Here is a 144,179-nt window from a genome sequence, read left to right on the forward strand (position 1 = left end):
TTCTCTTGTATAGGTGTTGCCGACCGCAGCGCCGCATTGTGCCTATTTACATAACTGTATTTGAATACGCATGTCTATACCAGTTTTTTTTGCGCTTCACTTTATATTCCTCATGAAAAAGAGTCGACAAGTGCTCACGCCCCGAAACATCGCAGTTGGCACCACTTAAGCTTCAAATCACTCGTAAATAAAAATTATTCCAATTGGCGTTAATGACTCAGTTAATGCATTTCAACCAATTTTGTGTCATTTAAATACTAACTGTGTTGCAACATATTATTGGTAACGATAACATTAGATTGTAACGTCTGTAACCCTTTCAGACCCGATTTTTTTCCTGGAGGAAGGAAAACTTTTCTTTGTACAGTAATGTTCTTAGCTGATTTTTTAATATTTTTTATGTAAGATTTATAAAAACTATGCACCTGTTTTCAAAACATACTTTGCACACTTGGCTTCATTTTATGGACTAAAATAACTAATTACAATATATTCTCTATTGTAATAAATAGTTAAAATGATCATTCAATATTTACGATACAAAATAACCCGCAAAGCAAATGGTGGGTTTGTACAACTGTACCCTGTTTGGAGAAATAGGAACATCTCAAAGAAGACCAAACTCCGGCTTTTCAATAGCAATGTGGAGGCTGTTCTGTTGTATGGTTGCGAAACTTAGGTGACTAACCACATCAAAAACCAGCTCCAAGTTTATATCAACCGCTGTCTTCGGCGTATTTTAAATGTGAGATGGCCAGATATAATGACAAATGAAGATCTTTGGAGGGAGGCAAATCAGCAGCCAATCAATATACAAATCAAGGGAAGAAAATGGAGCTGGATTGGGCATACATTGAGGAAACCAGATGGGGCTGTTGAAAGGATGGCATTGGATTGGAACCCTCAAGGAGTTAGCAAAAGTGGTCACCCCAAACAGACCTGGAAAAGGACGATCGAGAGAGAAGCTGCGGAGGATGGGAAAACCTGAAGTAAAGTGAAGAGACTTGCCAGAAATCGTACCAGATGGAGGTATTTCGTCACGGCCCTATGTTGCAGATGGAACGACAGGAACTAAGTCAAGTCAAGTCAAAATAACTGTAACAGTATTCAGTTACACAGTGGAAACTAGCGAACCATCCACATCCGTGTATTCTGGTTGTCACGAGCTGCTGCGTACTGCTGTACTGACTCGCTGATATTGTCGTAGTGAAGCCGAACAGTTGGCAGCACTTGCGCACGACGGAAAGACGATCATTCACAAATGTGTAACTCACGTTTCCATTGGGAAAAAATACTTCTGTACCGGCTAAGACTCAGTAAAAGGTAATGTACACAACTGTAACTAGAGGGTCTGGAAGGATTAAGAACTGAATTTAAATTTCGACTTGCACAATGGACGAAAACAGGCATGACATGATAATTAGTTTATTGGTTTTTTTCTTTTTTTGCGCTATTGTACTCGCCACTCATGACAGAGGCTCAAATCTAGATTCTTTAGTCCTGCGTAGTCGGTGAATCGGTTACTTGACGTTAGAATCCTAATGCAGACTGATCCCCGGGACTGACGAGCGATGTTAATAATTCGCATATCTTTATCTCTGAAAGATTTCCAGTATCATCTTCGATTTTAATATGGTGAAAAACATTACTTATCTGACTGATTTCATTAATACAATGTCTCGCATTCTATCGTACTCGAAACGAAAAAAACCTTCATGTGTGACTCTCTTGTCACTAAATCAACAACTTCCTTCACAGTCAAGGGACTGAGGTGCTTTACAGAGCCACGGAGTTTCTGCAGTAATTTTTTCAGTAGTGAAGCAAATAGTTCAACTACGGAGGAAAATTCTCATTATTTGAGTTTGAAGACATTAATTAAGCCAAAAATTGCACTCTACTTTTACATTCCCTTTGAAACATTTCATCAGTTGCTCTAAATATTTTTTCATATCTCATAGATAGTGTAGAAATCTTCTTAATACTTTGAATGTTCATGTGCTTGTATCCTTACCCACTTAAATAAATGTAAAAGTGATATAGGCGACCATACCTTACAAGAAACCACTTGAGTACGAAGTCGCAAAAGGCCAATGACGTTTACGGCATTCGACGCCTCCTATATTGTATATCATGCAGCCACAACATTGGCTGCTAGTGGTAACACGGGGCGGAACTAGATGTAGCCTATTCAATGGTGAGCACAGCATGAGGCTACAGAGTGTAGTTGAGCTGCTTACTCGACAGGTAACTCACAACAGTGCTACAATGGTTGTTGTGTTGATACGAAACAGAGCATTGGCAAGGAGGAACAAAGCAAACATTGCATTATATCTACAACAACGGCTGCCAAAGTTGACATTTCGTCAGAAGGGGACGCAAGGAATTTCTCCTAGCAAGAAAGAAGTGACAGAAGAAATATTAGCGTTTCTGCAAGATGAGTCAGTGGGATGTGTGGTATACGCTCAGCTGTGGGAAGTACAATGACAACGATACGTGCTTAACAAGTGAAAGTTATATTGAAACAGGCGTCAGGTCACGTAGTTCATCATACTTGTCGGACAGTGTGCCACAAATTCGGTCTCCAGCGAAACGGAACAATCGTTGACCAAGGAGCGGATACTGAACATAATTACATACATGAAAGATCACCCACGGCATAGTAAAAACAAAATTATGAACAGATTTCGAATAAATCTGTAGCAATATGACCCTGTAGTGCGCAAGAAAAACTATGGAAATTCAAGGGAGGACAAGGCGCACTTGTTACAAAAATTGGTGTGATGATGATGTTTGGTTTGTGGGGCGCTCAACTGCGTGGTTATCAGCGCCCGTACAATTACCCAATCTTTGCTCAGTCCAATTTCGCCACTTTCCGGGATGATGATGAAATGATGAGGACAACACAAACACCCAGTCACCTCGAGGCAAGTGAAAATCCCTGACCCCGCCGGGAATCGAACCCGGGACCCCGTGCTCGGGAAGAGAGAACGCTACCGCGAGACCACGAGCGGCGGACCACCACAAAAATTGGTGTTTGCGCATTTCAAGGATGCTTGACACAATTTACTGGATGTGCATGACTGTGACCTACTATATTATGCTCATCAAATTCGCTGCGACGTAGATCACAAAGATTTCAAGGGAAGCAGTGGATGGCTGCATAACTTTAAACAGTACTACAGAATCGGAAGATGTAAGATAACGAAATTTAAAACAAAAAGTCAACTTGACGATTCACAGCAAACTACGGAATCGGCCGAAAATTTGTAGATAAATGTATCCCATCGTTTAGTAAGGCGTTTGTTTTCAACACCGACCAATCGGGGTTTGAAGAGGAAATGCATATGAAATAAGAGGTACCAAGAAATTTGTATCGAGATCAGCTAACATCAATGCCTTTACGCATTCATATACTGTTAATCTGGATGGCAAATTGGCTGGAGAGGTATTTATTTGTGCTGCGAGAGGTTGGAGGTGCTCTGCCCCTACGATTTTTTCTCGTGTGTGAGATCTTGCAATGGAAGTAGGAAACACATTCATCACAGCAAGCAATAGTGGGAGAGTGGGTGTAAGACAACTACAACTATGGTATGAGCACTACTTTGGACCAATAGCTGGTCAAAATAACTTGCTTTCGCTTGATTCCTGGTCTGCGTATAAAAATCGTACTCCTTTAGAGCAAATTATCCCTCCTGAAAAGTATGGGACATGTAAGCCATACCACCTGGAATCACTGGACAAATTCAGCCTCTGGATGTTTGTTTTTTCGTGCATATAAAATATTCATATTATCGCACTATCTACAGCTACGCCTCAAAGGATAGCCAGCGTCATGATTAACTCCACGACAGACAGTGTTAGTATTTCGCGGTCGGTTGCATGCCATCCCATTCCATCAGTTGCCAACAACCCGTGTAGTGTCCCTTTTGCGATATTCACCCTTATCAATGTGAAACATAAATAAAACAAACAGTATGTGACGCAAAATTAATTGCAAACATTGATTTAACTGTAAAAATATACTATATATATATATCGATAAATGCAGAAAAGACATTATTTTTATTGTATGAGATTATAATGTGATTATCTTCGTTAGAGTATAAAATACAATGCAATGCTCATTCTTCTGTCTAGTCTGTTTTGTTCTGTTCGTTCTGGTGTTAGCTGGAATAAGGTACGCAAGCTATTGTGCTGCGCTAGCGTTTGTTTCTGTCGTAACGTAATTGCAAATATTTAATGGTGTAAACTGTGTCCTAGTAAGAATATATTAGTATAAAGTGATCTCCGTGTGTTATTTCAAGAACCTACGCCACATTTATCTTATGAAAAGAATATTTAATGAAAATTATTTAGCATGTTTCCAGCTGCTGCGGAGCGAGTAACAGTAATCTCTGACTGTTAACAATTAGCCGCCATTACGCGGTACATTTAAAAATATTTTTTCACAGCACAATGTCTGATAGCCGGAGCGGAAGAAATTATGTAAAAATATTCTGTGAGATTAATTGAAGTAATCCAGTGAAATAATTTTATTAAAACTTGTCTATTTTCTGTGATAGTAATAATTTCAGAGCTGAGTAATACTACGCTATCGCATTTACAGTAACTTGTAGGGAGCCTGGCGCTCGATAAAACCAGATATAATACGTAATTGGCAACCTCCGAAATTCATAATTTTGCTTATTATATCTCTTTTGTATTTTTTTTGAAAGCTAAAAGTAAAAACTAACTCCACTAAAAATCAGTAACAGATCACGATAAATCAAAGGACAAACGAATTTACTAGGAGAGTGTTTCCGCTAACTAAATAAACTACATAACATTATTTTTTCTTTTAAGATATATAATACCCGTTATACCAATATGATTCTATACGCGTTGTTTAAGAGTGTATAACTAATTGAACGTCCTCCAAAGTGGCTCGCCTTCGATCTAGACGGGCGAAACTGTGATCACTGTGGCCCTCCATTTTTCATTCGATACTGACGGTGAAAGTTAATGGTATGTTTCGAACATTTCTGGAATGTGGACGATGTCCGTTTTGTGAAGTGTAACACATACATCCCGCAGAATGTTGATCCCTGCACTGCCAAGACCCTCGTTTTCTGCCGCAATCCTGATGCACATGGTGAGTTTTTAGCAGCTAATTTTTCCCGTTACTTTCCCGTGGATAATAGCCTTTTTCCATCAATGAAGAAAAGTGCTTGGTTTCTCCTGGAGTGGTGTTCTGGCTAAGTCAACGCTTGTCGAAAACCTGTCAGCTGCTGTGAGATATTGGCACAGTCTGAAACCCATTCAGTTCACGCTTGGAGGGCTACTTTCGAAATACAGCTGCTGATAATCAGAATGATATGGATATTTATATTAATGCCGGTCATATTTGGCTATTAAAAAGCTGGTACATCATTATTAAATGTGAGCTCTCACTTTTTTTTAGTTTTTAATGTCGCACTATGTCGTTTTTGAATGGAGTCTTTCAGCTGTGACGTAGGTGAGCGCGCGGGTGTGTGTGTGTGTGTGTGTGTGTGTGTGTGTGTGTGTGCGTGTGTGTTTGTAAAAATGTACCTGGTCTCTTGCGCAGCTCCACCGTTCATGTTCCTTGAACTCCTCTAAGTTTCGATTTTAATTTTTTTTTTCGTTTAAAGTATATCCTGCCAATTAAATTCGTTTTCTAGCGGTTCTAGGCGCTCAGTCCGGAACCGCGGGACTGCTACGGTCGCAGGTTCGAATCCTGCCTCGGGCATGGATGTGTGTGATGTCCTTAGGTTAGTTAGGTTTAAGTAGTTCTAAGTTCTAGGGGACTGATGACCACAGATGTTAAGTCCCATAGTGCTCAGAGCCATTTGAACCAACCATTTTACATTCGTTTTATATGTTGTTCGCCATGAGGACAATCAAAGTTCCAAACTCTGAAGGAAGCACAGTACTAATGTATTTCTTTATAAATTCCAAACTCGCTTTATTGGCTGAAAACGCCAGTACTGAGTGACGGGAGTTTGCGGGATCGCGTTTCTTTTCCCTTAGACGTGTTCCTTGTAGGTCATTTTGTTACGGTATTTATTATCGGTACAACTACACTCCTAGAAATTGAAATAAGAACACCGTGAATTCATTGTCCCAGGAAGGGGAAACTTTATTGACACATTCCTGGGGTCAGATACATCACATGATCACACTGACAGAACTACAGGCACATAGACACAGGCAACAGAGCATGCACAATGTCGGCACTAGTACAGTGTATATCCACCTTTCGCAGCAATGCAGGCTGCTATTCTCCCACGGAGACGATCGTAGAGATGCTGGATGTAGTCCTGTGGAACGGCTTGCCATGCCATTTCCACCTGGCGCCTCAGTTGGACCAGCGTTCGTGCTGGACGTGCAGACCGCGTGAGACGACGCTTCATCCAGTCCCAAACATGCTCAATGGGGGACAGATCCGGAGATCTTGCTGGCCATGGTAGTTGACTTACACCTTCTAGAGCACGTTGGGTGGCACGGGATACATGAGGACGTGCATTGTCCTGTTGGAACAGCAAGTTCCCTTGCCGGTCTAGGAATGGTAGAACGATGGGTTCGATGGCGGTTGGGATGTACCGTGCACTATTCAGTGTCCTCTCGACGATCACCAGTGGTGTACGGCCAGTGTAGGAGATCGCTCCCCACACCATGATGCCGGGTGTTGGCCCTGTGTGCCTCGGTCGTATGCAGTCCTGATTGTGGCGCTCACCTGCACGGCGCCAAACACGCATACGACCATCATTGGCACCAAGGCAGAAGCGACTCTCATCGCTGAAGACGACACGTCTCCATTCGTCCCTCCATTCAAGCCCGTCGCGACACCACTGGAGGCGGGCTGCACGATGTTGGGGCGTGAGCGGAAGACGGCCTAACGGTGTGCGGGACCGTAGCCCAGCTTCATAGAGACGGTTGCGAATGGTCCTCGCCGATACCCCAGGAGCAACAGTGTCCCTAATTTGCTGGGAAGTGGCGGTGCGGTCCCCTACGGCACTGCGTAGGATCCTACGGTCTTGGCGTGCATCCGTGCGTCGCTGCGGTCCGGTCCCAGGTCGACGGGCACGTGCACCTTCCGCCGACCACTGGCGACAACATCGATGTACTGTGGAGACCTCACGCCCCACGTGTTGAGCAATTCGGCGGTACGTCCACCCGGCCTCCCGCATGCCCACTATACGCCCTCGCTCAAAGTCCGTCAACTGCACATACGGTTCACGTCCACGCTGTCGCGGCATGCTACCAGTGTTAAAGACTGCGATGGAGCTCCGTATGCCACGGCAAACTGGCTGACACTGACGGCGGCGGTGCACAAATGCTGCGCAGCTAGCGCCATTCGACGGCCAACACCGCGGTTCCTGGTGTGTCCGCTGTGCCGTGCGTGTGATCATTGCTTGTACAGCCCTCTCGCAGTGTCCGGAGCAAGTATGGTGGGTCTGACACACCGGTGTCAATGTGTTCTTTTTTCCATTTCCAGGAGTGTATAATGTACGTAGCGTGGCTTCTCCTTTCGATCAGAATGACTTTTAATTGTACATTTCCTAGCACTTCTCTTTTCCTCGTTATTTTAGAACGGAGAGAACTACAGCATTGCATGTCACATTTTCTACCCCAGTCCAGTTACTCCCCTGGACTTGATATGATATAGTACTATCCTGACACAGAGACACAGGATATACCAGAGTGTAATTAAAGAGAAAAAAATCTTTGCATTACGACTGCGTACGTGGAGTGATACTGTTAACGTTTTCTTTCATTTTCTCGAATTTCTTCTCACTCTTGAGCATTTCAGAATGCCAGCAGTCAAGTGTTGTGTCCACAGACATAAAATGATTAGTATTTGTCACACGGTATCGGTACCTTAACTCCTTGAGTTCCCATTCGCACAGACTCACGAACTACTTTAGTCATTAGCATCGCTATACTGTGTATCTAATCCAAAACATGAGGCGGCTTTCTCTTTACTGCGATGTCGGATATAACATGGTTCAAATGGCTCCGAGCACTATGGGACTTAACTTCTGAGGTCATAAGTCCCCTAGAACTTAGAACTTCTTAAACCTAACTAACCTAAGGACATCACACACATCCATACCCGAGGCAGGATTCGAACCTGCGAGCGTAGCGGTAGCGCGGTTCCAGACTGGATGTCGGATATAATCTCATAAATGCGCTATGAGCCACCGAGATTCTTATTAAATAGTTACCGTACTGTTTCATTTATTCAACTTTCACACAACGCCTTGTTTTATTTATCTTTTCATACTAAGAAGTGTACTTGTACTGGAACTATAAGTATACAGTATATCCCTTTTACACATTTTAATCTAAGTATGAATATTATTGTTAAATATTGTTTATATTTCATGTTGTATTGTTAGACACTCACGAAAGCCACGTGAAACAGTTTTAATTAAGGACTATGAATATCCTACCGCACTGAATCTGTGATACTGGACACCACCGCCCTGTACCGGTTACAGCTCGACTTTGCCCAAGTACAGGCCCAAGGCCAAGGCCAGTTGTTCATGTACGAGCATGTACAAAGCATTTGACGTTGATACTCATATCAGAATATTCTTAATGGTACCGGTATATCATAGCCGTCAGCCACGTTATTATATACCGTTTTCTTAGAGTTTTCTATAGACTCAGCGTAGCTGTTAAAATGCTATTTCAATATTTGATGTATAATGTATAGCTAAAAATAGTCCAGTTACGATTTGAATTACCCATTGGCATCTCATTATGGCAGTCAGCCAAAACGAGTCATAATGTGAATTATACAGTGTGTATCACTCGATTTGGCATATCTATATTTCTGAAATTAATTAACATATGGCCGCCCGTGTAGCCGTGCGGTTCTAGGCACTTCGGTCAGGAACCACGCTGCTGCTACGGTCGCAGGTTCGAATCCTGCCTCAGGCATGGATGTGTGTGATGTCCTTAGGTTAGGCTTAGGTAGTTCTAAGTCTAGGGGATTGATGACCTCAGATGTTAAGTCCCATAGTGCTCACGGCCATTTGAGCCATTTTTGAATGAACGTATGCAATGAATTTTGTTTTTTGATGAGCGGGAAACTCCAAAAGATTTTTCTTATACCTTTTCATAGTTGTTCAATATGCCCCCTTGAGATGTATGGCATACGTCGATGCGGTATTCAAATTGTTCCCACACTGCAGCGAGCATGTCTTGAGTTGCAGCTTCCACAGCTGCTGATCTACATCTACATACATACTCCGCAATCCACCATACCGTGCGTGGCGGAGGGTACCTCGTTCCACAACTAGCATCGCCTCTCCCTGTTCCACTCCCAAACAGAACGAGGGAAAAATGACTGCCTATATGCTTCTGTACGAGCCCTAATCTCTCTTATCTTTGTGGTATTTCCGCGAAATATAAGTTGGCGGCAGTAAAATTGTACTGCAGTCAGCCTCAAATGCTGGTTCTCTAAATTTCCTCAGTAGCGATTCACGAAAAGAACGCCTCCTTTCCTCTAGGGACTCCCACCCGAGTTCCTGAAGCATTTCCGTAACACTCGTGTGATGATCAAACCTACCAGTAACAAATCTAGCAGCCCGCCTCTGAATTGCTTCTATGTCCTCCCTCAATCCGATCTGATAGGGATCCCAAACGCTCGAGCAGTACTCAAGAATAGGTCGTATTAGTGTTTTATAAGCGGTCTTCTTTACAGATGAACCACATCTTCCCAAAATTCTACCAATGAACTGAAGACGGCTATCCACCTTCCCCACAACTGCCATTACATGCTTGTCCCACTTCATATCACTTTGCAATGTTATGCCCAAATATTCAATCGACGTGACTGTGTCAAGCGCTACACTACTGAGTATTCAAACATTACGGGATTCTTTCTCCTATTCATCTGCATTAATTTACATTTATCTATATTTAGAGTTAGCTGCCATTCTTTACACCAATCACAAATCCTGTCCAAGTCATCTTGTATCCTCCTACAGTCACTCGACGACGACACCTTTCCGTACACCACAGCATCAGCAGCAAACAGCCGCACATTGCTATCCACCCTATCCAAAAGACCATTTATGTAGATAGAAAACAACAGCGGACCTACCACACTTCCCTGGGGCACTCCAGATGATACCCTCACCTCCGATGAACACTCACCATCGAGGACAACGTACTGGGTTCTATTACTTATGCGAGGTCTCAGTTCATTCATTTTTGTCAGTAATGGAGGAATATAAACAGAGTCTTTTATAAACCCCCACAAAAAAATTTGTGTTAGCAGAAGAGCCAACACCGTGTTACGAGTGGAGGCCGAAATGCACGCGTATTAGCTCACGCAGGCTGGCATGAGGATGGAAGAACTACACTGACGTGAGGTCTGGAACGTGACAAGGAATGAGAATTCTAGAAAGCGGACGTAATTAGTTTGATACTTAACTTTAATCCATTAATGATGAACGTCGCTCTTGACGGTACATAATTCACAATATTATCTGTTCAGAATACATTCATAGTAACTGAATATGGCGCCTTGCTAGGTCGTAGCAAAAAGCGTATGTAGACAGTGAACCATCGCTAGCAAAGTCGGCTGTACAATTGGGGCGAGTGCTAGGGAGTCTCTCTAGATCAGACCTGCCGTGTGGCGGCGCTCGGTCTGCAATCACTGATAGTGGCGACACGCGGGACCGACGTATACTAACGGACCGCGGCCGATTTAAAGGCTACCACCGAGCAAGTGTGGTGTCTGGCGGTGACACCACAGAAATAATCACATACGGTCAGGTCCGGCGACATTGGAATGTAGGGCTAAATCATTTGGTCAAGTGCGACCGATCCATGCATCGTCCAGTAATCCTTTGATTTAAAAACTCCCGCACTTCCAGAGTGGCGGCGCCCCATCCTCATCCTATTGCTACATGAAGTTCGAATCAGTCTCCGACTGTGGGAAAATAAAGTTCTTAAGCACATCGAGACATGTCCTTCGTGCAAACGTCGACGCAACACACGCCAGACAGACTTCGGGAGCATTCTGAGTTGTCGAGCTGCACGGTGAACGGATTCTGCGGACTCGTGAAACTATGCCCAGCGGAAACCATGTAAAACTCGGAAGTTTGTACTTTCCAACGGTACGTCGTTCACATACGTATCTCAAACAACATAATAGTTATATTTTTAAATTGGATTAATCTTTTTGCTGCAACCTGTATAATATTGTGCTATCATGTCGGAACATTATGAATAAAGTGCCAAATATGAACGAGGAATAGGTTACTAAGGTTTTTAATTGATGTATACTGAGCGCCAGCTCTACCCTGTAAGCCAACAGCTGGGCTCCAGCGTAGCGTTTAAAACTTAATGATCAGGGAGGGGGTGAGCTGAATTTGGTGCAGACTCATAAAATTCCAACAAATCTCGTTCTTTACACATTTCTGTTTCCAGCATGATGTTAGCAATACTACTGCCGCGACACAGGCGCACACTGAGGTACCAACCCATTCCACAACGCTCTTCGTCAGCAATTGAACTGGTACGCACGCACGCACGAAAGCGCGCGCGCTGAGAGCGTTCTTACCCTTCCTCTTTTACTCCCTCGAAGTAGTAGATTTTTATCCCCAATGTCAATGGTTTATAGCAACTTTGTCTCATCTGTTTATTCATACACCTAACAACTTAATACTGCTAGTTTTCTACAGCCTATTAAAGCGCTACTGTATGATTATATTCTGAGACTGTCAGGAGATTTATGGAGAGCTGAAGGTTACTCATGGATAGGTCCATAGCAGACACCCTTGCATCCAAGAAAGGTTCGTAGTTCCATAACACTGTGACATTTAAAATTATGACTGACATTGCTGAACAGTAAAGCAAATATTCATAGTATAAACTACTCTTATATTTTTATTGTAGTCTTTATAGAAGTAGCTGGAATACAATATATGTACGCTGTTTTCAGGACAATTTTAGAGAGATCTGTAAGTACTTTTTAACAGGAAAGTTAACATTATTCATGTTGATGTGTGTGGCTTTATAACTATCTCTTGGGCTTTACAAGGAAAATCTCTGACAAACTTGCCTCAACACTGTGTTGGAGTACACAAACTTCTAACTTTGATACTCTTTTAGTTACTGACTGTTCTGCGGCTCCTCTTTTGCACAATTACAACTTGTAAATTGTTACATTATCGATAAAAACAGTGCAAGACAGTATTAAAATTAGGATCTATTTTTAGGGGATGGGGACAAAAACTCTTTCACTCACACAGGTTTCCAAAAAAGCAAAAGCTGGTCTCTGATACTTTCGAATGGTTTTTTATTGGTACTGTGTGCAATAGTGAGTTACCTGGAAATAAGTAATAATCCCTCTGATGTTTTTTAATTAGGCATTCATACATGTCTCCATTTCTATTGCTAAGATAATTGCACTTGCTGATTATGCAAAATTAAGACAAATATTAGCTGCAGTTTTGAAATTTCACTAAACTCCAAAAATCTTCTCTGTTCATGGTGTCATCACTAAATTTTTCCACGCAGATGCAGCTCCCAAGTCTTGAAGCTACACTTAATACAGCTGTATCCAAATGCTGTTACATCTATAGTAGAGTTGACAAAAGATCATCAGTGGCAGCACTGTTGTCAGCTTTCTACTTTGAAAACAGAAGTAGTCAATAGTTCTGACACTAATGAGGCATAAGTGTAAGACATATGCAAAACTGCATTACCTGATTAGCTGAGAGGCCTGCACCAATCCCACTGCCACTGTCGGGGATCTTTTACCAACTCTGCTGCAAATGCTTTTTCATGTGCTTGTTTCCATGAGTGTGCCCTGGATCTGAGCTAGAGGGGGAGGAGGAGGAGGAGGCAATGACTCGGCTTTATCAAAGGTGGAGGAAGCAAAGCACAGTTTCTTACAAAATAAAATTCGAAACTGAAACTGTGTCCTGGGCAGGGACTCAAACCAGGAACCTTGCAATTTGCAGACAATGTTCTTTACAATTGAGCTTTTTAACTGAAAACCTTTTATTTTGTTGAAATGTGATTAATGGCAACGTTATCCTGTTAGTGAAGCAAACATGAACCGCTGTCAATTAACACATCCCTAACATTGACGCAAAGATTAACCACTACCAATCAATACATCCTTCACATTACTTACATTCAGCATGGAATGTTTTTTTACAGTATCAACCGACCTTAACTTTTTCTTGCAGAACATTCTCTGTGCCGTTTAATTGGTTTTAGGTATAAACCAGGGAAATTAAATGCCAGAATTGTGACACGTGTCACAGGATATTGCATAAAAGTGAACATGTGATATTTATTTAATGATATGAATGATTTGTTCAAATTTGTCAATGTCAGATTTATATTACTGTTCAAATCTATTGCAGGTGAAAGTGATTTGTCCAAATCTTTGTTCACTAAACTGTATAAATAATAAAATTAGAATGTGAAATACAACACACATTTTCTTTGCCTTCATTACAAAGTCCAACGTTACACCGAACAATGTCTTTTTTTCTCGGTCGTCTTACATGGAGTCTCAAAACATTTTGCATCTTCATAATTTTACAAGATTTTCGCAACTGTCTTATTCCATCAGGTGATTGTGTTACTGGCTTCAATGTGAATTTGGCCATTTTCAGTTCTCCACCTGTCTAAAGAAATACTGAGTAATTGTACACTGATGATCCACATCTGGCTTCTAAAACATGAGGCCATCCAATTGCTAAAAGCACTGTCTGCAAAAGAGTAATGATTTCTGGCTTTGTGTTTTGGCCCCACACAATTTTTACCAACTGCCAGATAGTTTCAAAACTGCAGGGTGAAATATCCATTCTGTAGGCTCAAAACTACTGTAAATGATACAAGAGGCAATCATATCATATCTCAAAGAGGAAGCCTCAACATTTGCCTTTGGATATGAACATGCATTAGAACTGTGGCCAAAGTTTGATAGAATAGTTACCATGCTCTGAATATATATGTGTGTAGTAGTATAGTTCATGATGAGAGGGACCCTCATAGTATACAATTACAGTAAATAAACTTCCAAAGAAACAGTGCCTACTGCATAATGGGCATGAAATAAAGCATAGTGTAGAGTGAGACGGAATGAAACATTTGAAGCTGTCAATAGGGGAATGCATGAAATCCTTCAACAATTTCCGTAACAATCTTAACAAAAGATCTGACAAAACCCAAATAGATTATGGTCCTAGTAAGAGCTATCAGTGGCACCAAAAATAGTGTCCAGACACTAATAGATGACATGGAAGCTGGTAGCAATGCATAAGCAGACGTGCTGTATTAAATTTTCAAATGCTCCTCTACTAAGAAAGATACAGAAGTACTGTCCCAGCTTACTTCTCACACCACTCCAAAGATGAGTGATGCAGATGTTACTGCCAACAGCACTGAAGAATGGCTAAAATTAAATAAGGATCCAGGGCCTGGTGGCATTCCTGTCAGATTCTATGCAGAATTTGCAGTTGAAATGGCTTCCACTTCAAGCATAATATGCTGTACATCCATTGACCAAACAACTGTGCACACTGATTGCAAAATGGCACAGGTCACAATTGTTTGCAGGAAGGATAACAGAGGTGATCCACAGAACTATTGTCCAATAGACTTGACATTCATTTGATGCAGATACTTAGAACATATTCTGAACTAAAAGTGACCTCCTCCATACCACCTCCCATGGATTCCAAAAACACTGATTGTGTAAAACCCAACTGGTACTTTTCTCACATTATCCTAAATGTATGGATTAACAAAAGAGGATGGACGCAGTATTTCTCGACTTCCATAAGGCATTTGACTCAGTATCTCACCAATGTTTTTAACAAAACTATAATTATATAGGTTATCAAACACGATTTGTGGGTATATTGAGGATTTCTTTAGTAAGAAGTATGTAGAATATTATTTTGGATAGGGAGAGAACAGAAATAAAGAGGCGTGTACTGGGATCCTTGTTCATATAGGCAGTCAATATTAACACTATCTTCAGACTTTCTGAAGATGATACAATCACTTCTAATGAAGTACTACCTGTAGAAAAGAAAACCTGCAGAAATATTTAGCTCTTGATAAGATTTGAAAGTGGTCCAAATACTGGCAACTTTATTTAAATGTACATAAATGTAAATGCATGCAGTTCACAAGGCGAAAACACCCAGTGATGCATGTCTGCATTATCACTGATTCACAATAAGAATCAGTCAAATGCTACAAAGCCTGGATGTAGCTATTTGTGGAGATTTGAAATAGAATGATCACATAGGCTCCATCACAGGTAAGACATTGGCAGGATACAGGGAATACGCAATCTGCAAAGGACATTGCTTACAAATCACTTGTGCATACTACTTCAGAAGATTGTTGAAGTGTCTGGGATTATCATACCAATAGGAATAACAGGGAAAGTTGAATGTATATGATGAAGGGTGGCACAAATGGTCACAGGTTTGTTTAACTCATGGAAATGCTGAAAAACCTGAATTGGCAGATGCTTTAAAACAAAGGTCAATTATCCCATGAAAGTGTATTTACAAAGTTTCAAGAACCAGTATTAAGTGAATAATCTAGAAATATTCATTGTAGCCCTACGTATCACCACCATAAGGAAATTGGAGGCCATATTAGATTAAGTAGAGCATGCAACAGAGGTTTCATGCATTAATTCTTTCCATGCTCCTTAAGCAATTAAAACGGGAGGAAAACTTAACAAGTGGTACCTTGCTAAGTATACTCTGCCATGTGCTTCACAATGGTTTGCACAGTATGCCTATAATGGGAGGAAGATTCCAGGTGCCATGAATAGTAAACAGACAATGAGTTCACACACTCTGAAACACAGTTGCATGTGTTGTTGTTTAACAACTAGTGTACACACTTTGTTAATGGTTTAAAAAAAGAAAACGAAAAAGAAGGCTAGTGGGTACACACTAAGTCGGTATATGAGATATGTTGAGCAGCAGGTGGCTTACCCTTTGGTGGAATAGGTCTTACTAGTATTGAGACTGCTGTTTATAGGTAATGAAAGGATAAGTCAAAGAGAAATGGTCACTGCAATCAAAACCACATGGCAAGAAAATATGTCACAAAGGACGTAAGGTCTCACCCAAATGTGGAGATCTGGAATTCTGACAGAATGGAGAAACTGTTCTCCACAGTGTAGGGCAGAATTTTAGGTTGGGTAGACCTTATTTCAAGACCAAGTCCAGAAAATCATAAACCTGCTGAAGAAGTTGGTCTATGAATCCTCGTACAGGAAAGAACTGAATAACAAGGCAGGCACAGGTTTTTAGAGGAATCAGCAAGTGCCTATACTCCTTACTGAAGTGACCCAGAAAATCTGACTGATCTGTGTTGGGTGAAATAATTACGTGCAGTGACAGCAGAAGAAAAAGGAACTAAGATTAGGCTTTATCATCTTGTTAATGATCCCACTAGTGACAGAGCAAATGCTCAGATATGACAGTATCAGTAATGTCTGTTCTAAAGGAAAGTCCTGACACTGCACTTTTAACAATTAGGGAAGCTATGAAAAACTTGAATCTAAATAGATGGGAATGGATTTGAAACATACACCTCCCAGAAGTCAATTCATGACATTAAGCAGATCACTTCATTCAATAGTGAAGCTAGACATATCAATAGTGACAGAGCAAATGCTCAGATATGACAGTATCAGTAATGTCTGTTCTAAGGAAAAGTCCTGACACTGCACTTTTAACAATTAGGGAATTATGCTGTGTGTCTGCATTCAAGTAGATACATTTGGCCTGTAGGCTAATCCTGTAAGGGAAGGAACATTCCACGACTGCACAAAGGAAGCTGCTTAAGTCTAAGAACTGCTGTTTATTAATTTGCTTTAAAGAAAGTGATGCAAGTTCAAAATGGACCATGACAAATTAGTTGTAATTTTAGTCACAATAAAGGATGACAGCCAAAAACAGTTGCAGGATAAAATTTTTTATTAAAATTCTTGACCAAGCCTTTGGCATAATTGTTTTTATTATTCTCCATTGCATGATGTAATTTTAGAAGTTTTACTTCTGATGAAGGTATATTTATATATACCGAAACCTTGGTCAAGAATTTTAATAAAAAATTTTATCCTGCAACTGTTTTTGGCTGTCATCCTTTATTGTGAAGAATTTTAACAGTTGCTGCCGCAGCCATGTTTAAAATCATGTAATTTTAGTATGTTTGTTGGACTGGTCTTTTTCACAGAAAATCTATAAATATTCGTTGCCCACAGCAAGCATGTAGTAAATATTAATTTTATAAACTCAGACACCCCTTTTTTGTTGCAATCTAATACTTGGCTGTAAATGTGTTTTAGAGATCCCAAGAATTTTATTCATTTGTGTTTCCATCTGCTACTTTTTCATTTATTCACGTAGCAAATACACAACGCTTAATATCAAACTTTCGCTACATAAGTGACTATAGAAGTATAATTATTTTTGCGTATGGGTACCCAACTTTACTGGAATGATGTTCAGACTGTGTGTTGCAGGTTTTCCATTGTGGTGTTTGTGTCACAATTTGGTAAGGTACTGTAGGGTTGAAACACAGGAATTAGTGTACATTACAGTTGCAGACAGTCAACATGTTTCTGGATAAGGTGCACCAGCTGTGTCAAGATCCTTGAACATTTCACGGTCCACCATTTGAAAATTGCTGCAAACAATTGTGATTGGAATCTCCAATGCGGTTCCAGGCTGTCATGGATACAGGTGGTCTGTCACACAGAGCAACGTTTGTAACCTGTAATGTAAACATGGTACACAAATAACAAATGTTACCCTCACATGAAATGTGTTTCTTTCAATGATTTATTTATTTTCTTCCACATGTCCTTACAAATGTTTCCACTAAGTTCGTCTTGCAATCACTCATTTTTCATGGGAGCCTCTCAAGTAGTGCAAGTAATTATAACCATCCGGTATTTCACCTCCTTGAACACAATTTACACAGAATTTTGCTGTCTTATATGAAAGTATGAAGTAAAATTCTTGTGTCGTGGCAAAAACGTATCTTTATAATTGAACAATATTATGAAAAGGAGACTTGCAGCTCACCTTATGGTGGAGGCACTAAGTTGCAGATATGCATAACACGAAGACTGTCACAAATAAGCTTTTGGCCAAAAAGGCCTTTGTCTGGATTTTCCATGGTTTAATTATCTTCCTAAGTATTTTTTCTATAGTTAAAACTGAATGTTTTACACTATCAGTCATTGTAAACTCGGGATTATATATCAGTTATAGTTTCCTCTTTGCCTTCAAATAATTGCAGCATTTGCATAACATCTATTTCTGTGTAGCTAATCTTTTGGATAACTTTTTTATGTGGTGGGCTATTATCATTGTGACTATAATCAGTAATATCTGGAAAAAATACCAAAATTTTATTATGACTATCATGGTAACATATGTTACCTGTAAATAGTTTTGAAACTAAGTACAAAATAACAAAAAGCACATCCCGGGCATAAAACATTGATCCTTCAGGCGTACCAAATTTGGTTCTTACATTAACCAAAGTGAACATCAGACTGGAACTGCACAGTAGTTCCTCAAAACAATTGCCTAATGTCATCAAATGTTACAGAAACTCACGTGTCATCATCTGCCTTCCTGTCACTTGTCAGCACACTACAGTGTCTCAACTGTTTCTTCCCCATCACAGCTGCCACTACTTCCAAAATTTCAAGCAAAATTCCATAATGGTGAGAAAAAGAAAATAGTTTTACTGCATTGTCAATACAGATTTGTATTCTTTCCTATGCATATATACACTTCATACCCTAATAAGCATTATATATTATACTTTACTACATATCACGAGATGTTTAATTTCAAATTCCAGAGCCAGTTGCTGTTTCATACAGCCAGTAAAGTTCCAGGTAATTTCACGTTTTGTCATTCCTCTACAGCCTTTGGCAATTATATTATGAAAGCCTGGGCTCTCACATCCTAACTACACTGAAATTGCACTACAACAGCTGATCTAAAATGGAAAAGCTGGGAGGACTATCTTACACAATGCTTAATGTTCCAACGATTGCTCATCTGTGAAATTACACAATATCTAGTTTCATACTCCTTTGATTCCCGTCACGCAGTCATAGTCACTGGCTTGAGACCTGGACATGATGCAGCATAGTAGCTACGATAGTGAAAATTTAATTCTACATCCCATTAACATGGGGCAGGTGACCACACATACTGCATATAGCTTTGAAGCAGCAGCTCTTTCTATTTACCATTCAAAACAACTGCAGTTTACCATGAAAAACATAGACTCTAAACAGAGCATCAGCACTGTATTTCAGTTGGTGTGCTCCAGTGAATGACAATATCAAATACAGTTTGTCCATACTACAGTTTGTGAAATAAACCTAACTGTGTTTTAGTCCAAAATTCTACCACTGTTTCAAAACTGCTTATTGGAGAAGTCCTTTTAAGAATCAATTACTTTTATAGCTGCTAATCAAGCTTCTTAATATTTATTATCCTGTGTTTTTGTATTCATATACAGCACTCTATTCTGCTTTTTCAGTGGCAAAATTAAAATTTAACTGTTGTGCTACGAGGTGAAGCTCAGACACTAGAGCAAAAATCTAAAATCCACTTTAAATTTCTGGATTGGTACATAAGTTACACAATTTGGTGTACATTGTCCCAGAAAGTACGTTATATACTGCAATGACACAGGTTCCTTCCCTTGGTGGTGAATTGAGAATAAGTGCAACTACCACAGAATCCTGTACATTCTGAACAGAACACTTGCATAAAATCAATAACCATTAACAAGAATCCTCAACAGAACAAGCTGCTGCTGCACTCTAGTACTGTGGAGTAGCAATGGTGTGTAGCTATCCTTTTCCTGAAGATTGTTAACTTCCTGCTTAATGGTGTACACATAGGATGATGATTGTGTGATGCATCCTGCACAAAGAGGGCTACAGAATACTCTGCAGCATTGTCAATGTGCTCCCTATCTATCCCATGCTTCATGCTCCAACCACTGGCTACCCTGGTAACTGGCAATGTTGCAGTTAGCACACACCGTGTGGTGTCACCGCCAGACACCACACTTGCTAGGTGGTAGCCTTTAAATCGGCCGCGGTCCGGTAGTATACGTCGGACCCACGTGTCGCCACTATCAGTGATTGCAGACCGAGCGCCGCCACACGGCAGGTCTAGAGAGACTTCCTAGCACTCGCCCCAGTTGTATAACCGACTTTGCTAGTGATGGTTCACTGACAAAATACGCTCTCATTTGCCGAGACGATAGTTAGCATAGCCTTCAGCTACGTCATTTGCTACGACCTAGCAAGGCGCCATTACAGTCTAATTTCCTTGTCCTGTTCCAGATCTCATGCCAGCCACGTGAGCTAAAACGCGTGCCTTTCGGCTTCCTCTCATACCAGTGTTGGCTCTCCTGCCAACCCACAACACACCGAGCCACTGTTTCTGCTTCCAACTCTCCCCAGAAGTAGTTACATGCTCAGAAAACTATTGCTGTTGCTTCTGAACATAATACTTCTTATATCTGCTTTATGCCACCCATAACGAACACTAAAGTGGCTAAGTAACAACACCATACCTAAGCTAACACAAAAACCAAAACTAAATGTTCTATCCGCACCACAAAATGCACAGGCAGATGCAGAAGAATGACACTATTGGCTGGATCATCACACTGTACGCTGTTCCTTGTCACTGCACGCTGCCCCACCATCTGCTTTCTTGTGTGCACACCACTATAACAGTAATATTGTTATGGATAAATTAACTCCACGGATAATTTACTTGGAAACAGATAAGCAGCATGTGTAAGTTGTAAAATGTGAAATTTGGGCGCAATTTAAAACAACTGAAAATGAAAGCTGAAATAAATTGTCTCAAATGTCATGCATTTATAGACCTAGTTCCAATATAATTTAGAAAAATCTCTGAATACAAAACAAATTTTTTTAAAAAGCAGATAAAAATAGGATAATGCACATCAGGACCCAGTGACCCTAGAAAAAGTCATAAAACGTTCTCTAATATGCAAGTAGCAATAATGGTCCAATTTATGCAAATATCTTTGTAGTTACGGACTATTCCTCAAATGAAAAAGGAAGTCAATGTGGGTTTGTTAGATGCTTCAATCCTGTTTGCCTGAATAGATACCGAAAGTACTGAAATGCTACATCACAATGTTTAGGTCAAAATTAGTACCCCATTGCTCCTAAATACATCTTAATCACAACGCCACTTCACTTCGTGAGTAACAGTGAAGCCAGAAGTGTAAGATTCATGGGCTCTGAACCTAAAAATCTCAGTATTTCCTGTTTAAAGTAGTTTGCTCAATCTTTCATGAACTCTATGCACTTTTTCATATTCAAATGACGGCCTTACTGGACAAAAGCTTTATATTGTGACAGTCTTTTTGTTGGGCCTATTTGCGACTCAGCATCTCCACTATATGGTGAGTAGCAATTTTTCTTTCATAATATTGTTACATTCCATCCTGGATTTTCCATTGTTTGATTGAGGTATTAGGATGTAATATTCCCAAAGAAAGGAAAGAAAGAAACAAAGGTTAACTTTAAAAGTCTCTATATTTATAAAAATCATCTTCAAAAGATACAAGTATTGAGTATATACATGTTTATACAAAATGAAAAAATAAATAATTATGCTTTACTTATCATAAACTTAATTTTGGCGGTCTAATAATTCACTTACGATTTGTCCTCTTGTTGCTGGATCTCTTATTTACTTTTTCTTGCATCTTACTGTTTTTTGTTCAGCAGGTAATGAAGTATTATTCGGCAGTATCTGTCATTTCCCTTTCTGACTGAACCTTACCAGATCCAACTTCTCCTTATTTCAAATGTCAGGAATTTTCGCAGTTCTAATTTGTTAATTTGATTCACACTAAACACACAATATGCACGGCCAAGTTGGACAATTTGATCCTCATTCTCATTGTTTATCAGACACACTTTATCCCACGTCCTTGTGTTTCATAAATATCATTCACAAAAAAAAGCCAATCAAAGAAGATTTATGAAATTGGTTTTCTTCAAGATTGTCTAAGTCAACTGCAAAAAAGGAGATATTCATATGCAGTTGTCAGTTCCGGTTTTTCTTCTAAATTGGTATCTTCTGATCCCAGCTGTGGATGGCAGTTTAATAAAGCCATCACACATCCAGCACAGCAACCACCGTCATTACTCTTGGGAAAACAAATCAACTTTTTAAAATGTTGTAGAATCTTTCCAAGACATCGGAACTTCCATACAATACTTTGTGTCCTAGCGATGGAGGTATTTAAACTTGTGAAGTTAACATATGAGCATAATGCAAACATTTCTATGTGCAAATAAACAAATGTGTTGTATATGATACATTGTCTATGAAAATATGTAAACCATGAAATACCACAAAGCACAGTACAGTTGTTCATCACCCAATGGAAGTTGAAGTTACAAGTTACAGACAGTAAATATCATCTATTAAAATAAAATTAGTTTAGAAATTTGCACACAAGTTAAAAATACATCCCACATAAAGGTGCCTGAGTTATGTGTTTACTATGATCTACAAGCAATCAAATAACTGGTGCAATAAATCATGTAACAAAAATTAATACTATGCATTAGAGCCTACAACCTGTGGAAATTTCACGAAAGTTAGATATTTACAATTACATGCTGCATAAAGCTGTCATTATATGTGCACTGCATTTAATCACACCCTCTGCGGAAAAAATGGATTTTTTGATCAGTTATTATAAAAACCTAAACAATACTGTTAAAAACAGTTAAGTCTGTGCTTAAGTTTAGCTATGTGAGCACATAAAACAGTTCAACAGAACAATTTTTAATGAAGTGCGCAAACATAAAAATTATTTTTAAAAATACACTACACTTCATAAATTGAGTAACAAATGAAAATTAATACGTGTCACAAGAAACAAAGAGTGTGTGCTTTTCTAATCATAGAGAACGCAGAAAACGCACAAACACACACACACACACACACACACACACACACACACACACACACACACACATATGTACTAACAAGGAAGAGCTCTGTATGTCTTCTAAGATATGTAGGCCCAAAAAAGAGGAAACATATCGATGATAGGCTATGAAAACCTCATAACTCCATCTGTCTGTAAAAACTCTTTATTCCAGTAACCAGTAACTCCATAGTCAAAGTGAGATTTGAAAGTGCATGGATTTCTCTATCTGTCAATAATTACGCTTCTACTGTACTGTTACACATGTAGCAACTTTCTGTATCACTTTACATTACTTTTTAAGAAATCGTTTTCACTTCACCTGCAAAATTTAACAAAATGGAGTAATGAGGCTTTCACTTCCCACCATTGACATATGTTTTATCAGATCTGTTAGGTGATGTTAGATTTTTCAATTTGGGTGACAATAACAGAGCCTACAGAAAGATAAATGACACATATCTTGCCCAAGACAGCAAAGAATGCCAGAATGCCAGCAAAAACCAGTTTGTTAGAAAAACAGAAGTTCTGACTCAATGAGGATCAAGCTAAATTTAAATGGACAGGAACTACAAAATAATATGGCACAACAACAAAAAAATGTATAAAATTCAGTTGTGGAAATTCTTACCACAAGAAGGGACACATTAAGGGAGCATCTGCTACAACATACATACAAGTGATAGAGGATTGATGGAAAATTGTTGTGGTAGACAGATTATAAAATGATAAGATAACAATGGATATTAGACGTAAGTACACACATATTAAATAGTTGATGTACCGTATTTACTCGAATCCAAGCCGCACCTGAAAAATGAGACTCGAAATCAAGGAAAAAAAAGTTTCCCGAATCTAAGCCCCACCTGAAATTTGAGACTCTAAATTCAAGGGGAGAGAGAAGAAGTTTTAGGCCGCACCTCCAAATCGAAACAAAGTTGTTCCATTGTAATATGAGACACAATTTAAGTCTAATGAATGACGATACAGCTACAGTAGTTTGGTTCGAGTCGCGGCATGGCTTGCTTTTGTGCACGCTACCGCCGCTTACAATTTTAAAAAAAGAGGAATCGTTTCATTAGCGAAACAATGGCAAGAGACTATTTGTTGTTACTTACACTGCTGCTTTCTTTGATAATGATCAACAAGAACCAAATAATAGACTGCGTATGATAGAGGATGTTCTAAGCGAGAGTTCAGCAAAAATTTTTCTCCGTTTGAAAATCTTTGCAGATGCCTCTTTAGTACATTACATTCTGCACAGAAATTAGAGTCATCGTACATTTAAAAATCTAGTCAATTTTTTACTCAATTGCCATGCTTCATTTCTGACTGTATCACTATTAGGCGTAAGAATAATACGAATATAAACATGACATGATATGTATATTCTTCCGCATTTGCTGTTGTCACTCTAGTTTCATAGTTTATTAGGCAGACAGGATTTAAATGAGATAGCAGCAAACACGAAAGCATGCATGGCAAAATGTTTATATTCGTATTATTCTTATGGTGAAGAGAATACTGCATGTGATTCACAATGCATAAACATTCCTATTAGCAACCATCTCTTCTCACAGGTAGGAAAAAATTCAAAACATAGTTTTGGCCATTTTGACAAACATCCCAAACAGTCTTGCCAGACGGATTTTCGTAGTACATTGAAATGCTGCTACATTTGAAGATGAACAATACGGAATTTGTATTTACTTCGTTGGATAATGTATGAAAATGCAGTGGTCGAAACTCAGAGAGTTCGTCTTCCACCTTTTTTTTTTTTTTTTTTTTTTTTTTAATTTATTTACCGACGCAGACATTTTGGCGCCAGTATTTATCTTTGTGCCTGCAAAGTGCAAAGAAATTAGTTGTGGCGGGACCTACCAACATTTTTCAGAACTTCCGCTTACTTTGCACTCGATTCTAAGCCGCAGGCGGTTTTTTGGATTACAAAAACCGGAAAAAAAGTGCGGCTTAGATTCGAGTAAATACGGTATGTTAACAAATGATGGGGAATGACATCACACAACGGAAATAGCTTTCAAAGGAAAAGTTACAAAGCAGTTAGAGTAGGAGATCAGGAAAAATTGAACACAATTTTTGAAGGACACACCTATTATTTACCCTTAGCCACAGAAAACCTAAAGCAGAATGCAGGACAGGGTTAAAAACTTCTCTCAAACAGGAATCCACAGTATTGATCACATCCTCTTTCAAAATGCATATAATCACAATTCATCAAACAAATCATGGTTATTAGCCAAGGAAATTGTTCATGCATCAACATATCAATCCTGTTTCTTTTACTCTGGATGCACAGCTGCCACACCACCATTCTATGGGAAGCACTCATCTTAAGTTATTGGCACACACATACTTATTTCAAGGCATTTTCAGTTTGGCGTAACCTTTTCCTTTTGTTTCTTAACTTGTGTGAAACCATACATATATCATGTGCAATGTGTTCTGTATTTGTGGCAAATTAAATTTATACCATACATGAATGTTTGCCCATAACTTTAACAAAAGTAACAATAAAATCAAAATTATAAGCATGGATGTAATGTGCAAACTAAAGTATAAAAGAGACATAATACAAACCAATTTTGATGTAATAAAATGATAATCAGTACAACACATGGAAGGTCTATCTTATGATTTAATCCTTAGAACAGAATTTTTACAGGTGCATTAACAGAAAGGGATAAACTTGAGATTGTTGGTTAATGACAAATGTAACATGGCACCACGCTAAGAACGTGCGACAGCAAATGGACAGTTTAATCTCTGACACTCAGGTGGAAAGCTAAATGCAATAACCAGACACGATTTGCCTTCACCAGTCTGCACATATGATCCAGCAATAGTTTGCACACATAAATCCTGAAATTTTCCATGCCCTGTACCCTCCTGATTACTGTATTAGTACACATGACTTGCATGCACAATACACTATCAGTGCAGGGAACTACTTACTGATGTTTCAGTCAGAACCACAAAAGCTAGCTGTTCTTGATTAATATGCTGCGAAAATCCCACTGTCTCTTTCTTATCAAGCAAAAAGAACATACTGGTTGGGAAAATTATTTTCCACTCTAATTATGTTGTTTCCTCTTTTCATATCATAATAATGAATAATGAGCATGCATAGCCCGACAGTAAGTTAAGCCAAGTTAATGACTACAAATGAAATATTCTCTAAAATCTCAGTAAACCAAGTGACTAAGTACTTTAATTAAATAGATAAATGACACTACAACTTACCAAAGGGAAACAGTGCTTTTCACCAGTTGAGGAACTGCATCTACAACAAAAAAAAATTCAACAGTTTTTGTGATTTAAAAATAGCTAAAACCAAGGCAGCCCTATCCAGGTATAAAAATAATAAGAGGCGATCAAAAAGTTTCTATTTGAGAGCTCTGCTGCACCTTATTAGCAATGTAGTGCAACTCCAACACGGGTGTATAAGCACTGACATGTGGTGAGAGATTTATATGGCATTCGTGTCTGACGTGCATGCAGTAAATGCAGAAATGTGAACCATGACCACGTTATTACCAAATGCATCCAAGCAGGACCAATGTGCTGTTATTCTTTTCTTAGCTACTGAAAAACAAACACCTGTAGACATCCATCTGAGAATGAAGAATGTGTATGGGCAGCATGTCTGTCGAAAGCCACAACTGTGGAATGGTACACCATAGGGTGTGGCGTGATAACACATGTCCCCATATCGCAAATGTCGTAATGCAGAAGTTACTCCAAAAACATCTTTAACGGTCAACAATTCCCATCAGGCAAGAATGTGCAGCAGGCAGTTACGAACTACTTCAGGCAGCAGGATATTGTGTTTTACCAAATGGTTATCTTCAAACAGCAGCATTGGTGGGAGGATTGCCTCAGGGCTCATAGCCACTTTTGCATGACTGGCATACCGAATGGATTGTATGACCTTCAAATGGAACATTCTGATCGCCTATTATATTTATATTTGAGACAAATGTATTGAATAAGATTTGCATGCAAATAAGACTAACAAAATCAATCAATCAAATCTATGGCTTTTGGAATTTGACACACTTGAGATGGAGAAAGCACGTATATGAACAGTAAGAAATGGGGAAAAGTGTAAGTGGTCAAGCAAAGAAAATGCCGCACTAAACTCTGGATCAGGAGACAGACAACATGCAGAAAATATTTTAATAAAGCAAGAATGGTGCAAAAGTAAGGCTGACTTTACTTCACTAAAAAGGCATACACAAAAATATTTAGTGATAGACAGCCTTTATTAAGTTTGTTGCTGAAAAGTTTTGTGTCTATTTGTGTAGTTCACATACTTGCCGCTCACGGTGTTGCTGTTGTGCATCCCGGTATTACAGGTGTGGTATATCGCCACAGATGTTTCCTAACATACCTTTGGTTATTTCCCATATTTCACAGGACATATAGTTCTTCAGATCATCCAGCTGTCAAAGTAAGGGGGGCAAATGACTGTTTAAGTATGCATAAAACCCGTTTTCACACCACATTAAATCAAATAAAATTCATTTGTTTTGAAGCATCTCAAAAACCTCGAGGTATATATTCTTGATGTATCCCAACACAAAGAAATTGTTCATTGTAAACTCAAGTAACTGTTGAAACCAGAGCTGCATCAGCGTAGGTAGAATTATTGCAGCCAAGGCAGATCCAGTATTCTGGTACAGTGGCATCCAGGTGCTCATGGATGTTTATGTGGAAATGGGAGGAGCATCACCCTGTTGAAAGACAAAATCAGGAAGAATTTCCTCTAGATAACACATTAGACACAAACATGTTCACTTTTGGTTACCCTCTCTCATTTTCCACAATGACTGTTCTCTGATCCACATCTCAGTGTTAGGACAGTTGACATTTTTTGCAAAGGTAGAATGTCGCTGGATCATTTTAGATTAACCTTTCACAAAACTATACTACTGTAACAAATTTCAGACATCACCACAAAGAGTTCATCTTTATCAGCCAGTGTCAAATTCTGGGTATGCTGCAGTCTGTATGGCTGCAGGATGTAACACACCAAAAGGTGGGATGTGATCTACCTAACTCATGATTAATTTTCATTATCAGTTTATCTGGACTTCTTATGTAGCCAGTTTGGATCGTCTCCCCTGCCTCATTCAACATCTGCTGGTAAGAAAGACATTTTACACGACACGCTTCTAAGTGGATTAGACTTCTGTATATAAAGTGATAATGCACTGCCTACACAGTGGAAATTTGTTAAAACTGTGTTCTGAAATGTATTTGCACCATTAAAATAACCAACATTTTTGCAAATTCCAATGAACACCTTTCTTTTTTCACACAGTTGTAACTTAGGAAGCAGGAGCAATAGAACTTTAATTCAATCAATTGGATGAGATGGCCATGGTGGTAGCAAGTATTTGAAAGATTTGCCAGCTCCGACCACGATGTTTTGTAAGACTAATCATGTTCTTATACAAACAATCCATGAAGTTTTCAAGATTCTCACGTGAATGAAGCAAAATCTCTCAAAACATATTACGTGCATAATAATGAGATTAGCATTAAGGATCATTGTAATTGACACTTATAAATAAACTTTAAAAATAACAAAATCATTTCCAGCACAAAGTATGTGAACCACAGTAAACAGACAAACTTTTACCTTATGGACAACAAACTTATAAAGGTTGTCTATAATTGTGAACTCAATAATGTATTTCAATAAATACCAAATCAGTTTCACTTTTGCACTGTGTTTTATTAAAACCATGGAGAAACTAACAATTTTATGAATAATTCTGTATCAGGGACCAATAGTGAACAGAAACCCAAGATTCAAGTCCCAGAGCATCCAAGATACGATGGCTGTAACTGGTAAGACAAAGGTAAGCTGAAAATTCTGAAGTAAGCATAGTGTTTAAATGGAAGTGAAAGTATGTGACTGAATTAATGGTATCACAAGGACACTGACTGCGAAGAGTCACGACAATAACCCTTACAGTGTTCTACACAAAGCTCAGTAACTAACTGTTGCTGATTAACCATAATTTTACCTCAAATTTTATCGTCATCAAGTCAATATAAAACGGAAGAAAAACTTGTAGGTACACTGACAGGGGTGTTCTCGTATGACTCCTTTCTGTTTATTGAATAGTTTTTGCCAGACACAGGTTCCGAGTGTGTGTGTGTGTGTGTGTGTGTGTGTGTGTGTGTGTGCATACATATGCATGCACATGCATGCCTCCCTATAAAACAATTAGCAATGTGATAATTACTAATAGTTACTAAAAATATCTGAATATTTAATATTGTGATCACACAGAAAGTTCATTATCTGAGAGGATATTATCAAAATATTTCTAGTACTTTTGAAGGCTACTGATTTTATGTTTACAAACATGTTGCTATGGCTCTGTTTGGTTAAATGGAAAAGAAAAAGAGAGAACACATGCTTCTTATATGAATAGGAATTGGATTTATGTCCTAATTTCCTTCTCACCCTTGTCTGTGCACTTCCTATGTCCATTTCCTTCCACCCTTCTGTCCTCCCATTACGCATCTCCCTTTGACCTTGAGCTTTATTGTTATTGCAAATTTAGATTCTGTACTAGTTCTTACCATACAATGGTAGGCCATATACACAACTTTCCTGTTTCCTAACAACATTGCAGTATTCTTCATAGATAAAAATTTGAAGTAAATTCATAGAGTACTTTGGGATTTTGGACAACCATTCAGTCATCGTCAGGTGAGTGTTCCCCACTGGAGATTGCTACTTCACATTGCAAACTTTATATAAAAAATTAGCAGAGACACATGCACAAAGACAGCCACTACATAAGCGACCTGTCGAGTTCCGTGCCCTTTTGCTCCATCTATGGTGTGCAGGTGCATGTGTAATGGTGATACTACATGACCACTGTGTCGGAATGCACACTTGCACCTGTATTATTACCATTACACAGTTCTTTTATGCCATACATGGACCAATATTCGAAGAGTGTGCTCAACGGTAAGGTTATCTGCACCCTTAAACTCATTAAAACAAACGTGGCTAAAACTCTGAAAATTGTTCCACACTCATGCACTTGAGGCAACCACAAAATGACTATCTCACATGTGCTTATTTTAACAACAGAGGAAAGGTAAAATTAGCTCTCATGAGATTGAAACAAGTAAAACAAGAAAGGAGCTAAAAGAAAGGCACAAAACTAAAAGAAAGGCTGACCACTTCCAAAAAACACGGATGAGCCAGTCACCCTGTTAATACATTAAAAACCATCTCCCTAAAATCTTGGGAACGATGTTGGGAAATTCAAGAAACTTTAAAAGTCTAACCACATTTGTTTGAACATTACTTAAACTAGAGGGCAGATCTGACAGCAAATCCGCAACGGCCCGCTGGTCAGAAAATAAAACAACACCCCAATAAAATGTGACACACACTGGAGGAGGAACAGAAAACAGCTAAATCATCCACAAATAAAGAGCACTGTGTGGACTACTTACCATAGACATCGTACTGTTGATGGCTATGGCAAAGAGGGTAACACTTTAAACACTGCCCTGAGGGACACCATTCCTCTTCTCAAGATGATCTGACAGTGAGTCATCAACTAGGGTTCTAAAAAACCGCTGAGACAGGAAAGACTGTATGAAGATGAGGTGATGGCCACAAAAGCCCCACTGACGCAGTTGTGTGAGAATATAGTGTCTCCAAGTATATGCCGATACAGTGATGTTTTCATAGGAAAGCCTGCTGAACAGACACCTCTAGCAGGGTCAGGCTGTAGACAGTGGAGCAAACCCTACAGAATCCACACTGAGTTGCCTTGTCTCTAACAAGGACCAGACAAAGGTTAACCATTTGCTCCAGGGTCCTTGCTACATATCTTGTTAAGGCGATACTCTGATAACTACTGGGACATGTGCAGCCCTCTCCTGGTTTGAGGATAGGTAGCAAAATTGCCTCTCTCCATGAGCTGGGGAGTTGACCTGAATGCCACATTAAATTAAAACGTTTGAGGAGGATTTTCTATGACACTGCTAGCAAATGTCGATGCATGCAATACCGGATTTGATCGTGACTGGGTGCACTGTCACGAGTCTCGGACAGTGCTGATTCCAGCTCCGACATGGAGAAAGGACAGCTGTAAGACTCAAAATTGTGGGATCTGAAATCCAACTTGCCTCTATCTACAGTCGCACAGTAGTGGCAACACGCCAGATCTTGTCTGGCATTCACAGAAGTTTTCACAAAATGCTCCGCCAGCGTCTAAGCAATGTCTCCAAACGTTCAGAACCCCTGTTTCAGCACTGCTGTTATAAGTAAATAACTACTGGAAATCCTCTAGCTGGCTTGTCATCCTTTTGTAGACCAAGTGGGACAACCAACAAGAGTCCAGGAACACTTGCCATGACTTTATGCTCTTCTTAATTACAAGTCTAGCCTTGGCTCCAACAACTCTAACCCACAGAAATAGAATCCATCATAAAGTCCTTGAAATCAAAGCATTCTAGTGGTTATGATAACATATCAACAAAATTAACAAAAGAGTGTTCATGTGAGCTTAGTCACATCTTAAGTTATTTGTGTAATCAATCACTTGTCGCAGGAACATTCCCAGCTCTTCATAAGGAAGGGGACAAAGAAATGCTATCAAATCACCAACCGATCTCACTTTTGTCAGCTTTTTCAAAAATCTTTGAAAAGGTTATGTTCAAGTGTCTACTTAAGCACCTTGGTGAAAATAACATACTGTCAAAGTCACAGTTTGGGTTTCTTAAGGGTTCTGATATTGAGAAAGCTATTTACACTTACAGCAAAAATGTCCTTAATTCATTGGACAACAAATTAGAGGCAACTGGCATATTCTATGACCTGTCAAAGGCGTTTGACTGTGTGAATCACAGCATTATTTTAAGTAAATTAAAATATTATGGCGTCACTGGTAGTGCTGCAAAGTGGTTTCAGAAAACAAAGGGTGTCATTACGTAACACTTCAGCAGTAGGCAATCAGACATCATCTGACTGGGAAGAAATTACATGTGGTGTTCCCCAAGGTTCGATACTAGGTCCACTACTGCTTCTTGTGTATGTTAATGACCCGTCATCTGTTACATTGCCAGATGCCAAGTTTGTCTTATTTGCAGATGATACAAACATTGCAATAAATAGTAAATCAAATATAAATTTCGAAAGGGCAGCTACCGTATTTACTCGAATCTAAGCCGCACTCGAATCTAAGCCGCACCTTAAAAATGAGACTCGAAATAAAGGAAAAAAAAAATTCCCGAATCTAAGCCGCATCCGAAATTTGAGACTCGAAATTCAAGGGGAGATAAAAGTTTTAGGCCACACCTCCAAATCGAAACAATGTTGGTCCATTAGAATACGAGACACAATTTAGGTCGAATGAATGACGATACAGCTACAGTAGTTTGGTTCGAGTCGTAAGCTTAGCAGTTAAGCTTTACCAGGTAGCCATTGCTATGCATCAGGCGCTCCGTCCGTATTTATACGGGTACCCTTCCTTTTTCACGTGCTTCGTCTGGTTTGAATTGATTGCTTATTTTTCTTTGATCTGATAAGTGCCGTTATGTGTTTACGTCACTCTAAGCTGAAAGTGCATTACTGTACTGTGTCTTGCATTGTTTGTCGCATTCTGATAATGAGTGTTTACGGCCTGTAGCCGCTCGCGGCGTGGCTTGCTCTTGTGCGAGGTTACTTACACTGCTGCTTTATTTGATAATGATCAACAAGATCCAAATAATAGACTGCATATGATGGAAGATGTTCTGAACGAGAGTTTAGCGAACATTTTTCACCATTTGAAAATCTTTGCAGACGCCTCTTTAGTACATTATATTCTGCACAGAAATTAGAGTCATCTTAGATTTAAAAATCTAGTCAATTGCCGTGCTTCATTTCTGACTGTATCACTATTAGGCATAAGAATAATACGAATATGATGAACATGACATGATATGTGTATTCTTCCGCGTTTGCTGTTGTCTCGCTGTAGTTTCGTAGTTTATCAGGCAGACAGGATTTAAATGAGACAGCAGCAAACACGAAAGAATACATGGCAAAATGTTTATATTCGTATTATTCTTATTGTGAAGGGAATACCACATGTGATTCACAATTCATAAAAGTTCCTAGTAGCACCCATCTCTTCTCACAGGTAGGAAAAAATTCAGGACGTAGAGTTTCCCATATTGACAAACATCCCAAACAGTCTTGCCAGTCGGATTTTCGTAGTACATTGAAATGCTGCTAGAAGATGAACAATACGAAATTTCTATTTACTTCGTTGGATAATGTATGAAAGTGCAGTGGTCGAAACTCGGGGCGGAGAAAAAAGCTCGTTTTCCACCTTTTTTTTAAATTTATTTACTGACGAAGAGGTTTTGGCGCCAGTATTTATCTTTGTGCCTGCAAAACATGCCTGTTGTAGCGCTACATATATTCGATGGCAGAAGTTAGTTGTGGCGGCACCTACCAACATTTTTCAGAACTTCCGTGTACTTTGCACTCGATTCTAAGCCGCAGGCGGTTTTTTGGATTACAAAAACCGGAAAAAAAGTGCGGCTTAGATTCGAGTAAATACGGTAATCAAATTTTTACTGACATTAATAAGTGGTTCATAGCCAATCCACTGTCATTAAACTTTGAAATGACCCACTATATGCAGTTCAAAACTTCCAAGAGTTTTCCTTCTGGTGTGTGTATAAAATATGATGACAAGGAAATAGGAGAAGTTGAGAGTGTAAAATTCTTGGGATTACAACTTCATAATAAATTCAGTTGGGAGCAACATACTAATGAACTGCTAAAGCACCTAAACAAGTCTGTGTTTGCAATGTGAATGATGTCAGACATAGGAGATATAAATATTTAAAAAAACTGGCATATTTTGCTTATTTTCACTCTATTATGTCATATGGTATCATATTTTGGGGTAACTCCACAAACAGAAAAAAATTTTAGAGTACAGAAGCGTATAATAAGAGTAATGAGTGGTGTAAATCCAAGAACATCATGTGGAAACCTATTCAAAGAATCGGACATATTAACCAGAGCTTCTCAGTATATTTATTCCTTAATGAAGTTTGTTGTAAATAATACATCTCTTTTTCCAACAAACTGCTTAGTACAAAGTATCAATACTAGGAATAAGAACAATATACATAAAGATTTAGAATCACTTTCTTGCCCAGAAAGGAGTCCAGTATTCAGCAAGGCACATTTTCAATAAGTTACCAGCAACCGTTAAGAGTTTAGTTTCAGACAGGGCACAATTTAAACATAATTTAAAAGAATTTTTGGTAGCCAACTCCTCCTATTCCATCAATGAGTTTCTCAACAAGTGCAGTAGACCATTTTAATGAAAATTTATTATACTTTAATTTTTGACAATACTTGGTCGTAACAGATAAAACCACCTACTGTGTGAATGATGGATGTATGGAAAGCAGATGTAAGTCTTAAGTCTGTAAACAGTGGAAGTTTAATTTTAAATCTTGTACATAATCTGACTCTTCTTAACTGAGGATCACTGAAATGAATAATTTACTTTAATTTTTGACAATACTTGGTTGTAATAGCCAAGAAACTAGCAAATGTCTGAATGATGGATTTAATGAAAGCAGATGTAAGTATTAAACCTGTAAATATTAGAAGTTTAAATTTAATTCATGTACATAATTTTACTATTTACTGACTGAGGATCATTTTAATTAATGAAACTCAGGTTTTTCTAATTACAATTTTTTAATGTGTTTATCTGACATGTTCCACACTCAGGATGATTCCCTCTTTTACGGGTCTATAGAATGAATAATCTAATCTATGAGGTTGTCTGCTGCCGGGTGGCATTTAAGCTACACACCTGTCCCAGATTGCTCTGTGGGACTCATATTTCCACCAAAGTACAGGTCGCTTCCTAAGATGATCTGAGGACTACGGGATTGATAGGTCTGTGGCATGACGAATCATTCGTGTGATGCGATCCACACATTCCAGGATGCTGTTGCAATGTTCAAACACAGCCAGCTGGCTGAACAGCGTCCAGTTAGTCTTGCTGACCATCCATTGTGGTGACTTCTCTTCAGGGAATGCTCCATCCAGTACGTGAATGCAGAGTGGGAAAGTCACCGGAATGAAGGTCACCAATGACCTCCCACCGAACAGAGTCCGCGAAGGCTAGGAGCAGAAAGAGAGGTCAATGGCTGAGAATGACCCAGTAGCAGTACTGAAATGAGTACCCATGTTGAGGATGCACAGCTCGTGAGACACCATGAGGCTCTCCAAATCCCAACCTGAGGGCAAGTAGAGGTCGAGCCCCACAAAACATTGGTGCTGAAATCTCCCAGAAGGAGAAACGGACATGGAATTGTTCCTCAAGATCTAAGTGAGCCTCAGAGTCACTTGCATCTTGTGGAGGGAGATACAGTGAGCAAATAGTGACCCTTAGAGACACACGAACTTCAACAGCAACCCCTCCCCTTGATCTGTCATCAATCAGATCATCTTTTCTACAGAACATACAGCCTTGTAGCATAGGGGTGTCAGTGTCTTTAAAATGTGTTTCTCATAAACAGAGGCCCAGAGCTTCGCCCTTTGATGGCAGTTCCAGTTCCAGTTCCTCCGAGAATGGGAGCCATCTATCACAAAAGTCATACTTTCATCCTGACTTTCTGCCAGGCAGGGGAATCTACAATTGGTGGAGGGTTAGTCTTGGGGCAAGATGATTGCCCCAATCCGACATGAAGCTCCATAGCCTCCGAGGAAGATTTGAGAGAGATGTTAGATAGGAAGACATTAACATCGTGAGATCACGTTTCTGTCTTTGTCAGTGGGTGATTCTTTGCCTTCGACTCGGATTTTTTTAGTCTGACATGATTTTGAAGCCACAATCTCTGAAGTGGCAGTGACAGTGGTAAGGGTAGTGCCGGTCAGTGGACAAAACTTGATCTTTGAAGGGGGCAGGAAGTTCCACAATATCAGCAACCATCGCCTTTTCTGAAGTTCCGGTGGGAGTGGCAGGCTTCGAAGGAACCGCAGCAGCATACGTGCATTGACAAATGCAGGTGTTAGTGCTGACACTAGCAACCTCGATTTGCATAGCAGCATTGGTTTTGTGGACTTACTATTTGAGATAGAAGAAAAGGAGGCAGCGAACGGGGGTAGCTGTATGGACTTTTATAGCTTCTTGGCTTCGCCATATGGGATGCGCTTTGTCGTTTTGATCTACTGGATCTTCTGTTCTTCGAGGAAAACTCTGTAGTCCCTACTCCAGACATGATCCCCAGAGCAGTTGATACACTTTGGAAGAGAGGAACAACCAACTCTGTAGTGGACAATAAGGCTGTGCATTTAGGTGTACAAAACCTGCCCTGAAATGCTGTGGGAGTTTGGTGCTCATTAAAGTAAAAGAGAGTATGATCTGACAAGATCGCCATCCACTCGTTTCATAATGGTTTACATGTCGACAATACCTTCCTGGGACCACTCACTTGGGGAATGTCGACTAGATCCCTGCAAGTCACACCACCTTTGCTGTAGTTCAAGTTGCTGTCTAATTCAGTTTCTATCACATATTGTCTGAGGCACTGAGCTTTCTGAAGGTTTTTTACTTGTTAGGAGATAGATGTTTCAACCAACAGACTCCCATTGCGCAAGCACTTAACAGATTTTAAGGTTCCAGCAATGCCTTCTAAGCTTTTCTGTATGTAAAATCGAGAAACTTTCTCGAAACTATCCTCTTCTCTTTGAACTATAATAGACACATTGTGAGAAACAGCATGCATTCTGTAGTTATTGACTGTATCAGGAGGACTGGCTACACAAGCCCTCTTGTTAGGTAGGGTGTTGGTACCTTGCAGCAGCCCACCCTTTCCACTGGGAGGAGGAAAAGAAAATTTCGGAGGATCCATTTCGGTCCCACAAGCAGCTACAGAAATAAGGGTCCATTCAGACAGAGTCCCGCGTGCCTGATTAAGCCTTACACAACTGAGGGATGGCAGATTCCCAAGAGGTTGTCTGTTAACGACCGTTCCATCTCAACAGCCATGCAACTCATCAGTACACAGCACACTTTGAGATTGAGGCTTTTTTTGGAGAGGTTTATTCCATACTCGTAATCTGGGTCATTAAGCCAAGATCCCCATTCCCCGACACACACAACATTTCACCGCCTGCTGCACGGTGGTCGCTGAAGCATGGTTTGAGTTTACAATGACAGAGGACTGGCAGGGCTTACCAGTCCGCAGTTCAGGAACTCTGGGATCACCAAGCCCAGCAAATAAATTCTGGACAGCTGAGGGCAGAACTTGGCAGATATCATTCGCGTAGCAACTGCCTTTGCGCATGCTCCTTCGTGCCAATTTCTGGCAAAAAGTTAGTGATGTGAACCAGCAACCTCCAGTGCAAAACAGTCACCTCAAGATGGCTGAATGTTTGTCAGCTGAAATAACATGGTAAGAAGTTGACTTAATACTGCTTCAAGCCCGAACGTTGATGGAATTTACATTTTTATTGATGGAATTTACATTTTTATTTGCAGAGATATTCTAAAATGAATTGCTTTGCCATTAAGCATTTTACACTGCATTATTATATGAAACTGGGATGCATGAAGTTCTTGGCAGGAGTATCATCTAATATAATAGGCAATTAAAATTTTAGTACAGAGAGGAATAAATATATAATAGAGTTGAGTCAGTCTTCCACCCACAACTTTAGCCATAGAATGCCACTGGTTTTCACTTCTCACTCAAAACACACATGACCATTCCACCTCACGCACAAGATATATGAGCCAGACAAAACACCATCACAGACTTCAAGAAGAACGTAATAATCCCAATTCTGAAGAAGACGGGTACTCATAAGAGTGAAATATTACCACAGGATTAGTTTAATAAGTCATTCTTGCAAAATGCAGACAAATTATTTACAGAAGAATGGAGAAACTGGTAGAAGCTGATCTTTGGAAAGATAGGTTTGGATTCTGGAGAAATGTAGGGACATGTGAGGGCATGCTAACATTACAGCTAATGTTAGAAGATAGAATGAAAACGGACAAACCTATATTTATAACATTAGTGGATTTCTTAGGTTGGTTAGTTGGTTGGTTTAAAAGACCGGAGGGGGGGGGGGGGGGGGGGGGGGAGACCAAGCTACGAGGTCATCAGCTCTTGTTCCAAATAAAAATGCTACAAGTGTAAGAATAAAATAAACGAGACTGACAACTCAAAACAGAATGAAAGGAAAAATCACCTGAAAAATGAGACTCGAAATAAAGGAAAAAAAAATTCCCGAATCTAAGCCGCACCGGAAATTTGAGACTCGAAATTCAAGGGGAGAGTAAAGTTTTAGGCCGCACCTCCAAATCGAAACAAAGTAATATCGAAACACTGTAATATGAGAGACAATTTAGGTCGAATGAATGACGATACAGCTACAGTAGTTTGGTTCAAGTCTTAAGCTTAGCAGTTAAGCTTTACCAGGTAGCCGTTGCTACGCGTCAGGCGCTCCGTCCGTATTTATACGGGTACCCTTCCTTTTTCACATGCTTCGTCTGGTTTGAATCTATTGCTTATTTTGCTTTGATCTGATAAGTGCTGTTTTCTTTGTTATAGGTGTTTGCGTCACTCTAAGCTGAAAATGCGTTACTGTACTGTGTCACGCATTGTTTGTCGCATTCTGACAGTGCGTGTTTACGGCCTGTCGCCGCTCGCGGCATGGCTTTGTTTTGTGCGCGCTACCGCCGCGTACAATTAAAAAAAAAAGAGAGTAATCGTCTCATTAGCGAAACAGTGGCAAGAGACTGCTATTTGTTGTTACTTACACTGTTGCTTTCTTTGATAATGATCAACAAGAACCAAATAATAGACTGCGTATGATAGAACATGTTCTGAACGAGAGTTAGGCGAAAATGTTTCTCCGTTTGAAAATCTTTGCGGCCGCTTCTTTAGTGCATCAAATTCTGCACAGAAATTAGTCATCTTAGAATTAAAAATCTAGTCAGTTGCCATGCTTCATTTCTGACAGTATCAGTATTAGGCATAAGAATAATACGAATATAAACATGACACGATACGCATATTCTTCCGCGTTTGCTGTTGTCTCACTCTAGTTTCGTAGTTTATTAGGCAGGCAGGATTTAAATGAGATAGCAGCAAACACGAAAGAATACATGACAAAATGTTGATATTCGTATTATTCTTATGGTGAAGAGAATACTGCATGTCATTCACATTTCATCAGGTTCCTATTAGCAACCATCTCTTCTCACAGGTAGGAAAAAAATTCAGAAAGTAGAGTTGGCCATATTGACAAACATCCCAAACAGTCTTGCATGTCGGATTTTCGTAGTACATCGACATTCTGCTACATTCGAAGATGAACAATACGGAATTTGTATTTACTTTGTTGGATAATGTATGAAAGTGCAGTGGTCGAAACTCGGGGCGGAGAAAAAAAAACTCGTCTTCCACCTTTTTTTTTTTTTTTTTTTTTTTTAATGACGCGGAGGTTTTGGCGCCATGCCTGTGTAGCGCTACATATATTCGACGGCAGAAGTTAGTTGTGGCGGCACCTACCAACATTTTTCAGAACTTCCACTTGCTTTGCACTCGATTCTAAGCCGAAGGCGGCTTTTTGGATTACAAAAACCGGAAAAAAAGTGTGGCTTAGATTCGAGTAAATACGGTAACTGAGTCCTTAGGGTCATGCGGAAGGTCCAGACGAATCTGCGGCGTAGGTGTACACCATGGAGGTGTATGCGGACAGATCTGAATGGGAGGCAGACAGAAGGGATCGCATGTGAACCGCAGTCGTTAGCCCTGACCTGGGCCGCCAATGCAGGAGATGAACTGCCGTGGGTGGAAATAGGAGACAGTAATTCGGATGCTCTAGGAGAACTACAAATATGTGCAATGTAACAGGCCAGAAGTTGTGCATGTTGGATCTGCAATGGAGGGACTTAGGGCTCCACTAGGTCACTGGTCGCCGGACTCATTCTAAAAGCTCCTGTCCCTAGGCAAATGCCACAGTGGTGCACTGGGTCAAGTAAACGCAACGCTGAGGGTGCCGCCAACCCATAAACAACACTCCCATAGTCAATTGAACAAGGGCTCCGTAGAGCTGCAGCAGAGTAGAGCCATCTGCACCCTAGTTGGTGTTGCGCAGGCAGCAGAGGGTATTTAATTCCTGCCAGCACTTCTGCTTAAGCTGACAAAGGTGAGGAAGCCAAGTCAATCAGGCATCATCAACCAGTCTTAAGAACCAGTCTGTCTCCACTACAGTTAGTGGATTGTCATTAAGGTAAAGCTCTGGTTCTGGTACGACGCCAACAGAAGTGCATGAGACACGACTTTGCGGCTGACAACTGGATGACTGCACCTTGTGGGTGGCTCCCTACAGGCACCGCTCCGCAACAACAGTACTGGTGGAGCAGTACAAAATGCAAAAGTCGTCTGCATACAGAGAAGATGAGGAGGACAGCCTTACAGCTGCTGCTAGACCATTAGTAGCCACTAAAAATAGACACACACTCAATACATAGGCCTGGAAAACTCCATTCTCCTGGATATGGGGGAAACTGTGGGAGGCACCAACGCGGACACGGAAAGTATGAAGTGACAGGAAATTCTGGATAAAAATTGGGAGTGAGCCTCGGAGACCCCACACATATAATATGGCAAGGATATGATGTCGCCAGGTCGTGTCATATGCTTTTCATAAATAAAAAAAGACAGCAATCAAGTGTTGGCATCTGGAAAAGGCTGTTCAGATGGCAGACTCTAGGGACACATGATTATCAGTGTTTACACGGCCCTGGCGGAAGCCACCCTGACATGGAGCCAAGCAGGCATCGTGACTGGGACCTAACCCAACCCAACCCAACCGCCAACACACCATACATTCCAGCAGCTTACAAACAACGTTAGTGAGGCTGATGGACTGATAGCTATCCACATAAAGTGGTTTTTACTGGGTTTGAGCACCAGAATGATGGTGCTCTCCTGCCACTGACAAGGGAACATCCACATCGCACCCCCCTCGGATTTAGTTATAAGTTGGCACAGTGGATAGGCCTTGAAAAACTGAACAAAGATCAATCGAGAAAACCGGAAGAAGTTGTGTGGAACTAAGAAAAAAAAGCAAAATATACAAACTGAGTAGTCCATGTGCAACATAAGCAATACAAGGACAATACTAGATTAGGAATGCCGTGGTCTCGTGGTTAGCATGAACAGCTGCGGAATGAGAGGTCCTTGGTTCAAGTCTTCCCTCGAGTTAAAATTTTATTTTCTTTATTTTCGCAAAGTTATGATCTGTCCGTTCGTTCATTGACGTCTCTGTTCACTGTAATAAGTTTAGTGTCTGTGTTTTTCGACCGCACCGCAAAACCGTGCGATTAGTAGACGAAAGGACGTGCCTCTCCAATGGGAACCGAAAACATTTGATCGCAAGGTCATAGGTCAACCGATTCCTCCACAGGAAAACACGTCTGATATATTATATACGACACTGGTGACGGCATGTGCGTCACATGACAGGAATATGTTGTCGACCCACCTAACTTGTACACTTGGCAAATGGGTAAAAAGATTCTTCTACCTTGCCCGATTTAGGTTTTCTTGTGGATGTGATAATCACTCCCAAAAAAGTGATCGCATCGGACGGACAGACGGACGGACGGACAGATAATAATTGTCTGAAAATAAAAAATTAAAACTTTTCACTCGAGGGAAGACTTGAACCAAGGACCTTTCGTTCCGCAGCTGCTCACGCTAACCACAGGACCACGGTGCTCCTAAGCTCACATTGTCCTTGATGTTGCCTATCTTCTCATGGACTACTCAGTTTGTATATTTTGCTTATTTTTTTCATAGTTCCATACAACTTCTTCCTGTTTTCTCGATTAATCTGTGTTCAGTTTTTCAAGGCCTATCCACTGTGCCAACTTATAACTAAATCTGAGGGGGGTGCGATGGGGAGGTTTCCTTGTGAGATAGAAAAAGCCATTGAACCAGATCCGGTTGAAGATGAGGAGATGTCGCTTGTAGTCTGAAGAGAGATGTTTAATCATCAGACTGTGGATCCAATCTGGTCCAGGAGCTGTGACGAGGCAATGTGCAAGGGCACTGAGGAGCTCCCAGTTCATAAGTGGGGCGTTATAGGACTCTCCGCGTAGTGAATGAGAGGACTTCCCTTCCAACTGCCATTTGAGAGTGCAAAAGGTTGGGGGTAATTCGCCGACACTGAGGCTCCAGCAAAGTGCTCAGCAACCGCATTTGTGTCGGTAGATAACAGGCCATTTATGATAACACCGGGAACACTTGTTGGAGTCTGGTACCCGAAAACATGTTTGATCTTTGGCCCGACTTGGGAAGGTGATGTACGGCACCCAATGATCGAGACATCTCTCTCCCAACACTCCTGTTTCCATCATTTGATAAGTTGGCAAACACGAGCATGGAGCTGTTTAAAGACTATGAGGTGCTCCAGGGAAGGGTGCCACTTATGCCGCTGTAGAGCTCGCCGACGCTCCTTAATTGCTTCTGCGACGTCCAGCGACCACCAAGGGACTGTCTTTCGCCAGGGGCACCCTAAAGAGCGAGGGATTGTGTTTTTTTGCCACAGAAACTACTGTTGTAGTCACCTGCTCAACTATCACATCGATGTTACCGTTTGAGTGAGATTCAGTGGTGACAGCAGAGGTCAAAGTTTCCCAGTCTGCCTTGTTTAAAGCCCATCTGGGAAGGCGTCCGTGGGCTTGAGACCGGGGCAGTGACAAAGATGGGGAAGTGGTCACTACCACAAAGGTCATCATGTGCTCTCCAGTGTATGGATAGAAGAAGTCCTGGGCTGCAAATTGATAAATCAATGGCCAAGTAACTACCTCGAGTCACACTGAAATGTGTGGCGGCCCCAGTATTTAAGAGGCAGAGGTCGAACTGAGAAGAGGGGGTTTGAAGGGGCACAGTTTCACTACAGAATGAGTTTAGGACATAAACACAAAGTCCACCTGACATACTATTATAGTCGCTACAGTTCCTGTAATATCCCTTATAGTCACAGAGGGCAGGAGTCTGCATTGCCGGGAACCAGGTTTCCTGGAGAGCAATGCAGAGAGCAGGTGTAAAGCTTACCAGTTGCCGTACCTCAGCCAGGCGGTGGAAAAATCCGCCGGAATTCCACTGGAGGATGACATCATCATGAGACAGGAACATTCAATGAGGCAGTGTACGCATCAGGGTCACCTGCTGCCACCCGACTTTTTGCCTGAGCTGTCTATATCCATTGTGCCTGAGGGTCCGGAGAGATCTAGGTCCTCAGTGGATGCCAGAATCTCCACCCCATCCTCAGAAGCAGAGCTTGGTGGTAGCAGCGTTGTGGGTGTCACCGCAAGTATTCTTTTTCGATTTCTCGCACTGTTCCTTGGGTTTCCCTGGCTGGGAGGATTTCACTGAATCAGTCCTCAGGACTGAAGATGAGCATGGATACCTACAACCAGCTGCTTTTGGGCTCTTCAGCCACTGGCGGGTGTCATTTTTCCCACTAGCAGAAACCTGGGAAGGGAGTGACCCAAGGGACCCCTTCCTAGCGAGAGGACCCGAAGAAGCCTTACACTTCTCTGGCTCAGAAATGGGGACTGAAATCCCCAATGGTTGGGGGGCGGGGGGGGGGGGGGGGGCGGTTGCTTCTGAAGAAGATGGTGCAGGAGCAACAGGGAGAGAAGTGCCCCCACAATCAAGAGGGCAGGTGTAGTCTCCCGGATCTGAGAGGTGACAGGAATTCGAGGAACTGATGGGGCGATAACTGTTCTCGTAGTGGTAGCATATGAGGTGGTCATTGCCACAGGATGTAGGCGCTCAAATTTCCTCTTAGCCTCAGTGTAGGTCAGTCAGTCCACGGTCTTATATTCCATGATTTTCCCCTCTTTCTGTAAAATCCTGCAGTCTGGTGAGCAAGGTGAATGATGCTCTCTGCAGTTGACACAGATGGCAGGTGCCACCCTCGAAGGCCCAGATGAAGGCACCAGTGGCAACCTTGTTATCCCTCGGAACTCTATGGACGCGCCGGCCAAAATTAACACCTCACCGCTCTAAAATGGCGCGCAGCTCATCGTCAGAGTGCAAAAGAAGGTCCCTGTGGAATATAATACCCTGGGCCATATTTAAGCACTTATGAGGCATGACGGTAACAGAAACATCCCCCGACTTGCCTCAAGCGCGTAATGCCCGTGACTGGGCAGAGGATGCTGTTTTTATCAAAACTGACCCATAACTCATTTTGGACAAGCCCTCCAGCTCCCCAACCTTTCTTCAAATGCTCCACAAAAAACTGAGGCATGAAAGATTCCCCATCAACTCGTGTTCATATGAGGTACCAGGGCGAATAAGCTACACTGTCAGCCTTAGCCTAGTGGCCCTCCCATGGTGTGACCAGGGAGGGGAACGACTTGGAGTCATAGTTCTTCCCACTGAAATAAGACTGCCAACTCAGACTGTTGGCAGCGGGCCAACAGCAAGAGATGATGTATTACGCTTCATGGCGTGTCATCCGCCCTGATGCTACCCACTCCAACCAGGGGACTTCCACACGGGCACCACCCTGCCGCAGCAAAGACCACATGACAGGATGGCCATTGCTGGGAATCCCAATGCCCCAGGGTGATGGGCATCTACTCCTTGGCAAACGTGGGCAGTTAATGGCACGGGCATAAGCAGAGCGATCCCTGTGTTGTCAGGGGGCTACAACCAACAGGATACATAGCAGGCCCCACCACAATGGACTTGCTACCGTGCTGGATATAAGATTCAAAGAAGTCCATGGTCGTTGGCACAGAAAGTGACACTGAAGAGTGCATGGTGGAAAATGCACCCAGGAAGATGTCCTTGCCCAAGAGATGTAGAATGGGCGGGACTGCAATGCGACGACGAGAAAGTGGGCTGAAGATCTCAATGTACGATGGACACGATGCACCATGTAAGGCGCCCTTCCCCAGTTGGCTCGCTCTTCGAGAACATTTTGAAAAATGGAGGTCAAGCCCTACAGGAGACCATAACAAAGGTTGAAAGGTGTGAGACTCCTTTTAGTCACTTCTTACGACAGGCAGCAATACCTCGGGGCTTTTCTAACCCCCGGACCCACAGGGGGGAGCTTCTGACGAAGTTAATTATGATGCAGCATATGAAATTCTAAAGACAGTACGGGTAAAATGTTATCCACAATTTATACCACAAACAGACTCAAGTTATAAGACTGAGGCCATGAAAGAGAAACACTAGTTCAGAAAGGAGCATCACAGGAGTGAAGCCTCTCCTCGATGTTATTCAACCTGTAAGCTGAGCAAAGAAATCAAACAGAAATTTGCAACGGAAATTCAATGTCGGGGAGAAGGAATCAAAATTTGAGGTTTGCCGATGACACTGTAACTCTGTCAGGGATAGCAAAAGACTTGCAAGAGAAAGTCACATTAATGAATACTGTGTGTGTGTGTGTGTGTGTGTGTGTGTGTGTGTGTGGTTTGAGGTTTTCAGGCACTAAACAGCAGGGTCATCAGCGCCCAAACGCATAGAAACAGGAACACATGCGGTGATGAATACTGTGTCTTGGAAAGAGGTTGTTACATGAATGTTAACAAAAGTGAAGCAAGGTAAATGATTGTAGCTGAATTAAATCAGGTGATACTGTACAAATTAGATTAAGCAATGACACTGAAAGTAGTCTCTGAGTTTTGCTGTTCGTTCAGGAAAATAACTAACGATGCCAAAGTAGGGAGGTTATAAAATGGAGGCTGGCTATAGTAAAAAAAAAACATTTAAGGCAAAAAGGAATTTATTGACATCTATTACAATTTAAGTGTTAGGAAGTTTTTGAATGTTATACAATCTTATCGAATAACTAATGAGGTGGTACTGAATCAAAATGGGGCGGGGGGGGGGGGGGGGGCGGAGATAAATTTATGGCGTAACTTGACTAAAAGAAGGGATCGGCTGATAGGACACCTCCTGAGACATGAAGAATCTTTGGTTGGATAATGGAAGGAAATGCAGGATGAGGGAGGGGTAAAAATTGTAAAGAGAGACCAATGAATGAACACGTCAAACATTTTGAAATGGATGTTGGTTGCAGTAATTATTCAAATACTAGGAGACTTGCACAGAATAGAGAGAAGTGTGGAGACCCGCAGGAAGCCAGTCTTCGGGCTGACCACCACCACCACCACCACCACGCACCAATGCATCCTCTGGGACAATTCATAGGAGCCCTAAAATTACTACAGGAAGCTGATCTGTTCACATTCCATGCTCTTACATTTACTATTTGGCTCAATACAAATGATCACTATTAATTCACCAGAGGTGTTTTTCATCCTAGGTCTTTACATTCATTAAAAGTTAGTTTATGAAGTGGTGACTTCATCCGTCTGTTGTGAAACTTGCCTTGTGCAGAAGCTAGTCAAGTGAGAAACTGTTAGTCTCTATATTACTTTAGAAACATAACAGAACTGCATGTTTCTCCAAAACCACTAGGTAACCTTGGCTAGTATTGTGCCTAATAACGGACAGGACTATCCTTTACCACTTCCACACAGCACTTAAAAATGTCCTCATATCGTCCACATACATAATACGTATTGTCATAGCACATTCCCAAAATCTAAAGAATGCTTATGACGGATGTAGGCTTGGTTCACTTCAACCTATGAAACGTAGTATACTTCGAATTCCTTGTTCTCACGGATGATTTTGGTTTTCTTTGTGCAACAACACAGTAGAGAACAGTTAATGGTGTGCTTTCAGGTGTTCAGCCAAGTTATGATTTCATTTATCTGCACAATATTTTGATGACCAAGCCAGTTGTGTTTTCCAGGTGATGTGTGCTATATTGTTACGCGTACCCATCAGAGGTCTCCATCTGGCTTTTACGCTCACTTGAATTGTACGGTGCATGCAGTTGTGTGAAAGTCCTTCAAATATCAATGTGGACACTTTGCATGTAGGCAGCAACTACATTAGACTTAACATACACTCATTTGAGCATTCCATGCTCAAATGTCCTGACTGCCCCTGCTGTTTGCCTTTCCTAGTTTTCTTCTAGTTGTGATAGACTGTGTACCTTTGCGTCATCAACTAAGTTATTAATTTAATTTTTCTGTACAATATTTTGAAGAATGACCCAGTTGGGTTCTTCAGGTGGTGCAAGTTGTCTACTCCTATAAGACCTGACAGATCCAAAATACACTGTTGTATTATAATGTGCACTTAAGCAGAAAATAAATTTTGTAACTAATGGTGATTAACGAAATTTAGGATGCTTGCAACTCACTCAAGATTACTTTTTAAAAAAGGTGGGGTTGGGAAGGGAAGGGGCAACAACTACTGTTTGCTCTTCAATACCTCATGAGCACGTTTATATAATCACTGTTAAGTACTTATACAATATCACTGTGTTGTCACACAAAATGTAAAATATTGTCTGCAACAACTTTCACAGGAACAACATATATTCAGTATGTACATCTATTTGCTATAATGAATTTTAACATGGACAATGTCTTTCATGCTGATTCACCTATAAGACAGAAGTTTGTCCTCAATAATACTGATCACATACTCCCAAGTAGTTAAGACAATGCAGGTAGGTACAAAAGTCAAAATTTTTCCTCTATAAATAAGATTTTCAGATGAATGTTTGACATTTTGAGATTACTAACTAATACCATCCCAGACCCTCTTTGGTCACTTCTAGAGCTGAGGTAAAGAACATGGCAAAACCACCTCCACAATGTCAAAAAATAACAAGCTAACCTAAAACAGCATTTGCCTTGTTCAGCTTATATCCTTTATGTATAAATATTATGAGAGAAATTTGTTAATCTTTAATGGGCTATACAGAAACTATTAGTTACATGTAATTAATTTCCAAAAATCTTAAATCTACACCTCAGTATTACTTTTCTTCACAATTAGCTTCCAGATTTATTGATTTAGCACACCTTTTAAGTGGTTGAAAAATGACCTCCACATAAAATACTGCTGCCTTTAGAGCCCGGCCACAGCAGCATCATAATTTTCTTCAACAAAGTTCACGTACTGAGTGTCACATTCATCCTACTGCCTAGACTTTACTCCAAGCACTTTCTGCTCCTTTCTACACATAAAAAACTGTACTACACCACAGTACTTTTGATTTCATTAAGGAACTTCTAGATGCTATCATGGTCTAGCTGCACTGTAAGGTGGTGGAATTTCAGGCACAGAGAACCAATCAACAAACAGAGATAAACGGTTAAAGCTGGATGGAGATCATGTGAGAAAGTAATGCAAAAGTGTAGATGGATGGATTGATGGGACTTGAAGGGACCAAACTGCATTATCATTGGTGCCTTAATCCTCCGTGTGTAAAGCCAGGAATCCCCAGTGAGGAAGTGCATAAAAGACAAATTCCCAATGGACTCCACTGTATCAGAGAATCATAAAACCATGTATACAAGCAAGTAGAAGGGAAAGAGCAGTAAAAGGCCAATAGGGTAAAAGTGGGAAGTTTCCCTGCCCAGAAAGCAGCTGGAGGCCCCCAGGACATGTGGCCGGAGGACATCCTCTGCATTCAACCAGTGCTTCCACACCCTCCATTACAACAAGAAAACTAGCTACACGGACAAGATAAAATATCAGGAGGGAGACCAATGACGATGAGTCTGTCGACTAACAATAGATATAAAAGAATAAGAAGACTTAAGAAGGTGTGAAGCGCAAGAGTCAGGCTGGATTACTGAGCAAGGGCAGCCATAGGGCCCCTTGGGTCAGAGCAGGTGACAGGGCACCTCTGAGATTCCTCCATCAGCCGGCAAGGTTAATGTGCCATATCTCACAGACATTGGTAAAAATCACTTTTGTGGTTAAACATAAAACCAAATCGGCTGCTTTGGCATTGTCCGCTAGCACCAGAGGTAGTGTGTGAGCAAGTTTAAGGTTTCACAGTAAGGTGGCCAAATTAGGGCAGTCCAGTAAGTGTGGGCCACCCAAGTGTGGCCAATGCAAATGCAAAAGTTGAGCAAAAAGGGAAAAATGACACACAGTGTGGTGAACTTCTGCTTAACAGTTTATCTGGAGAAACCACGGCACAATAATTCACATTCCAAGCCTCCGACAACTGTCTCTGTAGATCTGACCAAAGATCCAGTTCCTGTACCTCCAATTCCAAAGTCGACATCATGGTAGCCAACTTGGCTAGTCAGCTTGTTAATTTCTTGAGATCCTAGTAAGACAAGGGGTTCACACAAAGGTGACCGACTGTGCTGCATGGTGGAGATCATGTGGAGAGAGCCTGGATAGTCACAACCAATGGGTGTCAAGGGTAGCACTTGGCAGCCTGAGAACTACTCAAGGATTCACTGTTGATTAAGAAAAATGTGTCAGTGCAAGAATGAAGGTGGTTGAGGGCTGGAGCAATGGCCACCAATTCCGCAGTGAATGAACTGCATCCATTTGGCAGGGAGCATAGTTCACTGCATCTTGCATGTGTTGAGGCAAAACCAATTCACCTGTTGATTTTAGAGTCATCAGTGTATAACCACATGTGAGCACGGAAATGTGTAAGGATGTCCAGGAACAGGCGACGAAAAATCATATGGTCTACCGAGTCTTTCAGTTCAAAGGAGAGGTCAAGGCAGATTTGAGAACAGGGTAAACATCTCCCCTGACTAGAGGCCACAGTGGGTAAAGAATGAGTTCAGAGCAGAGAATGCTTGTGAACAATGATCGTGACTCCAGACCTTGGCCTCTATTGCCAGAGGTAGATCTCCATACCAGGAAAGGACGGGAATAACAAATTTGTATTGCATAGCTAAGCAGTAGTTGCTGACGCCTGATCTGAAGGGTAGGTATGCCAGCCTCCACGAATACACTGCTCATAAGACTGGTCCGAAAGGTACCTCACGCAAGTCAGACCTCACAATGGTGTATTTGGTCCGGCATCCGCAATGCTGAGAGCGATGCTGAGCCATATGCCACACCCCATAATCAAGACACTACAAGATCAGAGCGCTGTAGAGCCGCGAAAGTGTAGAGCGGTCTGCACACCAGCTGGCATTACCAGACAGTGAAGAGTATTAAATTGTGACCAGCATGTTTGCTTAAGTTTGACGGGGGACGCGATGTCAACTGGGCATTGAAGACCAATCCCAGAAGTCGTTACGACTCCACTACACTGACCACTTGGTCCTCGAGATAGAGTTCTGGTTGGGGATGGACAGTATGACAGTGACAGAAATGCATGACCCATTTCTTGGCAGTGGGAAACTGGAAGTCATGAGTGAGAGCCCAGGATTGCATCTTTCATATAGCACCCTGTAGCAAGTGTTGAGCAACACCCACACTTGAGGAGCTATAGTAGATGCAAAAGTTGTCAGCATACAGGGAGGGTGGCACTGTGGATCTCAAAGCTGCAGTTAGACCATTGTTAGCCAGTAGAAAAAGAAACACAATACTGAGCCCTGTAGGACCATGTTCTCTTGTATATGGGGGGGGGGGGGGGGGGGGGGGTCCTGTAAGAAGCACCAATTTGAACATGGAAAGAATAGTGAGACAAGAAGTTCCAGATAAAAGTCAGAAGCTGGTCACAGAGATCTCACTCATGGAGGGTAGCACAGATGTGGTGACACCGTGTGGTGTCTTATACCCTATGCAAGTATAAGGAGACAGCTATAAGATGCTGACCTCGGGCAAAAGCTGACTGAATAATGGACTCCAGCAGACCAAATTGTCAGCAGTAGAATGATCACAGGACGAAGCCAAACTGTTCTGGCATAACCACAAGCGCCGAAATGAAGATGATGAACGCAACAGAAGAGAAGGCAGTGACACGACGATGGCCAATGGTGTGCTGATTAGGACCACACCATGACAGGAGCGGCCTCTACAAGAGAAAAATATAAGGGCCGTTCCTGCCAGCCTCGGCTGCTCAGTATTCAGAGTATTGGGACAGTATTAGCACAGTTGTAGACCGGCACTCGCAGAACAGTTATTAGTGATCAATATCCTTTGCTTGTCTGGACACTGTCTATAGCAAAGAACTTTACTGTTTGCATTTTGCCCATTGATTGCGACACTTGTTGTAAATACAAGTTAAGTACTGTCAATCTGCTTTACTGAAATAAAACTACTAATGTTATTTGCTTGAATTATTGTATAGCATTTCGAGAACACAGCATCCCTTAGGCACCCTATACACGACAAGTGGGCAGTACCCCACATAAACGATACTGAGACTCAAGGTACCAACACACCCGTTGGCTCACCAAACATTCGAGCAACTTGCACAGAACATTAGTGAGGCTGATTGGGCAATACCTGTGATTCTCAAGGTGGTGTTTACCCGGTTTCAGTACCGGGACGATCACACTTTCTCGCCCCCTTGCTCTCTATACGATCAAAAATGACAAGGAAGTGACACTGGCAATCCACTGATGAGTGTTTGAGCATTTGGCTGCGGATGTGGTCTGGGCCTGGACTCCTGGCAGGGATAAGGGCTTGAGCACATCTCATACACACAGCCTCGAACATAATGAAAAGCAAAATGTTTGGCAATGGTGTCTGGATCGGTGTAGACATCATCATTCATAATACCAGGTACACCCATGGAGTACTGGTGTCCATATACATGTCAAATCTTCACACAAACCTGCAAAGGAGGCGTACATGGTCCAATGGCAGCAACATAATGCTTGCACCATTCTCGTTTCTGTCGTTTTAAGAGGTGACAGACCTGGACACGGAGCCATTTAAAGGTTACAAGGTGCTCCATGAACTAATGTCATTTGTGGCACTGGAGAGCCCACTTACAATCTAAAGGCCTCAGAGATCTTGGGGGTGCACCAAGTTACTGTCTTCTGATGGGAGGATCTCAAGGAAGAGGGGACTGCCGAGTCAGTTGCCATTAGAATGGCTGCAGTGCTGCTCTGGACAACCGCACCAGTACCTTCATGTGCCGGGGCGCCGACAGCAATGGCAGTGGTGGACGCATCCCAATCAGTTTTGGAGACCATCCATCCCACTGAAGTGTGTGGGGTCACCAGTACCCATGAGGCAAAGGTCGAATTCCGGGATCAAGTTTTCGACAGCTTTACCATGACCAGTGGCCACAGTTCCACCCCACGAAGGATTGCGGGCAGCTGAGACAACAGTGTGGAAAAAATGTTCTGGGAAACTTTATCGTCAGGAGGAAGGTACACATTACAGATGGTAAATTCCAGAGATTCTTCACATGAACAGTTGTAGCCTACAATGTCACATTGAGTGCCATGTACTTGCAGTAGATAAGAGTCCAGAATGTACGTGCAAACCACCTGATGCTCTTTCAGTGTCAGTGTAGTTCTTAAGAGAGCCCCGATAGCTGCAGAGGGTAAGCAAGTTCCTGGAGGGCGATACAAAAAACTGGGGAAGCACACAAAAGATGCTGTAGCTCAGCCAAGTGGTGGAAAAAACCACTACAGTTCCACACTGTCAATATCTTGTGGGGGCGTGAAGGGACCAAGGAGACAGTTGATGCCTCAGTGTCAGCTGCTGCCACTGGTCGTGATGATACACCGCCAATACACACTTGTTCTGAATAAAGGTGCATTGGGGATCTGGGACATAGGAGCCACCAGGAACGCTGACTCTGATTCAGAGGCAGAACATGCAGGATCTGGTGACACAGAGGCCATCAGAATCTCCCCCTTTTTCGAGGACTACTTCCTGTCCTCAGATGATTAGCCTTCTGCGAGGGCTTGTCTGCCTTGGATTCTGGGACAGAGAAGGAATGTGAAGTCTATGACCTGCACCCTGCAGTTCCTTCAGCCACCAGCTAGTATCCGGTTGCAGGTCAGCAGTGTTCTGGGAAGGGAGCATCCTGAGGGATCCCTTCCTCATCACGAGTGCCAGATGAGGGAGTTGCTTCTCTGGCTGGGGGTTGGGGACTGACATCCCCCGTGGACAGGTAGTGGGCACTCCTACAGGGGGATGGGAGGCAAACAGGGGGAGTGGATGTTGTCTGCTGGCCAGACGTAGAAGACATGGAGGGCGATGCCACTGTTGGTAAAGTGGACAACATCGTCATAGCAGTAGCATATGTCATTGTCATAACGTAACATGTAAGCTATCATATTTCTTATTGGCTTCTTGATATGTGAGGTAATCAAAAGTCTTGCATTCCTGGATTTCCTTCTTGCATTTGTAAATGGTGCAGTCTGGTGAACAAGGAGGAATGGTGCTCGCCACAGCTGACACAGAGGAGCATTCATGCGCAACTGTCAGCCACAATCCCTGTAGACTGTGTTGGAATTGCAATGCAAAGATGTGTGCCCAAATCATATGCATTTGTAGCACCACATGGGAGGAGGAATATACGGCTTGACATCACAGTGATACACCATCACTTTGTCCACCTCAGGCAGCGAGTCACCTTCCAAGACCAAGATGCAGTCTCCATTATGCACTCTGTTGTCTTTTGCTCACCACTGGACACAACAGACAAAATGCACATCTCTTTGCTCCAACTTAGCACGCAACTCACCATCAATCTATAGGAGGACATATCCATGGAAAGTGAAACCCTGTACCATATGCAATGGGGGGTTATAGTGACAGGAATTTCACCCAGTTTGTTGCCTGTGCCTGAGTGGGAGAGCAATTGGTAGTTGCAATGAGAATGGTACCACTTTTCATTTTTGAAATTGTTCCTACTTCTCCAAATCTCCCCTCAACATGTTCAAAGAATTGAAAGGCTTTGTAGCCAAAAAGGAACCCCTTTCTGTCCTACAACAAACCAAGTAATGGGGAGAGTATTTCTCATCTTGTCCCTGAGCTGTGCGGCAAACAGCACAAAAAGTTTAATTCACTCAGTGTGCAAATCTTCAGCCATGGTACCACCCACTCCAAACAGGAGCTCTCCCTATGGGCACCACCCAGCCGCACCAACAGTTACCTGACCAATAAACTGTTGCCGGACCCCAGCCATGAGGGGCACATATTGCTTGGCTTGCATGCGGAGTTTCCAGCTCAGGCACCAACAGTGCGATCCCTGTGTGGTCAAGGGAGCTACCACTCCCCACAATGGAACGGCTATAATGCCAGTTTTGGAAGTGGAATATACGCCGCATTGGGCAACCTTCCCTGCATGATCCACACTTCTGTAAAATTTAGAAAAAAAAGTCTCAAGTCAAACCCAAGGAGGGGACCATAAAATTAATAATGAAAAGGTGTAGAAGCCTGGAACGTAAGGAAATGAGTGCACAAAACACAAACATCCAAGCACAATCGGCAGCAAAAAGATCATTCAGTAGAAAGGCAGAGAGGGAAAACAAATAGTAGAAAGATGGACCTGCAGCATGGAAAGGGAAGTAGTGCTGCATGGGCTGGTGGCCATGTACTTGCTTTAAAGATGAGTCCCCTGAGGGCAAAAGTGTAGATTTGAGATTTTCAAATAATTTTTTTCACCTCTATTGGTATTTTAATTAATGCCCCTTGGAAATTTATTTCTGGACAGTCCTTGTATTCACTAATGAAACATGTTAGTAAAGTATGTTTGTTAGGTTTGCTTATCTTTGTAGTTCACTCGGTACCACATTATCAGCTGTACATGTCCTGTGCATTTAGATTAAATTACGGAGGTACAGCATGCAGTGGAAGGAGTAAAGGTAATCACTCAGCACTTAGTCAACATACTGAATGGTCGATATCCAATTAAACATGAGCGAAACTGTCACTAAGCTTTCAGACAACTGTACATATATTTGTTTGTTAGCTTGGGGGAAAGACATTGTCTCATGGCTTTGCCTGCCAGCCATTCCACATATCAATTAAACACCAGTGCTGTATATGAAGAAGGTAGTGAGGCCTCATTACAAAAGAGCCATCACGGCATTAACCTTCAGCATTCATCAAAATCCCTTAGGATTTGAAAGCAGGATAGGAAGACTGGAATTTTATCTTATCTCCTCCTAATGTTTTATTGGAGACCCATCTCATTCATGTAGCACAGCTCTATAAATGGTAAAGTCTTCACCAATGGAGAGAGCATTAAGAAACTTTAACAGATATTTATTTATTTATTTTATTTTATTTTTGTAGCCTAGTATCAGACTATTCAAAAGATGAAGCCAAACTTATGATTCCCATTATAAAACAGGATACCAATCCCTATGATTTGCTTTAGAATGCAGTGGTGTGCAATTTATTTAACATCTAAACTTACTTATCAATCCCAATAAAAAAAAATACTAATTGTACAATTCTCACAAACCTGAAAGAATAACCAATAATCGTACTTCACATTTGAGAATCATTCAGACAATGCAAAAACTGGTATTACCTATGCAGATTCCTCGTTATGTATATAAAGTAGGTCTACTGCTATGTATACTGATCTTTAGCACTCCTTCATAAGCTGGTTGACAAGCAAAGCATGCAATTATTGGATGGAATTCTTGGCAGATGTATTTAATATATTAATAGACACATATATTACCGACCTTTCTCAGTCTCACAGGTATGGCTCCAATAATTGTACTATGGCAGCAATCTGAAATCATAATAAACTAACGCGGCAGTTTTTAATGTCACAATGCATTTGAACAAAGTCTTTGATACTGTAACAGACTAAGAGAAAAGTAACTAATTTTCATCAAAACGATGTAAAGTGAGTAAAAGTCATGAACATCTGACATGTCTGGCACTCTGTGATAGACTTGCCCACCTAATGTAGCATGCACCATACTTCAAACTGACGAACTTTGTGAGTATACATGATATTTTTGGGCGCACACATTTTGCTGCTTCTATCAAAAATGACCACACCACCACCTCAAATGCAAATTCATACAACAGTTGAACATAAGTCCTAACACAATATTCAGTGGTGTTCCTTAGATTTCAGGAGAATGGTTCACAGAAGCTTTGTTGGCATTTTTGTAGTATGTGTGTTGAAAGAAGAGAAACCATCACTGGAAGCCAACTTCATGTTGTATCACAATACTGATAATCAGTACGTAATCTGAAATTTCAAATACTCTGGGCAAGGAATGTGATCCCTTACCCACTTCTCAGAAAATTGTGAGATTAAAAAAGGCATGGTGCACGTAAGTGATGGAAAATGTCGTTCCAAACACATTTTTGTTTTTACTGCTGTAAAATAAGAATATCAAATCAAAAAATAAATTCCAGTGAACTTAACTTGCATGGACTGACCACTATTATTTTTAAATCTGTAACCAACATCAACATCAGTGTGTTGTGTGGGCACAACTTACAACATCATGTTAGAGGAAACACTTTCTATGCATCATGCTGTCGGCCGCAAGTAAATGCCCCGATTATGGATGTTTTCGTTTTCACTCCATGATGATTCCAGAAGTATTTCAGTCCTCAATAAAAAATTATGTTGACAACTCTCTTAGCATAGCAATTCCTGGATAAGAACTGAAGTTTTTCAGACACCTACGAAAAGAAAGATCAAGGGGGGAGGAGGGAGGGGGCGGTGGCTATGGGGGTGCAAGCAAGAAAGCTTTTTGTCATCTTTATCTTGCCTCAGTAAACTTGTAATAGCCCTTTCTAAAAAAATTCATTTTCCAAATGTATGTATCAACATATGCATGTCCACAATTGTGCTTTGCTAATAAAAGGCACAGCCTTCAAATATTTTAGAGGGCAGCTAGAAGGCTGGCCATTCACACCTCGCTTTTGGCTTACAGCTATCGCAATGTGCATCAAGATCTGTAGCTGTAGGTAATCTCATAATATACATGCTTATGAGTTATTTATGTGTTTCTTTCTTATGAATCAATCATAACACATGTCTACATCAATATTTATTGTATTACAACTTCTATTTTTCAGCAATTCTAGCAGAAAAGGTGCAACATTTTGATGTGGTGTTGAGCCACCTTTGACGTAATTTCATTACTAATTTGCAATGTTCATTTTTACATACTGTGTGCATAGAACCTGCAGTCATTCAGAGAATAAGTGAGTCTCTTTCAAATCAATCACACAGCATACAGCTGTTACCAAATCACAATATACAGAGGAAATTTTTTTTCAAAAATTCAACCTGTCCACATCCTTTGTTGTGCTAATACCAACACCTGTCTGGGGTTACAATCTTTCTTAAATATTTGAGTTGGCGGAGGTGGGAGCCAACTCACAAACTGATCTTATTGCAATCTCTGATTATTTGATAGGGATGATACTGTTTGTGTAAGGCACACACATGATCTTCAACTGTTCCAAAAAAAATTTAAGTGGTTCATAAAACCTCAAAAATCTAAAACTTAGCTGACTTTCATGTCCTTAATTATTTCACATGATACACATAAGCTATCAATTATGTGGTGACAAAATTAGTCTTCAAATTTCAAAGCATACAGCAAGTATTAATCATAACCACTGCAGTGTGAAAGCATTGATCACTGATGAGTGGAAGATTCTATACTGGAGATTAAAGCACTGAACACTTACTTCTACAACGTACTGACTTTTTTACAGGTGCTTTTCACAATAACCAAATATGTTCAACAGGTGTTCAATGACTTCTGCTCACTTTATATTATCTGATTACAGTACTTTTAACATTACAAGGGAAGACACAAATGAAAAAATAATTTTACACTACAAAAATTAGTTGAAAGTATTTTTCCCATCTTCCCACATTAAGAAATGATGTAACTGGATTTCACTATAATATATCATGTCTATGATACTTCAAAGAATGCCGATATTATACATGGGCTATGAAGGAAACAATCGTATAGCACAGTAGATGGTAATGTGGACGTCTTTAGCTCCAACCAGCCTAGAAGATCATATGCTACTACTAATAGAGCTTTAGTCTTTGTGTACAATCCAAGGATACTGACTGACCCAACCAAATGTATAAAATGCACAAATGTAGGACCTCTTTCCAAAATGCATTACATTTCATTTGAATTCAATTTCCAAAGTAATAAGTGCAGTGCAAAAACTAAATAGTAGTTGATACATTGGACAAATAATGTTTGAGGAACAGTGTATTTTATGGTTTCTAGATCATCTCTGGACACTGTTTCTACATCAATGTTATTAACTCCTATTACTAACTTGGAAATAAGTATCATCTGAAGTTTTCATAGCAGAGCAGAGGTTTCTATACTGGAGATTAAAGCACTGAACACTTACTTCTACAATGTACTGACTTTACAGGTGCTTTTTCACAATCACCAAACATGTTCAACAGGTTATTTTTAACTGATTGAAGAACTACTGAGAACAACATTAAAAATCAATGTATATAATTACTGTTTTCCATTCACAAGAGATCCAATATCCCACCAAAAACTTTGTAAAACATAATATTACAAGCTACAAAGGCAGGTAATATTTATCTATGACAAAAATAAATAAAGTAACTGTGTACAGCCTACTTACAACTATTTACAGTATGAAAGACACAGGATGCATTTGTACAAAATGAAGGCAATCACAGAATAGCCTGCTGCTGATGTTGGTAAGGACACTCTTCATCATGACATGTTCCACTAAGCTCATATGGACATAGAACCACATTGGGATCCACAGCCAAACCACTGTAAAAAGACATAAGTTTTGTTACTTTATTTATTATTACTGCACAGAAACATTTCCACTATTATGAAAATAAAAGCAACGACCACTTCATAAATTATTATGATCAATATCCCGTTTTCAATCCTGAAGTAATTTAATGATTCTTTCCAAAATTTTAAGTGTGAATTAATTTCAATTTTACTAAAAAAAGTATGTGAATATCTGCTTTTAAGAGATTGAAACACATACAAAATTGAATTGTGAGAAGAATCTACATGTAAAATGTCCAAGTACAAACTATTATTTGAGAATAATCATACTCAAAAAATTGAAGTAGTAATAGGAGGGGACCAGTTTGGATTTAGAAACGGAAAAGGAACTAGAGGCACCATTGGCATGGTGAAGGTATTGTCGGAGAGTATCACTGAAGGGAAAATTAAGCAACGGTACGATCAGGGAGAAGAATAATTCAACTTTTGGATGACATGAAAGATGGAAAGAGATACAGCAGACTGAAGGAAGAAACTGAAGACAGGGAACACTCATCAGAAATTCTCCTTACGAAGACACAGACCCGCCACTAGGCAGAATACTACATAATAATAATAATAATAATAATAATAATTGCCGTGGAGGCCCGGGAAAAGAATAGGCCTCCGGTATGTTCTGCCAGTCGTAAAAGGCGACGAAAAGAACAAACCACTAATAGGGCTAACCCCCCTTTTAGTGTGATTACTTGGTTCAGGACAGAACTAAAGAAGCCTCGGACAAGCCCCGTCATGGTCGGGGACGACGCTTGAACCCTATGCCCGCCCACAATGGTAACGACACTGCTAGCCAACTGGAAAATGATTTAAATCCAAATAGAGGTGTTTTGCAGGATATGCTGCCTGCAACCACCCTAGAAGGAAAACAAAGACAGAGTATGAGATGGTCAGATGAAGTTAATCGACACCTCATGTTCTGTTATTACCAAGCAACAAACCTAGGAACCAACACAACTGGATACAGATCACAAGTATATACAACATTTATTACCAGATACCCGGAATTAAAATTTTTAACAGAACAACGACTAGCTGATCAGATCCGTGTAATAATAAAAAATAACAGGATACCCCAGTCAGAATTAGAAAACATCAAACAACAAGTACAACAAATACTGGAACAAAATAATGTGCAATCAGAAGAAGAAGAAGAAAATACAGTAATGGACTCAAACATCCCAGAGCAAACAAACAAAGACCAACACGCATCAATTAGACAATCAGAGGAAAACGAAATCTTAAGACAGCCACCAGAACAAGCACAAATAGAACACGAAGAGAGACAAGTGTTAGATATAGAAGAGAAATTTCAGCTGACATATACAGAATACAAAGACACAAATACAGACATTAGACCATTCTTGCATAGACCGCCAAATAACCCACAAGTCGAAACAACAATAAAAACTATCAACACAATCATACACAACAAAATAAATGAAAATACAACTATGGAAGAGTTACAACTACTGGTTTATATAGGAGCACTCACTACACTAAATATACACACTAGGCAGAGATCAGAACAAAGCAACACACAGAAGAAACCCACAAAACCAGCATGGCAACACAGGCTACAGATCAGAATAGAAAAACTGAGAAAAGACATCGGACAGCTAACACAATTTATAAGAAATGAAATATCAGACAAAAAACGAAAAAGGTTAGGTAAAATCTCACAACAAGAAGCAATAGAACAATTAGATGAAAAGAAGCAGAAATTACAAGCATTGGCAAAACAACTTAGAAGATACAAAAAAAGTGAAAATAGAAGGAAACAAAACCAAACATTCAACACAAACCAAAAGAGATTTTACCAAACAATAGATAACACACACATTAAAATAGACAATCCACCAAACATAACAGACATGGAACACTTCTGGAGCAACATATGGTCAAACCCGGTACAACATAACAGGCATGCACGGTGGATACAAGCAGAAACAGACACATACAAGATGATACCACAAATGCCTGAAGTGATAATTTTGCAACATGAAGTCACCCGAGCAATTAATTCTACACACAATTGGAAAGCCCCTGGAAATGATAAAATAGCAAATTACTGGCTAAAGAAGTTCACCTCAACACATTCACATCTAACTAAATTATTTAACAGTTACATTGCAGACCCATACACATTCCCTGATACACTTGCACATAGAATAACCTATCTGAAACCTAAAGATCAAGCAGACACAGCAAACCCAGCTGAATATCGCCCCATAACATGCCTACCAACAATCTACAAAATATTAACTTCAGTCATTACACAGAAATTAATGACACATACAACACAGAACAAAATTATAAATGAAGAACAAAAAGGCTGCTGCAAAGGAGCACGAGGATGTAAAGAGCAACTAGTAATAGATACAGAGGTGACATATCAAGCTAAAACTAAACAAAGGTCACTACACTACGCATACATTGATTACCAAAAAGCCTTTGATAGTGTACCCCACTCATGGTTACTACAGATATTGGAAATATACAAAGTAGATCCTAAATTGATACAGTTTCTAAACATAGTAATGAAAAACTGGAAAACCACACTTAATATCCAAACAAATTCAAATAACATCACATCACAGCCAATACAGATTAAGCGTGGAATATACCAAGGAGACTCATTAAGTCCTTTCTGGTTCTGTCTTGCTCTGAACCCACTATCCAACATGCTAAATAATACAAATTATGGATATAATATTACTGGAACATACCCCACAAAATCACACATTTGCTACACATGGATGATCTAAAACTACTGGCAGCAACCAATCAACAACTCAACCAATTACTAAAGATAACAGAAGTATTCAGCAATGATATAAATATGGCTTTTGGAACAGACAAATCTAAGAAAAATAGCATAGTCAAGGGAAAACACACTAAACAAGAAGATTACATACTGAATAACCACAGTGACTCCATAGAAGCGATGGAAAAAACAGATGCCTATAAATATCTAGGATACAGACAAAAAATAGTAATAGATAATACAAATATTAAAGAAGAACTAAAAGAAAAATATAGACAAAGACTAACAAAAATACTGAAAACAGAATTGACAGCAAGAAACAAGACAAAAGCTATAAATACTTATGCTATACCAATATTGACCTACTCATTTGGAGTAGTGAAATGGAGTAACACAGACCTAGAAGCACTCAATACACTTACACGTTCACAATGCCACAAATATAGAATACATCACATACATTCAGCAACAGAAAGATTAACATTAAACAGAAAGGAAGGAGGAAGGAGATTCATTGACATAAGAAACCTACATTATGGACAGGTAGACAATTTAAGAAAATTCTTTCTAGAACGAGCAGAAACTAGCAAAATACACAAAGCAATCACTCATATAAATACATCGGCTACACCACTGCAATTTCATAACCACCTCTACAACCCTTTAGCTCACGTAACATCAACAGATACGAAGAAAGTAAATTGGAAAAAGAAAACACTACATGGCAAGCACCCGTATCATCTAACACAGCCACACATCAATCAAGACGCATCCAACACATGGCTAAGAAAAGGCAAGTTATACAGTGAGACGGAAGGATTCATGATTGCAATACAGGATCAAACAATAAACAGCAGATATTACAGCAAGCATATTATTAAAGATCCCAATACCACAACAGATAAATGCAGACTTTGCAAACAACAAATAGAAACAGTAGATCACATCACAAGCGGATGTACAATACTAGCAAATACAGAATACCCCAGAAGACATGACAATGTAGCAAAAATAATACATCAACAACTTGCCATACAACATAAACTAATAAAACAATACGTTCCTACATACAAGTATGCATCACAAAATGTACTGGAGAATGATGAATACAAATTATACTGGAACAGAACCATTATAACAGATAAAACACCACCACATAACAAACCTGACATCATACTCACTAATAAAAAGAAGAAATTAACACAACTAATCGAAATATCCATACCCAATACAACAAATATACAGAAGAAAACAGGAGAAAAAATTGAAAAATATATCCAACTGGCTGAGGAAGTCAAGGACATGTGGCATCAGGATAAAGTTGACATTATACCAATTATACTATCAACTACAGGAGTCATACCACACAATATCCACCAGTACATCAATACAATACAGCTACATCCAAACTTATATATACAATTACAGAAATCCGTAATTATTGATACATGTTCAATTACCCGAAAGGTCCTAAATGCAATATAACATATACCGTACAGTTAAAAAGGAAGTGACGCTTGATCAAGGTCCACATCACTTCCCATTTTTAACCAGACTTAACGTCTGAGAAAGTAAAGAAATAATAATAATAATAATAATAATAATAATAATAATAATAATACTTTCTTGGGCAATAAGACATCCTGCATATTTAAGCTAAAGAAAGCTTCAAACCAGAGCATTTCTCCTATAGTGCTTTGAGATTTGAAAACATTTCATGGTATGTTTAGTCAGAATGTCAGTCTTCGAACTACATTAATCTTCTAATATGTCAGTAACTCACATGGGTCAATCCATTAAAAAATCTCTCAATACCTTCCAACAAACTTATGTTTGTCTTTTGTAATTAAGCTAGCAATTTCTAATGAATAATTTGTGTCAATGCCTCTCATCCAATCACAATCTCTAATGCACAATACTTATGGTCAAAGTACAGATGTATAAATAATATTGAATTATATTCTGACAAACAGAACAACAAAGCGGTATACGAAGGACTATGATCTTTGACAAAATAAAAGAATAGTTATTTAGATAAAGTGCAGAAGACATAGATGTATCATAACACATTTTAAGAAAAACTGTTTTGCCTCTAGTCTCGGTCAGAGGCAAACAAAATAATTACTGCAGGTTTAGGTTTACAAGTCACACTACTAAACCATTAAATGTAGTGGCACTTTTGTTACATGCAAAATCTAGTTAAAATATGGCTACGTAGGTTATGATGACCAATACGTGACTCACCTCCACCACAACAAATAGAAATGGCAACTGCTATTTATCATAACACACTACAATTGCTGTGTGTCACAAGTAGGAGATGTATTATTAAAAGATATTCAGACGCCAGAATTCTTATACTCGCAACAACAATGAAGGGGTTATAATACAATGAAAAGAAAGTGAGGTTACTACCAGATTATCTACAACACTAACATCATGCACTTAATTTTGTTAATGATCATTTAAATCGTATCAAACGTGAGGCTGTATGTTCTGATATTAAATTAACTGTTTAAGGAATTCTTGGGATCACAGACAGATATAGTTGCCTTGGGCTGTGGTCACAATGGCACCAACAACAGTGGATTCAACTGATGACAGACACTGGCCGAATACAGCTGTTCTTTACAAGTCAGTATGCCAGTGGGCGTTCAGAATACAGACGATATCATTGCCCCAATGTCCAGACTACGGATGACAGACAGTGAAATTCATATCAGTTCTTCGGTCGAATTGGCCAATGTTCTCACAAACTACATATGAACTGTGAGAAACTGCTAAGTTTAGTCCAAGGGAAAAGGAGTTTGTGGCATCCTGATGATCCACAATATCGTAATTGCAATATAGCTCAAAACCCATGGACTGAAATCACAGATTTACTGGAAACCACAAGTAGGCAAAATCTTGATCAGAAATTTTAGGCATAAATTAGAACCTGAAAAATAATTTGTTCAAGTGAGATGGTTGACTTACCTTAATGTTCAAAGTTAATGCAGTTGATTTTTCTGGGTTGTGGTAGGTGGGCATTAGATGTCTATGCATTGTTACCACTTAGGGTGACGATTCTGTTGTATGAAGTGGCTTGCAAATGTGGTATATGTATGTCCACCTTTTAGAGCTTTAGGGACTTAGTGTTGTGTTGTCTTCATCATCATCTCATCCCCATTGACGTGCAAGTTGCCTAAGTGGCGTCAACTAAAAAGACTTGCACCAGGTAACCAGTCAACCCAACAGGAGGCCCTAGCCACACAAAATTTCATTTCAATGCTTTAGGTGTTGAGAGTACCTTATTCTAAAATTCGTGTTTCTCTTTCACACACATGCTGAATGACAGTCACTGAATGTTAACTGACATGTCTGTGCTGCTGAATTTATTTGTAGCTGTGCAGAGTGTTTGTAACCTTGCTTTTTGATGTCACCGTTAATCATTTCAAGTACATAATAGAACATTTCTCTCTTCATCTCATATTCGTAAAATCTGAGTTGTTATTTCAATAGCTGAGGAAAGAATCTACGGTATTTGCCAGAGTCTTTTTAATACAGACATAGCTCATTTGAGTGCATGAAGCATATTTTTAATACTAAATGCTGCAATGCAGTACTCCCCTCCAAGCACGGACACCACACCTGTTTTTATCTCTCTTATTGTCAATCCATAATGTTCCCCATGTTTTCATTCCTGCCTTTCTACTGCATGCCCATTTACAACTCCACTAGTATGGTCACAATATTTTTGTGGCATCCTGCAGCGGCAGTTGCAACCATTTTGACTGCAGTGCACAATACCCATGTATCCATCCAAACTTTCCATCACATTTCAACATTATTTAAGAAGCAGATTACCGTATTTTACATCCATGTCTATTCACTCCTGCTCCACAAATTGGTCTTTTCATTTGACATGAGGCAACTTATTTTCATGTATACAATAATTGCAAACTAATATCCCCATGTAACAGAACCATTCTACAGCTGGAAGTATAATTTTCCCTTTGGACTCTCATCTTCCAAACCTTCAAATTGTTAGACACAACCATGTAGCCATCTAGCATTTTAACTTGCCCATTTTCCACACCTCTTCCACGTCCTTACATAGAGTTTTTCCTTTTTCCATCTTCAAATACCAACCAGTGTTATTTCTAATCCATCTTATCACACCCTGGTGTCATTTATACTGCCCTGCAGTAGGGGGAGGGGGAGGAGTGTTGGAGATGGGTGCTCCACCAACCCCACAGGCAGTCAATGGCACCAAAAAGCCCCACCTTACAGGGATGAATACAAACCACATTCAAGGGGAAAATGTAACACCAGGTCAGCCGAGCTGGTGTCGTCTGCCAGCACCACGAGGAGCATGTCAGTAAGATTAAGATGCCACCTCAATACAGCCAAATTAGGGCAGTCTATGACTAAATGGGCCACTGCATCAGCAGTGAGGGTGATCCTCACGTCTGACAATGTGGACATCGATCAGCCAAGTGCGGCCAATGCAGAGTCTACAGAGGATGGTGGATTTCCTGCAAGAAGCATGCAGGGGAGACTGCCACACGGCTGTGGTCTCCTTAATTGACCTCAGTTTGTTTGGGAAGATCAGACCATTCAAAGTTATAGACTTCCAACAAGCGATGGCACATAAATGATCAAATGTCCGGTTCTGCAACTCCCATTTCCAGAATCGGCATCCTGATGGCCATCTTGGCCAACCGGTCAGCTCATTCATTTCCCTAATGACCAGGAGTCCAAACAGAAATGACTGGTCACCCAGCTTGACAGAGGTCTGAGACAAGATCCAGTGGGTGAGGAGAGTAGTGCTGGTCTATAGCCTGAAGACTGCTAAGGGAGTCACTACTACTCTTGCCAGTGCAAAAATGAACATTGCTACAGACTAACTTAATGGCCATCATTTCAGCAATGAAGACACTGCAGCCATTTGGCAGAGAGTGGAGTTCACTACACTGTGAAAGTGTGTATGCAAAGCCTGTCTGTCCATCGACCATTGAGCCATCAGTGGATGCCACTTCCGAACCCAGATACTTCTGAAGGACAGCCAAGAACAGGTGGCAAAAAATCTTTTGAACCAAAAGAGACTTTGATGCAAATCCGAGGTTGGAGCACAACCCGTGGGGTCAAACAAGGTGTATCCCTGTCCAAAGGCAACAATGGAGGAAGTTGCAGTTCAGGATGGGCACACTTAGTATGTTCATCAATTGTAAATCCAATTCTGGAGCGACGTTGTGGGTGGTGAATCCCCCTTCCAGGGAAAAGGACACGGTAGTTAGGATGCTCAGAGAAGCTACAAACACGTACTGTGTAATTCAGGAGCTGTTGTTGGCACCTGATACATAATGGAGGGCCTCCAGCCTTGACTAGTAGGCTGTTCACAGCACTAGTTCATGAGGCTCTTGATACAAATCAGACTCCACAATGATGAAAGGGGTCCAGTATCCGCAATTCTGAGGGTGATGCTGAACCATATGCAAGACACCCATAATCAAGAGGGGGCAGAATCAGGGCTTTGTAGAGCTGCAAAAGGATACAGCAATCTGCACACCAGCTAGTTATTAAGGCAGCGAAGAGTGTTGAGGTGTCGACAAAACTTCACTAAAATTGGCAAAGGGGGGGAAGCCACGTAAACCAGGAATCTAAGACTAGTCCCAGATTGTGGTGCATATCAACTACAAGGAGTAATTGATCATCTTGGTAAAGCTCTGGGTGTGGGTGGGCAATACGACAGCGAAAGAAGTGCATGAAAAGTCTTGGCGGGTGAAAACCAAAAGCCATGGGTGAGAGCTGATGACTGCACATTTTGAATGGCACCCTGTAGGCGATGCTCAGCAACAAGCATACTAGAGGAACAATTACAAAATTAAAAATCACTGGCGAACAAGAAGGGTGACACTGAAGACCCACAGCCATCACTAGACCACTTACAGCCAAGAGTAAGAGGGGAACACTCAGTATAGAGCCCTGCAGGACCCTGTTCTCTTGGATATGTGGAGGGTGCTGAGTGAAGCACCCACTTGAACCTCGAACATTCGGTGCAACAGAAAGTTCTTGCAAAAATTGGGAGTGGACCCCAGACAGCCCACTCGTGTGATTTGGTAAGGATGTGGTGATGCCACGTCATATCATAAGCCTTCTGTAGGTTGAAAAAAGACAGCAATGAGGTGCTGATAACATGCGAAGACCCTCCAGATGGTGGACTCCAGGTGAACCAAATTATCAGAAGCCTTTGCAAATACCGCCCAAAAGAGGCAGCCAAAACATCCCGACACTAAAGGAGCCAACACAACCGCTCGCTCACCATGCACTCAAGCAACTTACAGAGGAAGTTAGTAAGGCTGACTGGGCGATAACTGCTCATCTCGAGGGATTCTTACCCGATTTCAGTAACTATGCTTTCTCACCACTGAAATGGGAACCCACCCTCATTGCAGATCCAATAAAAGAGGACAAGGATGTGATGCTGACAATCCATTGATAGATGTTTCAGCACTTGGTTGTGGCTGCAGTCTGGCCCTGGGACCAAATCAGGGCAATGAGCTAGGGCACTGGAAGTTCCCATTCATTGAATGGAGCATTGTATGGCTCCAAGTGGAGGGTAGTAAAAGTTAAGCATTTTCCCTGCCCCCATTTTTTATGAGCCGAAAGGCAGGATAGTAGTTCTCAGATGCAGATGTGCAAGCGAAATGCTCGGCAAAATGTTCGACAACAGTGTCTAGATCAGTATAAATGGCATCATCTACGGAAATACTTGATACACCTGCAGGGAACTGGATCCCGAGTCATCTAATCTTTGCCCATACCTGTGATGGGAAGGATGTGATCCAATGGTGGAAACGTACTGTTGCCAGGATTCTTGCTTTTATTGTTTTATGAGGTAGTGAACATAGGCACAGAGCTGTTTAAAGGCAGTGAGGTGCTCTAGTGAAGCGAGCCACTTACGGCATTGGAGAGCCCGCCTGCAATCTCTAAAGGCCATAGCGATCTCTGGGGTCCACCAGAGTACCATCTTCCCACGGGGGATGCCGAGGAAGAAGGATTGGCTTTGTTGCCTGCCAAAATAATTGCTGCCATTGTATGCTGAACATCCGCATCGATACTGCCTTGCAATGGGGACCTAAGTATGGCGGAAGAGGTGAACCCATCTCACTCAGCATTACAGAAAATCTATCTGGGTGAGCGGCGAGGAGAGCAATGCAGAGGGAGGGACAGAAAGATCGGGAAGTGGTCACTACCACACAAGTCATCGTGGGCCCTCCAGTGGACAGATGGTAGAAGATCAGGATTGCAAAATGAGAGATCAATGGCTGAGTAAGTCTTGTGTGTACCCACACTGAAGTGGGGGGCACCAGAGTTCAAGAGGCAAATATCAAGTGGTGGCAGTAAAGTTTCAATGTCTTGCCAGTGATAATTGTTCTACCCCACAACGTGTTGCAGTCACCCAACACTAGGAATGGTGGGAGGAGTTGAGAGAGTAATGCAGACAGCGCATTCTTGGATATGACATTATCGGGAGAGAGATAAACATTACAGATGGCAAAATTCTGATGTGTCCGTACCCTACAGCCACAGCCTCCAGTGGAGTATCAAGAGGCATAAGATCACTGTTTACAGGGTCCAGCACATACATACAATCTCCACCCGATAACCTCTCATAGTCAGTCCAATTCCTAAAATAACCTCTGTAGCAACGAATTGCAGGGGTCAGAATTGCTGGAGACCATGTTACCCAGACGGATATACAGAATGCAGAGTATGAGCTTAAAAGCTGCTGTAGCTCTGGCAGGTGGTGGAAAAATCTGTTACAATTCCACTGGAGGATAAAACAGTCTGAATACTGTGGGCACATGAAGGGACTGGAGGGGAGGTCATGTACTGCCACCACTTGAGATGTCAGGGGATACACTGACATAGATTCTGTGGCACATGGCCTGGAGAGATCTGGTGCATCAGGGGCCACTGGGATCAGCACCTTGGGGACAGAAGGAGTACATGCAGAATCAAATGACATGAGGGCCACCGGAGTTTCCTTCATCTTAGAGGACTTCTTTTTGTCCATCTTGCCCTCCTTTCTCCTTAGAAGACGAATACTGAAAAGGTTTCCTTGAATTTGTTTCAGGTACAGGAGAGGAACGAGAAGTCCGACATACAGCAACCTATGGTTCCTTCAGCCACCATGTGGCGTCTAGCTGTGGACCAGAAGGAACTAAAGAAGCTGGATGAGGATGAGGAGCCACCAGCTGCAGGATGAGGACCCGTGTCCCCGCCAGGTGGCGCCAATGCTCCCAAATTGGATGCAGTGGAAGCACCAGGAGGGTCAAACCTGACAAGGGGGGGGGGGGGGGTCAAAGGTATCAACAGGTGGCTCTGAGGGCCCACTGTAAGAGGCACAGCAGAGGAAGGAACCATTGACAGAGAAGGTGATGACATTGTAGCTAGACTTCACTGACACTTCCTGCACGTCTTGCAGCAGTCCACACTGCAATAGATGGTTATTCAGGCTTTTGACAGCTGTTCAAATTAATGTGACTGGACAATGTAATTCTGAAGGCCCTCACAAACAACCTGTTACAGAATTTTTGATTCTGTGCTGGATGACAGTGTGGCCCCTTCATGTGTCAGTGTTAATACATAAGAACCCACATACACCTTCGAAATATGAAATACATAATGAACAATCTGCAGTCATTTTCCTCAATAACAAAACTAAGGTAGGACGAGCTCTTTAAAATACTAAGGAAAAAGGGATTGGATTGATGGTGTTAATCGGACCAAATTGGTTGTCATCAAACTCTTGATACTGCGATTATTGAGCCAAAGAGCTTCTTCTAGAAGGAAAGGGTAATTAGCTGATTTAATACTTAACAAATTCATCCAGGATGATGAAACAGGTAGGAGGAATAGTGAAACAGCACTGGAAGAAAGAATAAAATACTGTGACGTGAGGGAGGCAAAAGCTACTGCAAGCACTCTGAGGCTTGCCATGTAACAGGTGCCACCCCATCCCCCTTTTTCCCCAGATAACTGGAAAATGTTGGCAAGATGATCAAATCAACAAAATGGGCAGAAAAAGTACAAAGATACTCATAGGTTAAAAAATAGTAACACAAGTTTAAAAAACTGAAGATCAGGGACCAGGTAGGGTTGATCACCCCTCTGATACTATACAACAACCAGTAAGACAACATCGACAATGGCTCAAAAGTATACGTTACATCCCCAGTGCCTTGCTGGATAACATACCTCAGCAAAGAGGTGTCAACTGCGGTCTACATTGCAGGCACAGCCATTCAGCAAGGCAGACACCGACAGTCTCCTCCACAGTGTACAGCACAAGGGGAAGCCTTTGATTGGTATCTGAGGAGGATGTGTCAAATGTCTGATGACATCTTGCTCTGCGGAACCAGTAAGAAAGCAGCTCAATGTCAGCCAATCACACCGAGTGTGTGTATCCCTCTGCGTGTGATCACAATCGGCCCTGACAGGCCTCTGCAGCAGTCTTCAGTGAGCCTGCAGCCGGAGTTCAGTGAGTGACACCATCGAAAATCTTTGGACACCTACCCTGAAGGTGGCTTGTAACTTTCTTTGTATTTCTTTCGAAACAGTTGTTTGTGACACTACACTGGCACACCTACATTGAAGTGGTGAGCTACATGTCAGTTAGCCATGTCACAAAAGTACACAAACCGCACTTAGGATAGAATGTAACATGTTTTGGTAGTTTCAAGGATTGCCGGACAACAGGGAAACTGATTTACTAACAATATATTTGCTATCAACAGGACACTGCAACTGCAACAAGGTGGGACAACTTCTCGAAAGATGAGTCCATGGAGCAATGTGGCACGAGCAACAAAAAAGTGACAATTTAACTTCTAGGCAAAATGATCTAAAGGAAGACTGCCACATGGCTGTTGCCCCTCTAATAACATAAAACTTACCGGCAGTGGCTTGCTCTACATCGCCAGGAGTTAGTTATACAGAGTCACCTCCTGCTCACAGGTTACAGTACCACTATTTCCAGGGAGTCCCCCTTCAGTGACCACCTTGACTACATGTTATTGAACTTCAGTCACTATCAGAATCCACAACAATACGAATAGCTGCTAATTTTGCATGCCAGAGATAAGATAATGACTAATCAACATCAAAGGATGTAAATAGTGGTACTGATTTACAGCCAGCATGCTGGTTAAGAAATCATTACAAAGTATGAAACTCACATAACTGAGTAAATATATGGCATAGAGCTTAATTTCACTGTGGAAATACTGCACTCAGTTTGCACTCATTCACAGCAAGAAGCACTGTTTGCTGCCACTGATCTGTGTGCATGGACTTCATGTTCTTGAGCAATTGAGCAATCAGTACAAATTATTTTTTAAAAGGACTACTAAGTGAGCATCAAAAGTCACTATCTTTGCAGAGCTGAGGTATCACATCCTTTGGATCAAGTGATAAACGTAGACATACAGATTCAGCAGATACAGATGTAACTGAAGAAACAGACTGCAAATGGATAAATACTGGAACTGCAGACCAGTCTTGTTGATAACAAACGTTCCTCCTTGTCATAGCACAGAATGTAGTTGTTCAGAAATTATGGTTTACAGTGTATATGTAGAGCACAATTAAGTAGTAGCTTGTGGAGGCTAATCCATCAATAAGAAAATCACCAGCTGTATCAGGATGCTGTTTACAGGACTTGGCAGTCACTCTGCATCCATAGTGGTGATTCCAGTCAGAACACCACTGTGGCCACCACATGTTGCCCAGGCTTCCAGTATGCATATGAGAGTAGTGCTTTGTAGAGCTGTAAAAGGGTTAGCTTGGTAACGAGTACTTGTCTTAGAAAATGGCATTTCTCAAGTACACTGGGCAATTCACTGTGTCGGAAAAATCCTAGCTGTAGATGACTAGGTCTACATTGGCAGAAATGCATACACAGATTTTGGTGGTAGAAGTTAATTAGGAGTCACGAGACCGGTTTGACGTAGTTAATCTATTCTGCGCAAGCCTCTCCATCTCTGTATCAACACCTGCAACCAGTATTCATTTCAACCTGCTTACTGTAGTCTAGCCTCTGTCTAAACAATAAAATCCCCTCCATTATCTTCAGTTATCAAATTGCTGATTTCTTGATGCTTGAGAATGTATCCTATCAACCAAACCAATCCCTCCTTTCAGTCAGATTGTGCCACAAATTTCTTTTCTCCCCTGTTTCATTCCGCATTTCCTCATTAGTTATTCAATATACCCATCTAAACTTCAATAGCACTACATTTCTATAAACTCGTCTAAACTTATTATCGAAGTTTTTCTTCCATACAAGGCTATGCTCTACACAAAATATTTCTGATGACTGCCTAACACTTACATTTAAATTTGATGTTAACGAATTTCTTTCTGTCAGAAATGTTTTTCCTGCCATTACCAGACAGCATTTTATATTCTCTCTACTTTGGCATTTGTCAGCTATTTTGCTGCTCAAACAGCAAAAATAATTACTATTTTTAGTCTTGTATTTCCTAATCTAATTCAATCAGCATCATCTCACTTAATTCAACTATATTCCATTACTTTGTTTTATGTACTTTTTAATATATTTCATGACATGATCATTCCAAATAACTTATAGTCCAAGTCCTTTGCCATCTCTGACAAAATTATATCAGCAGGAGCAAACTAAGTTGTTGTTGTTGTTTTTCTCTCTCTCTCTCTCTCTCTCTCTCTCTCTCTCTCTGAGCTGAAATGCCCTCTCCAAATTTCCCCTCAGTTCCCTTTACTGCTTATTCGATGTATGGACTGAGTAACATTGGAGAGAAACTATAACCATATCTCACTCTCTTCTTAACTACCAATATTTCTTTTCCCTCTCATGTCTTATGACTCGTACAGCTGCAGTTTGATTTCTAAACAAGTTGTATGCAACTTTTCACTCCCTGTAGTTCACCCCTTACCAACAGAATTTCCAAGAGTGTATTTCAATCAGCACTGTCAAAATAGCTCTCTAAATCTGCAAATATTATAAATTTAGATTTTCTTTTGTTCAGTATCTTCTAAGCTAACAAAGTCTTCAGTGTTAATCATTTCATTTTCTCTTTTTCCCTTTCTCCTTATGTAGTTTTAATTCAAAACATGAAGTCTCACATTAAGAATCCTATACTGAAGAAGAGCACACATTCTACAGCCTATTCTGTTGTCTACGACTCCTTCAGCCACTGTCTCACATCATAGCATAAACCTACAACAGAGGCAGAATCCAAAAGGCGGGGAGACGACAACTGCCACACAAGATTTGGCAGCTCTTTCAGCTCTTCCATGTTCAGGGAGTGAGGGAAGTGGGTCTCTAGAGCAAATGTAGACTAAGGCAAAAAGGAGGGGTGAAGGTGGATGAGTCACTCCTTCATGTAAACACGTGTACAGTATTTTACAGACTATAAGACGCACCTTAATTTTTAAGTAAGTTTTAAAAAACTAAGGTTTTTATATTATTAGACAGCAAAGCCAGATTACAAAAAATTCTTAGTCTATAAAACCGAACTGACCTTTAATATCACTGAAAATCATAATCTGAACTTTCTCCACTTCCTCCTCCTCCTCCCTCTTCGTCGTCATCATCATCATCGTCGTCCTCATATATAACATTGCCTTCACTACCACTGAGAGCGTTACTTATGCCACACTCCTTGAAAGATTTAACAATAATGTCTTCTATCACTCTAAACCACAACTGTTTTATCCACTGACACACTTGTTTGATTGTACGTTGTTTTAAAACCCACTTCTGTATGAATTCACATTGGGTTTCATCCATCACGCATTTGTTTTTATGGTTAGTTTTAGCACCTTTCAAGGCAACAGTTCTGTTACTCTGCACATCAAATGTGAGGGGAGTTTCGTCCATATTCGCTATTTGGCTTAGTTCCACACTGGTTTTCTTTTGATGTTGAATAATAAAAGCGATGGAAAGATAATATTTTCTCTTCACACTCTTGAGCATTTTCTGAGATATTTTGGTTTTGGTTCCCATGTTAAGTCAATGATGCTTCATGAACCTGGAGCACTAACTAACTCCAAGCTTCAAGTCTGCCAAGTCCACTGTAGTGTTGGCTATATTTGAATAATTTTTGCATTAATTTCAATGCCACTTTGATGGTCTCCTTGAATCCATTTCAATATGTCATCTTCTAGTTTTGGCCATTTTGCATTCAGTCCTCTATTTGCACATTCAGTCTTCCTCATTTTTTTCAGTTCTTTACTAGCCCACTAATCATGAATGGTTTTTCTCTGTTGGTGAAGAGCCAAAATGCCACTTAGCTGCTCTGTTTCTGTGTTGTTCTGCATATGCTATTACTTTCAATTTATAGGCCGCATCATATGAATCCCTTTCAGTTTTTATCATTACAAAAATAGGTACTAAGAAAAATATCACATTGTTACTGATAACACAAATAACTTTAAATTCAAGTTTACTAGCACCATAGGCTGCAATGACGCATCACAGGCTAGACAAGTGTTCTGGGTTTGTGATGGCACTGCGGGAGGGAGACAGTGTTACCAAGCTTGTGAATCCCCACAACTGGCATTAGTCGCATTGGTGCACAGCTGCTGCCAGTTGAATCCAGTGCTGCCAGATAGAGGTTTCCTACGACATCGAATATATGGCCAATTTTAAGACTGACAGAAATTTTAAATCAGACACTGGACATTTTTATCCTGATTTCGCATATACGATGCACCTGAATTTTGGAGGCAATTTTTTGAAGAAAAAAGTGTGTTTTATAGTTTGTAAAATATGGTACTTGGGGGTAACAAACAACACAGCATTGAGGAGGGTGGGGGACAGAGCATTTGTCTTTGCTGCAAGTGGGTTACCTAACAGCTTGGACAAAATTTAAGTCATGTGGTCGGGATGCAGGTGTCATTTTCTGTATTTCTGATATATTACAGAAATCAACAGCTTTTACACATGGCACTTGCATTCTTCCTTTAAATCTTAGCAACTCTGAGAAAAGGGGGAAAATTACTTCCCACAGTTAGTTCAAAGGGGTGTTCTCGTGAAATGGCCACCTGCATTTGCAACAAATTGTGTTGTTCATGCAATAGGATGACATACAGCCAAAACTGCATCCATCTAATACCATTAAGGGAGAGTGGTTGCTAAGCCTTTATTTGCAGCAATGTATCATTTTTACTTTTCTGATGATAAGGACAAAACAAATATTCCAGTGTCTGTCACGGCTGATAGTGGTGATCCTCTCTCTCTCTCTAGGTTTGCACATAACTCATCATATGTCAAATAGGAGATCACGAAGAAAATTACACTTTAAAACATGTTAATGAGTGGTAGTAGTAGGAATGTCATCAAGTTTATTGCAGGACAGTAGTGCTTGTGATTAAATAGGGGCACTGTTGTGATCAGATCTCCTTTGTCTATTAAGGTACCTTCTCTCAATTGTCTTCAATTTGCTCTACAAGGAGTAAAGGTTTTGTAACCAAGAAAGATTCCCTGTCTGTCATAACACGTATCAGAAACTGTGGCAAGTATTCCTGTGGTGAGTATTCCCCTCATGAATCTGTTCTCTTCCCACAGTAGGCAATCTCTTCAGTTATTTTTCTGCATCATATTCAGAGAAGACTGCTGCAGAAACGCTAACATAAAACAATCTGATTCTCTGCACTGAAATTTTTCCACCTTTGTATCACCCATTAACTGGGGGTTCTCTAATATGGGCTCCACCCCACCACAGCAATGATTGCTCAGCAAGGAAACTGTTGTCCAGTATCCCCATGTTTCAGATATGTAACACACTCCTTGGCATTCTGGGGTATTCACAGCTTTGGCAGTTACAGAGTGACAACTTAATGTTCAAGGTGTTGGTACATGACAGCCACCACCACCACCCCTCCCACTGCCTTCCCAATGTGCTGAAACATTGAATTTTGCATACTTTATGTGCAGTATTCCCACAAGATACTTGTGTGTCACACCCCACAACCTTTCGTCACACTGCATGCACTACTGTGAAATTTAGAAAAAAAATGCTGGTTTGAACCCAGTTAATGGGGATCATACCACAGTTAATTGAAGTAGGAGGGAAATAAAGACAAGCAGAAAAGACTACAAGGCAATTCAAACTCAGACAGAGAAGCCTGGTCTGTAAAGATCATTGGTCATTTTTATATCATAAAACAGGAAACTGTTTTTTTTTATTGTCCAATCAGTGGTTCAGCTACATTAGAGTAGTACCTTCTATCATTTTTATGGTGCCCATGTCAGAATGGAGGAGGAGAAAAAAAATTCACTTTTATTGTGAAAAAGTATTTGTAGATTCTTAGCACAATGTACCAAATATAGGTACTCTAAAAACTAAAGCTTTGTGACGGATGTTAGAAAAAGTGAGCTGGAGTCTAATCACAACTTCTGACTCACACACAACATTTTGTAAACCAAATACTACACACTCAATAATTCTAGTCACTGTTACCTTTCCCCTCTACCTCTCCACTACAGCTCTACAGCAGTAGTCCTGCAAGTATACTGGAGTATTACTTCTATGAAAATAAATGAGCATGTTTGCCACTAGCCACAGCCTAAGGTTTAATCCTAAATGGCATAAGCGGTTTAATCAATTCAATTCTTGTTTTTCACAAGAGTAATGTCTAACTTGGAGAATGTGATCAAAGTCTTCGTCTGGCACACAATTTTCATTCGTTACAAACATTCAGTTCAACTAATATTGTGCAGTCTAGTAGACAATTTCACTCAGGAACAAAAATTATGCTATAGCAAGGTTTACACGAAGGCTGGGTCTTTGCTTAACTGAATTCCTTATCGGCACCCAAACAGAACAGATCTGCGATAGGTTGTTGAATCGGCGTGTTTTGTAGCAGAAACACTAAGAGAGAAATTAGGTTTTAAGTGAAAGAAAAAAAATTATAGTTCACTTCAAATGCCACACTACTGAGGGTTGCTTGAATCAAAGAAGTGTTCTGACGTAGTTTTGTAGCAAAGGCAAATGTCAATAAGAATGTAGGGATACACAAAGTTCATCATACACTCCTGGAAATTGAAATACGAACACCGTGAATTCATTGTCCCAGGAAGGGGAAACTTTATTGACACATTCCTGGGGTCAGATACATCACATGATCACACTGACAGAACCACAGGCACATAGACACAGGCAACAGAGCATGCACAATGTCGGCACTAGTACAGTGTATATCCACCTTTCGCAGCAATGCAGGCTGCTATTCTCCCATGGAGACGATCGTAGAGATGCTGGATGTAGTCCTGTGGAACGGCTTGCCATGCCATTTCCACCTGGCGCCTCAGTTGGACCAGCGTTCGTGCTGGACGTGCAGACCGCGTGAGACGACGCTTCATCCAGTCCCAAACATGCTCAATGGGGGACAGATCCGGAGATCTTGCTGGCCAGGGTAGTTGACTTACACCTTCTAGAGCACATTGGGTGGCACGGGATACATGCGGATGTGCATTGTCTTGTTGGAACAGCAAGTTCCCTTGCCGGTCTAGGAATGGTAGAACGATGGGTTCGATGACGGTTTGGATGTACCGTGCACTATTCAGTGTCCCCTCGACGATCACCAGTGGTGTACGGCCAGTGTAGGAGATCGCTCCCGACACCATGATGCCGGGTGTTGGCCCTGTGTGCCTCGGTCGTATGCAGTCCTGATTGTGGCGCTCACCTGCACGGCGCCAAACACGCATACGACCATCATTGGCACCAAGGCAGAAGCAACTCTCATCGCTGAAGACGACACGTCTCCATTCGTCCCTCCATTCACGCCTGTCGCGACACCACTGGAGGCGGGCTGCACGATGTTGGGGCGTGAGCGGAAGACGGCCTAACGGTGTGCGGGACCGTAGCCCAGCTTCATGGAGACGGTTGCGAATGGTCCTCGCCCATACCCCAGGAGCAACAGTGTCCCTAATTTGCTGGGAAGTGGCGGTGCGGTCCCCTACGGCACTGCGTACGATCCTACGGTCTTGGCGTGCATCCGTGCGTCGCTGCGGTCCGGTCCCAGGTCGACGGGCACGTGCACCTTCCGCCGACCACTGGCGACAACATCGATGTACTGTGGAGACCTCACGCCCCACGTGTTGAGCAATTCGGCGGTACGTCCACCCGGCCTCCCGCATGCCCACTATACGCCCTCGCTCAAAGTCCGTCAACTGCACATACGGTTCACGTCCACGCTGTCGCGGCATGCTACCAGTGTTAAAGACTGCGATGGAGCTCCGTATGCCACGGCAAACTGGCTGACACTGACGGAGGCGGTGCACAAATGCTGCGCAGCTAGCGCCATTCGACGGCCAACACCGCGGTTCCTGGTGTGTCCGCTGTGCCGTGCGTGTGATCATTGCTTGTACAGCCCTCTCGCAGTGTCCGGAGCAAGTATGGTGGGTCTGACACACCGGTGTCAATGTGTTCTTTTTTCCATTTCCAGGAGTGTATATTGGTACCAATACGCAGTGAATTTTGGTTCACTACATGGGCAATTCTAGTTCCTCTTCAGCACACCACCATACTAAAACCTGGCAGCTAGGAAATGGCTGTACATGCATACTTTTCTCTCCACTCCACTTCTCCTTTCTAATTATTGTCTGGTTGGCAGAGTGGTTTCACACACACACACACACACACACACACACACACACACACAGAGACAGACAGAGAGAGAGAGAGAGAGAGAGAGAGAGAGAGAGAGAATCTCTGTTATTCTCTTGAAGTCTCACATCATTTCAGTTCTTATGTATTGAAGCAGACAATGAACGAATCTAGTTCTAAATCTTTATATATCCAAGTTATATTCATCTAAATTTTCTGTTGCCAAATGAAATGAAAACGTATCATATCACAGACACATGCGATAACAGCTCTCATTTTAAGGTATCTGCCTGCTACTCAACACTAATCTTGGATTGCCCTTGATACAATGTTCACATTTATAGGATTTCTGTTATGCTACAACACAAACACAAAAAGAAATTAAAAATCAGAGCTTGCATTGTTCTATCCAGTATTACAGCACTAATCTAGGTAATAATATTGAATTCCTCATTTCACACATCTTTTAAGAAAATCAACTAAACATGCACAAAAAGCTTTCTGTACATGACATGTGACTGCAAGCTTTTTAATCTGCTGCAAGGACTCAAGCACAATACATGTATCTGCAGAAACAAAGATGTCATTCTCTATTAGTACCTACATTTTGTTCTGTGTGTGGTGGTCAGGAATCGAAATACGTTGGACTGTCCCTTAGAATGTAAAATAGCTCAGGAACAATGTATTCAAAAGTAATTACTATATGATTAATTTGAGTTTCATGTTGGAGGATTACTTTCTTTCTACAGAATGTAGGCAAATCATCATCAGTGCACAATAATAGATCTGTTGGGGAAATCCTGTGAGTTAATCAGAATTAAATGGGTAGACCAATCCCATTAACTTATCTCAAAGAAAATGAAGAGGTGCATCCCCCAGTGTCCCCCCCCCCCCCCCCCCCTTCATCCTCATCCTCCTCCTCCGGCACTGGTGGACAGTGAAACAGAAAAGTGTCACGTTTTGAGAAAGATTCGCCAAAGTGGAAAGCATCAGATAATGAGGGCAATGTTGTTGGAGTGGCGCAAAATCTCACGTAACAAAGCTGTCCCAGTGACTTACAGCCCTCCTCCTAACGGCACTCCCTCCCCCTTACCCCCTCCCATCTTGTGTTGTACATCATAATGGAGCATTTACAAGCTAATGCAGGATAGTGACTACATTGTGTTCCAGGTTATGTAATCTGTACTGAGTATAAGTGACATATACAAACTTTACTCCAATGTTGCATACACTTCGGAAAACTAGAGAAAAACTGACCAACATGTCACAGTAGTTTTGTAAGCAAATTCTACATTTACGTTACTTGTTAACAGCTGAGAGGTGCCAAAAATTGACTAGAATAATTATGTAGGATACACTCACCTGTCATTTTTGATATGTTCCAAAGGGGAAACATATTTCTGCAACTTGCGTGGTGTGTGTAGCTTTGACTGAGAACTACAAACATCACTACTCTTACGTTTCACCCCAGTTCTCACTTCTTTCAATTCACTTTCGATGTAACATTTCTGAGTTTTTTTATCTGCACTATTTTCCATTGGGCTACTCTCAACACTTGCTTCAGTCCGTCCACTTTGATCGGCATTTCTGACTGGAGACCGCATGTCAATGCCATTTACATCCTCTGAATCAGAACCTTTCACTTTTCCTGTCTTTAAGTCAGGAGAGTCAGACTGACTTTCATCAAAACTGATCTCACACATATCACTAGCTTCAACACCAGACAATGGACTTTCAGTAACTGAGGTTTCATCACCTGATTTTGCACATTTGGAATTTAGCCTCTTAGCTTGGACAGACAGCTGCTTCACTTTCTCTACTAATAACTGGCTACATCCTGATGGAACCCTGTAAGTATCAAATAGGATTATTCCAGGATTCATTTGTTGTACTTTCTGTATCTACACCAAGTAACTAAGAGAGATTTAAATGAATATGTACAGTATCACCAAAACATTAACCAATACTTAGCACAATGGGCTGTCACAGGTTAACAAGAAGTGAGAGTGAACTTCCAACACTATCAGTAAATTTAATTTTTAAATAAAAAACAAAAATTCTAACAGACTGCTTTGAATAGAAATACTTAGTATCATTAAAATGAAGAACAGATGTAAACTTACAAAAATGTGAATGATACATGCCTCACTCTTTATACACTTACTTGTAAGAGCCTCCAACATTTTTCTGCCCAAAACGGTGACATTCACGCACAAGAGAGTTATAATTATTAAATCTTTTATTTATACGCTGCCTAGCTTCTTTTGCATGGTTCCGCATTTCACTTAAAATTTTCTTCTGTTTCAACAGCCTTTCTTCTGCCATCTGCAGTTTAGCCCTTAGTTGCTCTATCTCATCTTCACAATCACTTTCCACTGTTTTCTCTTTTTCTATCTGCTGCAGCAAGTTCGATAGTTCACTCATATCATCCAGTACTGCACACCTTTGACAAATTAGGAATTTAATTACAAGTTTTAAAACAAAACAATAAAAAGTACATTGTAACATAATTTTTTACTTTAAGCAAAAAAGTTGACAGTACTGAAACTTATAAGGGATGTCTATTAACCAGCATCAAACTATGTACAACCGAAGCAGAATTGACAGAGCAAAATCAAATCTGATGGCTCTGAGCACTATGGGACTCAACATCTTAGGTCATAAGTCCCCTAGAACTTAGAACTACTTAAACCTAACTAACCTAAGGACATTACACACACACATGCCCGAGGCAGGATTCGAACCTGCGACCGTAGCAGTCCCGCGGTTCCGGACTGCAGCGCCAGAACCGCTAGACCACCACGGCCGGCAAAATCAAATCTGAACCACTAATTCTCCGGCTATCAGAATTTCCAGGAGGGAATCAGAAAGAAGGGAAGGCAGCACAGCACAAAAAATGAAGCATGGCATACATGTAACTGAGTGAATGAAACCACACTCTAAATCAGAATAGAAAGAACATGTAAACTTATAACCAACATATTTGGCTGAAACATATCTTACAGACCAATTTTCAACAGCCACCATAGCTCTTTTCTGCTTATAGACATATTACGTGTGTGTGTGTGTGTGTGTGTGTGTGTGTGTGTGTGTGTGTGTGTCCGGGCCAAATATCTCACGAAATAAGTGTCAAATGAAAAAAAAACTACACAGAATGAAACTTGTCTAGCTTCAAGGGGGAAACCAGATGGCGCTATGGTTGGCCCGCTAGATGGCGCTGCCATAGGTCAAACTGTGTTTTTTTTAAGTAGGAACCCCATTTTTTATTACATATTCGTGTAGTACGTAAAGAAATATGAATGTTTTAGTTGGACCACTTTTTTCGCTTTGTGAGAGATGGCGCTGTAATAGTCACAAACATATGGCTCACAATTTTAGAAGAACAGTTGGTAACAAGTAGGTTTTTCAAATTAAAATACAGAACGTAGGTACGCTTGAACATTTTCTTTCAGTTGTTCCAATCTGATGCATGTACCTTTGTGAACTTATCATTTCTGACAACACATGCTGTTACAGCATGATTACCTGTAAATACCACATCAATGCAATAAATGCTCAAAATGATGTCCGTCAACCTCATTGCATTTGGCAATACGTGTAACGACATTCCTCTCAACAGCGAGTAGTTCGCCTTCCGTAAAGTTCGCACATGCATTGACAATGCGCTGACGCATGTTGACAGGCGTTGTAGGTGGATCACGATAGCAAATATCCTTCAACTTTCTCCACAAAACGATATCCGGGGACGTCAGATCTGGTGAACGTGCGGGCCATGGTATGGTGCTTCGATGACCAATGCATCCGTCATGAAATACGCTATTCAATACCGCTTCAAGCACATGCAAGCTATGTGCCGGACATCCACCATGTTGGAAGTACATCGCCATTTTGTCATGCAGTGAAACATTTTGTAGTAACATTGGTAGAACATTACGTAGGAAATCAGCATACATCGCACCATTTAGATTGCCATCGATAAAATGTGGGCCAATTATCCTTCCACCCATAATGGCACACCACACATTAACCAGCCAAGATCGCTGATGTTCCACTTGTCACTGTCATCGAGGGTTTTCCGTTGCCCAATAGTGCATATTATGCCAGTTTACGTTACCACTGTTGGTGAATGACGCTTTGTCGCTAAATAGAACGCATGCAAAAAAAATCTGTCATCGTCCCGTAATTTCTCTTCTGCCCAGTGGCAGAACTGTACACGACGTTCAAAGTCATCGCCATGCAATTCCTGGTGCATAGAAATATGATACGGGTGTAATCGATGTTGACGTAGCATTCTCAACACCGACATTTTTGAGATTCCCGATTCTCATGTAATTTGTCTGCTACTGATGTGCGGACTAGCCACGACAGCAGCTAAAACACCTACTTGGGCATCATCATTTGTTGCAGGTGATGGTTGACGTTTCACATGGGGCTGGAAACTTCCTGTTTCCTTAAATAACATAACTATCCGGCGAACGGTCCGGACACTTGAATGACGTCATCCAGGATACCGAGCAGCATACATAGCACATGCCCGTTGGGCGTTTTGATCACAATAGCCATACATCAACGCGATATCGACCTATTCCACAATTGGTAAACGGTCCATTTTAACACAGCTAATGTATCACAAAGCAAATACTGTCCGCACTGGCGGAATGTTACGTGATACCACGTACTTATACGCTTGTGACTATTACAGCGCCATCTAGCAAAAAAAAAAAAAAAAATTCATATTTCTTTATGTACTACACGAATATTTAATACAAAATGGAGGTTCCTATTTAAAAAAACGCAGTTCCCGTTTGACCTATGGCAGCGCCATCTAGCGGGCCAACCATAGCGCCATCTGGTTTCACACACACACACACACACACACACACACACACACACACAAAACACAACACACACTTCTTGCTTCATCTGAGTTCTCTGCAAGATTTAAGTGCCAACTATGAAATGTAACCTTGCATCACACAGTAAAGAAACTAGTAACCACTTAAAATTACCAGAAAAATTGTTTACAAACATGACCACCAATAAATTTTGGAAAGTGAAACCACAAGATCAGGAACTGAATATCTGAAGAACCAGCATTTACATCATTTTACATAAATACTTTATATCTTCACATTGAAAATCAGTCCATTACAAAAATAATTTCAAAGTATGTCTATTCCACATGAATAGTGATGCTACCTGAACAGTTTTGGAGTAGGTTTGAAAATCTGCCCGTTTATGCTTTCTAGGCTGCTGATTATGAATCTCAAATTTTTCACCTTTGATTTTCCCCGAAAATATTAAAACTTTGTTTTAAAAAGATCAGACTCTCTCTCTTGCTAGGATATCTTGAGCTTTTCCATACAATGCCTTACCAAATGTCACCACACAAATTCTGACAAAATTCTTCAGTCTTTTCCACTGCATACAACAAGCTGTGATGACTACTTCACATGGAACAGCTTTGATGACTTCTTCCAATAGTGCCGATCAGCCTGGAAATTCTGCTGGGCCTTTGATTTTATTATGAAGCCACAAAAATTCAGGCATGGAAGGAAGACCTTCTGAAGACAGGTAAATATTACAAAGATCTAGATGGAGCAATTACAATTTTTGGGATGATACATTCACTTCCATTTTTTGAAGCATTGTGCCCATCACAAAACTGAATGTAAGCTCTACATTGCCATAAACAAACTGGAAATTGTTGCCCACACACTTTCAGAGACACACTGTGATGGCTGGTGTCAAAACAAAGCTTTAGTGTAAGTTAACAGAATTTAAATATGAAGTAACTTCCCTGGGGCATATTTTATACAATGACGAAACTTCCTGCAATGGCGAAAGAAGTGAATTTGGCCTCTCTTAATACTGTTTTCTTCCATGTTACTGAACTGATGTTTCTGCTTCAGTGCAGCAGCCGCAGCAGCAGCAGCAGCAGCAGCAGCAGCAGTGAAGGCACAATCATCAGGAACAAGCTATCTGCATCATTACAGAAAATTGTCTGGTGGCAGGTACCATGTTTTAGTGAAGTCTGGAACCATATGCTTTTGAAGATTTCTCCTAACACCAGCAACTCAATGTAAATCTGTAACCTGTTCTTTTCAAGCAGAAACTGGCAAATTATTTGGATATTAAGCTATTAGTATTTCACTTTCACACATTATAGGAAGCTGCACTTTCACAGTTTCTTTTTTGCCAGACCAAATGTCACCTTCAATATTGTCCATCAGTGTCTCCAGAGAAAACTGACAATCCTGAGAATTTGTACGAGAAGAAAAAAATATTTGCACAGATGGCTGAATTTCCCTCCTGGAACAACCAGAGGTCACAATGGTTGAGCAGAATGCTATTCAATGCCCACCTGCTGAAACTGGGAGAAGTAGATTGAGCACAATTTTTATGCCTTGCTTAAGCTCATCACTGGCCTTCTAAACTGATATTGGTATGTTTTCCTGCACTTTTTTTTCTAACTCTGTACATAAAATTGTGTTTAGCTTTATGAAGTCTGCTTTAATCATTCAGGAGCTGTGGTTGTGTCATTGATCCACACTAAAAGCAACTAGTTTTTATTCAAATTATTATTATTATTATTATTATTTCTTTCTATTCTCAGACGTTATGTCTGGTCAAAAATGGACAGTGACGCGGACCTTGATCAAGCGTGACTTCCTTTTAACTGTACGGTATATGTTATATTGCATTTAGGAACTTTCGGGTCATTGAACATGTATCAATAATTACAGATTTTTGTAGTTGTATATATATGTTTGGATGTAGCTGTATTGCATTGATGTACTGGTGGATATTGTGAGGTATGACTCCTGTAGTTGATAGTATAATTGGTATAATGTCGACTTTATCCTGATGCCACATGTCCTTGACTTCCTCAGCCAGTTGGATGTATTTTTCAATTTTTTCTCCTGTTTTCTTCTGTATATTTGTTGTGTTGGGTATGGATATTTCAATTAGTTGTGTTAATTTCTTCTTTTTATTGGTGAGTATGATGTCAGGTTTGTTATGTGGTGTTGTTTTACCTGTTATAATCGTTCTGTTCCAGTATAATTTGTATTCATCATTCTCCAGTACATTTTGTGGTGTGTACTTGTATGTGGGAACGTGTTGTTTTATTAGTTTATGTTTTATGGCAAGTTGTTGATGTATTATTTTTGCTACATTGTCATGTCTTCTGGGGTATTCTGTATTTGCTAGTATTGTACATCCGCTTGTGATGTGATCTACTGTTTCTATTTGTTGTTTGCAAAGTCTGCATTTATCTGTTGTGGTATTGGGTTCTTTAATAATATGCTTGCTGTAATATCTGGTGTTTATTGTTTGATCCTGTATTATTATTATTATTATTATTATTATTATATTATTTTATTATTATGTATGAATTCTCGGCCTAATCTTGTCAAATCCTCTTTGTGAGAGTAACAGTAAACTTCTCACTGAGACAATGTTTGATATTTTCATTAACTGTTAGTTAGATCTGACATCGTAAGAAACAAAGAAAGCAATCAAATATAAATTTCTTAAAATTAAAAAAAAAATGCTTTTACATTATTTTTTTATAATTGTCTAGATTGCTTACATTATAAAACATTAAAATGCAATGACTAATTTCAGTTGACTAAGCAACCATCTTCAGATCTGAGAACAAGCAAAGAACAGAACATTGCATTAAGTTAAATTTTACAAACTAAACCTCAAATTCACAACAGTTTGAAAATGCAGAATGAATATAAGTAATGTTGTACCACATCTAGTATTAAAAAAAAAGTGTTTCTCAGTTTTTGACAAGTTACTCACTGTTAACAATGATGTACATACATTTTCTAATTGTCTGCAATCTCATTAAGAAATTAAATTACTTTAATGCAGCTAATTTATTATTATTTCGTTGTATATGACTACAGTCACCGAAGATGTATAAAATACTAATCTGATTAAGCATGGTATAATTCATTTTGTATACAGGAGGAATGGTGAATGTTCAGGGGTAGGACACAAATGATCCTTTGAAGAAAAATTCTAATAAACTTGGGCCCTAAAATGCATACCTTTAGAGCTGAGTGTGACAACTTCAATACTGTGAAACAAATCTCTTTTATTGCAAGCTCTTTGCTTTCCATATTTCTGGAGGCAGTAGTACCTACCAAAACAAGAAAAACTGTCCAGCAAATATGGATACTACAATGCACACTTTAAGAGCTACGAGCACTTGTTCAGTGGAAGGTGGTGTTTCACAATAGCAAAGATGACGAAGTGCTCCTAGCTCTAGAGCATGCATTTTACAGCTAATGTTTACTTGATATTTTTGCTTCTGATGAATGTTCTTGTCATATCCCTGAATTCTGACCAATCCTCCTGGGACACCCTGTATTATTGTTGTTTTTTATTATTGTTGTTTTTATCTTTGTAATAATTTTCACTATGTAACACTTGTTTTGCTTCTGTTGTTCCTATAGACTTTGAAATACTTCTTCCCCTTGCTGGTTTATTCAGGTTTATTTTGGAAGTGTTACTCATACAGACACAGTATGTTCCACCCATCATCTCTCTGATGTAATTTCATAAATTTATACACAGTCTACAGTTATCCGACTATCACTTCTGCTCTCTTCAGTAGCTCCCAGCAACATAGATGGTGGGTTTTCAATATGCTATATGCTGACATTTCACGAGTGGTACTTTTCTTTATTCATAACTTTCAAAACTATTTTAAGTTCAAGATTAGTTCGCCAAATTTAGACTGCTACTCACTGTAAAGATATGTTGAGTTGCAGACAGGCACAACAACAAGACTGCTACACATCTGAGTTTTCTGCCAAAGCCTTCTACACACACACACACACACACACACACACACACACACACGGTGTGATATTCCAATCTGGTATTTCCATTGTTTGACTGAGCCAATTTTATGTTCTTTGCTTGTTATTGGATCTGAAGATGATTGCTTAGTCAACTGAAACTAGTCATTGAATGTTTTATAATGTACACACTCAAAACAGTTTTAAAAATTGAAAAGTTTTTAATTTTAACAAATTATTATTTATGTGATAACTTCCCTCCCCACTCTTCCTTTCCAAACTACTTTTACAAAATCTGTGTAAGCCTTTTTGGTTCACTTCTATCATTGTGCTTCCACTCTCTAACACACTATCACAAATAAAACTCTCCAAACTCAAACTCATCAGTTTTTCCCTGCGGCATCTTTCAAAACAATCCACACAAGAAAAGCACAGGAGGGAGGTGGAGGAGCAAGAGGAGGAGGAAGAGGACTAACAATTACTCGTGGAAACAGTTGCAGCTAGTAGGGGACAATAGCACAAGAAAAGTGATGGCATCAAAACAGCCACACTTTGAGATCTTGTGAAAATCTTTCAATAGAAAAGCTGAAGATGAAAGGAAGAGAAAGTAAGCAAGGAAGAATGCAAATAAGAAAAGTAAATAAGGCAGATAGCAAAAAGTGCTTACCAGCTCACTATTTCTATGTATGTCTACTCCAAAACAATGTGCCAACACAGAAAATCATTAGACTCAGAATTACAAGACAATTTACTCCACTCCTGCTTTATTTGGTACCAAATGATGTTAACTCAAAAATGCATCTTTTTAAATCTATGAGCACAAAACCTGGAGGAAAGCGGCTTATTCCAAATCTTTCTTTCTTTTAAATTATTCCGGAAAATTCAAGATCATAAAGTTGAAATTCATAATCAACAACCATCTCCCCCAAAAAATTATATTTCACAGCTCCTTCAAAACTGCATCAAAAGCCTTTTCAGACCCCAATGCAATTCTACAACATCTGGCAGTTATCATATGAAATGTCTGATACCCTCAGCACATCAACGGAAACAGTGATGGAAGCAAGCTAATTTGCAGAGCTCAGGTCCCGTCTCCCTGGCCACAGGTTAGCTTGTGTTTAGCATACAATATGCTGCCCTGATACAAATGCCACATGTAGTAAAAATCATTGAGGATGGGAGTTATTGATTACTTGTGTCAGCCTGTCATAGGAATTAAAATGTTTGGTACTGAAATAATGAAGGAACTTACATTTCTTTCGAAGCCATCTTCCCCCAAATTAAAGTGATGTGCATTGAGCACTGTGCCACCTCAGATTGTAGACTTCTGAAATAGTCTTCATAATTCATAAGAGCCCAGCAGCAAAGATCTACAGAGTTACTCCAAACACCAACAAAATTTCTGATTTCTGGGAAATTTTCTGGATACCTTGGTGTATGGTCTCCAGTGGACAGTAAAAAGAGTAATAACTCAATTATGATAGTCAGGCTGTCACCTAAACTACATTTTTTTCTACGAAAATACCTTCACAACAATAAAAATGCCTGTAGTAGAAGTTTCAAATTCTGTCGATCATTTTTATGTGATGTGGAATGAGTCTTATACATTCAAAAATGCTAATTTGTAAACCTGGCTACAGGCTTTATCATCTACCTTTTTTTAGTTCTGTTGTGAGCTGTTAATTCCTACCCATCACCTTTTACACATCACAAAATCAAACATTCTTCTACGAAATAGAAGGAATTATCACAGAGAAACTTTTTCAGTTTGTTTTCAAATTTAACTTTGCTGTCTATCAGACAGTTTATATCACTAGCTAAGCGACCAAATATTTTGGTGGCAGTATTGTGCATCCCATTTTGTGTCAAAGACAACCTTAACATGGAGTAAAGAACGTAATTTTTTTTTTTCACATGTTGTAATTATGTACATCATTGTTCCTTTTGAGCAGCAGTTGACTTTGGTATTTACAACAAACTTCATGAGGGAAGAAATATACAGTGAAGCAGTAGTCAAAAGACACAAGACACATGCAAGATGATTGTAGGGCAGCACCACACTTTCTTGCAACACATTTTTGAGCAATGAAAATTTTAAAGATGAGTTGCCCAAAACATTGTTCCTTATGACACTACAGAGTGAAAATACAGAGAACATGTGAACTTTCTAACTTGTCTCATCCAAGATTTGCAATGTTTCAAAAAGCAATGGTGGGTGACAATTGTTTTACAAGTTCCAAAATGTGTTTTTCTATTTAAATTCTCATCAAGGTGGACACCTAAAATTTTTTTGCACCATAGTTGTCATTTTTCCTCCATGTGTTACACATATAATTTTTTGTAGTAACTTTAAATGTTAAGAACAGAATATATTACGATTTTTGAAAAAAAAAAAAATTTTAATCTAAAGTGAGACCATTATAGAAAACTATTCAATAATACTTTCAGAAACATTGTTTACCACTTCTTCTATTGCTGTTATGTACAGGATGAAAATTATTGACTTTATAAAAAAACATAATTCAGTCACAAACTACAGTGTGCACACACTTTATTCGACATGTAAACGTCATTGCAGATATTCAGATTTGGGTTATGACATGTCCAACATGCCTGCCGTCGTTGGCGATGAAGTGGCGCAGACGAATAGCGAAATTCTGCATGGCCCGCTGATGTGTCGAAATATATGCTGTCGATGACCTCCTGAATGGTTGTTTTCAGCTCTGCAATGGTTTTGGGGTTATTGCTGTACACCTTGTCTTTCCTATAGTTCCACAAAAAGGAGTCCCATGTGATCAGACCCGGAGAATATGGCAGCAAATCGAGGACCATGAAAGTGGCCTCTGGGTACCCCAGAGCCAAAATACGGTCTCCTAAGTGCTCCTCCAGGACATCAGACACTTTCCCGCTTTGATGGTGTCGAGCTTCGCCTTGCATGAACCATTTCCTATTGAAATCAGGGTCACTTTGGATAGTGGAGATGAAATCATCTACCAAAACCTCCACTGTGCCATTAAGGAATATCACATTGATAATTCCGTGACTAAACATCACACATGACAGTCACTTGCAGCGGATGAAGATACTTCTTGATAACAAAATGTGGATTCTCAGATCGCAAATTTTGCTTGTTGACAAACCCATCCAAGTGGAAGTGGGCTTCATCCCTAAACAAAATCATGCAGGTGCATACTAATTCCCATCATGTCCCACGACCAACCGGCGCACTTTGAATGTCCTAATACAATTGGTCAAAAGTTGTGATAATTTTATTTCATATAGCTCAATAATTGTCACTGGTGTGGATGTATATCATGCATGTACGTGTTTGTTTATTGATTACAATACCAGTGTCACCAGTAAAATGAACCAACACGGAGTTTTGTGTAATTGATGGAAGGTCGTTTACATACATGAGAAACAATAGTGGACATAGATTGAGCCTTGTGAAATCCTGTACGTGATTTCTTCCCAGTCAAAGAATCTCCCCTTCTTAATTGGTCAGATTATTAAATTTAGATGATATGATATCCATTGGTTAGCTACACCATTAATTCCATAAAACCTCAGTATAGCCAGGAGGATATGGATTTAAACAGTCAACTGCAGTAGACAGACATAGAAGATACCAGATTGTGTTTTGTTATTTAGTACTTTCAAATTTGTTGAGTGAATGTGGAAATGGCATTCTTAGTTCAGAAACTCTTCTGAAATGGAAACTGTGATTTATGAAGGATATTATTATTGTTAAGGTGGGGTACTATTCTAGAATACATCACCTTCTCAAAAATTTTGGAAAATGTCAGTTGTGAAACAGGTCAGTAGTTACTGACATCTCTCCTAGTGCGGTTTAACAATGCGATATTTCAATCTCTCTGGAAAAATGGCCAGAATTAGTGATGCCTTATATATTTCAAAAAAGGCAGCACTTATTATTGGGGGCTGTTGGAAACACAGTTGAGGGCTGTTGGAAACTCTGTCAAATCCAGATGAGCTTTTATTTTTGACAGAACATATATTTTTCTTAATTTTGGAAGAAGTAGGTGAGAGCCATATGATCAAATTTTATGCAAGTTGCTTCTTCAACATACCCCGGGTTTTTCTCTTTAACTGTTTGTCCCTATATTTCCTACTACAGTTAAAAAATGTTATTAAACATGTTTGCTGCCTGTGAATCACCACTTATAGCCCTTCCATTTAAATTAATAGTGATGTTTCCTGTTCTGTGGCTTCTGTCCTCTCTCTTCCTTTTCTATAGTTCATGTAGCCTTAAGTTTTTAGTCATAATTACTGATTTCTGACAATGTGCATGTTCCTTGATCTTTCAGTAACTTTCCTTAGTACTTCTACATACTTTTTGTAGGGTGCAACGACTGTAGGACATTTACTCATTCTTACTGATATATACAATTCTCTTTTCCTTTCACAAGAAACTTTAATCCCTCTACTGATCCATGGTTTTTTTATGTGGCTGTTTAATGGCATTTCTGATAAGTGTATTTGCAAAAATATTCTCAAATAATGATATGAATTTATAATGTTATAGATTAAATTTTATGTTGCCATTTGGCTTATCACAAATCTTATCCCAATTCATCTTTGCACACTATTCTTAAAGATGTTCATCCTGATATCAATTATGTTAGCCCATTTCCACTGAATAGTATCTATACTGCAAGGAACTTCTCATTTATCCTAACTATGCATCATTGTCAGAGAAGACACTAGTTAGTAGGTATACAGTTATTTTCTTGTTATGAGCTTCATCAAAGAAAACACTATCAGTTAAGGTTCCACTGTCTTCATCCACAAATATTGGAAAGTTTATTAATACGCAATCACCAAATGTGTAACACAAAGCACTGAACAATGCAATAATACTGCCTGACAACAAACTTGGAAGAGAAACTCAGTACTAAATGTAAGATAGAAGATGAGGGGTAAAGTGGAAATCGTCAACAGCAAGTACTGCGAGTTAATGGAACAAGTTCATTTCCGAACAAAAAGTTGTCAACCTTCATAGTGTTTTACACATATTTTCCATGTAATATCGATAAAAAGATAAATGACAGTAAGAAATCAAACCAAATGTAATTACCCTATGATGAGTCACGAATCATTTATAAAAATTAAGTCCAATTCAAAACTATTCTGGTGATACAAGCCAATGTCATTCAAAATGACAAAAATTTGACCAAACTGTAGCAACATTCTTCAGGGAACAATATAACTACATACGCCTAATTCTGACCAGGCACAACTCAACTGCCAATAGGTGTGTATTTGCTAGTGATTTAATTTATCTCAGGTAGTAATGGAAATGGTACATACCAGGTGTACTGGTATTAAATGAATGTTTTTTGTGAAAATGAAACACTAATTTTGAACTGAAAAGTAAAAACATTTTATTCAAAGTACTGACCATTGCTTTCTATACATTTGACCACCTTTCTGGCAGTTTGTGGGCACCACGCCAATAGAAATGTTCGTCTTTTGAAGCAAACCAATCAGGCACCCAATTTTCAACTTCTTCGTAGGAATCGAAGTGTTCCTCAGCCAATGAAGGTCCCACTGATGAAAACTAATGGTAGTTGGAAGGGGTCAAGACTGGTGAATACCCGCACATGGGGTAACAGCTCCCAGCCAAGTGTTTTGATTGTATCCTGAACCAGTTTTGCTTTGTGTGCATGTGCATTGTCGTGTAAAAAAATTATTTTGCCATGTCTTCTGGCCCATTCTGGTCTTTTTTCCATCAATGCATAGTTCAAATTGATCATTTGTTGTCTGTAGCGGTTAGTATTCACAGTTTCACCTGGTTTTAGAAGCTCATGATACACCACACCTTTCTGATCCCACCAAATACAGAGCACTGTCTTCTTGCCGAATCAATCTGGTTTTGCAGTCGATGTTGATGGCTGTCCCGGATTAACCCATGATTTTTCCCGTTTAGGATTCTTAAAATAAATCCATTTTTCATCGCCAGTAACAATTCGATGCAAAATTGATTTGCTTTCATGTCTTTGAAGCAAAATTTGACAAATGGTTTTTCGGTTTTCCATCTGTCTTTCATTCAATTCATGTGGCACCCGTTTTCCACACTTTTGGATCTTTCCCAAAGCTTTCAAATGGTCAGAAATTGTTTGTTGTGCAACATTTAGCATTGCTGCCATTTACTTCTGACTGAAAGTATCATCTTCATCCAATATTGCTTGCAATTCGGCATCTTCGAACTCTTGGTGGTCTTCCACGTTCTTCATTTCTTACATCAAAATCATTATTTCTGAACCATTGAAACCATCTTTTGCATGTTGCTTCTGATAGAGCATGATCACCATATGCCTTGACAAGCATTCAATGCAACTCTGCAGCACTTTTTTTCAAATGAAAACAAAAAAATTATGCTTTCCACAAATCATCACTTTCTGGTACAAAATTCGACATAGTTAACACGATGAAAACATATGATGATGATTGTTCCATGACTTGATGTATACTAAATATCTTTGGCAGATGTCATACCAAACAAACAAAAAATGTTCCAAAATACTTGTTCAAAATTAACGCATGATGATGGATGGTTGGTTGGTTGGTTGGGGTTTAAGGGACCAAACAGCAAGGTCATCAGTCCCTTGTTTCAAATATGGTCCATTCCACTAATGTGACATCTCAAGAAAGTCAGAACAATAAAAGGGAAAAAGCTAAAAACGTAAAAGGGCAGTCATGTTGTGAATGGTAAAAACAAAATGAGGGAAGTCAGCAAGAGAAAGAACCCAACGCTATGCTGAAGCAGCAGAGGCAAGACCACCTGTGACTTAAAAGGTGCAACTGCTATTTGTAGAAGTACGTATAGGAAAAGGAGACTAACCAATCCTTTTTTTTTAAAAAAAAAAAAAAAAAAGGGGGTAAAAACAGAGTAAAAGGGGAAGAAAAGAGGATCTCGGTCAGGGAGGTGAATCAGGAATCTCCGAACACGGCGTACAGTGGGAGACACCCGAACACTCACCGCCCTGCCCCAACACCAGAGAGAGATTAAAAACCTTAAAACTGAGAATAAAAACCACTTTCTCGGAGGAAACCGAGAACCAGAGAGACCATCCGGGAATCGTCAGCCAACATCAAAGGTAAAGTGTGGGGGAGTCTGTACTTAGGACGCAGAGCCAAAAGAAGGGGGCATTCAATCAAAATGTGGGCTACTGACTGGAAGGCTCCACAATCACAAAGTGGGGGTGGCTCATCACGCAAAAGAAAACCATGGGTCAGCCTGGTATGGCCAACGCGGAGATGACACAGTGTGGTAGAGTCCTTTCGGGAGAGGCAAAAGGAAGAACGCCACGGGTCTGGTGTCACCTTAATCGCACGAAGTTTATTAGACAGGGGAGTAGCCTCCCAAGAACTGGCGCATGACTGTGCAAAGTGGGATTTGATATGAAGCCGTAAATCTGCTGCAGGAGGGGTTACAGAAAACGGGGGAGTAAGTGACTGCTCCCCCAGCCAAACGATCAGCGAGCTCATTACCCGGGATACCCACATGGCCAGGGACACAAAGGAAGTCAATGGAAAAAGTAGCACGGTGAATATCAGCGAGATGGTCATGGATGGCAGAGACCAAGGGATGGCGCGAAAAACACAGGTCAATAGCAAGAAGGCCACTCATCGAGTCCGTACATAACAAAACGCGGTTGTGTTGGGACTGTTTAATAAAGGTAAGGGCCTGGGAAATTGCCATCAATTCGGCAGTAAACACCCCACATGTTGATGGCAGCAGATGATTTTCCGTTCCAACAGAGGACATGAAGGCATACCCCACATGATCAGCAGACTTAGAGCCATCAGTGTAAAAAAACAACAGCATCAGAAACTCCCATAAAATTTGGCGGAAAAAGGAACGGAACGCCCCCGGGGGGATGGAATCTTTCGGACCTCGGCGGAGATCCATCCGAATTCGAGGTCGAGGAACTAACCAGGGGGGGGGGGGGGGGGGGGGGGGGGGGGGGGGGGGGGGGAGCGAGGAAGACAGGACAAAGAAGGAAGCTGAAAATCACGGCAAAGAGACGCAAGGCGGAGCCCAACCGGTAAACCCGCCCGTGGGCGGGAGTCGTGTGGGCGACATCCATGGTCTGGGAACAGGATAGAATAGGAAGGATGAGTGGGAGAGGAACAGATAGCGAGTGCATAAGACACCAGAAGCTGGGACCGCCGAACGGAAAGGGGGAGGATCCCAGCTTCAACCAGGAGGCTATCAACAGGGCTAGTAGGGAAGGCACCGGTGGCCAAACGGATACCACGATGGTGGACTGGATCCAACACGTGCAGTGTGGAAGGAGCAGCCGAACCATAAACTTGACAACCATAGTCCAAGAGAGACAGAACTAAAGCACGATAAAGACTGAGAAGCGAAGGACATTGAGTTTACGGAAACATCCTACTTTCAGGAGTCTGATATGGGGCAGCCAAGTGAGCTTGTTGTCAAAAGAAGACCCAGGAAACGAAACTGTGGGACCACAGGCAATCGTGCATCGAGATAGAGCTCTGGATCAGGGTGGATCATAGTACGGCGACAGAAGTGGACCACCCGCGATTTTGAAGGAGAGAATTGAAATCCGTGTGAGAGGATCCATGCAGAGGCACGCCGTATAGCTCTCTGGAGCAGCCGTTCTGCAGATGCCATCGAGATGGAACTAACCCAAATGCAGAAATCATCCACATACAGGGCAGGGGCGACCAAGGGACCGACAGAGGCCACAAGTCCATCGATAGCAGTGAGGAAAAGAAGGACACTCAAGACAGAACCCTGTGGGATGCCCGTCTCCTGGGTCCGTGGAGAACTAAAAACAGTACCAACTCGAACTCTGAATGACCGATGGAACAGGAACTGGCAGATAAAAATCAGGAGTGGGCCCCGAAGACCCCACTGATGAAGGGTAAGAAAGATGTGATGGCGCCAGGCCGTGTCATAGGCCTTCTGAAGGTCAAAAAACACTGCAACCAAATGGTGGCGCTGGGAAAAAGCCTGCCGAACTGCGGATTCCAAGCGAAGTAAGTGATCGATTGGAGACCGTCTCTCTCTCTCTCTCTCTCTCTCTCTCTCTCTCTCTCTCTCTCTCTCGAAAGCCACACTGGTAAGGGGACAATAGATCCCGAGATTCGAGGACCCAATTGAGCCGATGGGCTACCATCCATTCAAATAAGTTACAAACAACATTGGTCAAACTAATTGGCCAATAGCTGTCAACAGATAGGGGTTCTTACCAGGCTTAAGGACAGGAACCACAATACTATCCCTCCACTGAGAAAGGAAGTCACCCTGGAGCCAGATATGGTTAAACACCCGAAGAAGATGTTGCCGTTGTGGAGCACTGAGATGTTGAAGCAGTTGGTTATGAATGGAATCTGGGCCAGGGGCCATATCATGAGAAGAACATAGAGCAGAAAGAAATTCCCATTCAGTAAAATGTTCGTTATAAGATGCTGACTCACAAGAGGTGAAACATAAGGTGGAAGCTTCAGCCCGCTGTTTCTGGTGAAGGAAAGCAGCTGGATAGGAGGCTGATGCTGATGCCACTGCAAAATGGGTCGCAAGATGTTCTGCAAGAACTAATGGGTCCGTACAAAGGCCATCTGGGAGGTGAAGGCCTGGGAGGGTGGACTGCCGATGTAGCCCATACCCATGACAGAGGGACAGTAGAACCAAGGGAAGAAACGAATCGTTCCCAACATATCCGCTTGCTCTATTTTATTAAATAACAGGCTTTAGCGCGGAGGCGTTTAAAGGTAGTAAGGCTGGCTATGGATGGGTGCCTCAAAGTGTTGCAAAGCTCGACAGCGATCACAGATGGCAATGGCAATGGCCGTACTCCACCATGGGACTTGCCGGCGACAAAATGGCCCAGATGAGCGCGGGACAGCAAGGCTAGCAGCGCGAACAATCGCGTCAGACATGTCACATAGGACGTCATCAATACAACCCGACAAAGAGGGAGAAAACACGACCTGTGCAGTGTATAGAGGCCAATCGGTACGTTGGAAAGACCAACGAGGTAACATGTCCACCGGGGAGCAGGAAGGGAGCGAGATAATCAACAGGAAATGGTCACTATCACAAAGGTCGTCGTGTGGCGACCAGTGTAATGAAGGGAGGAGAGAGGGAGAAGAAAGAGAAAGATGAATGGCAGAAAAGGTACCATGACCGGCACTGAAATGAGTAGGGGAGCCATCATTAAGAATGCACAAGTCGTGGTCTGCAATAAATTGGTCTATAAGAAGACCTCGTCTAGACGGAAAGGCACTGCCCCACAAGGGATGATGAGCATTAAAATCCCCAAGGAGGAGGAAGGGAGGAGGAAGTTGCTGAAGAAGGGCAGTTAAGGCAGCAGGTGTAAGAGTCCTGTCAGGAGGGAGATAAAGATTGCAAACTGTGACCGCAGAGTCTAAGTGGACCCTAACAGCAACCGCTTCCAATGTAGTTTGAAGAGGAATCCACGTGCTAGCAATGTCTGTACGGACCAACGTACAAACGCCACCAGAAACCCGCAGGGGTCCGACCCGATTTCGACAGAAAACACGGAACCGACGGAGGGTCGGTGAGTGAGCATCAGTAAAATGAGATTCCTGGAGAACCACACAAGCTGCAGAGTAGGACGAAAGAAGGGATTTCAATTCCGAAAGGTCACGATAGTATCCATTACAATTCCATTGGAAAACCACAGAACGATGATTTAAATGGGGGCTGAACACACTAAAGCCAGTCATACTGCTGGGTCCCCACCCGTCACCGACAAGGAGGGGGCGACATCCATGAACGACAGGTCAGAATCCGGTTGTGAAGTCGGGGAAGGGACCTCCGGTGAAAGCAGAGGATCTTTGTCCCGGGACTTATGTTTCTTCTTATTTTCAGGCTGAGATCGAGGAGGGCTGTGTGGCATAAAGGAGCCAGCTGCAGCAAGATCAGGAACAGAAAGAGACCGGACGATCTGGGGGCCGACAGACCGCGGCTCTCGCGGTCTGTCGCGCGGCAGCAGACCTTTGGCCTGGAAGGTGCCGGGAAGGGGCATCCCGGGAGAGGCGCCCTTGACCGGCAGACGCCGAAGGTGTGGGACACTTCTCCAGCTGGGGAGGGGGAGCAGCGCCCAGAGGAGAAGGTGTGGGAGCTGCAGGGGTGGGGGGGGGGGGGGGGGAAGGAGAGGGGTCTGGGATGAGGGTAAGGAAGGGGGAGGAAGGGATGAAGATGTAACCAAGGCGTAACTAGATGTCATGGACACAGGGTAAAGACATGTACATTTCTTACGGGCCTCTGTGGAGGTTAAACGATCGAGGGACTTATACTCCTGTATCTTCTTTTCCTTCTTATATACTGGGCAATCTGGTGAATGTGGAGAATGACTACCATGACAATTTACACACACAGGAGGGGGAACACAGGGACTCCCCTCATGGAGTGGACGTCCACAGTCACCACAGAGAGGGGCCTGTGAACAGCGGGAAGACATGTGTCCAAAACGCAAGCACTTAAAACACCTCATAGGAGGTGGGATGTACGGCTTCACATCACATCGATAAACCATAATCTTAACTTTCTCAATGAGGGTATCCCCTTCAAAGGCCAGGATAAAGGCACCAGTATCAATGTGATGGTCTTTAGGACCCTTCTGAACACGCCGAACAAAGTGAACACCCCGCCGTCCGAGATTGTCCCGAAGTTCCTCACCAGTTTGAAGGATGAGGTCCCTGTGAAAAATCACACCTCGTACCATATTTGGAGACTGGTGGGGGGTAATGGACACAGGAATTGTACCAAGATGGGTACAGGCACAAAGGGCCGCAGATTGGGCAGCTGAAGCAGTTTTGATCAGCAACGAACCCGACCGCATCTTGCTCAGGGAGTCCACTTCGCCAAACTTGTCTTCAATGTTTTCCACAAAGAATAAAGGTTTGGTATTTGTGAAAGTATCCCCATCAGTCCTGGTGCAAACCAGATAACGGGGGAAAGGTTTCGCCCCTAGCCGACGGGCCTGACCCTCTTCCCAGGGGGTAGCCATGGAAGGGAAGGCCGAAGGGGCAAGAGAAGCAGCACTTTAAGAATCAGTTCAATGCAGAGAGACGGCCGCAGAAGAACGGCCAGAGTTCTGGACCAGTATGCGTTTCATGTGCATAGCGTCCGCCCTGATACCACCCACTCCGATCAGGGGCTCTCTCACGGGTGCCACCCAACCACAGCAAGGGCCGTTTGGCACGGCGGCCATTGCCTGGAGCTCCGATGCTCCAGGATGACGAGCAACCACTCCAAGGCATGCATGAGGAGGTCACAACTCAGGTATCAGAAGTGTGATCCCTGTGTGTTCAGGGGGCTCAACCAAAGGGGTACATAGCAACCCTACCACACGGGCTGGCTACCGTGCTGGCTATGCACCCTAGCATCAGACAACGAAGTGAAAGAAGAGGTGGAATGTACTAGGAGGGCGCACGTCGGAGACACTAGGTAAGGTGCTCTTCCCCAAATGGCTCACACTACGGAGGAGAAATTTTGTAATGGAGGTCAAACCCCAGATGGGGACCAAGGAATGCCAAAAGGAGGAGATGATTATGCAACAAAGCAGAATTGTAAAACCGACAGAACTAGGAGGATACGCGCCAACATAAGCAAGGACACCAAGAGAGGGAGAGGAGAGGGGGACGGGAAAGGAGCAAGGAGGGGAAAGGAGGGGAAGGGGAAGGGAATGCAGCCCTGGAGAGAAAGAAGGCTGCAATAGCTCGGGGCCCCGTGCTCGCCACGAACGTATCCACAAAAGAGTTGTGGACCCCCTGGGGGAAACACATGATGATGAGGCAATGAATAATCAACATGTTAAAGCGACTATTCCGGCAGTCATTGAGGGAACAGGGTGCAACCCACTGGAGATTGTGGCACACGTTGGAACAAATTATGCTAGTTGTCTGGGCTCTGAGGTCATTCTTGGGTCATTATGGCGACTGGCAGAGAAGGTTGAAAAGACCAGCCTTGCGTATGGAGCTTTAACAAAGCTCACAATTTGCAGCATTTTCCACAGAACTGATTGTGGCCCTTTGGTTCTGAGTCCAGTGCAAGGACTGAACCAGAGACTTCGAAGGTTCTGTGACAAGCTAGGCTGTGACTTCTTGTGTTTGCGCAATAGGGTCGACAACTGTAGGGTCCCAGTAAATAGGTTGGGTGTGCACTACACATCAGAGGTTGCTTCTCAGGTAGCTGACTGTGTGTAGGGTGCACACAAAGGTATTTTAGATTAGGCGACTCTCCATCCAATCCAGATAACGACAGCTGAAGGAAACTCAGAAGTATCAGTGTACAATCAAAAGAAATTCCTTCCGCAGGTGAAAGTATTAAAATCCTAATGGGAAGCTGCAAAAGCATTCGCAACAACGTGCACGAGTTTGAAGCACTCACGAAAACCAGTGAAGCTCACATAATACTAGGTACACAAAGCTGACTGAAACCTGAAATTGATAGCAGTGAGGAAAGGACAGGCACGTGGGAAATGGACGTGGTGCATTTGTCACAGTAGATAAGAAACTCAAATCCACCGAGACAGAAACTGAAGCTGCAAGTGGAACTGTTTGGGCAAGACTCAGTATCAGGGGTGGGCATAAAATGATAAACAATTCTATCGCCCACCAGACTCATCTGTTGTAACCGAAAACTCACTCCTATGCAAGTTCCCCAATCATATTGTAATCGTAAGTGGAGACTTTTAAACATCCAACAATTAACTGGAAAAATCAGTTTTGTTAGTGGTGGGTGTGATAAGCCATCCTGTGAAACTTTACTAAATGCCTTCTGTGAAAACTACCAATAAGAGGTAGTTAGAAAACTCACTTATTATGGAAATATACTGGATCTAATGGCAACAAACAGGTCTGATATCTCTGAGGATGTCCACATCGAATCAGATATCAATGACCATAATGTGGTTGTGGTAACAATGATTACCAAAGTACAAAGGACAATGAAAACAAGCAGAAAGTTATATATGTTCAGTAAACTAGAGAAAAAAAACCAGTAGTGTCATATCTCAATGAGGAACTTGGCACTTTGAGCATAGGGCAGGAGCATGTAGACGAACTCTGGCTCAAGTTTAAAAGAATTGTTGACAATGCATTGTATAGATACGTACCCCGTAGAACAGTTCATAATGGGAGGGTACCTCCATGGTATACAGTCACTTTAAAGAAACTTCTACGGAAACAGATTGCTGCATAACAGGTGTAAAACAAAGTTTAGGGCTATAGATAAGGAGATGCTGAATGGAACATGTTTGGCTGTCAAGAAAGCAATGCATGCCATCTTCAATACTACCACAACAAAATAGTATTAAATGACATTTTACAAAATCCAAAGAAATTCTAGTCATATGTGAAGGCTGTTAACAGCACCAAAGTAGCCCCTAGTGAATGAGACAGGAACTGAAATTGGGGGTAACAAAGCAAATGCCATTTTCAAATTTTCCTTTACAACAGAAAACCTGTGAGAATGGCCCTCAAAATGCAGGAGAACTGCCCCAATTTAATCCTCGTACTGCTGAAGTGATGAATGAAATAAGTATGTGTGTCAGTGGTGTTGAGAAATAGCTGAAATCGTTAAAATTGAACAAAATTCCAGGCCCCGATGGAGCCCGTCAGATTCTATACTGAATTTGCGTCCCAGTTAGTCACTCTTCTAACTATAGTTTATCACAGATCCCTCAAACAAAAAACTGCGCCAAGTTCTTGAAAAAAGGCCCAGGTTGCACCCATCTACAAGAACGGTAGTAGAAGTGATCCACAACACTACTATCCAACATCCTTGACATATATTTATTGTAGAATCTTACACTGAAGAGCCAATGAAACTGATACACCTCCCTACTATCATGCAGGGCCCCCCACAAGCATGCAGAAGTGCAGCAAAACGACAGAGCATGGACTCTACTAATGTCTGAAGTTGTGCTGGAGGGAACTGATACCATGAATATTACACGGCTGCCCATAAATCCCTAAGAGTATGACGAGGTGGAGATTTCTTCTGAAAAGGACTTTGCAAGGCATACCACTTATGCTTCATAACATTTTGGGGAGTTTGGTGGCCAGTGAAAGTGTTTGAACTCAGAAAAGTGTTCCTGGATCCACTCTGTAGCAATTCTGGACCTGTGGGGTGTTGCATTGTCCTGCTGGAATTGCCCAAGTCTGTCGGAATGCACAATGGACTTGAATAGACGCAGATGATCAGACAGGAAGCTTATGTATGTGTCATCTATCAAGAGTCGTATCTAGACGTATCAGGGGTCCCATATCACTCAAACTGCACACACACCACACCATTACAGAGCCTCCACCAGCTTGAACAGTCCCCTGCTGACATGCAGGATCCATGGATTCATGAGGTTGTCTCCATGCCCATACTCATCTATCTGCTTGATACAAGTTGAAACAAGACTCGTCCGACCGTGGAACATGTTTCCAGTCATCAACAGTCCAATGTTGGTACTGATGGGTCCAGTTGAGGAATAAAGCTGCGTCGTGCAGTCATCAAGGGTACACCAGTGGGCCTTCAGCTCCGAAAGCCCATGATTCACACGATGACACTTGTTGATAGTCCAGCATTGAAATCTCCAGTAATTTGCAGAAGAGATGTACTTTTGTCACACTGAACGATTCTCTTCAATCGTTGTTGGTCCCATGCTTCCAGGATCTATTTCCAGCCACAGCAATGTTGGAGATTTGATGTTTTACCGAATTCCTGATATACGTGGTGTACTTGTGAAATGGTCATATGGGAAATCCCCACTTCATCGCTACCTCGGAGATGCGGTGTCCCATCGCTCGTGCGCTGCCGACTATAACACCACATTCAAACTCCCTTAAATCTTGATAATCCACCACTGTAACAGCAGTAACCAATCTAACAACTGCACCCGACATTTGTTGTCTTATATAGGTGTTGCTGACCACAGTGCCGTATTCTGCCTGTTTACATGTCTCTGTATTTGAATATACATGCCTATACCAGTTTCTTTGGCACTTCATCGTAGAACATATTCTCATTTCAAACATTATAAGGTATCTTGAACAGAGTGACCACCTCAATGCCAACCAGCATGGGTTTCGAAAACATAAATCATGTGAAACCGAACTCACGCTTTTCTCACATGACATACTAAAAGCCTTGTATCACGGCACCCAGGTAGATGAAGTGTTTATGGAGTACAGAAAAGCATTTGATTCAATACCTCATCTATGCTTATTGTCAAAAGTATGATAATATGGGGTATCGAGAGAAATCTGTGACTGGATTGAGGATTTTTTGGTAGGAAAGACACAGTATGTTACCTCGGATGGAGGGTCACTGTCAGACGAAGTAACTTCAGATGTGTCCCAGAGAAGTGTGCTGGGACCCTTGTTGTTCATGTTGTACATTAATGACCTTGCAGACAATATTAGCAGTAAAATCGGGCTTTTTGCAGATGATGCACTTACCTATAATGAACTACTATCCGAGAGAAGCTGCATAAATATTGAGTCAGATCTGATAAGATTTCAAAGTGGTGCAGAGATTTACAAATTGCTCTAAACGTTCAGAAATGTAAAATTGTGCACTTCTCAAAATGAAAAAATGTAGCACCATATGACTATAATGTCAACGAGTTTACTGTTGGATTCGGCTGACTCATACAAATACCTGGGTGTGACACTTGTACAGATATGAAATGGAATGATCACATAGGTTCACTTTTGTCTAAAGCATGTGGTAGACATTGGTTTATTGGTAGAATACTTGGAAAGTGCAATCAGTCTACAAAAGAGATTGCTTACAAATCACTCTTGCAATCCACCCTAGAATATTGGCCAAGTGTGTGGGACCTGTACCAGAGAAGACTAACAGGGGATATTGAACGCATACAGAGAAGGGCAGCACAAATGGTCACAAGTTTGTATAATCCTTGAGACAGTGTCCGAGAGGTACTGAAAGAACTGCACTGGAATACTCGAAGACAGACATAAACCATCCCGAGAAAGCCTATTAAAGTTTCAACAACAAGCTTTAAATGATTACTCTAGGGGTATATTACAACCCCCCTATGTATTGCTCACATAGGAATCATGACTTAAGATTTGAATAATTACTGCACTCATAAAGGAATTAAAACAATCATTCTTCCCACGCTCCATACATGAATGGAACAAGAAGAAACTCTAATAACTGATACAACAGAATGTGCCCTCTGCCATGCACCTCATGGTGGTTTGCAGACTATATAGATGTAAACATGTGGGCATTTAGATTTATGGTATGCCTGAACAACAGGTGCAGGCAATAAAAGTGCATAAATTACAATGAAGGCTGGAAGTTTTGAAAGTACTACAGATAACACAAATTAAACTGCCAATTTTTTTTTAAATAACTAAATGCAAGTGATGCTCTTCAACAGTTTTGAGCACTTCTTAAAATTTTACAGATCATTTAGACAATGAAGCAATTTCAGGTTGCAGATAAAATTGTGGCATACACTTACTAAAGGAAATTACACCTGTAACATTTCTTTTTTTAAGCAAATTCTCTGCTCACCTTTCCTTAAGAAGATTATTCTCCAGCTGCATCAGCTGAACATTGCTTCCCTTGTTGGGTTCTGTATTGGAATTTGATCCTTTTCCACACGACTGGTCCGAAGTACTTGAGGTTTCTGCAACACTTTTGTGTTTAACACACTCAGAATTCAAGAGACTGCCCGCATTAAATTTTCTCTGCTCCACAGAATTTTTACGCATAGGACTAGAAACTTGTGTAGCTATGTTACCCATTTGTTTTTTGCTTTCTACCGTGCTTTTCCTTATATAATCTTTTAACTTTGCACGAACAGCAGCTTCCAACTGTCTTGCTTCCAGTACAGTTCTGTTAAGTGCACTTTTATCATCCTTACGCATTGGTTGATTTGCTTGAGAGGAAGTGCTCTCTAGCACATCCTTTGGCACTTTCTGCATCATTGGTTGTTGCTTAGCTGGAACTGCTGATGTGGATGCTGAGACACTGAAGATCTCAGGAGAAGATTTATCAGTCCCTTTCTGCACACCACTTAAAGTTTTAGCAGCACTACTTAAAAGTCCTTTGTTTCCACCATTGTGAGAATTTTTGCTTTCTATTAAATTCTTAGATGACTTCAGGAGATTACCTGCAGAAGGTAATTCAACATTCTTATTTTTCAATGTAACTGAGCTATGTTGCACATCTAGAATTTTAGACTTGATGGAAAAGGTGCGCTCCATTTTTATGCTTTTAGGGCTATAGTTCATTGGAGGCTTTACAACTGGGGAAATGCTATTACTCCTGAGATCTGACTGCTCTATTACAGGAAGACCAGTACCTGTTCTCAAATTAGCATTTTGTGCATTGACTTTTATTCCTGAAGCTTCTACAATTCTAGTGCCACTGTCATTAATTTTTACATTTAATGAAAAATTTCTAAATTTATCAGCAATATTACGGTTAGGTGAACCTATTCTAGTGATTTCATTTGACGCAGTTCCTGCAACAGCCTTGATATTAGTTACACTTTGGCTTGTCTTCATTAATTTAGTATTCACCTGCTTTGAGACTGTACCTATTGTGCCGTGACCTTGGGTTACCACAACTGGAGAAACCTTTGACATCATTACACTTTTGCCTCCAGGAGCAACATTCTTTCGTATTAATTTGTGAGTTGATTTCTTCACAGTCATAGTTTCCCCTTTTACTTCAGTACTGGAAACCTGGAGTGAAGGCTTTGCAATAGTAGTTTGGAGTTGCCTTTGCTTCAAAGCTAACTGCTCCTTCAAACGTCTATATTCTTCTTGTCGTGATGATGGAAGAAATCTAACAGCCTGTGAATAAAAAACACAACAAAAAAGATTTAGTGCAATTTCAAGGAAAAAATACTGTTTATCAAAGCCATTTTAAATTTTACTTACCAAAGGAGTTGCAGTCAATGGGCTGTCCCTTATGGTAACAGTCCTGTCTTTTCGTTGCAAACCTGGCACCACAGAATTATCTGCCACTGTATGAATTTGTATTGGAGTGCTTGCTGTTGCAACACATTTCACTTCTCCCATTCCACGTGCCTCTGCCTCTGATCTAGCCTGCTTCAGCAGTATGTCAAGACTCTCTTCAAATTCTTTAGCGGCAGGAACTACTTCAGTACCCAACGTACTACAAGCAAGTGGCCCCTCAACATGCAACAAGGCAGTGGGTTCTGAGTTTTGACTATCTTCCTTGTAGCCGGAAACAGGAAATATCTCTGAGGACTGAGCAGAGTTCTGTAATTTACTGTTTGCATGTTCACTAATATGAACAACCCTGTGTTCTCCACTGCTCACAGTTTGTTTACCTCCATCATCTTCACCACTGTCTGTGTCCTCATCGAGGCGTATAACAAATCGTTCCACAGCTTTTCCTCCATCAAAAGGGATTATCTTTCTCTTGGTACTATTGCCCTTGCTTTCTGTCATTGCAACAGTTACTTGCAATGAACCATTATTGGTTTGAGATCTCCGAACTGGTTTTCTGTAACTTACAAGCTCTTTCTGCTTTTTAAATCTATCTGAAGATCCTTGTTCCTGTCTATGACTGAGAGAGCTATATTTTCTCCTAGTAAATGCCGGTTTCAGACTGCGCTTGAAGGCCCCTCTTGTCCTCAGCGTAGAATTATGTACAGACTTAGCCACACTCTTCTCACGCTTCACAGGTGGTAACTTTTTTGGAATTACTATTGCACTTTGTCTCGAAACAGGCTTCTGTGACTGGCTTTCACTGCCAATTTCTTTATGCTTTGCTGCTCTAGACTTCTCGCATATACTTTCCAATAATTTAGTACGTAAAAGCTCTTCATTTTCATCTATACTGTCAACATGTCCCACCTCATCAAGCACTGTTAGGCAAATCTTCTCAGGATACTCTGGTTCTGGGGAGGAAGTGGGGCCTACTTCATCCAAAACTATCATGGATGATAAATCCATTGGATCACCTTCACTTGAGTTATCTGATCTGACATCATTTAATCCAGTCTCCTCATCATGGTCCGCATCTGGCTTGGTGTGCACATCCACTTCAGTCACTTCCATCGTACAAAAAGGACGTTTCTGGAAGTTTACACTATCTGGCATCTCATTGTTTCCACCAACATCTACTCCTTGCTCTGCAATGTGAGGAGAAACTGGACCATCCTTCCGAGGATTTTCATCACCTATTTTCTCACTGACTTCCAGAACCATTGTCACTGGAGTCAGGTTACAGGAATTTGCAGGTGAATGGCAGTTACTTTTGTCAGGCATATCTGGACCTTCAACAGAAACATTTTTCAGATTGATTTCACAATCGCTGCTTTCAAGATTGGATTCCCTTACACTCAAAGTACTCGAGTTCTCTTGATTCAAAACACTATGTAAAACAGGATTACACTCACGTTTTTCTGATGTGGAGGCATCCACTGTTTCCCGTGAAGCATCTCTGACATAATCGTCTTCCACCTGAAAATCGGTCAATACATCAGCACTTGAATTGGTTGATTCTTCACCTGGAGGTGGTGGTGGAGGAGGAACTGCAGTAGGTGGAGGAGGTGGTGGAGGTGGGGGTGGCAATGTTGGGGGTAGAGGAGGAATTGATGGTGGTGGTGGAGGGGGTGGAGGTGGGGGTGGTGGGGGTAAAGATAAAAGAGCACCTTCAGAGAAAGAAGTTGGGTATAAGGCAGCACCTCCAATACTGTAATGCCCTTGTTCTGGGAATCTGTAGCCAGGGAATTGTTGTGACCATTGCAATTGATTCAAATGAACAGCTTGTTCATTTTGAAGCATTAGCATGTCTGGGGCATCCTCCAGTGTCACAGACTCACAAACTGCAGGGGCAGGGCATACTGCCAAGTATCCCGTTCCTGGTGCTGTTAAACAGCTTCCATTAGATACAGGAGCTTCTGTGACACTATTTTTGCAGGTGACAAGCATATTTCTTTCACTTTTCCCTTCATCATCACTGTTGGATACATCCATATCAACAAGGGCTGTAGTTTCATCTGGCTCCTGCACTTTCTTCATGGTGCCTGAATTGAAATCAGGAGGTGGGTCTGGTGGAAGAGGAGGCAAATCTGACAAAATTTGGTGAGACAATTCTGAATGTTTGTTTGGCAATGTTTCAGGATAAAGTTCTGGTGAATTTAATGGACTTAATAGATCTGGAGACTTACTGTTTGGTGAAGTAGTTTTTCTCTGTTTAATTCTCAAGCCATGCTGCTTTCTAGCCATATGTTTCTTTAAGTAAGCAGATCTCAGGGCCTCTAATCTCAACTGCAGGACTTCATCTTCTTCTCTTTTCGATCTGTCTTCTACACAACGCTGATCCTTACTTTTGCTGGAATGCAATGCTTCTAATCTTAATAGTATCAGATCTTCATCTTCAGGTAATAGATCCTGTGAAGCATTAACTGCATCTGTTGTGTCATGCTGTTCACTTCTTTGCTGTTGCTGCTGTTCACTCTCTTCCTGTTCCGCATTTTCTTCCACATGCAAGTGTCGTTCATTCTGCACACTATCTTTTTCATGAGAGCTCCCTATCACTCCATCATTGTCATTGGCTTTTGAAACTACTTGAAGTGTAGTCACTTCTTGGTGTAAGTTCTGGTTCCCCTCCACATATTTATTCTGGTGAGCAGCCATTTCTCCCTGCACACATTCAACTTGATGTGAACACACTTCCTCTTGTAAAGTTTCTTTCTGACACACGTTCCCTTGCTCTGACAAGCCCTCTTCCTGATGTGGACTACCCTCTTCCTCCACAAGTGTTTCCAATTGTAGCTGTCTCGCTTCCTGTACATTCCCTCCATTATCTTCAGAATTCGTACAATTCTGGCTGTTCTCGTGTGCAATGCCCCCTTGCATCAAACTGTCACATAATGGCAACTCTTCACATCTTTCCTGACTGGATACAACTCTATTCAGTTCTTGGGTTTTATCAGCATCATTAATAGATACTTGTGCCTCTTGAACCTCATCATCACTGTCATCCAAAGTGATGACTTCAGGTACTTTCTTTTCTACCTCAATTATTTCAATTTCTGGTGATTCGCGATTTGCTGAGGAACTTCCTTCACCAGTGCATTCCTGAGCATCAACATTCTCTTTAGATACTTTTTCAATTCCCTCTTCAGACTCTACACCTGGACTGTTGACATTGGTGGATCTTCCTCCATGAGCAACATCAATACTGTACTTCGCAGCAATCATTGCAAATATCCGCTTACTCAGTGCACTTTCCACACAAGATTCTGCTCCAAGGTTCCCACTTCCAGTGGAATTACATGTGTTAATTTCTGATGTAGTCTGCAAATTTTTTGGCTTGTCTGACATCACGTGCTTCTTCGAATGAGTTTTCTTGGATTTCTTGTCACCATGTTCTTTACTTTTTTTACTATCAACAGTACTACTTTTTCGCCACATGTCTTCTTGATCTGATACAGGATCTGAAGTTGTCTGGCATTTCGAGTCAGCTAACTGATGTACAGAGTGTCTATGCTTTTTCCGCGATGGCCATCTTCTTGCTACCTCAGTTCTTGCATGATGCCTGTTTTCCTTTTCTTGGGCATTACCTGGAAATTAGGAAAGATGTTCTTGCAAAAGATATGACAACTAGTTCTTAAACAACAAAATGCCGAGACACACTTTTGATATGTACATACAAAAAGAATTAGCTAAGCAGAAAACAAATTAAAATCTCTTGATATACAGGTTTTTAACAAGTAGAATTTCTATGTAAACGTATGACATGAGCATTTTAGAGCAAGGAGAAAAAGATTAGCAGTCTGTCAAAAATATAATTAGAGAAAGCACAAGGTGTGTTTAGCCGAAACCAATCAAATGTTTACCAGCATTATCCACACACATAGAACTCTCAACAGATAATGGGCCAAGTTCAGGATACAACTATTAAAAAAAAGAATTATGTTCAACAAAGGTACCAATGAAATATTTGGTTAATGTGTGAAACTATGGATATTTGGCTTTTGTAATCAAAAATGTGAAAAATGTGATACAATGACAAGCAAAGTAAATAAAGAGATAGAAAATGGTCACAACCTACATGGAACTGATATTGTGAGTAGTAATGGATGAACTGGTTCATTATCATTAGCAGAATTACCAGAAAAATAATCTGCTATGATTATGGCCACTGAACATTCAGGAATTCCTATTACAACAGATGCAATTAAAAGGAAGCTTCTCGACATGGAAGTGCCTTTGGAGTGAGTAGTTTGTAACATAAACAAAAGTATTTTCACCGAAATGGGTCTTCTGCGTCATCATTTAGAAATAACACATTTTAAAAGTGCCTCAAACAGTGAGATTAATGACATTGTACAAAACAGAACCTCAGATACCTTCATTGCAGGGATTTTATCCAGGTCTTTTGATAGAAGTGTATGGTATGTTGATTTGGACACTAGTGTGCGTCCCACAGCAAATCAAAATTGGTTGAAGAATATAGTAAATGATGTTAGCGAGCATAAAAATGTGGCGGCGAATTAAATTCCAGTGCTGATTTAACAAAAGTTGTAGGAAAGACTTGCTATTATATCACAGTGAAAAATGAGGTTTGTTGTCCAACTGAAAGCAAATGTGTTGTCTGAGGAGGCTGACTGAACAAGGAAACTCAGTTGAATTTCTTAGTGATCATATTAATATTTTTAACAAGAATCTACAATCAGCTGCAACTGCAGGTTTTATTAATGGTGTTTATAAGCTGAACACTGAAAAAGTAATTTGTTTGGAATGGTTCCTGCATCTTGTTGGCATACAAAACTGATCACTCAGTTGGAATCAAAGACTAGGTTATTTAAATGCACAGAATCTTACAAAAATGAAAGATGGTGTTGCTGCTGGAATGGTGTGTGAAGATGTTAACATCAGTATTAGTATGCAGAACTGTGTGGTATGTACTGAAGGCAAGCGAACAAAAGTGCCTTTTCCACACAAAGGAAAAACAGCTCCACTAAGTTATGCATGCAAATCTCTGTGGACCAACGGAAGTTATGTCATTAGGCAGTGCAAATTATTTTCTCATTTTGAAGATGATTGCAGCTGAATGGGATTTGTGTGTTCCTTGAAGACAAAAGATGGCACTTGTGAAAACTTCAATAACTTCAGAAAGTGGGTGAAAACCACCCGGAAAGGAAAATTAAAATAGTGAGGAGAGATAATGACGAAGAATTATGCCGTGTGAGTCTTTCCACTGAGTTGAAAAGTATCGGATTGTACATCAACAGACTAACAGTTATACACCAGAACAAAATGGTGCAGCAGAGAGGTTGAACAGAACTCTGGCAACAAAAGCAGAATGCATACTATTTATGGTCAAATTGATAAAATGTTTTGTTGTAGAGCCTGTTAATAGTGCAGTATATTTGTGCAAGAGGCCTGTAGATTCAAGATTAGGGAATAATATTTTATTCCTTATGAACTGTGGACAGGAAAGGAACTAAACATTAGGCATCTCAGGATAACTGGAGGCAAGGTCATGTTGCAGAGAGCAAAATAAGAAAAAGGTAAAAAATTATCTTAGTGGAATACAGCAATATCAAAAAAGGCTATAGGATTTATGATCCTGAAGCAAATAATGTAACGATAAGCAGAGATGTGACGACTGGAAAACAGAAATGAAGAAAACTGAAATACAGAAACATGAAGGAATCACGAGTTCAGTGGGGTAAGATGAGGAAATGATGCTTCAGAAGAAAGTGAGTCAGAGGAAGAAACTGATCAAATACTTGTTCCACAAGAAGATGAAGTGAAGAAGATTACAAGATCAAAAAGGCAGTTCAAATGAAACAAGAGATATATTATGAGATTTATTTTTGTGCTATCTTAGCCAGTTGATACCACAAAGGGGGTAATCACTCCGCGAATACAGGTTGCCACTAAGAGATTCCACTGTTCCTGTCAGCAACCAGTGACATCGGCTGTTGCCACCCAACCGCTGTCCACACGAGTGCTTCACCCCCTGAGCTAGGCACTGTAGATCACCTGGATAAGAGGCCACACGATTGCAGCTCTAGTCAGTTCTTGGCTAGTTGTCAGTGCAGTTGCAACTTCCGCTATGAAAGTGGCACATTCTTTTGATTTCTGCCTCAGAACCCAATCACCATCTTGCCAGGGCAAGACTATTTTTGGCGATAAGAATATGTAATCAAAGAGTAAATGATGTTCTGAGCTGCTTGGGTTACAAACAGTATAGACTAGAACCTTGCTTGTTTTTGAAACATAGAATAAAGGTTTCTTTACTATCATAGCTTTTTATGTTACTGATTCTTTTACTTTATCAACTGACATGTGAGACTGAATTCTTGAAACATAAGTTTGGAATCCAAAGTAAAGAATTTAAGAATAGCTAAAAACTGCTTAGAGATGGAAATAAAATATGACAAGATTAATGAAATGTTGTCTTTAAGTCACGAGAAGAACAATGAGCAGCTGGAAAGACTCAATATGACAGATCGTGAAACTGTAGAAGCTCCTACTGAAACTAAATCAGATTTTCTAAGGAAAAGAAAATAAGGTTGATAATGTTCCTTATCAAGCCCTAACAGGTAGTTTAATGTATGTCTCTATTTATAAGACCAGATATTTCTTTCAGTGTGAGCTATTTTAGTCAGTTTCTAATTCATAACTTTAACAAGTGTTGGCAATGTGCTAAGAGAATTCTGAGATATTTGAAGAAGACTGAGGATTACTGTCTGTAGTTTACAAACCGAGATTTAGTACTAGTGGTTTTGCATATGCAGTTTAAGCAAATTGTTCCTTGGACAGAATAACATATCCTGGTTTTATTTTTAGGTTGCATGGTTCTGTAGTTTCGTGGCAAAGTGCTAAGCAGAAGACTGTTGCCCTTTCTAGCAAAGGTGCTGAGTACCTGGTTCTTTCTGATACTTGTCGTGATGTCATTTATTTAAGAAATTCATTACATGAACTGATAGGTTATGGCAAGTGACAATTTATTTCGTGATAATCAGACTCCATTAAACTTATCTCTGGAACTTCAAATCATAAAATACTGAAGTATATTGATATTAGACATCACTAATTAAAGGAAGTTCTGTCTAACAAAGTTGTAAGGACAGTGTACTTACAAAGAAGTGCTATGCCAGCAGACATAATGACAAAAGGATTAAGAAAAAAATTTATGAATTTAAGAACTGTATCAGTCATGCTGTTTTTAAGAAAATCATTTTAATGTCTTGAAGTGGGGATGTTGAGTTTAGTATAAAGCACTCAAACGAAAATGTGGAATGTTGTGAGCCACACTCTTTGCCTGTCTTTGCTTTTATGTACCTGCGTCTTTGCTCGCTCACAGGATGTGCCTACTTCACTGTCTACTTGCCAGTGTGTATCTACTATTGTGTCAAGTCTTGCCGTGTACCACCTGACGTTTAATAAAGTGTACAGTAGTATGTTTACCGGTGATCTCAATACAAGTAGTTTACCATCAGTATCCATGTGTGTAGAATTCAACAATCTGGCTATATATGAGGAAGGAACTATTCTGTCATTCATCTAAGCGAATGCAAGTACCTTAATCACACCACTACTTCACTTAGTTCTTTAAGAGATAATGCAGAAGGAAATTACTGCAGTGAAACGACTTGTAAGGCTCTGATCAGATAACATGTTGGCTGTCAATTTTGCCTGTGGTTTGTAACCAATTAATGCAGTCAAGTACGTTAAATTTTTTCCCCATTCAAATCACTTCCCAGGTAGATTTAAACTCAAACTCAAGACATTTGTCTTTTTCTGGGAAGTCTTCCACCAACTGAACTAACCAAGCACAACTCACGCCTTGGCTTTACACGCTTTAGTTCTGCCAATACCCCATCTCCCACCTTTCAAATTTCCTGGCACAGGTAAACCTTTCAAATTTCCTGGCACAGGTAAACCTGGGAGGACAGGTTGAGTCGTCCTTGGGTAACTGAGTTTTAAGTCGCCCTTGGGCAATTCAGTTGGTAGAGTACTTGCCCGCAAATGGCAAAGGTACTAAGTTCAAGTCTTGATGAAGCACCCAATTTTAATCTGCCAGAAAGGTTTCATGTTCCATCAATTTCAATAAAAAAATAATAACCTAAGAATCTCTTAGTGCAGCTTCACATGAAACTGACCAATTTCCCTTCTTGGGTGAAAACCAGACAAGATACAAATAAAAAATTCCAGCTAATGGGTCCTTGTGACTTGATTGTCTAGATCATGGTGTGTTGATACACAAGACACAGGAAGCAGGGGAAAACCACACAGTTGGTCTCATTCTTATTTATGTAGTAAGACTTAGAAATTTTACAACATAATAGGCAATAAATTTAAGGTATGAATGCCACACCAAAACTTTTGTGGAGGGGGAAGGGGGCTGGTAAAGGGAGGAAATTTCTTGCGGGTATTGTACCAGTATAAATCATACACTGAACTGCAGTAATAAAATATACTGCTTCTGCTATGTATCAAGCAACAAATACACAGAAAATTCTGCAGGAGGCCGCCACCACCACAGGTACAACCATTTGGCTTGTGTCTGTCAACTCCGAGCAGCTGCCTCCAGCTGGTACTCACAAACACAGACATCTTTCTGCTTCCACACCACTTTCTTCTTGTTGCAACTCATCGTGACATACTTATGCCTATTTTTCTCCTATGATAACTACAGAACCAAACTGGTTATCAATTTCAAAATTTAACTGTGCATTAGAAAGGAGTGGACAGCATGGCAGTAAAACTGTTACACAATAGCTGCAACACACATTGAATAAACTGCCTGCAAGTTTTATACCACTGTCATATTGTGTAAATTTTGGTGAAGTTCACAGCAATCTACCTGGCATGTTTTGGAAAGGATCCATGATGGAGACAACTTTGTTATGTCTTTTTACTGTGAAATACTATTAATGTACTAGTTTAATGAACTAACATTAAAAGTATAGCATATTATGTGTTTTCTTAGCTTGTGATTCATGTGAAACATTATTGTACTGATGAAAACTAGTATAAATGTGTTGCTACTGTCCATGGTGGCTAGTGCACTGCTGAGGTTTTTTAAAGTGAGAAAACCAGCAGCCCCAACAGCATAGGGAGTCATGTACAACAGTCCAACAGCAGTGACAAGTGGGTTTCTTTGCCACAGGTCCCCTTACCTGATAAGGACTTCTTTACACAGGATCCCATACTTGATGAGACATTTCTTTCGCTGTTAGAGGCCAAAGTTAGGCAAGGCCTCTTTTAGGATCCTAAGCTTATGTTTCCCTCAGCGTACTTGAATTTTTTTACACATTTCATTAATTTGCCATAGAATGTCGTGAGGAGAACTACATACAGCACTGGCCATTAACATCACTGTGGACGTTGGAATAACTGCAATATGTGCTGATTCAGAACCCAGTACTTCTCACTCCTTGACCCCAGCAATATTAAAGCATTTTTATGCTCAGTGGATGTCTCAGAGTTTCCAATCCACCACTCCTTTACATAAATGTGTGTAGCATATTGTCCTGGCTGGAGATACAATGTTAATAAATCTCTTTCACTATTCTCACTAATTATGGCCAGAAAAGATAAATGATCACTTGAAATGCTGCTGACCTGACTAGCCAAAAAAAAAAAAAAAAAAAAAAAAAAAAAATATATCCAATTCCCCTACATTACACGCATTTTACTTCATTCAAATTCTTTGGTGCTGATGAAAGCAAATTTAATGCCATTAATGCTCTCAGCACCACCTGCAAACAAAAAGGACCTCCAGCCAGGACAATGTGCTGCACGCATTTATAAAAAAGAAGGATGGACTGGAAATGTCTGAGACTTCTGTTGAACAGAAGGATGCTTTAATAAGGGTGAAGCACTCACATGGACAAGCAAATTCATTTTATTGGCCATCAAAGAGTGACAAGTACTGGGTTCCAGAACAGCACATTATCGTAGTTATTCCAGCACTCAGTCATACTGCTTTCCTCATAATATTCTACATTAAATTAATGAAACCTGTAGAATAAATCAAGTAACTTGAGGGAGACAAACAGATTATTCTAAGACTTCTTCTAGCTTTAGCCTCAGAAAAAAAACCTTATCAGGACTGGGAACCTGTGGTAAAGAAACCCACCTGTGGCTGCTGGATCATTCCATGTTACACCACCTATTTTCGGAACATTTTGCTGTTCGACCATCACAGATATCATTGAAGTTTTGTGTGAACCTTCAGGCATGTCCCCAATGAACATTGGAAAAGTTTTAACATTCGTTGAAGAAATGCTTGCCGAAATGCGATTTTGTGCAGAACAAGCATGAATTTCTCTCAACTTCGAGCTGTTCTATCTCTGACAAAATTTTATTGACAGACATGAAAGTTGCCCATCTTGTACAACTTAAAGCATCCTCTTACGAATAATGATAAAAAGAATTTTAGTAAACCCATTTAGGCACTACTTAAGACAAAATTGCCCCAAAAAATAGGCACCCAAAACAATTTCGAAGTTTGGTTTCTTACATCTCAGGGACTACAGGTACGATGAACGTGAAACTTTGCATGTAGTAGCCTAACAACACGAGGTTCTAAAACATGTTTCATTGATGTACCACTTTCCAATGCTGAAAAAATTATGCGCAAAATTGAAAATTTTGCAGAAATGTTAAAAATGCAGTGTTTTCGACCTGTTTTTGCAGAAACTTGAGCTACAAAATTCTCCAAACAGGGCTCATCACAAATACCATGACTTTAACCATAAAAAAGTTCGATTATCCAAGGCGGGCTACATAATTTGAGTCAAAGTTGGTCGCGAAACCACGGTACGGAAAAAAAAAATTAAATTTCAGGTTCTATTATCTCTGAGTAAATCGCATGCTGAACGTGAACCCTAGCACGCAATAGGTCGGTAGCACAAGACGTGGAATACGAAGTTTCATTCAATTATTTTTCAATGCTCTAAAAACGCATCGAAAAGAAGATTTTTGTGAAAAAATGAAAATAGGATGTATTTGACAGTTCTTTTACAAATGCCGTTTTCCCTTACAAGTTTCAAAACCAGTCTCATTCAAAACAATGTGTTGAACAAATGAAATGTTATGTTCTAGAACTTTGTGTTGGTAGGTTACTACACGTAAAGTTTCATTTTCGTCATGCCTGTAGTCCCTCCCACATACGATTGATTTATTGATCCATCTTTAAGCATTTTTCATGCAATTGATGTCATTTTAAATAACTACAAAATAAGTCCTACATTTTTAACATTCTGAATGGGTAAATATGTTTTATACTGCACATGTTTAGTAGTCATTAAACATAAATGTGTCATGCAGAATGACAAAAGGAGATACTGTATGTGTAATACAATACATATGCTAAGAAAAAACATTAAGAAATATAAATGAGACAGGCTTAATACATGTTAACCATTGGGGAAAATGCATTATGTAAAAGCACAACAGCATGGTACAATAACATTTTCAGAAGAACTTATGTAATAGGGTGGTCATGTCATACAACAGTTAACTATTGAGTAAAAATACATTATATAAATAAAGCACAACCGCATGATACAATAACATTTTCAGAAGTGCTCATGTAATATGGTGGTCATGTCATACAGCAGTTTTAATAGATTAGACCATTTTTATTACATACTTTAAATTCTTCTATTGTATAGAATGCTGTTTGTCCAAGCCACCTTTTTGTAATATTTTTGAAGACATTCAGTGATACACTGCGTGCTGTAGGTGGTAGCATGTTAAATAATTGTATCCCTGTATATGTGCAACTGTTTTGGGGTTTTTTAAGCCTAGTAACTGGGATGGCCATCATCTGCCTTTGGCGTGCATAATGACTATGTACAGACTCGCGCAGTTTATAGCTTTCTTGGTTTTCCTTTATGTGCACCAAGCAACTAAGAATACACAGTGATGTAACCGTCAGTATTTTTAACTCTCTGAAATAGTCTCTACACAATACATGGTTTCTCACTCCAGCAATACACCTAATGGCCTTTTTCTGCCAAAGAAAAATTCTTTTTGCCCCAGAGGCATTGCCCCATAACAGTACTGCATACATGAGGTGGCTATGAAAAAAAGGCATAATAGGCATTTAGTAGTAGCTCGTCCATCACACAAGTCCTGAGCTTAGTTAGCAGATAGGTGACTCGGGATAACTTTTTGCATACATAATTGGTGTGAGTTTCCCAGGTTAATTTTGGGTCCAGATGAATGCCAAGAAGCTTAACTGAGAAACCACAGTTGTCATTGTTACATAGGCTGAATAGAATGTTTACAGTTTTAGAGTTGTTAATTTGTAATTCATTTGCTCCAAACCATACACTGGATATTCTGAGTTGTTCTGCACTTTTGCGCTTGAGTATGTCCAACGCCCTATCTACTGTAAGAAAGGTGGTGTCGTCTGCATATAGTATGGACTTACAAGGTATCATATTGGACATAAATTATGAAAAGCAAGGGTCCAAGCACGGACCCTTGTGGCACACCGTGTTACACCCAGTGTGTTTGATTTTTTTCTGTTAAAATGTACTATTTGTTTTCTCTCACTCAGATAAGATGTAATCAGAGATAGTATTTTGCCTTCAAAACCATAGGAGCAGAGCTTATTTAACAGAATTCTGTGTTTGACAGAATCGAAAGCTTTACTTAGATCTACAAGTGTGGCATTTACAGAAAGTTTGGATTCAAATGCAGACAAAGTGAAAGAAATAATATTTTCCACTGCCTTCACAGTTGATAACATACGTCTGAATCCAAATTGAGAATCACTAAGGAGGTTGTTGGCCGATAGATGCTTATGGATTTGGAGTTGAATGCAATGCTCTATTACTTTCTATAGAATGGGTATAAGAGAAATTGGTCGATAATTACTTGGACATGACTTGTCTCCTTTTTTTTGTGTAGCGGTGTGACCACTGTCATTTTTAAACATGTTGGGAAACAACCACTAGTAAACATCCAATTTACAAGTACACAGAGTGGAGATGCTATTATATCTCCTATTTTTTTAATTACAGAATTAGAAAGACCATAAATGTCTTCTGCTCTTGAACTTCTTAATTTTGCAGTTGATCTCATGATATCACTTAACTGGACCTCTTCCCATTCACTTGTAGGAGAAATGTGTTCCAAATGTTGTAGGAAAGATACAGCTTCCTTTACGTCCTGTTGACGTTTATTATTTGACTCAGCTGCAGCAGAGGAACTTATGTCACAAGCATTAACAAAATAGGCATTGAATTCATCTGGTGTGATATTCACATTACAGTCATCACTTTTACAGTTCTTACTTCTCCCCAGTTCAGTCTTTACAACATTCTATGGAGCTTTACATTTGTTGTCAGAATTATTAATGTAATTGTCATCTGCCTCACACTTTGCTAACCCGATTTCTGATCTGTATTTACTCTTTAATTTAATATAACTATCTTTGTCTGCATCATGATTTTTATATTTATCATAATAAATCATAACCAATGCTCTAAGCATCTGCAGAGTGGGTGTGAACCACTTAGGCGTATAGTCATGTTTTCTGGTTGTTGCCGTATTTCTTTTCAGAACTTTTGGACAACAGGTCTTAAAAATGTCTGCGAGTATATTGATAAAAACTGTAAATGCATCCTCGACACTTTCACTATCAAGTAGGACGTCATTCCATCTAACCATCTGCAACTGTGTCCTGTAGTTGTCAATATTTTGATCTTACAGTAGCCTGATATGCTTTGCTTTGGGGCAGTTATATATAGGTTTATTGATTTTTAATTTTAACCATATCCCCTCATGGTCTGAAAGAAAATAGGTACTGAACAACCCTAGCTCATACAGATCTTTTTCAACATTGGTGATAACATTATCAAGACAGGATAACTGCCTTGTTGGATTGTTATTAATGCAAAATAGATCATGTGATCTTAACGTATTCTGTAGATAAAGCTGCTTTGATGTCTTTAGCCTTATATCAATGTTTATGTCTCCAAAAATTAATATTCTATATTTGCTTAACTTTTCAAAGTGTAAGATCATTTTTCTAAGACCTGTATAAATAATTCACTGTCACTATCTGGAGTATGGTATACTAACACTATTATGAGTTTTAGTGTTGGAAGTAGCATTGCAGCAGCTTCAAGCACATTCTCTATACACTATTCAGCAATGTTAAAGACACTATATTGCAAATCAACCACTGAAATTTTATCAGATGTCGATTATTTCGGGCGATTTTGCTAAAATTTTCTGGCATTACTGTCCAAACACTTCCCCGAGAGTTCGAAATCGCCAGAAATTCACGCTCACTTTGTGCAAAGTTTCACCTGGTGATAAACAAGTGACTAATCTCACCCAGTGTTGCTTCGACAAAAGTTAAGCTCCACCAATGTTCACTAAGGACATACGCGAATGTTCACCTAAAACTTCAACGAAATCCTTTGTGGCCGAGCTGGGCTGTTTTACAGCTATTGAGCATGACCCCTATGCTGGTGGGGACACTGTTTTTTTTTTTCCCTTTAAAGAATCCAGCTGTGGACAAGCCACGATGTAGAACAGAAACTCACATATTATTTTTACATCTATACAATAATGCTTCACATAAACTGCAAGATATGGAAACAAAATGTGCTATACTTTAAACAGGAATGAAATTAGTACATCAATAGTATCGCACACTGCACAGAAAAAAAGACAAACCATAGTTCTCTAGAACATGAATCCTTTCCAAAAATGCCATGCAGACTACTGTGAAATTCACCAAAATTTAAACAATGTGACTGTGGTCTAAAACTGTTCTGTAGTTATTATGGCAGAAAAACAAGTGTAAGTATGTCACAAGTTGTGAGACAACCCCCCCCCCCCTTTTTTAGTTCTTCTTCCTTGTCATCAGCACTTTTGATATTACCTTCCCCAGAGAGTACTAAACAATTGTAGAACGTAACAAAATATGTCGGGTTTAATTTGAGTTCCAGCAGAATATGGGCATATTTTCAATGTATCTCCTGTTTTTTATTTCGGCTTTATATGCTCACATTGCAAAACCAAATCCAGTTATTTAGATGGTTTAGAACATATTATTTCTAATGAAAACAGCCTAAAAGACCCAGAAGAAGGCTTTCTTTAAAGTGGACTAAAATACCTATTTTTTGCATGTTTACAAAAATCATCAATTTTTCCCTCAATCTTTCGGAAAGTAGGAGAATGAAATTTTATATTTTAAGACCTTGTCCTTACGGGCAAAGTTTCAGACGAATCCTGCAATTATTTCCATAAAGATAAAAAGGTAAACTTCATTTTTTCCAAGCATCTACCTATTTTTTGGCAGACTTCGCTTCAAATTATCTATATGAAAATTGCTCAAGAAATATTTCTTTATTATTTCACACAAGAGTGCAAAAAGTTGTACAAGAGGCCTACTTTTGTGTCTTACGAAAATACTTCCAGAAGCATGTCTCAAAGTTGACAAAAACTCAGAGGTGCACTTTCGATAGCTGCACTGTAGGGTAAAACAAATGACTGAAACTTCCTGGCAGATTAAAACTGTGTGCCCGACCGAGACTCGAACTCGGGACCTTTGCCTTTCGCGGGCAAGTGCTCTACCAAGTTTGGAAGGTAGGAGACGAGGTACTGGCAGAAGTAAAGCTGTAAGTACTGGGCGTGAGTCGTGCTTCGGTAGCTCAGTTGGTAGAGCACTTGCCCGCGAAAGGCAAAGGTCCCGAGTTCGAGTCTCGGTCGGGCACACAGTTTTAATCTGCCAGGAAGTTTCAAATCAGCGCACACTCCGCTGCAGAGTGAAAATCTCATTCTGGAAACATCCCCCAGGCTGTGGCTAAGCCATGTCTCCGCAATATCCTTTCTTTCAGGAGCGCTAGTTCTGCAAGGTTCGCAGGAGAGCTTCTGTAAAGTTTGGAAGGTAGGAGACGAGGTACTGGCAGAAGTAAAGCTGTGAGTACTGGGCGTGAGTCGTGCTTCGGTAGCTCAGTTGGTAGAGCACTTGCCCGCGAAAGGCAAAGGTCCCGAGTTCGAGTCTCGGTCGGGCACACAGTTTTAATCTGCCAGGAAGTTTCAAATCAGCGCACACTCCGCTGCAGAGTGAAAATCTCATTCTGAAAACAAATGACTGTCTCTGCAAGTATTGTACTGGCAATAGTAAAGCTTTACCTATGTTCATGGGGAACAAAATTTTAACAAAATCTATGATGGTCATGCGGGAACCTCTAGACGACTTGGTGTGACACTTTCATGTTCTGGCATCATCCACAATATGTCTATATGATAAGTATTTTCTTTGCAAATTTTCATTTCTTGATATGGTGTAATACCGTAACAGGTATGAAGTACACATTTCCCAATACCACGACCATAAATGTCAAAACTATCAAATCTTTACATGTGTCCATGGGCAATTTACATTTTTCATGTTCTTTGTTGTGGCAAAATTTCGAATGTATTATTCTGATTGTGTAGGAGAAAGAAAGGATACCTCAAATGCCACTATTAGATGTGGCACATTCATCATTTTCAGACAGTGAATCTTATTGTGAAATGCTAAAACAGAGAATGTGCTACATTAATCTACTGAATGTCGTCGGATCATAGTATGTGCTATATACAATAATTAGAAGACCCAACAAATATAAGAATTATGTATACCATCAACCATTTGATATCCTCTGCCAGATACGAGATTCCCCTAGACTTCTCCATCCATTTCAATTTTGTGTTACCTGAATTCATTTTACTCATATACTTTTTAATGATATCCATCTGTCCTCCACTTGATTACCATTCCAGTCTTTCTTATACCTTGAAAACCAACAAAGAACCTCCATAAACCATCCACCATCCACATGGCTGGCTACGTGGCACAAACACTTAAAATTTGTTTTTACTTCTTGAGCTATAGTTGTTTGCATGGTTCATTATTTGATTTGGCTTCTATCCTAATGACAAATCGGTTTTCGAATGGTTTTCACACTAAATGCTCATGTCACATTGCTCCAAGACAAAACTCGTAATACACGCAGATGGTAAGCTTTGAGGAGGAGGAGGAGGAGGAGAGGGTCAATGGAGAATCATACACTGTATCCTTTTTGCTAGCTGCTATGTCCAGATAAAGACATACCACCTGAAGCAACACCCAAACTATTATACATCATATTTGAGAGATGCCAAATAAGAAGGAAGGGGACTTCTAGTCCCTCATAGTAGAACGGCAAAAAGATGTACTAGCCATGATGTTTTTCCTTTCAAACTTAATGTGGAAGACGCTATTGTGAGAGATGATCTTTCAAAATAACATGATTGTATTCCCTCAAAACGTTCACTTGTTAAAAATAGGAAACTGCTCCCAGTCAATTAACAATGAAAATAATATATGTGTACGGAGAAAAATTTTTGTAATCTGTTCTCAAAAGTGAGTGTTACTCTGCAAAACTTGCTATCAACAGAATTCCACAGGGATTTAAGATGATTAGTGGTATTTTCAAGCCCCAAGTTGAAGGCTTTTCTCTAGGTGAACTTCATTCAGGATAACCTAATAATAAACATGCAAAACAAGAGGACATACAGAAAACTGTTGCAGGAATCAAAGAGAACCCAAAATGGAAAGACCATACAGAACTCAAACAATAAAAGCAGAGCCATTTGGAATATAGTAAAACAAGAAACTGACAACTCAAAACCAAAGCAGATGAACGTAAAAATTAGAAATAAAGGTAGTTTAATAGATAATTACAAGGGCCTGGCAAACTTTATAAACAACTACTTTAGTAATGTAGCAACAAATCTGCAAGAAAAGCTTCCTAAAACACAACACACAATGGCAAAGAACTATGTATCTCCCACAATGCTACTGCTACCCACCAATGAAGAGGAAATCAGTAGCATTGTACATAAATTCAAGAGTAAATCATCCACAGGTTTAGATGAAGTTCCAATGTGTGTACTAAAAGACTGCATTAACAGCATAAAAGAACCCTTAGCAGACATTATAAATGAGTCGTTCTCATCAGATTGCTTCCCTAATTATCTAAAGCATGCAAAAATTCTTCCCATACAAAAAAAGGTTTTACAGAAAATATAGAGAATTACATACCAGTTTCACTGCTGTCTTCCTTTTTCAAAAATAATGGAAACTATTATGAAAAACATCCTTATGGAATACTTAAATACCAACTCCTATGCAAAGAACAGTTCGGTTTCAGGACTGGAAACGAAACAGAAGCATCATCAGGTGTGCTGATGTATTGACCAGCGGTGTGCCGGCGCCATGTATATATAGGACAATCCCCCTCCCGCTCCTCTCTCAGGCAACTCCTATGAGTCGGTGTGGTCCGCGCCCCACGCGCGGTCCAGGTACATGGCCCCAGCCCACCGCCGGTCAGTACGTCAGCACACCTGATGAAGGCAACGTGGTCGATTGCCAAAATACTGCGTCCTATGCACACTCATACCAGGCTGTTCACCCGAGATTTATTTCGTCATAAAATACGCCTGGAGAAATTGAAGAATGACGACAAAGTAACCTTTAATGTGGAAAAGACTAATAACATAAACTTCTATATAAAGAAAAAACCAAATATGACAAAACTTAAAGTTCAAAATGAAACCATAGAGTGTGTAGGCAGCACAAAATTTTTGGGTATGTATGTTGATCAACAATTAAAATGGGATGAACATATTAGGATGCTTGGGGAAAAAAATTACCACAGCATGCTATGCCTTACAAATATTAGTCACTGTGTGCAATAGTTCATGCCAGAGAATGACATACTTTGCACACATACATTCTATAATAAGTGATGGCATAACATTCTGGGGTGCAAATGCCCAAAATGTGAAATGTGTGTTCAGATTGCAAAAATTAGCTATCAGAATAATGAGCAAGAGTCACAAAAGAGCACACTGCAGTGAGCTATTTAAAAAATGGGGTACTCTGACAATCCCAAGTGAATATATCTTGCAAACTACAGTTTTTATTCACAAACATATTGAGCAATATTTAGCTAACAGCTGCATACATAATCACCAAACCAGAAACAGTAATTGCTTGAACCTAGACAGAATGAATAAAACTAAAACCGAAACTACTAGGTTTTACCAAGGTGTCAAGATATACAATAAATTTCCAGTATAAAATTGGCATAAATAAATAATCAGGTTAATCAATTATAAAGTGGACATTCTAGATTGTAATTTACCCACGCAAGTATTAGAGGAGTCTTGTGATCTATTTCTTTTGATTGAAGCAGGTTCTTCTGCATTATGTAATTCAACGATAAATTGTGTGTGTAATATACATAGCTTATGTGATTAAATAATGAACATATGTATGTATAATGACGACATCCATACAAAGAAATTTGTTTACGGATGAATAAATAAAATTAACAGAATTTATGCTGCATTATTGTTTGATTTCAGTTACAATAACTTTGTAATTGATGTCTTGGTGAACTGAGTAGTAAGGCCAGATATGTCAGTCAGTCAGTCACAGCTGTTTCTCAGCACCACATGCTAACTATGCTGCCTGATCTCTGACAAAGAGTGTTATAACAGTTGGTAGCATCATTTTTCTTGGTGTGCACACAACATTGAGCATATGGCTTGTGTACAGGCTGACAACTGTTCCACACCACTGGCCTCTATCAAGCACAAAGCTAAAATATAATACTATTATCCATTTGATATCCACTGATGGATAAAAAGCTCTCTCCATACTACTTCATGTAATACAATATTCAGCTAGCTGTATCCTTGTTGCCTCTGAACATTTTCTAATGTCACATACACTCCTTATATTAGACTGTCACTTCTCAGTCATTTCTTCTCTCTTTGAATATAGCCATCTACCACCCTCTCACCACCCTCCATTTCATTTCACTCACAGCTACATATTCACTACAGTTTGTTCCTTATATCGCATTTCAACCTAACCTAGGTATGCCTCTGGTTCTACAAATTAGTCTGGCACTATGACCAAATTCCACAAAATGCTGTGGATTTTTTTAATAGGGGAGGTCAAGTGTTCTGATCTCTATTTGCTTGGGCGACATTATTATATTACACAACAGGACAATGCCAACAACGAATATTAGTCGGGGGGGGGGGGGGGGGGGGGAGAGAGAGATTTACAATTGCCAACTACCACATTCCCAATGGTGCAGTTTGAGTGTGACAATTTATTAGTTAGCTCTGGAAAAGAAACTTTACTTTCTGTCAAAAAAAATTAAATCCAGTTGTGATTTACAGTAGCGTATGTGTATGGTATCAAATTTTTCCCATTAATGTGAAACACACAGTGCACTTCCCAGTTTTCAACAATAAATCTTTCAGTCAGTTTCTTTCAAAACCAAAACACAATAGGCATATCGGTTTCAATAAATTCATCAGCACAATACTGATATTTCAGAGGAGCACTACACTAATATTATTCACAAAGATTTAACATGCTTTAAACATGGAAAACTCTTCATATCCTTAATGATATGACTTTTTTAATACATAGATGACAAGATTATGTTCCCAGTCTTCGCAAACCCTTCCAATGCAGCTTGCTAGGCTGCAGCAATACAAAGAAAAGCCACCAATACACAGTGAATGAGAATTACACTCTAAAAGAAACTAAACTGTTTCCTGCATCAAACGAATTACGAAAATTATTCACATTAGTATATATACATTGTGTCCAACGGATGTATATGTTAAATGAAATTCCTGACTGCAGTTAAATAATCCAAACCACGTCAACTAAACTGGTATTAACTGATAAAGTACTAAACAAGTAACGTATATCAGGCACACTAATCGCTTGTTGATACCTGTAAATACGTCAGCAGCAAAATACTTAACACTGAAACAAAGGACAGTAAATAATGAAAGAGCGGATCTAAGTACTTATAACACTAACGTGGATTCGCATTCGTTTGCGTTAACTTCAAAATTCTTGAACCCTTTATAGTGAAACTATACGGTCGTGATCACAGTACTGCTACTGAGGAGCAAACATGTTTACTACATACTGTCCACATGTAACATTTACAATCATCACTCACAATGTGTTCTAGTTGAATCTCCTTTTCCCCATGGCCTCAGGTAAGGCGAAGTAACTATCTCATGTCTTGCAAAATTTGTTCTGTCATGCGCGCTGTTCCGTCTTCCTCTGCATTCCCTAACAAATCCCCCGACTTCACGAGACGTAAATTGCCACTGTCTACGAGGAACAAAGTCAGAAGCGCCCGGATAGTACTTTTTCAGCAATGGCACAATCGTAGACAAATTTTGATCTTCTACAGACTTCAATTCTTCTTGTGGTTCATCATCACAAATTTCGCCTTCCTCTGGTTCATCTTGACTTCCTTTAGTCATATCCGTTAAACGCTTCTCAATGCCGTCTGCCATTTATCTTCCTAGATCAATGGATAATGCTGACACAAATACTTACAAAACAACAAATTTCAACTAAAACCGTTCACTACATTTCTTCACACTCAGATATCACAAAGACACAACTATCATTTGAAGCAAAGATTCTAGAAGTGAATTCTGTCAAAGATAGTCGAAGACACTATTTGCACTGTACATGCAAAACGATTGCACTTTCCGTTGTATTTCATGCTTTTGCATCGTGATACAGTTGTAATTTATTTATCAAACGTACGATTCTAATCCTTAAAACAGCAAGTATGGAAATATTTCCCGTTAATAGCGCTCTTTTACATATCATATACCTCCATCTTTTTGCTATACCAACCTCCTTTTAAGTTTGATAGTTGATACGAGTAGACGCTGGTTCTGACCTCCGATTTATTACTTCCAAACATGATAGTGTTAGCTGGCAATTTATTTGGGAATAAATATGCAAACAGTCGCTTTATTATTTTTTATTGTTTTTGATAAGGTTTATTGTACCATTACTAGTTTACGAGCCATTGCAGGCTCATCATCAGAAGCAGGTGTGTACAGGAACGTGGACGAAATGCAGTTAGGTGCTGTGGTGATGGTGAGTGCACCCCGTCGTGATATCCACGACAAATCAAAACAGCATCTAGCTGCTGCACTTGGTACACGATATAACGTTTCTCTTAATATCACCATCTGATGATGACCCCACAGTGGCCCGAAAACTAGTTAGTGGTGCAATAAATAGCACCAGAAAAGCGACTGGTTGCAATTTACGAGTATACTCAGATAAATTGCCAATTTAAAGCGCAGTTACGGCTTGGCATCCATATAGGACATAACGAAATGACAGTTTCAAATCTAGGACTGATTGCGTTGGTGCACCGATACTGTTCAAAGAACTAACAAAAAGATCAAATTTTAACATTCTTTCAGATTTATTATTGAAGCTTATCCACACTGTCGCCGAATTTGATAGGTCCACAAGCCTGAGTTTCATTGTATAAGAGTGATGGGAGGGGAATGACCATACAGCTACTTTATATTTTTATTTACAGGCTGGTTTTGGAGCGTTATATCTCCATGTTCAAAGCAAATAATTCATTTGGTGGTATACAAATTAAGCAGCAGAGAGACCTTAGTCATCCTATTTGGTTATTGACAGCTGAATTACTAAAATTGTCAAAAGAGTTGGCTATATGCGCCCTTCAAAAATAACATACATGACATATACACCAGTAAAAATATGCAATACTGAGGGTCAATTCTAGGTTTCTGTATCTTCAGAAGTTTGGAATTGGCAATCTACATCTACCTCTATTCTCTGCAAACCACTGTGAGGGGCATGGTGGCTGGTCAGTATTTCATCCTTTCGTATTCTGTCACACACATTCTTGAAACATTATGTGTCATTTTTCATACAGCAATGCTACATCTTATTATTGTCATTAGTGCAGTGATCTGGCCTTACATATGTACAAGACTTGTACAACTTCGGATTTTTGCACTGATAACCTCGCTCTTGACCGCCCATAAGATCCTTTCAAATTGCTCACATTGGGAATGAACCATAATGTTCTGAAACTAGTCCATAAAATAAAATTATTTACTACTATAGCTGCAAGGTTTTTTCTTCCATTAGATGAATTCTTTTAGTGCTCAAACTCCAGATATGAATCTCAGGCAGAAACTAAATCATTGAGAAAGCATTATATTGTATTTTATTGATCCACTAAATCACAACATTGTACAATTTGTACATCCGATGTTGGACAAGTCAGCTACATATATTTACAATTTAGTGTGTTAAATGAAGGATTCTGCAAAATTACAAGAATGTAACAGACATTACATTACATGTATACTTTCATTAATTAGGTGTATGCAGCCCTTTTTACTATAAAATGAAATAATGTGTGGTAGAATGAAAAATGATGGAAGCATGTTGCAAACAATACAGAGAAATGCCTTACAGACATTAATAAATCATGTACATGACACACAACTTGTCAGCCATAAGTAAACATTTATTAATGGATTAATTAACAGTTACAATGTTTTCCAGAAAAATAGTTAACTGTGGTACACTTTACTTGAACAGCCCCTGCATTTTTGTTGCTTTAACTTCAACTGGTACCAGTAAGTTTATTGTACATCCATATCCAACATGCAGAAACGTTTTTGGTTATGAGTTGTTCTGCACTCAGTCACAAGTGGGATAGCCTGTTGCCTGGTTTCATAACTCCAAATGTGTCCATTTAAAGTCAGTGAGCTGTTTTTTTTTTTTTTTTTTTTTTTTTTAAGGTAGCTCTTAATAAGTCGTTCACTCACTAACTCTGAGATTATCTGTCAACTAGTGATATTGGTTGGGATCCCTCTTCCAGTGAATCATCTCCTTACTATTTGTTGAGAGACATACAAAATAAATGGCTGAAAAACTTTCCCATCCAGAATGTTCACACCAGATGTCACAATATATTTACGCACTTTACTGGTGTCAATGGTGAAGCCACGAATTCTGACACCATTATCAAGGGCTGTAAGATTTTCACTGACCGTGATTTACTCGATTTTATATCAGAGAGCATAAATACTTGCACAGATCATGTAAATTTCCTTATAAAAGTGACCAAAAAAAGAATTGTTTAATGCACTTTTGAGTCTTTGTACATCTCTGGCATTCTTCATGAAGGCAAAACGAATATGTAAAAATTTTGGAACACTTCTGACACAGAAGCGGAAATCTTACCTCAAATATGTCACTGTGAAGTTTCGTTTTCTTTTGAGATGTGTTAGAATAGATAACATTCACACAAGAGAGGAACATAAAAGAAAATGATGATTTGGCCCTTATTGTGATGTTATGGAGGGATTCACAAATAACTGTAGGTGACATTATACAACAGATGAATGCCTTACAGTGGATGAAATGTATCTTTTTAGGGGCTGTTGTTCTGTAAGAGGACAGGGAAGGAGGTCGGCCATGCCCTTTCAAAGGAACCATCCCAGCATTTGCCTAGAGCGATTTAGGGAAATCACGGAAAACCTAAATCAGGATGACCGGACGCGGGATTGAACCGTCGTCTTCCCGAATGCGAGTCCAGTGTGCTAGCCACTGCACCACCTCGCTCGGTTCAGTACAGAATGACAACCATGTGATTCTTTAGCTTCTCCAGGCGTATTTGTTGATCGAACAGTCTACGGGTGTATTGTCGGTTCATAGTGTCCAACAGGCAAAATATTTTGGCGAAAAAACATATTGCCACCGTCAAGTGCGCAGACGAACTGATCTCATGAGGGTGCATGGCCAACGAATATCTGTTGCCCCTGCAAGCCGCTCCGTCCACAATCCGCGTCCGCGGCCGAACATTTGCAGAGAGTCTTCTTAATTAAGCTAAGAGTTTGTTCCTGAGCCTAGCTAAGAATATAGCCACAATCTCGTCTGATAAGATCGTCCCTGTACGAATTTGTATGGGCTCTCTAATGACACTATCCCAGTATTTGGAAGCTTATGCGAAGATCCTGGTACGTTCACACTCCATCTCATGATTCTTGGACCAACAGTACTCTGACATGTTGGGACACATCAGTCGAGTGTGCCTCTGGTGTTCTCGGCAACGATCGTCAACGGAGCGCACTGTCTGTCCAACATGTCTTCCTCCAATGACATGGATTCTGGTATATGTCAGTCTTCCGCAAACCGAGATCGTCTTTGATGCTTCCCAGTAACGTTCGTGTTTTATTGGGTGGGCAAAAGACCGCTTTTACTCGATGCTTATTCAATATGCGGCCGAGTTTTCCCTATAGTGCGCCAGAGTATGGTATAAAGGCAGTGGTTTCCTCTTCCTTCGTGGCTTCTTCCATCTCCACAGACTGCACTGTAATGGTGGGACGGATAGCGCGCCTAATCTGCCATTCTGGGTACCCGTTTTTTCAGACAGTTCTAAGGTGTTCCAGCTACTGGCGCACACATTCTGCGCCTGTAATAGTGCGCGTCCTTGGCAGCTAGGCTGCGTGCAAACACAGGTAAATGTGCATTTCATTCAGACGCACCCCCCCCCCCCCCCTAGGTTGCCTAGGGTGTTATCAACTATTCTCTTGACCATGACGTGCAGAAATGGTAATCTTCCTTTTGCTTCGGTCTCCATAGTGAAATTGATGTTGGGATGTATGGAGTTCAAATGCGTAAGGAAGTCAAGGAATTGGTCCCTTCCAGGGGCCAGATGACGAACACATCATCCCCATAACGGAAATAAGCCGTGGGTTTCCACTTGGATGACGCCAAAGCTTCCTCCTCGAAGTACTCCATATACAAATTCGCGACCACAGGCAAGAGTGGGCTGCCCATTGCGACTCCTTCCGTTTGTTCATAGTATTCTTCATTAAACAGAAAATACATGAAGGTCAGGACATGCCTGAAAAGGTCGGTGGTCTTCTCATCACATTTCTGACCAATAAGCTCTAGTGACTCTCGTAGAGGTACCCTGGTGCATAACGAAATGACGTCAAAACACAGTAGGATATCTGAGTCTTTCACCCTGAAGTTGTCGAGGCGTTTTACAAAATCTGCATAACTGCAGATATGATAGCGACAAGCCTGATCGCCGAAATATTGTGCCCACTGGAGATGATGAACTAACAGTACATCCATGGGCTTTTCGATCGATTACAACCATTTTTATTTGATCGTGCTGTGCACTAAAATGTTTAATAACGTGAATTACTGCATGTAACAACCCTAAATTCATAAGTTTTATGGACAAACAATTCTAAAATTCCGAAAATGGTTTTAAATGTTTAAGAATTTTTTAAAAGCTGAAAAATTTAATTTTCAGATTTTTGAGGGAATAGAACCTTATGTTTAAGGAAGTGTAGGGTAAATTTAAATACTAATAAGCAGTTAAATGCATTTGGCACTGCTGTTTAAAATTTATATCTTAATTATTTTGTAATGTAAATAGAATGTTGGATCTATCAGATCCATCCCATCTGTTTGTGTTTTTCTTTCACCCTTCCATTCTAGAGTTAACAACTCCAAATATAATGTATAATCACTACAAAAACGATCAAATACATTACACTTGCAAAATGAGTTTCTGAATAGATTGATGGTGGTAACCAAGAAAGATGATACCAAGAATTTAAGCAGTATAAATTATGTTCCATTCTGTTAATGGTGATAAAGTGATTTTAATTTTATTTCGCTCTTGTCCTATGGAAGACAGACCATAACAGAAAACTATTTTCCTCAAATATTAGGCAAATGCTAAATAGACCCATATCGTGATTAAATAGATGTCTATATATATACAGGGTGATTCAAAAAGAATACCACAACTTTAAAAATGTGTATTTAATGAAAGAAACATAATATAACCTTCTGTTATACATCATTACAAAGAGCATTTAAAAAGGTTTTTTTTTCACTCAAAAACAAGTTCAGAGATGTTCAATATGGCCCCCTCCAGACACTCGAGCAATATCAATCCAATACTCCAACTCGTTCCACACTCTCCGTAGCATATCAGGCGTAATAGTTTGGATAGCTGCTGTTATTTCTCGTTTCAAATCATCAATGGTGGCTGGGAGAGGTGGTCGAAACACGATATCCTTAACATACCCCCATAAGAAAAAATCGCAGGGGGTAAGATCAGGGCTTCTTGGAGGCCAGTGATGAAGTGCTCTGTCACAGGCTGCCTTGCGGCCGATCCATCGTCTCGGGTAGTTGACGTTCAGGTAGTTACGGACAGATAAGTGCCAATGTGGTGATGCGGCATCCTGCTGAAATATGAATTGTTGTGCTTCTTGTTCGAGCTGAGGGAACAGCCAATTCTCTAACATCTCCAGATACTGTAGTCCAGTTACAGTAGCACCTTCGAAGAAAAAGGGACCAAAAACTTTATTGGCTGAAATGGCACAGAAAACGTTCACCTTAGGCGAGTCACGTTCATACTGAGTTGTTTCCCACGTATTCTCAGTGCCTGCTGAACAATTGTCGTCGATTCACTTCTGCCGTACTCAATAACACAAAAAGCTTTCTGTTGAGCGGTCGCCATCTTAGCATCAACTGACGCTGACGCCCAGTCAACAGCGCCTCAAGCGAACAAATGTACAACTAAATGAAACTTTATAGCTCCCTTAATTCGCCGACAGATAGTGCTTAGCTCTGCCTTTTGTTGTTGCAGAGTTTTAAATTCCTAAAGTTGTGGTATTCTTCTTGAACCACCCTGTATATATGTGTGTGTGTGTGTGTGTGTGTGTGTGTGTGTCTGGGTCTGTGTTTGTGTATGTATATATGTATTATTAGTACATGCATATATTCCATGTATTGATTTTGATGGAATTTTTCTTTCGTGCTAAACCTGAAGAATAGTGAGGAAAGAGCCACACTGGAAATTGAAGAAAAAACTGATACACCCTGAAATAAGAGATACGCTGTACTGAAATAGAAAATTTAAAGCCAAGGACGAATACACAAAAACTTAAGGTAAGAGCAAAAGTACATGAGCTCTTGTTTTTGCATGATATCACAATCGATAGTACAGCAGATAATACACTGTCCACAGTGGATATTGCCAAAATTCTGCACTTAAGATAATTATTAATGAAAGAAGAGTCATTACGCGAAAACAAGGGATATTTTATCTTTGTAAACCATTCATGTTCACATACAGTGGAATATTTCAAACTGTTAACTGTATATGTCATTTTTGTGCTATTTGTTTAAAGTGATTGTATTTATGTGTGTAACTGTAACACATGTGGACATATACACTGTGATTCCTACCTATCCATAGTAATTGAAATTAAGATTACCTACCTATATTAAAGATACCATTAATTAATTAATATATCAGAGAATGACCTTGAGAAGTACCTTTCTGTGTTAGATCTATAGACTTCGTGCAGGAGAACATGAAAATAAGTAAAGAGCGAGGAAAAAACCAAGCTTCCCTGAGTAAGAATGAAAGAAAATACTTTAATACTAACTGTAACAATGTCAATGGGAAAAGTTTTGAACATCAACAAGGGAATAGGTGCCTGCAGAATGGAAATAGACACCCAAATTTTAACCATAAATTGAGATATGACTATGGATTTAATCCCAGGTATAATGACAGCCCTAAAGGCACAATAGTTGAAACCAATGGCACAACAACTATGCACCACAGTGGAACCTGAATGCAAGGCTACCACTTGACAATAACAATACATACTGAGATAATACTAGGAATTGAAGGCAAAACATGAATACAAATCAACCACACTGGCCCGAATCAAACCAGAACGTGTGAATCATGGAGGTGACGGGTGAGAATCATCCAGGTTCCTTGCCAGCCAACAAACTGATTGCTGGTTGACAGGCAGAGAGGGGCTACACCTTCAGGGAGGCATGAAAGCGTAGACATGCTGCAGTACAACGAAGGTACTGTTATGCAGACATAACTGCTAAGAGAACCACTTAAGTGCAAAAAGCACTGAACCTGAGTTGATACAAGCTGTGATATAAGCAAAAATAGGTAGAATACCTGTGGATGTGTACATAGAAGCAGGAGCACTGTCCATTGTCCTAATTTATGACCTATTCAAAATAATAAGCGGAGCACAGAAACTTCCCACATATCCAGTACAAAATCCTAAGGTGATTCGACCCATTGGTGCACAGTCTCAAATTATTAAGCACCAGGTGCAGGTGGAAATGATAATGAGAGACGCAGGCTTCAAATGCTCTTTTGCCATGTTAAAAGGATTGTCAGTGGCCTGCATTCTGGGTTGCAATTTCCATTGTGAGAAAAAGGCTCGAATTGACCTTTCGAATGAGTAACTTAGTAGCCCCTAAAGAACACAGTGGGAGGAATACTAGCTGGATATGGTGCAATATGAAGAGATACATGGCAAATACTGTTAAAGTAACCAGATAAAGTGCAAGGGGCTGCAAATAATACAGATTAGTATGGTATTATGGGGCAAAAATTATAATTATTATTGAAACACTGAAGAAGAAGATGCTCTTGGGAGATTGAAATTTACTAGCTCTAAGGTGAAGTATATTATGGGACAAAAACTATAGTTATTCAAACACTGAAGGAAAAGATGCTCTTGGGAGATTGAAATTTATTAGCTCTAAGGTGAAGTGATCCAGTTATTGGAATAGCAACAATGGAAAATCTAAATCAGCTACATCAGAATACCTAGAAATTTTTTCTCAAAAGCTGGGTATAATTAAAGGATATACCTATAAAATTGAGGCTGTGCCCATGAAGTATTTTGTCACACCACACACTCTGTCCTGTGGACTTAGAAATAAGTTGTTATTAACAAAATACGAAAAATGGTATAATGGGGAATCATGAAGCCATCTTTATCACTGTACAGCACTCCCTTGGTCACCATAGGAAAATCAGGAGAAAAGATCACACTTGTATTAGATGCAAGGGATATTAATAAAACAGTAGTACCATTTCGCCCTAGACCTGAAAACCTTGAAAAATTCTATGGAGTGAAATGTTTAATTTCAAAAGATTTAAAATATTTTTATTGGCAGATAGAACTGATGGAAGACTCAAGAAAGTATACTGCATTTATTTTTGGAGGCAGGAGTTGTCAATTTAGGGTACTTCCATTTGGACTTAATGTGAGTGTGGGAGTGTTTATAACAGCTTTAGACAACGTATTAGGACCTGAATTACTAGGCACGGTAACTCATGTTGATAACTTGCTGACTGCCACCTTCACATGGGAAGAACACCCTCATTTACTTGGAAAAGTGTTGAGGAAGTCTGCAGACACTGGCGTAATGGTAAATTTAGAAAAATCGAATTTCGTGAGGGAGCAAATAAAATTCCCACAACACATCATCTCTCTTCTCGGAATAGGTCCTTATCTGAAGAAAATGAAGGCCCCTGAAGATTTCCCTCACCTGAGGACAAAGAAACACCTTAAAGTATTTATCGGCCTCATAGCCTTTTTCCAACAATTTGTGCCCTACCAGATACTCAACAATAATGTTTTCTTGAATCTATTATATAAGAATACCAAATGTGTTTGGTCGGATGAATGCCAGAAAGTTTTGAAAAATATTAAGCACACAGTAATAAACTCGGACATTCTTCACCATCCTAATATGAAAAACGATTTTTGGCTGGAGACAGATATATCCTCACATGGTGTGGGGGCGTGTTTGTTCCAAGATGAGGGATTAATAGAAACAGAGAAGAATAAATGGTTTCATAAGCAGGATAGTATCCAACTGTGAAAGATCATACTCTGACACAGAGTTAGAAACATTAACAGTAGTGCAGCCTCTGCAAAAATTTCATTAATACATGTGTGGAAAACAGGAGAAAGTCTTCTGTGACACGCAAACTTTGAGCTTTTTGTTGACCTGTAAACTGTTACATGCAAAGCTGGCCAGATGGACAGTAGCTGTTCAAGATACAACTTTCGAATCATGTATATTAATGGAAAAGATAACATAATGGCCAATGTCTTATCTAGATTACCACAACATCTTCCAGAATTAGCCAAGTTAGTGGAGCAGGCATAAAAATACAAAGTTCAATTGTTAAAAGATCAAGACTACAGGAATGGATTTTTCAACATGTGGAAGAATATGGTACAGTTACAGGTTTCTGACCCAATTTGGGGGGAAGATTAAACAAACAATAAGACAAAACCTAAATGATGAGTTAAATCACCATTACAACGTAAAAGATGATGTCACATTTTATAAGAGGGGCACTAATTCTGAAGTCTCATGTGCTTAAATAACCATCATGTGTTTAGAAAGCTTCATCTGGCATATGGACAATTCTTGGGCCCAAATAGGCACTGGAAAATGTGTAGCCACCATAGGCAGATATTGTCAGTTTTAGAACTTTAAGCACATAGTGGACAAAATTTTAAGAACATTGTCACACGTCAGCAGGCAGAGTACAGCAATAGATCAAGCAAGATTGAACTCTATCATATTATTCCTACCTAAGTAATTATTCCTACAGAAATTTAGTCTCAGTGGATGTTGCAGGATCTTTGCACACAGCGAGGGATTGAGTGCAGTGTATGATAAATTTGCAAAATATTTAACGTTGTCTACAATGAAGAATTCAATTACAAATGCTATAATTAAAAAGATCCTGAGAGATTACATATCAAAAATTGGAAAACGTCTTGCTATCCTATTGGATAATGCATCATACTTCACCGAATTAAAATGGAAAGCTTTCCTTGCTGATCACAGTGTGAAGCATACCTTAGTTCCAAGATTCCATCTGGAGGCCAGCCCAGTGGAGAGGATTTTTAGAGTGTTTGATCGTTTTTGCGAACATATGCATCAAAACAGCACACCAGATGGGCTAAGTTAGTACCCCTATTTGAAAATATACTTAACAGCCTACCCCACTCAGAGATGGGCTACATACTATCCGAGATTATGGTCAGATATAAGTGAGATGAATGAATAGCTGTCGCCTTTGCCTGGACTGCCAGGAATGGATAAGCCTGGAGAGGATAAAGTGAGTGAACTTCTAGCGAATTTAACTAGATGTGCACAAATGAGAGAGGCTAAATATGTTGCACATGTGCAAAAGACAGTAAATTACCAATTATGCGACTTAGTATTGTTAAAAAAACCATCACAAGTAAACATTGTTAAATAAAAGGGACAAGAAGTGGCAAATGACCTATAAGACCTTGTAACATAATAGACATATCATAAATTGAAGTTGTGTTTTGGCAGATGTGGAAACTAATAAGATAAAAGGACATACCCTTACAAAGATTTGAATATGTATATTCAGTAACACACCCAGGTACACAAGATATAGGCTTTGCTTATTGCTTTATTATGTCATGTTTATGTTTTTTATGCAAGTGTATGAAAAATGTTCATTTTTATAGTAGTTTTAAATGACTGGTAATTACTTTATTGCTTATGAATTGCCTAGCAAGAATGCAAAATATGCATCTGTGTTGCAAATAAGTCCATATTTGACAGAAGATTGCCATGTTTTAACCATATTAAGACAAAGTAACTTCATATTTCTGTTTTGAGATAATGGGCTGAACTAAAAGGAAAGAAGTTTAGTAATGAAAAAGACCTTATTTGTAAATAGAATTTTCCACTTATCTTTCATTTTTGATTTAGCAGTCATCACCTAAAGGAACAGATGTATAAGCATTTTTAAACCTATAATACTGTATATGTAACTAGTGCTATTCATTCATGCTAACCATATGAGAAAAGAAGGATCAGATAGAATTATATAGAAGGACAATCATGTGTGTGGCTTATTAGCACATTAAAAGCGTCATGAGTCATCTCTGATGCCATGAGGATTTCATGTATAGAAGATATATCCGATTTAGACGAAGTCATGCCATTTGAGAGCATGCTTTTGCTCAGTTGTGGAACTTACGTCAAAATTTAACTTCATTGTAGGAAAGGCAGTTCGCACTATTTTTTAATATAAACCAAAACATGCATGGCAGTCGTATAGGTTAATAATGGCAATAAATGAGGGCAAGATATTATTTTAGTTAACAAATAATAAGAGAGAATCATTGTAAAGTCAGGCCAGAGTCTGGATTTCATTTCTGAGGATCAATTGATCAGAAAAACTTTACATGGTGTATTAAGACATGAAAAGAATATAAATAAATATTTACATTGATGCTTATGCTCAGATAACTGTATCGAAATGTGAACTATTTCATATATATGAAACTGACATTGAACAAACACTGTAAATTGCTAACCTGTGGGAATGTGGACTTTACTTGTAAAGTGTATTAGTGGCAGCAGTCAGGATGAATGGTTTTGTGCTAATTGTGACTGTAAATTAATAGTGGTTAGTGGGAGAGAAGGTGTAATATTGTACGTTACCCAGTACGATGTACAAACTGTGGCAAGCCGTCATTTTACATTTAGGTACAGCAAGGACAGTGGTGATTGAGAAGGTTGTGTTTAGTGATGCTTCAATCTCGCCTGACAACACATTGTAACTGTGTGAACTGGAACGAAAGTGCTACGCAAAAACAGTGTTAGTTGACTACAATCAAAATATAAGAGCCAATGTGTTTGGAATGGACGGAACTTATTCCGTGACAACAATGCTCATTCCTGCCTCATGAATGAGTGACACATGTTCATGGGGGGAAAACGTTTCTGAGACAGTGTGTGGCGCATACTCAGTCACCATAGTTGGACACTTACATAGTGCCTACACTGTGGCAAGCGCTATGTTTTACAAAGACTAAAGAGTGCATCACTCGTTAACAGATTATTCATGAATTCCCTACCGAATGAAGTATGAAAATCAACCATGTTACAGTCTGTGAGGACGCTCATAAACACGCAGCTGCCATGTGATAGACAGTGATTGAAAGTGGTTCTGCAGTTTACAATAATATCGAATAATCATTATACTGAGTTCTGTCTCACAGCAAAATTGTATCTGTTTCTAGTCAGAATATAATACGATGATGTGAATTTAATTTCATGCACATGTTTATGATGAGCCAAACTGCAATGCTGAACACCAGAGCAGGGAGCAACACCCACAAGACTTCGGCTGACAAGAGTTCCAGCCATGCAGCTCCATGACCTGACAGTGTGTTCTGACTGGGCGTTATACCAAATTTCACAATTATAAAATGCAGTTACATATGCATACAAATTTTACAGGAAGACATTTCACAAAGGATGGTGGTACACTTTAAAAATGCCTATTATGCCTTTTGGGCAGAGTGGCAGGCAGCATCGCAACACTTAACACTTATACGAAAGACTAACCAACGCCAACCCTGTCCCTTGGGCGAAACGCCATCATACGGTCGTATATCCTTACACAAGCCGGTGTCCCAATAAGTACACACACTAGTATCACATTCAAGTCTCTCTTCTGAAAGTCATGTAGTAGAAGGTTCTCCATTGACTTGAGGGCCATGACCCCTCTCCAACTGGTGGAAACTGAGACGAAAGCCACATCTTTAGCCGCTGGACGGGCAGCATGGACTGCCTGATGTGTAGCCGAGATGTTGTAGTAGGCGATCTTCTCCAGGTGACACTTGCCCATGTCCAGGTAGTCAGCAATGACCTGAGTGTTGATGATGTGCCGCCTCGCCACGCAACGCCAAGATGTCTGTCTTCCAGAGCAACCAAAGAGAGTGAGAAACATTTCCTTGCATCGACTTGGAGACTTAGATCCCTAAGTGCAGAAACCGCCACACCTACCACTTCCTGCAACCCAGTTTGCGTCTCAGCAAACAGGAGAATTTCATCCATGAAGGCAGCAGCATTCACTCAACAATCACCAATCTGGGCACTAACGTTGTCTGGAAGCCTAGCCAGTACATGATCAAGAAAGATATTAAAAAGGACAGGGGAAAGAGTATCCCCCTGCCTAGTCCCATGGATCAGCCTCACTGAACTTGATGACTTCCCAGACCTAGAGATGACCATTGAACCATTCAACCCCCTCATAGCAGCGCTAATGTACCCAATGAATTCTTCAGGTAAGCCATAGGACTTCAGGGCCACTCCCCAAAGCCCCTTGGACACATCCAGGTATGCAACAAAGAGAGAATGACAGAAACTCGCGGGCTCAGTCATGGCCAAGTCCAGCAGAAAGGTGTTCTTGAGCACCATATTCTGAGAAATAAACGCCCACTGGCGACCATCCACGACAAAGAGCAATCTAAGGCGACCAGCCAATACCTTGTGGAAGGCCCTAGCCAGCACTGAGCAGACTATGATCGGATGGAAGTCAGTGGAGGATGCTGGTGCAGCCACTTTAGGCAGCAAGGCAGTACAGGAACACAGGAGGTGCGATGGGGATGCATGGGAAAGCAGAAAAAGTTTAAAGAGCTTGAGGAGAAGACTGGAAGGAAAACAGCGCATCCTTGATGGACAGAGGCCATCAGGACCTGCAGCACAACGAGGTGGAGGAAGAAATGCAGCGACTTTAACAGCACTAGTGTGCCCAGATGTCCAAGAAGGCCACAGCGCCGCAACCAGGAAGTAGGGACTAATTCAGGGACTGCAGCCTGACCATCGGTCTCTGAGTTCACCCACAACTCAGCGAACCCAGCTACAGGTGGTGGGCATTGAAATTGTGTCCCATCAGATAGTCCCCTGATGCAGTGACCTTGAACCTTGCAATATGACAGGTTGAAGACAAAATACTCCAATCTGCGCCACTTCTTCTTGAGAGAAGGTGGTGGAGGTGGTGGCCGGTGGTAGTGCTGTGCAGCTCCTTCCTGTATCAGAGGAAGAGATCTTCTCATTACGTCTAGGATGGCTGGTAGCATCCCACAAAGGACGTTTGGAGGTGTTTCAGGGCCCAGGCTGATGATATGACCAAGGGACTGAAAACGAGGAGGTGATGCAGTAACGATGTCAGAACCCTCCAGATAACACCCTCCCATGGGGTACCAATACCAGAGGCAGGAGAAGGAGGTCGGGGAATGCTGGGTGGTGGGGCCACAGGAGGAGGCGACCCCAACTTCAAGGCAGCCACAAAGGCTGCTACGTGGTCTCGATCGTCCTTCTTCCTCAGCTGTCCCTTAGTAGCCTCCAGGCTACACTCCAGGAACAGTGGCTGGAGCCTCTGGTTGATGAAATGGGACTCCTTGCTGAGCAGTTGGGCCTCAGCATGTGCTTCCCTCAACAACTCCTCTTCAGACTCTCCCACTCCACGATGACCATAGATGGCGTTCAATGAAATTCAATGATACTTCAAGAGGATGGCAGTTGATAAAAATTCATTATTCAAATACTATTGTGTAAACCAAGGAGATTTTTTTTTTGTATTTAGCCACCACATTAACAAACATTTTAAAGTGTATGAATAACGAAAACACTAATTTGAAAATTTCATCACATGTGTATGTGCCAACACTTGTGAATTTTGCATAAACAGTATATATATATATATATATATATATATATATATATATATACCTAAATGATCAAAAGACTAAACTACAAAGCCTTTAAATTGATGAAATTTTATTGTTTCCAAAGTAATGTTTGTAGTGATATTAATTGTAAAAGTTTCAATTTGTTCTGAACCTTATTCAAATTTTGAAATTTTGTTCTATAATAACTGAAATAGGTGACGTGTGAGAATCTTATGGAGTAGCCTGTCTGCTCTGCTGGTATTTTCTGGGGTTTTCCTTCAGCCCTTGTCCAAATGGAGGAGCATAAAATGCAGATAGTCCCCAGCATACCATAATATGCAAGCTATCCCCAACATTGCCAGAAAAAGTTCAAAAAACTGTAAACAGTTGTAAAATTTTGTACCAGTACAATGTTAACGAACTGCACTATAAAACTGAAGACAATGGAGAGCTGCTTAAGTGTATCTATGTACAAACACTGCAATAAACAGGAAAATGTAACCTTAAGAACTATGGCAGAGAAAATGTTTATGTCCTAAAGTGGCAGAGACGTTCATGTGAAATGCTAGGCAAAGACATTTGACAAGTATGCTCCTAGCGCCCCCAAACGAAACGACAGGAAATGTGACCATGAATCCCAGTGAGATAGTTTATTTACAATTTTTCATGATTTTTTTCATATGAGAAACGTTTCATGGCAGAGTGAAATCTGGGTACAAAACCGAATAACAGTCAAATGTGAATAAAAAATCGGCGCACTGAACATTATAACTATGTGTATGAAGTGTTGTCCCTGAAAACGGTATTTATGTAACAAAAAAGTGGGATCAGTAGCTGCCATCACTCTCTTACTTTTTGTTTCGTATCCAATACAGTCTCTGTATCTGATGAAGTGGGATTAATGTGTGAAATTGTATACATA

The 144,179-nt window shown here is 40.4% G+C and overlaps 1 protein-coding gene across 1 annotated transcript; it reads right to left on the bottom strand.

The window, feature by feature from the left end:
- Positions 1–21,644: 21,644 nt before the first annotated feature.
- On the bottom strand, positions 21,645–108,583 carry LOC126175999 (uncharacterized). The gene is made up of 8 exons (XM_049923113.1): positions 106,886–108,583; positions 105,510–106,798; positions 81,283–81,561; positions 80,481–80,966; positions 58,528–58,685; positions 55,599–55,664; positions 26,317–26,356; positions 21,645–22,263 (listed from the first exon to the last, which is right to left on the bottom strand). The coding sequence occupies exons 1-5, from the start codon at positions 108,242–108,244 to the stop codon at positions 58,580–58,582; spliced, it is 3,519 nt and encodes a 1,172-aa protein (XP_049779070.1). The 5' UTR covers positions 108,245–108,583; the 3' UTR covers positions 21,645–22,263; positions 26,317–26,356; positions 55,599–55,664; positions 58,528–58,579.
- Positions 108,584–144,179: the final 35,596 nt, after the last annotated feature.

This window comes from Schistocerca cancellata, chromosome 3 (assembly GCF_023864275.1).
Source record: "Schistocerca cancellata isolate TAMUIC-IGC-003103 chromosome 3, iqSchCanc2.1, whole genome shotgun sequence".
In the NCBI taxonomy this organism is placed as follows: domain Eukaryota; kingdom Metazoa; phylum Arthropoda; class Insecta; order Orthoptera; family Acrididae; genus Schistocerca; species Schistocerca cancellata.

Excerpts from the sequence above, each read along its gene's own strand:
- LOC126175999 (XM_049923113.1), bottom strand. The coding sequence starts at position 108,244 with ATGCCTGACAAAAGTAACTGCCATTCACCTGCAAATTCCTGTAACCTG. Across the intron at positions 81,562-105,509 it reads AATAATCTTCTTAAGGAAAG|GTGTGCAGTACTGGATGATA; the intron begins GTGAGCAGAGAA and ends AATTTGTCAAAG. Across the intron at positions 58,686-80,480 it reads GAACATATCAAAAATGACAG|TGGTTTGGCTGTGGATCCCA; the intron begins GTGAGTGTATCC and ends GTCTTTTTACAG.